Genomic DNA, 144,179 nt, shown 5'->3' on the forward strand with positions numbered 1-144,179 from the left:
GATATAAAACAACTCTCTAGGTGATCTATCAAGCCTGTACATGCATGTTCACATTTTTCTAGCTGCAGTCCTGCCCAACTAAAGTATATAAATACTTCTGGCGACATATCAGGAATTTTCCTTTTGCTAAGCATTAAGAAAAGAAATGCCCCATCTCAAAGACACAGCTGATAAAATTTAGCCTGGTGTGGTATAGCTGCCTGAGTTTCACATGGAACAATTTGGCTTTTAATACCATTTTCCCCTACTCTTCCTGACATGGTAAGTGAAGGAATTTTCAGCAATCCTTGTCCCCAGGCTACATCTCTCTCAGCAGTGCACAGTAAGCAGCCAGTACGACTGATGACCCCCAGCTGTAACCATCTTGCCTCCCTCCTGTGCAGGGGAAAAAAAAAAAATATATCTTCCCCCTCTTCCCTTGCTGTTAGTCTGAGCAGTTTACAGCTACCAGTCTGCAAGCTGCAGTCTGAGTTACTCCACCGAGCCCACGTGCCCTGGACATGACCAGTGACAGACGTGGAGAAGCATCTGCTGTGTCTCCAAGCTCAAGAAAAATCCAAACATTTTGGCTTATAACAGAAACCAGATCACTTGTCTGGGCTGATAGAGTACAAACCCAGCAAGTCTAAGTAGGCTGCAACATGCTGCATTAGAGCTTGAATAATGTGCAGTTTTCTTTTTAACTATTGTTTTTAGATAAGCAGTGTCATAATAAATAGACCTAGCAAGCAGCACTCGTTTTTCAGTAGCAGTGAAGCACTCCAAATGAATGTTTTCTGTTTGACAGGCTTTCTCTCCCACTCTCTTCACCCACCTCCCTTCTCTCCCTCCCTCACACCAAACTTTTTTTTTTTTTTTCCAAAATAAACATCACTTCATTCATTCCCTTACCATTATACACCCCTTATACATACAGGTCAAACACACAGCAAGGACTGGAAGAGACATGCGGGGCTGTGGACTCACTGCCCTCCCACCTCAGGCACCCTTTTGTAAATGCATCACGCTCCAGCTAAAAGCAGTCTGTGATTTTCTCCGCTGCTTCTGGATGGGAAGCCTGCTCCAGGACCTCCCTGCTCTGACAGGAGCATCTTTAATTCCAGGCTACGTCGTTTTCCACACTTGCTTTTTGTGCTAGTTTTATCTTTCAGTTTTAATACCTTTTCATCCTCGATGAATAAACATTTGAAGCATTTTTAGATGACATTCGTATCTACTCTCAGCCTGCCACTTCACTAGATTAAAAGGACATAAACTACTTACATGACATAGCCTTCATCCCCTCAATTTTCTAGTCTGCCTGGTAGGCCCTTCTCCCTATCAGTCCCATTTTCAATTAAGTTTTTTGAACACAGATGACCAGACTTGCACTCACTATTCCAGGCAAAGTCTCGCCAGTGCCTTGTGTAATGGCAGCAATACTTCCCTCTCTCTGCTGCAAATGTCTCTCCTGACACATCCTAGATCACATTTGTCTTTTTCATGGCTGTGTCCTGCTGGCACGCTGAGCCAAGCCAGGACACTCCGCTCCTTCTCCTCCTCCATCATTTCCAGCTGATGAACACCTGTGAAACCTGGTAAAGCAGAAGGGTCAGCTAGACCGAGGGCTGCTCCTACTGCATCTCTTTATTTAAGACTGCTCAGAGGAAGTCAGAGCCATAAACGAGCCTGCAACAGCTGTCACGGCAGTTGTTACAGCCAGCCAAATCCCATAAACACTTTCCACTCCCATTCGCTGAGCAGCCCCCAAGATCCAGAAAAGCCACACGCCACAGCATCTCTTCAGCCTTGGGACGTTTCTCAGTGGGGGAGGAAGGAGTGGGAAAGCAGCAGCAAAGCCACACGCACAAACACACAAACGCAATACCACAAAAGCTATTTTGTTTGCTTCCTAAAGGTCTGAATGAAACAGGCTAATTTGTAAAGGAAATGGGATTTTTTTATATCAGGAAAAATATGTGTAAGGGAATTGGGGGATAACATTAATGTTGCTTTGGAAAAAAATATTTTCACTGAAATATTAAAAACGCTGTTCACACTTAGGAGGTTATACTGTAAAGGGAGCAGAATTTTGTGTATACTATTGCTTAACGTGATCCAAGGAGACAGCCTGGTAACTACCTTCATTCTTTAAACCTCGCTATTTTTTGTAAGCTGGCTACCCATGCCATCCTTAGTATCACAAGAGCATTCATGTTTGTTTATTTTAAAACGAATGTAAATTAGACTTTATACCTAATACCTTAAAGCCATGCCGGAACACAAGGAAGTCTATTATCTTCATACCACATATTTTAGGATTTTTTTCCCCTGCCCCAATAGCAGCTTCCAGCCATTAGACAGAAGACTGACAGTCTGTAAGGCACCTGTGCGGCTGCCTTGTTTGCACACTTACCGTGATGATATGGGGTTGAAATGCTTGATTCCCCAGAGGTCTTCCTTGTTCTTTTCACAACAGAAAATATCTCCCTATATTTCAATTTGGGTGTGACGAATTCTTATAAGCAAAGGACATCTAGTATTTAGATAATACCTTTTGTGCAGAAGAATGTGAAAAACATTTTCTACAGGGCTCAGGCAAATCATCTCACTATCTGCCAGGAGGCAGAGCGCAGCCTGGGAGCAAACATGGGGCAGCACGCTCCACCTGACGCCGACTGTGGCCCTGGGACCCAACCCATCAAAAAGCACCACTTTTTGCATCAAATACTGAATTACAGGGAAAAAAAATAAAATAAAATAAAATTGTTGAAACCCATCAAAATTTCCCTAAGCCACACTAGGTATACTTCCAAATGCACTCTAACGTATTGCAAAACATTCAGGTCCTGTTGCTCAGTAAATGAGGTAACACCATTGACCACCAGGTCATGCGGGCTTTATTTTATATCAATAGCACTGTCCAAAGTCTGATTTTTAATAGCTACTCCATCACCTATTTCCATTTATACCATTACAGTAGACTGTGCCACAGCACATTTGTTATAAATTTCTTCAAGAATAATGATAATAAAACTAAGGCAATTACTCTTCCAAGCACTAACATTAGGGTATTTTTTAAAAGAACATATTTGATTGAAACATAAAGATTAGCATTAAATTCTTCCACCCCCTCCTTTATTTGAATAAGAAAAGAAGGTGTAATACAGATGCTTGCCTTGATATGACATTAAAAGACAGTTTGGGTCAATATAATTACCGTAGAACAGCAGATTTTTTTTTAAAATCCTTAAATATTTGTACTTACTGATTTTACCCTTCAGATGCATTTTAGGGTAATTGGCTAAGTCCAAGACATGGATGCAAAAGTCCCTCACTTAATGTATATACTACACGTGCACTATCATCGGATAATTCTCCCAAAACAGGGGAAAAAAAAATATTTCTGCAACAACATTTTAGAACACATCCATGTGACTCAGAGTGACCCCCAGAAGAGCTTCTTTGCACTTGATGGCAGGTTTATGGACATGTTGTATATGTCAGACTACACCATTTTTAATAATAAAAAAAGACACTATAATACTGTTTCCTTGTAACCGGGACAGAAAATCATTTGGTAAGAGTAAGAACATTTATTGGTTTTGACATAAAAATTTCTTGCCGTGAGGTGGAAACTCTGTACTCCAAATACCGGAAGAAACGTGAAATCTCAAGGGCTATGTTCAGTAACTCTTGGTTCAAAAGCAGACGCGGCAGGTGCATTATTTAAGAGCTTGTCAGAGATGATCTTCTACAGCACACTACTCCAGGATTCATCTCCTGCTATGCCTGGGAAGGGGATTCTCATGTAAATATATGGCAGAACTGGCTAGCTGCCTGGCCGCATGTGCAAGCCCACACTGCCCAACCCACTTCAACACAACTGTGGTCACTAGAAAATGTTAATACTAGAGAAGGTCTTCAATATTGAATGCAACTACTCCTCCCACATATCCCATGTAAGAGCAGCTCTTTGGCTGAGCTCTTCAGCATGCATTTGTTCTGAAAAATTCAAAGCAGCATTTCTCAGAGCAGCCATACTTGATGTTCTTAAGCATTTTTTGTATTGCGGAATTCAGTGTTAATTTGGTACCAAAGAGATATAGGAAATTGAATGCAAATGACAAACAGTTGCAGACCAAACTATTGCTTTGAATTTACTGACTCCTGTACATGCAAAAACTTGACTATATTTTATTTAACAATATTTTGCATGTCATTCCTTCAGAGCATAAATCCTTGAATAGAAGCTAGTCACTTCAGGATTTCAGTGGGGACGATCACAAATAAGCATGCTAGTAGAACAGAAGAGGCTCAAAGGTCTAAACTGTTACAAACAAAGCAAAACACCACCACCAGGAACAAAAAGTAGTTTGATTAGATCCTCTATGCCGTACAGCTAGAGTTTCATCTGCATATGTCATGGGAGCATTATTGCCTTAAGAAAAGATGCATTCACTTGTGCAAAGGATATGACCTGTGTTTCTGTAGAGGATACTCCAAATACTTGCGTATCTGCAAACCTACCTTCCTGTTCCTCTCATTCATTCACCAGCATTTTGGGAAGAAATAATTTTCTGTATGTTTTAGGTGCCAGAGTGAAAACAAACAAAGTCCTGTTTGAACTATTCTAATACAGACTTAAAAATACAGAGAAATCACATCAAGTTACATATCTGGTATATGTCTAGTATATAATGTAACAGAGTAGCTTAAAAATAACTAGGAGAGAAAGATCATGCCTAAGTACATGCAGGAGAAATAACATTTAAAGTTACATATTTTTAGAAAATACCATTTTGATGGAAAGTACTCCCACCAAACATGTCTATACTGGCCAGAGAGAAAAGACAGAAAGATTAGAAAGAAATGGCTTTCCTAATGCATCATTGCACTAAAAAGCATTTGAGAGGGGAAAGAGATTCAAGACAGAGCCATTGCTTTTTTGTACTATGGAGAATGTTGGCCACGTTTGTGGTACAAAAAAATAGCTGTAACAAAACATTTCTGCATGAAATTGTGCTCTGCAGTGGTAAGAGAAACTAAAGAATGAAAAAGGAAGGTGCACCTATGTGAGTTTAACTGAAAAACGGAATGTAGCTGTTTACCACCTCTCACTTGCACTGAACCCTGAAGGGGAGAAAAATTAGGATGATTACACATTTAACTGCGATAATCTTTGATTAAAACATTTAATTCCTAGACTGTTTACAAGCCATCAATACATATATTAACAGGCAGATATATGGCAGGTTGCTTGAAAACTGTATTACTGCACTGTCAAAACTAGCTCTGGTACAAATTCAAGATATGCAGTGTTTTATTCTTTTTAAAGGAAAGCTTTATTTTAGGGGTTTAAAGTAATCTCTTATGCCTGAACTATTACAAAAAAATACAATATCCTCTGCAAACATTAAGTAGATGGCTTCTCTTTTGTTAGTAAATGGAGTACACCCCTAGCCTTTTACATTTTTGAATGGCTTTGAAAATAAAAGGTGTCTCCAATATAATATTTATAACAGGTAAATTATATCTCTTCAGACAAGAGTAACAATTAACAGAAAGCATCTGCACAGTGTTTATCTTTACAATGCATTATTGTACTAAGTAGCACAGAATCTTTGTGTGAGTGAAAACTTATGTTATTTTGGGGGACATCTGGAAAACTCTTCAGTGTTAACTGTAAGAAATCTGACAGCTCTAAGGGAAAAATACCAGCATTTCCCTCCACACTCTTCTCCACTGGCAAGTATTACCCTGTCACTCACAATGCAGGTGAATGACCTAATCAGCTTAAGCCTTGTTTTAGTACTCAGAAAAACAGTAATTTCTCAGCCTGGGGTTCATGAAACAGAAGTTACCATAGGCTGGACCTCAAAGCACAACAGGTTTACACCTCTGATATTTGTAACATGCACATCACTTTCAGATATAGGCTACAGGAGAAAGGTTTAGTTCCAATTTCCACTTGTATTTCTTCCATTTCTCCCATTATGACTAGTACAACTTCCCTCTCCCTGCATAGTGTATAATATTTCCTCTAGCTCACTTTATTTCCCCTAATAATTTCCCATAATTCACTTTGTGTCCTAACTCAATGGAAGCTGGATTGACTTCTTAACCAAAAGCCTGCTGTAGTCAAGAGAAGCCTTTGCACTGGTATGAACAGGTTTTAGCCCTTGATGAGGAAACCCAGGTGTGACATTTCAGTGCATCATCCCTCTCCCTTATCTTGCTGAGCTCTGCATAGTTCAGCAGGCCCGGGAGCTGGAGTTGTTCCAAATTTCCCTCTCATGGACATATGGGGTAACATAAAGCTTTATATCTGATGAGAAACTACACAAACAGGAGGTGACAAACTCCTAGGTGACATACTTGAAGTCTTGTGGCCTCCAAGAGCTGATACCTCCAAAAGCTGAGAATGAATGCAGTCAAGAAACTCAAGAAATTATAAATTCATTGATTTAGCTGGCTGGGAAGAGCTTTGTGAAACCTAACACTGTCTATCAGTGACAAAATTGCATGCATCTGTACTGGCATGCTCTCTGACTGAATGCCAGTTCTCCCTACAAACAGCATTCTACACAGGTAACTGAGTCTGTCGTACGCAAAAAGAATGAGAGAGGGAAAAAAGACTTAGAAAAATACATCTTAGAAGTTACTTATGTTTAATGCTTAAAAGTCTGAATGCACAAACAATAATCTACCATTATAGAAGTACTGGTGGTCAATACAATGCATTAGAACTATGTACAATGACACAGTTTAGTATCAAAATCTTTCTACAATGTAGAGTATTACGAAACTGTTAATGACATCAAACACTAAGCACTTAAGACACCATTTTTTGCTACCACATTTGGAACTTCAATGAACAGTCCATTTTAACTTGCAGCATCAATCCATTTCTAGTATGAAATTAAGTAATTTTCTACTTATACAATAAGATTTATCTACACGGGTCTTTTGATTTTGATCCATAGCAGCAAAGGCACTGTACATCAGCAGATCCACAGACTTAAAGATTTTTTTTTAAAGCATTCAAAAAAAAAAAGGTCACAGATCATAGTTTAACAGCAACAACAACAACATAAAAAGATAACACATTGTCTCTGGCACAATGGCTCAGTCTATGTCCGTTTTAGGGACATCCAATCAAGACTTGGATTGAACTGCTGGCAAACAAAGCAAGTCCTTTTCCCAAATGAGAATCCATTCCACTTTGTATGTCGGAATGAGTGCTCTTGTAAATCCTACCTCAGAGGTCATTGCTTTTGTAGTTTGTATATTGGTAGGCATCCATTCTTATTTCAGTGCAGTTTCCAAAGAACATATCAAATATTTTTCATAATCTCTTGTAATTGAAAAATTGCCCAAAGACACATATCCCCATTTTCAAGGAAACATTGCAAAAGTTTCCAGAAGTAACAAAGGTGATTCTTTGAGGCAACTTATTGTACTCTCTACAATATAACAAAGAGAGGTGTTCATATTAAAAAACCTAGCTTGACACCAAAATGCTTTATGTTCATCAACAGAAAAGCATTGAGAACAAATCTGTACACAAGATGCTATATTAACATTGCAAATATATAAATTAGCACATTCTTACTTAAAGTGAATTTAATTTAGATGTGAACTGAATTTGCCATTCATCACAGGCATGTAGATTACTGGCTACAGTTTGCGATTTCCTAAGTTTCCAAGACTGTCTAAAATAGTTAAGTTACAGCATCTTCCCACCAAATAATTATACTGTAATAACACTTAAGAGGTCTCATCCAAGAACAGGACTAAAAAATATAACAAAGTTTATTTTTTTTTTAAATAGAAACTACAAGTCTATTTAGTGTAACCTTCACTATCTCCTGAACATCCTTCTCCAAAATCCCCAATTTATCCACTAGCAAAAACACAAAGTATACAATGCACCTTTTAAACTAAAGCCGGGCCAGACAGCTTTATTTAGTCAGTTCATTGTTAGAAAGCCTTCTTTAAACAAAATAAATACATTACAGCTATAATACATAATTAAAGAGTCAAGTTCACTGTTAAGTACGCTTATTGAATCTTCCAAGTAGCTATCTGACAATTTGGTATCACAAGTTGTTAATGAGCGTTCACAAATCAACAGCAACTTAAGAGGGTAAAAATAAATTCCACAACTGTGATGAACATTTAAATTCTCAGTTTAGAAAAGGGAAAAAAAAAAAAAAAAAGAAAAAAAAAGAAAAAAAGGAAATAGAGCAAAGTGCTAGGAGAAGGAGTTCTGCCTGCATTTAGATTTGTCTCTAATAAATAACTTCATAGACTGTAGCTTTCTTGTCCCCAGAGCCAGTGACAATGTATTTGTCATCCACAGAGATATCACAGCTAAGCACAGATGAGGATTCTTTGGACTACAAGAAAAAGAGAAAAAGACAAAAAGAAAATTATGTATTTTCCATCTTTCCATCCAGAAGGGTTTGAAGATTAATCAGAAGAGCTTATTGAGAGGGAATACATAGAAAGCTCATTTAAATACCACCACTGTAGATTCAGACCTAAAGTGACAGGGTGGCAACTTCTGCTACAAGACTGTTACTCCAAACTTGTTTCACCTAAAGCTCTATGGCAACAAAAAAGGGCAGCAGAAAGTAAAGTGAATGTTTTATTCAATGCTATGGACCTAGAGATAATCTGTCAATCCATCAAAAACAAGCAGTCCCTTCTATACACTTTACAAGCAATAAGCACTTATTAATATTTTATATGTTAGCCTTTGCTTAAAAATAAAAGACATCTTTCTTCTTCCTTCCTTTTTTTTTTTTTTTTTTTTTTTTTTTTTTTTTTTAACTTAAACCTTATGGAGAAGCACTACAGAGCCCTACTACCTACAGGTATGAAACAATTCCAAAGAAGAAACTATATCTCATCTCAGTGTTTGCTCAACACGGAAGACAAAACTCTTGTACAAATGAATTTACATTATCAGGGAGGATGTAAATATAAAAAAGATACTGTGGTGTAATAAGAAGGTGAATGGAAGACAGGATATGACAGGATGCAGTAGCTTTGTCTTTCTCAGTTATTCTTTTTTTCAGATTACGTGTATATATTGTCACATTTTACTTGCTGTTTTATTGCATGTTTCCTATATATATGTCTACATTTTCTTTTCTTCCTGTCACTGCAAGAGCTAAATACTACCCAATCATGCTAAGTTCTTGCAAAGAAACCTCTGCTATGCTGCACAAGAAGTTTCTTTCTCTACCCCTCATTAAGAAAGCTGCACTAGGAATAATAGTTTTGAGTGAGATGGGCTCCTGAAAGGACAACTCAAGCTGCCTGTGGTAGGTCATTCCATAGCTGAATACTCTCCATTAAGAAAACCCAGATTTCTCTTGCCAAGGCAGACTGCTCTAACCTGAAAGGCAGAACCACAGCACGTTATCAGTACAGGTGAGACCTGACCATTTAACCCTGAACACCAGCTACCTTAATTGAAAAAAAAATCCCAGCATAGAAGTACCTGTAGGTGAAAGAAGAGAAGGACATGCCCCAAATCCTGATTTTCTGTAATGGCACTGAAGTGTTGTTAAAATTGGGCACAGAGGGACTAAAAACTGCAGATAGGTTAAGACTCCCAGTTACACTTCACAGGATCCTTCCATGAGGGCACAGTCTTCAGCTCGTGAGTCTGCCTGTCCAATCTACTGACTTTATGCATTCCATCCAGGAAAAATATGTGTTGGATACAACTTCCACTAGTTTAGTTATATTACCTTCAGTGACTGTTAACCTAACATAACTTGGGTGCTATATTACAGCAATATGGACAAGAAGGTGAGAAAGAAAGGTATTAAAAACAACTTCAAAATAAATGGTTAATTTATTGTAAGAGACAAATTACTAAAACATTAGAAAGGACAAATGCTCATGTCTATTTAATTACAGACAGTCTTAAGGAAACATAGCAATTAGCCAAGAATTTCTGTTATAAACTCCTTGAGCTAATAACAGACTGTGGGATGTGCAGCTCTACTGCACTGTAATGTGAAGTGGAAAACAGCTTTTAGGAGATTATTACCTGGAATATACTGGCTCCATAAGGTGTTCTCCAGGCATTAAGAAGATTATCTTTTCCAGTGCTTACAAACCATTTGCCTGCAACAGATTGTTTAAATGTTATTGTTGCCTTTTGTTTTCAAGGAAGGCACCCCAAGAAACACAGTAGTCATAAAAACAATGCATTCACACATTAATGAAAAACCTATCCAAAGAACAGTCATTTTCATCTGGTTACACTAAGGTGTTTGATGACAACATAAGGAGTTCTCATAAAAAAACAGCCATACAGATTTTTTTTTTTTATTTTAATACTTAAATTTAACATCTAATTTTTTAAATATCTCTACTTTCATCTAAGGGTGATCTTGAATGAATATCTCAGGAAGTAAGGAAGGAAAATACTGGCATGGAAATATTTGCTTACCACAGTGAGCAAATTTGAGTGACAGCACACAGCTCTCATGAAGATGCAGCTGATACTTGTCCGGCTTAGTAACATGCAGCACTTCAACATTACTGTTCTCCATTCCTACTGCCAACCATTCGCCGGTTGGACAATAGCCCAGTGAGAAGATCTGGAATGAGCACAGCACATGCTTCAGTTAGTAAGGAATGAGAACGAGATATTGAAAATCGACTTCTTGTGACACTGTTAACACTATGCGAAAACACACTTTGGTCTGCCACAATTTTAAAAACATGATAATCCAATTACTATAGTAATCAAGATAAATTAGTTCATGTAAACAAAGCTCAATTAAAACTGTAATAGCAAAGCACTGAATCAAGCTATAAAAGTTAATGTCCTAGCTTATCTGACAGCATTTTAAAATATTTTTGTAAAATATTTTTGAACAAGGATCTACAGAAATAGGAGCAGATTGCGTACAGGAACACTTTAATCTGGCAATTCTTTAATAAAAAGGATTCTCCACTGCTCTCATGGGAGAAGTACTAATCTGTCAAACAGTCATAATCCAGAAAGATGTTTAGCTGCCACATCAAAAAAAAAAAAAAGTGTGAGACTAAGTGAAAAATTCTTTGGAGTTCTCTATGTCTTTTTTTTTTTTTTAAATAAAGGGCTTGACAGATTTTTCTTAACATGCCAAAGCTTCTAAGATTGAACCTGTGATGTGAAGTCATGTTGCTGTAGCTGTCTCCCTTCTCTGAGGTCCCAGGATCTGACTGTATTGTCCAAGCCTCCTGTCCATAGTTTGGTGCCATCATTAGAAATGTCAATACAGCTGGCTCCATCTGTGTGACCCTGAAATTGCCTGAAAACATCAGAAGAAGGTTCACACATTCTTGCATTGGAACGAGTGAGTTCTGATCATGTACTCAACATACCTCCTTTTTCTTTTAGTCTCTGACACACAGCCATTGAAGACAACAGAAAAGTATACGCTAGTGGAAATCCAGGATTAATCTAAACTCCAGGATGAACATGTGAGTTTTGTGATGAATTGATGAAGCAATCCATCAGACCAGACAGCTCAAGAAGCATGCTTTATGAGTTAGGTATTTTGGGGATCTTTGTTGCTGTGTGACACCCACCATTTGACTGGAAATACCACATACCCCTGAAAGAATGTAGCACGATTGTCAAAATCCATTTGCTTTAAGAAGAATCTGCAGGACATCAACAAAATGGTTTTTTTGTTGGTGGTGTTGGTTTTTGTTGTTGTTGTTTGTTTAAAAAGCTGCCCAGTTGAGAATATTAGATGGTGAAAGTCTGCCTTTACATGCAATACTGAAAGAGTACATGTAATAGTGTGTACACAGTGCGGTGCACAGAGAAGATCTGTATGACTGGCTCTTAGCTAACTGTACATTAGTGTTGAAGAGCAACCCATATTCCTAAGAAGCTGAGGTGTGCAATGCAGTAATTTACACACATTTGTGCCTGAAACATTTGCTGAAGCATTGATGAAAGAGATGGGAGTGTGAGCACAGAGTATGACACGGGAAGAAAGAAATCCATCTGTTCAAAGAACCTACAGCAGTGTCAACACCAGCTGATCTTAGGCAATTATAGTTATGGTGCTGTTTGGTAGGCCTGAATTTATGAAACTCGCAAAACTTACAAAATACTATATAGACTTCTGTTGAAGTACTACCATAGTTATTGCCTAGCAATGAAATACCAGGAGCAGCTACTCTGATACCATGAAAAAAAGAGTGTATTTATGCAGAAGAGCATGTAAGGCTATGTCTAATTAATTCTTCACAACCCGATGATCTGGTTCTGTCGACCTACCTTACCAAAGTCTGGTTATGCAGATCCCACACTGCAATGTTCCCATCGCTACAGCAGGAGAAGCAGACCTTGGAATCAGGGCTGATCGCTAGGGCATAGCAAGCTGGAGCAGAAGATGTCAGCTCTGCTTTAATGCGTGGAGTTGGAGCTGCCAGGTCCCAAATGGATAACGTGCTGGCTTCCCCACCAACAATCAGGGTGCGGCCGTCAGGGAGCAATCTGCAGGAACGGATGTAGTTATCTCTGTTCTGTGGAGACAGAAGCCATCAAGAGATTACTCATGAGGAAAGGAAAACAGCATTAACATGAGAGCAGAAATCCATAAAAGTATTGTATTCCCTCCTGGTTTTAATGAGCCATTTATACTTATGACAATGATAAAGTATATTAATGCCAGAAAATTACATGACATTAGGGAAGTACTTAAACTTGATCTACAAAATTCAGTAGTGAGAGATATTTAATCTTAATTAGCATCAGAATGCAAAGACCTGAACCCAACCCCAAACAATTCAAGATAGCTGTATTCGACAGCTTGTGTAAAAAGTTACATTTTCATACGCTGTTTATTTCAGCACATTAACCTCTCGGCATGGGGGAGTACCAAATTCACTGCACACCCCCCCGCTCTGCTCCAGTGAGACTTGCTGCCACCATCTCGGAGTTGTCAGAGAAAAATATTTGGGCAATTTTCTTCATTTGTGTAGCAATTTGTGTAGCAATTCATTATATGTCTAGATGTGCTGCACAGTTCTCGTTTTACTGCCTCTGTAACAAGAAGCAACATCTTACCAAGAACTGGTAAATGACACGAGAAAAGCTGCTAACAATGGTTCATCTTGTTAGCACATTCAAATAATTTGTGAATAACACTCAGGGATATTTTTAATTGTCACATTAAGACAGGGCGATGCATTCACACACATACACAGACACAAAATACGTGACAATCTTCAAATATTCTCTGAGAATACAGCTGCAAGACAGCAATTTATAGCATTATAGGATATCAAGCTTTAACATTACCAACAAACGTCAAAGTTTATAAACAATATCGGGTGTGCTGTCTTTGATCTTTCCCCCTGTGAATACAATTTTAGGACATTAAAAATGTTTTGATTCACTGGGGGCGAAAAAGACACAAGTACTACAAGGAATATACTTTAAACTCCATTCTAAAAGAAACAACAAAATTACAAATGAAATACCAAGCTCTGATACCAATGACAACACCCAAATAGCCACTGTCTTTTGTACCTTACCAGTAGCATCTCAACCTTAACACAAACTGCCATTTTCTTCCACTGTCACATGCCACCGTTCACCTACCAGGCAGTCCAGCTGAGAAACAGGGCTCTTGTTCCCAGGGTGGCTGATGTCCCAGACTTTAACGCAGCCCTTGCCACCCGTGTACACGTGTCTTGTGGGGTTGCTGATGGTAACTGCACACACAACTTCCCCGTGATTCAGAGTGTTGATCTGGCGGGCATGGCGAGGGATTCCTGGACCGATGAGAGCATCAGGAGGAAAAGGAACAGGCTGCATCTGACCATCTGCACTTACATGAAATGAGTAGGCTCTAAGGGGGAAAAAAAAAAAAAAAAAGATAGGGGTAAGATTGAAGAAGTTTTTCTTCAAGCCTGTTTAAGAAAACAGATTTATAGACGTGTTTCCAATGCAGGCATTCATCAGATTGTTTGCTTAGTTCCTCTTGCGATTTTTTCAGTGATGTAAAGAAGAAATCCTTTAGATATTTATTTACAGTATGGATCTCAAAACATACACTTTTAATGGGGCAAGCCAAGGACCATCTACCAATCAAATGAGCTTTCACAACTCATGCAATGACAGTTTCTGGCAACGCGTGGGGAGGCCACTGCCTGCAGAGAAGTGAAGGAAGGACAGGTCAAGGCCTACTGGCAGACAGAAATAGCTAGCCTGTTGCTGCAGAGCACTGGGGCTAGCTGACTGCCAGCGGACATTTGGTTGTTCCCTTACTGACTCCAACATGTGGACTTCAGCTGGACTGCTGCCGAGCTGTGCCGAACACACCACGGATCTCACGCAGCTCAAGTGAAATTGCCAAGCACTATGTGTAAGGGTGCAGTGAAACCACCACCACACCAAGGAGTTAAGCCCTCAGGCATGCTTGCTGACATCTGACATGACAGACCAGCAAAAATACATTGGGATGTTCTTCCTTCTTTTGAGCTTACTTTCTTTTTCCCTTTTTATTTATTTTATTTTTTTGTGGAACTGACACAACAACTACAAATCCCAATTTCTCTTGCCAGAATCAGGACTCTCACTGAGAAAGAATGTGTTGTGTGACTGCCAGCTATGCCACCTGTGAATAACCTATCAACAGCTTCATCTCAAAATATTTTCCAAGGAGAACAGTTAGGTTGTGAAACTGTCTTGTTCTTAGATGCTCCCTGACACATCACATCTATTACAAGAGCACAAACTTAAGAGGATTCACCTAAACACACCAAGTATGCTTAACAGAAAGCTTTAATTTCCTTAGACCTAAAACGTCACAGAAATACAGATGAAAAAAAAAAAATTGTCACAATGGTGAGAATGAGAAGAGCTCACAAAAAAAAAATTATGATACTACTTAGAAAGCTCATTTCCTTAATTGTTGCTTGAAAGTCGTTGAAGAAGGCAGGCTTCAGAATTCAACTACTGAATTTGTTATTTAAGATTCATAGTGCATTAACATCTGAACAATAATTTTCAGCAGGATAAATTGCAACTGCATTTTCACCTTTCTGCCCAATTCCCAGAGCTTTACATACTCTTCTCATCCTGCCCTCTGTTTCTTGTTCTGGCAGGTCTGAGTGACAGATCATATCATCATTCTCCATTTTTTGACATTAAACACATTCAGGAAAGGGTAGGACAGATTTCTGTGGTTGTCAGAAGCAGCAAACTGCCAATATAAGTAGAATCTTGGGTTCAATTATCACCACAGAAATCTGAAATATCTTCCCCATTATCTCCTTAATTCCTGTTTGCTGCAGTAAGGTACTGAAAAAAGAAGCTAAAATCTCTAACAAAACAAGTGGAACTTCATTATCATCTTTTCTGATTTCTGCCTAAAGTTTCAGTCACTCTGTAGAGTCACAATGAACACTTTGTATATTATTTTCATCAGTCAAAGAGATTTTTGCCAGGCTTATGAAGTACGTAGGGAACAAATTTGAACAACTGCAGAAATAAAGCCTAGTTCTGGAGCGATCAGTGACTACAGTATTCTCATTCTAACCATTATTCCCACCAGCATATGTGATTAAACTGTTGCTTTGTTGTGTAACACTGAAAACTCACACTGCATGTTGCTTATTTGAAGTACTCTAATAACCCACAAAATATCTGACACTACAAACACCCAGTGAGCACTTTTTTCTTCTGTCCAGATTAGCTATCTTTTCTATTTATATATTGTACTATCCTCAGTTCTCTGAGGTATGTCCAAAGTGGAAAGAGAATTATTAGTAGCCAGACCCCTCATGAGCCACACGCTACCAGCTGCATTTCAACTAATACTCAACAGTGCAGAGTTACACAACTTTTGCGTTAAGGGCCAAGAAAGAGTAAATGAGAAAGCAACAATCCCAAATGGTAGCTTTGAAAAATAATGTACCTAACAACGAATTAAAAAGAATGCAATCATGCTAAAGGAATCACAGATTTCAAAGGTTTCAGAACCAAAGGCTGACAAATATTGAAATGCAACTGTCATTTCAAACTGTCATCAATATGCCAATGACATTCAAAATCCTTTGAGATGTAACAGAACTTGAACTGGTTTGAACAGTTTGCTACATGAGCAGGAAGGTCTGCACAGTTCACATTTCCCAGAGCACAGCAAACAAACCCTAGCAGAGCTGGTCACCTTTCTTGGATCCGGCTCCACCAAGGATGAACCTGAACAGTGCAAACATCTGAACGTTACATCAGGAAATTTCTAAGTGCCCACCGTATGTGTAGAATGAAAGTCTGCACCCTGCAGAATTTGTAATGCAAAGAGCTGAGCTGGTGGCTGCTGCACACTGCTTCCAAACCCACCTTACGCAACAGCCTATCAGAGAAGATCAACTGGCAGAAAGTCAACCGAGGCGAACAGCAGTGTGTGCAGTCTGAGAGTTGGATATAGTTTATGATTCCTGTGATATGTTTGTACAAGAGGAGTTACAGGCACTAGGACTGATCACTTCTCCCATGATAGGTTACTAATCCTGCACGTCCACAAGCTCAGTGGGAGGTAAATATGCATTCACTCACATGCAGGTGCGTGACTATCTCCCATCCACTCCCCCACAAACATGTTCATACGCGAGACAGAGAGAGGAGGAATGGCACAAACCACATCCCCTGCCCTTCCACCTCTGCAGTATTAGCCAGCCACAATTTCCCATGAGTGTCACATAGGAACTGGAGGACCGTCACATAAAATCTGAATCAATATCGTTTGCATTGCTGTTTCATTTTTTCCCCTCTCTAACTCAAGAGGGATGTGAGCACAGAGTTCTTCATATCTGTGTAATTCTTTTTCTGAGGCTCACAACAAGAGATGCCTGGTAGAGCAGGTCACCTTTTACAGTCAGTTCCATCAAGGATGAATTTGAACATTACGATACAATAATTCCTTCCAGTATTTTCAATCAAATAAAACATCTCAGTGTTCCTTTCTCTGCACACTGCTGTCTATAGCAGCTGGTAAGTTTGCAAGTAATTGCAAGGCTTTTGTGAACAAAGAAATCATTTTTTAAACTGAGAAGCAGAGTACAGTGGAGAAGGAAAGCTGAGATCCCATTCCATTTTGCATTTCTATATCAGACTAACCAGTCAGACTCAGCATGTAGTACCTCGAAGCTCAGCTCCTTTTCCCATTTATTTCTGTCTCCTCTATACCACCCAATACTTGCCCGCTGCTGTTAGTTCTTGAAACAAATTTACACATGCAACTTTAAGATTAAACAGAGTTTCTCCTTCCTTTGTCAAACAGCTGTATTTATTTCTATTCACACAATAATTTTCAGTAGCTAAGGGGAATTCCAACCAGCAAGGGAACATAACTTCAGCAGATGAATAATTTGTGATGTTGAATGTCTGATACTCACGGTTTTCCTCCTGGGATGCCTGTGAGATTGGGAGGGATGCCTGGGACTCGCATGTGATGATGTGGATCAAAACCAACCTATAGGTTTCCCAAGCAAAACAAAAAGGTATATTAAAGATGGAGATAGGCAAGAGAAGACTGTTTAATTCACTTTCTCCATAGCATACTTCCCAAATTACAAAGAGACTGAACTAGATATAACCCCACAGGTCTTACTTTGATACGAAATTTGATATGAATTACTTTCAACACCAACTGCACTAGCAGCAAACACTTACCACTGGAGATCTCCCATAAGCTGCTGCCGCTGCAGCTGCTGCAGCTGCTGCACTCATCTGAGGGGAAATATTGTGCAGACCAGCGTAGGCAGCTCCAGGGCTGGTCAGCTCCCCATTCATTCCAGCATGCGGAACGATGCCAAACGGAGTTGGATAGGGACATGGCACTGCCATAGGTGTCCTTAAACCTGAAGCTATTGAAGGAAAAAAAGAGAGAAATCACACAGCCACCCCAGACCCATTAAATGAAATGTGAGTTTCCTAAACCACTAAACTGTATTTATATATATATATATACACACATATAATATTATACATATATAAAAACAAGCATATATACATATATACATATGTAAAACATATATATGTAAGTTTTAAAGTGCTGAAGAACCAGTTCAGCATCCAATTTAAGCAGTCATAACATACTGACTTTGCCACTGTACGTGGAAAGGAAATGAATGGCAGCAGTTTCACATTGCTGAGACAGACTGGCACTCACCTAGTGGGTCCACACCCGGGGGCTTGCCTGGCACAGGCCTCAGTCCGGGAGTGGAGTTGCTGCCTGGAGTTGGCGCATCAGTCCGTGGAGTTGGGGTATTTGATTTAGATACAGGAGTGGTAGATTTCTCATTCTAATTACCAAAAAAGAAAAGGAAAAACAGTTTGTTCTTTATGTTAGCTTTTTGAGTACTGGCTGAAAAAAGAGTGGAAGACAACAAGAACATGCACGATCAATGAAATCTAGCTTTTGGGTTCGGGCTTCAAAAGTCACTGGCAATGAAGAGAAGCTACAGAGACAATGAAGAAGACAGAATGGCTTTGCAAATTAACTATAGCCTTCACAGCTTTCCTTGCCTGGGGCATCCATGTGATTCAGAATGAGGTCAATGACTGAAGATCATTGCCATCTGGCAATTATATTGGCAGCACGTGATCTACGGTGGTGGTCTCAGTCTGCTTGTGGTGGACATGCTCATGTTATGAGCTTCCGTGAGGGTCCACCTCCCAGCAGACAAGAAGAGCAGAAAAAACATACAACTGACCAACAACTCACACCCAGATCTGGGGCTGGTAACATAGCATGGAGACAGTGATGAGTATTAAGTCAGGAACTGTGCAGTGCTGCTCTTGTGACAAGCTTGTTCATCAGACTCCCAAGCCTGAACATGTCATTCCATCACCTTTCCTGAGCACTACTTTCACTTTAAGCTTTTTTATTTATTTTATTTCTTTAAATAATCATGTACCCTGACCTGTGAAGAACGGAGATGGGAGTTACTGTGCAGCTCAGAAATGTGATTAAATGTGGTCACAAACAGGAAAGGAAAGAACACCCCCAACTTGCTGGCAGCTCTTTTTTTGCCTTGTGATTTGTGATGCAAGTCAAGGAAGGCTCTTGTAAATGACAGATTACTTTTTAGATAGAAAATAAAAATTATTGTTGTTGTATATGGCCTGGTAATTCAAACAAAGCTAACAACCAAATCACATCCAAGCAGGAACTGAATTTGCTATAAACCACAGTGCACGAAAACAGCTCAAGGAACCCCTGTGTACTCTTATTTATTCTTAGAATGACAGTTTTTCATATGGGGGAGGAGAAAAACATCTCTCAGCACAGCACATCTATCATCTACCCACACCACCAATGAAAATAACCTCTTCCTATACCACAAAAAAGGCCGTGGACTTTCTGCTTACTGTTTTATAGAATTTACTTAAAAATTTTTTTTTGAAATTAATGTTTCATGATGATTTACTGATAGTTGTGGAAATCCAAACGGTTTCTAGATAGAAAGCTGGTAAGCATCTGTTTCAGCTTATTATCATAGGTTTTGGAGACTTCAGAAGCACTTACAAGGCTAAGTTCTTTGGATTTGGAGGAAGGAGTACTGCTGGAGGATGCAATTGACGCCGGACTAATTGGTGCATCTTTCTTCAGCAGTCGAGTCTTGTCCAAGCCATTCTCTCGTGGAGAGTGTGCTGGGCTCCCCCGGGGAGAGGAAGGATCCTAAACATCAGCAATGTGGATTAGCATAAAAACTTCATACTACCCACTAGTGCTTGTCTTGAGCAATTCACACTTTGGAGTGAAGTTCTGTCATAAAGTGTGACATCTTCCTTCAGTCCTTAAGCAATTTAGTTGGCAAAAATGTAAAGTCAATATCAATAATGAAATATTTTTAAAGCCTTAAAATTTGTTGCCATTAAACATGAAAAACTGTTTAAAATCTATGGATACTGAAAAATATTTCAAACCTATGGATATTGAAATAGGCAAATAAATCTATTTTGTTCAGTTGACAGACTGGAAAGGTTTAAGGCACTTGGCAGACCTGATAAAGTTTGCAAAAGAAGTCAGGGCCAGAGTGAGAGAAAACACAGATACCATTACAAGCTGCATCCTATCTGCTGGGCTGGGCTGGCTTCAAAAATCTCAAGTAGACATTTGGTGTGAACAAGAAACAAAAAGGTCCTTTGTAGAAATAAGTATTACAGATTTGATTTGCATTCTAAAGAAAGACCTGACTGGACTTCCTTACACATTTCATGCCCTCTTATGAAGGCAAAGGCTGTAATCTTATTCATACCCAATACACCCAGAAATCGTTGAAGACATGACCAACCCCACCACTGCTAGTGTAAGGTATAAAAAATACAATTCTGCATACCTCATTGGAAACGTCAACTACCAAGTTATCATCACTCTTTTCACCATCACTGTCCTGCAATGACAGATCACAGTGTGTAAAAATATATATTCAATATCCTGAAGTTTCTTAAGTACAAAGAAAAAAATAAGCCAATGAAATGCAAAGCTGCTCACAACTATGTAATATTTCCTTTACTTTAATCAAGCTTTATGTAGTAAAAAAAATGCTGTAATATTTAGGTGCTTCTCCTTAACAGGTTCTCACAGCTACAGCATTCTTCCCAGTTTTCAGAACAGTGAATGAGGCCCGAGGATGAAAATCTTCACTCAGAGTTGCACTGTACTTTGGAGCCAAACTATATTCCAGATTTATCAAGTTCCAGCCTAACTAATGCTCCATCCTCGTCCCCTGCCTTCGAAGTGCTCTGTATCTGTATTATCAAAAATACTATTAATCATACACACCCAAACCTTCTACCTATCACAGATGCACACAGTAAGAACACAGTAAAAACCTGACCATCAATTTTAAAATTAGTTATGCAGTAGGAAATTGGTGAAATTACTGAGGAACACTTAAGTTTAACAGTGCACAACATAAATGTTTTACTCACATAACGAGCTGCTATTTCCTTCTCTTCTGTTTTCTGTTTTTTACTCTCTGAAGAGTAATCTGTCGAATTTCTGTGCTTTTCCGCTGTTCTGAAACTGGCTGAGGGAGATACAGAAGAGCTCTGCAGTTAGGAAAGAGATGGAGAAAACACATCAGATGCTCATTCCAAACAGGGGTTTATTTGTCACATTCCCTCAATACAACTTAAGCCAATGAGGTGATTTAGAGCTGCTCTTATGGACAGTACTTTGGGTTTTAATCACTGATAGCTACCCAGCAAGTTTCTTGTGTTAAAAGTGCACTGCGTTGCAAGAGATACATATAAAGGAGAACAATTTACATCACTGAATAGTTGATATCTGTGGTGTCAACAGGATGAATGTAGAGCTACTTTGGACCATTTTAAGAATACTGTACATTGGCCTGGTCTTGCCTTGTTTCCTGTACAAATATGCAGGGTTAAATCAATACTGACCTCCAAGAAGAGGGGTGTGTATGCATGCATGCAGGAATCAAAACAAAAAGAACAAAAATCAAAACAAGAAAAAAGATGACTCAAGGTAAGTCAGACCTCAGCAAACATTTGAATGAAGATTTCTAGCAAAGAACGAAGCAATCTTCTGAATGAACAATCTTGCAACTGGAAAGAATAGGGGAAAACTCCTAAACTGATTTTAATCCGTCTCCTTTTACAACTACCAGGTGTGCCTGCAGTAGACAGGAACACAACACAGTGTCTCAGGGAGTCTTGTCATTCTGCGGCCCTCACTTAGCAATGATGGTTGCAAGGCATATTTATGGGACAGGAGAGAAAGGAAGGTAATTTGTACTTTATGCACTGTCATCCAGCAATTCTGCTCTACTCCTTTAAACAGGAAAGGTGACATTTATCAAGTCCTACCATATTTCCAGAGCTTGGTAGAACCTGTATCTTGGTATACAAACAAGGAAGTAATGAAAGATGCAAAGTTCCCTCTGGGATTGATTTTAGCAGCAGCAGCAGCTTTTGGCCCTAGTTCAAGAAAGCATTTAACCGTACGCTAAATTTTATCTCACACTGAAGTCAATGGTTGAACGTACATAAGTAAGGATGTGTTCAGGCACTTTGCAGAATTGGAACTGACAGGAATGAAGATGAAAGTAATCCTCAGTCGAAACCCTGCTGACTGTTTCCATCTCTCTATCCTCCTTATATAAAGGATTCAGTGGAACAACAACTAATGAAGTCCTTACTACTGGATTTTAGACACTCCTGTTCATCCAGAAACACTCGTCTGGGGGTTCTTCTTCCACATGCTATGACCAGTTGTTGTTCCTCATAAAACTGTAGGATATAGCACTCTGGTTTTGGGGTTCTAAAGGAACAACTCCCTAGGTTTATTTTAATCACCGCCACCAGGAACACAAAAACAAGAATTAGCATTTACATTGTGCAACTTCTGTTCCATTGCTGTTACTGCATTTCTTCTTTTCCTTAACTTATTACACCACAAACTTCTGGTAAGAATGAAAAACACTTAACCATGGAAGCGGAGCTGCGATCATTGCCCAAGTCACGTAACAGAACATTTCTCCTTGCTGGGACACTCAGATCTCTACTTCTCTAAAATTTCCAGTTCTTGTCAACAGTAGCTCAGATTAATGAGTGTAGAATTTGGAAAACAAAACAAAACAATTTTTGGTTGGTGATCGCTATTTACCTTTTAAGTACACTGAGTGGAAATTAAAATTTTAAAACAAAGACGGTGCTGAGCACAGCCTGTGCCTTTCTCATTTCCCTCCCTTCTTCCTTCCTGACAGTATACAATAGGTAGACAAGGATTTCCTATCCTGAGCAAGTACATCTTAAAATGAGTTCACTGATCTAGCTTTAAAGTAGATCATTAATCAACTATTATACTGCAAATGACACAAATTCAAAATGTTATTGTTTGCTCTGAAAAGACAATGTACGTTAAGGCATTTGGAGGCAGTAGTGACAGTAGCCACAGAAACCCTTATAATAAAGGCCAAGTAGAAATACAGTATTAAATGAACTGATGGCTTGAAAGAATGTATTTGTTTACTGCAATGATATAGCATAGTCTTTTGCAAAAGATTTTAATAGCATACTTCTATTACATTTATATTCATTTACAGTTTGGGAGGCAGTAGCTTGTAATGTGAATTCAATTCATTATTTCTCAACTTCACCCTACAGAAAGCAAATTACTTTAAAACGAAGAAAAATAATCACCAGTAAACTACAAATTAGAGTGGTGTCTAAAGAATTAAAGCAAACTACTGCACTTATTTAAATAGAAATATTTATTTTCATAAATTTGAAACCATATAGTTTCATTTTTCACAATCTAGTTAGCTATGTGCTATACATACCATTTTAATCTTTGATTTCACTGCTTAATAAAGTAATAAATTAAAGCTCCCTACTAGAATGATAAAGTAGTTAATTATTACTAGCACATAAAGGATGAGCACCACATTGGGCACTGGGGCAATGGATAGTGCTTAATGGTTTTATTGCTTCAAAGATGGATCGGACTTGATACTGATATTAAAAGATGGTATCCCACCTGACATTAGTAGAAAAAATGGAGACAACTAACTTAATGATAGCTGGTGGGAAGAGTGGGCAAATTAGTGGAGTGAAGAAAGCAGGAAGAATCTAATTTCCCAAACTGAAATTTGGCCACTGAACTTGGATTAACATTATTTTACCTAAGGAGTCAATTACTACAGAACAAATTAAACACTCTCACTTAAAACTATTTCACCCCATTTCTTGCATGGAGCCACAGTTACCCAACGAATCAATACTCCTGCAATAACAGCTTCTTTTCTGTTCAGTATTTAATGCATCTGCCACACAGAGATCTCTAACTTCATGGGATATCTAGTACCGGTACTGACAGATCTAAATTTCTCTCTGATTGATAATGATACGTCAAGTACTGCTCAGCCAAAAGGCTATGGTCTAGATCTTCACATGCACCTAACTCCCATTAACTTCAGTGTGTGAGGGACAACATTATTACCCATAACGAGTTCCTGCTAATTGTTTATCATCTTATCAACACCTGTAAGGATCTAGCTACAAATGAGAAATACCTAGACGTAACAATGTCTTCATGGTTTCCACCGATATCAAATTCCAGCATACAATCCTGTATACACACACATCCTGGTTCTCATGTGTGCAAGCCTACATATATATTCCTAGAGAGATTCTTACATATGCGAACTGTGCAAGGAAACCTCCATCAAAGCGCACCACTTAGCTGTCAGACTCTGCCCTGCTTCTCAATTAAAATATTGGTGTTCTTCTAACAGCTGCCTTTAAGAAACTGGAGTAGGATAGCTACTTAGAGAAATTAAGTGATTCAGCATTATACCTTGGCAGGCTGTAACTTAATGGGCCAGAGTCCTCATTTTAGTAACTATTAAAATTTATTGAGAAATAAAGACTTTTCGCACTGCTGTTTTCTTCAATAAAATGCATTAATCTACTAGAGAGAGAAGCATTTTCCTCCTAACCAACACAGAGTTTGCTCACATATAATAATTAGATCAAACATAGGAAACAATATTCTTTGGTAAAAGTGGGTTACATTTAGTTTCCATTTTAGCAAAATGTACCAGTTATTCATTTTCTGCTTAGGTAAGACATTTTTATTGATGTTAAATACATCACAAAATGCTGACAAAAAAAAAAAAACATTTGAACAGATACATTTATAGAAACGCTGAGCACATTGCCTTGTAGTTTGCTTAAGAAGTGAATCTATTTCTAGTGCTGGATCCACAGTATCTGTTGCACTAGACCATAAAGCATGACGCGTTATACTTCACTGTGTATTTTGGGCAGTGCTGAGCACAGTGCTAAACAAAAAGATCACCCATCATGAAGGCCATTTGGAGTTTCATAAAGCAGTCCATTTTCTCTCCAACGCTTGCAGGGTGCTGCTCCTGGTGGAGTATCGGTGCCACACAGGAACAAATTAAACGATCATAAAGAGGGCAATATAAGCCTCTTACAGAGCCGTAAAATTCTCACCGGTAACAAGGCAAACATCTGCGTGCTCACTGTCTCCTTGGGAAAATTAATACTTCAGACTGCTTGGAAAAAAAAAAAAATCACAGGAATCACAATCACCATTTTAACCCCAGCTTCCACTGGAAGTTCCTTGCATTAACACAGATGACTCACGCTGGAACACAGCAGAAAAAAATCAATATGGTCAGATTGTGCAGCCTTCCAACTGCTCTCAAATCCTGTAAGCCCCAACTCCCCATATGCTAGCTCCTGCAGATGAAGACCTGGCTTGAGCAGACTAAGTGATAATTAAATGGAATAAGTGTTAAAAGTAATGACTAGAGATGACAGGATGAAAAGCCCTCCCACATGATAAAGCTGGTAACTCTTTAAAGCATTCATGAATATGACCATTCCCCAGCGTACCCTTACCGCTATGCCAAAATGATGTATTTGGAGTGTAATAATTAAAACAATAATTCCCAACAAAGTGGGAATTATGAGATAATTGACCATCCTGAAGTATTAAGCAAACTGCAGTAAAAGCCAAGGATGCTCAACGCTAAGGTCAATTACAGCATAATTATCTGAATGACATTATTGCTGTTATAAAGTCTGTTGAAAGTATAAAAGAAACTATAAAAATGGATACAGCATGCATCACAGTCCAGGGATGACCAGACAGTAATGCTGCTTGGTTGGATGGTTGGCACCAACGTCGTACGTGGGCGTACAACTGCCACAGACTGCCTGCAGGCACTGCTCCAGGCCTGGGCAGGCACTGGCTGCTGCCCTGTCCCTCCAGCTTCCCCAGCACCCTGGGCTGCTGCACGGAAGCCACCTGAGACCCTCTGCCTCTTCCCTTCAGAAACCACCAGCAGACCACCTATCTGGGTTTGTCTCGCCTGCCCCTCTGAAACTGCTGGTGACCGTCCTGCCTCTGCTGCCTCTCATAGCAGCAGGCTTCAGACGATCTGTGTGAAAAGGGCTTTCTTTTTTCTGTTTCAGACTCAATCCTCCCACTCATTTTGTCATGTCCCCTAGATCTAGGGCTGCAGGAGTTGGTGAACATAGCCCGGCATTACCCACCGCCTTGCGGTTTTGCACATCATCCCTCAGCCTTCTCCTCCCCAGACTGAAGAGGTCCTACCTTCCTAGCCTCCCCTCATCAGGTGGGCTGCTCCATCCTGCTGGTTATTTCAGCTGCCTTTCCCTGTTCCTCCTCCGTTCTGTTTCCCTTGAGACATGGAACCAGGAACCACACACGGTGCCCTAGCACCAGCCACCAGACACAGAGCAGCAACACTTCTCCTTTAGGATAAGGCCTGCACCAGCCCAAGCCAAGGCAGGAATTGTCACCATGCTGCCATCCCTCAGGTCGTGGAAGAAAATCCCACCAGCTACCAGGTTTCCTACAAAGGCCTGCCCAAATCACATGCTGCCCCCCCGAGCTCAGGAGATGCATGTGTGGAAGAGGCAAACAGCTTCAAGGAGCCCTCTTGCCTCTTCCATGAAATGGTGAAGGAAGTTGCCCAGCCTTCACCTCCACTCCTCTTTTTAGAGGCAGGTGATGAAAACTGTCTGGAGCAGTCTGTCAAGGCCATGTCACACACCCATGGAGAAAAACTACAACTAAGCTCCCACGTATCAAACGTTCTTCATGGCTCCAACTATAAGGGAACACCCATCTGTTTAAAAAAAAGCATTTATTTACATACTTCTGTACGCACATGTACATTACTTCCATTAAACTGCGGGAGGTGGTATGAAATACCGTGGGCTGCTCTGTAGGTACCGTATGGTGTTGTTTGTACAGGGGCTGTGTTCCTAAGGTCACCCACACCTCCACTGCTAATACAGCTTTTTGCTCTTATTATCATTATTACTACATCCCAGAATCCATGCCAGCCTCACTGAATTTCTGCTATTTGCATTATTTTAACAACATCCTCCCTTCGCTGTCCTTATTTAGGCAACTGGGTTTTCCTTATCCCGTTACGTATACACAATAGTTATGATCACACGGATACAGCCCAGAATAGGCTTATCAAAAGAGGAGAGACCCAAGTATTGTTCCCCACATATATCACCAGTCACAGCGAACATTTTAGATATTTCCTGCTGCTCATTTCCAACTTGTTTCTCTACTTACCCAAACTAAAACCCAAAACCTAGTCTGCCACACCAAGATCAAGCTGTATTTTTTGTCTCATTCACTGCCTTTTCCCTGTATCTGCGTTTTCAGATACCAAAGTCTCAGTAATTGTTTGTGAAAAATGCTACTAACTAGCTAAGAAAGACACAGAAAAAAGCTGTTTTTAATATCACATGACCCTGCCTGAGCTAACTGAATCGAGCTTAGTAATCAAGGGTGTGATAATTATTTTAATACAATCTATGATTAAGATGCAAACTTTGAAGTTTTATATAGCATTTTTACCCACTAATTAACTTCACTAATTGCAAAATTAATGAAGTTAATTAGTGGATAAGAGTGTCATAAAAAAACATCAAAGTCTAGATGTGCAGTGCTGCTGCAAGAGCAACAAAATGGCCGTAAAAAAAAGCCCACAGTAAAAGGAACGTGTGGGCTCAGCAGTTCATCTTCGAAAGACAAGTGTTCTCAGAAGTTTTACATGAATAAAAATATAGATATGTATATCCATTATGCATATGTGCTTGTAATTGCTTTAAACATAACCATGCAACTGTTTACACGGGTGATCTGCTTGCCCTGCTGGCACCACTGTGATTTCTAATCTAACCTAATCAAAAGCACCGAAGTCTAGATGTTACAAAAGGGGTGATAAAACGAATAATAAACCACTACGGCATGCATGTTAATTCCAGTCGTGTATTTTAACATACACTTATCAATCTGCTATAAACTGTGCTGGCCACGCAGGAGAAATTGGAGATATCCAGCAATTTTGACATGTAATCCTGTCAGCATGTGCTGTTGTTTCTCCAGTCCCTCCTGGTGTACAGGCACACAGTGGTGGCAGGAAAAGGAGGTGTTTAAAGCAATGGCGAGGGCTGCTGGCTAGCCTTTCACAGATGGATTTTTGCAATAAATCCTTTAAAATACAGCTTCTCCAGTAATCACTGGCTGAGGGACATAACACACATAAGGCCTAATCACTGCTGACACTGTGAGGGTCAAAGGATGGAGAGAAGAACCGATGCGGCTTAAGTACAAGCAGTGAAGTAGTAGCGGAGCATAGCTGTGAGGCAAAAAGGAAAGACAGGTTTAGGTTAAAGTATATCTTAGCACAAGCACATGAAGGTAGTGAAATCAAGCAGTGTGGCAAGAATAACAAGCATCCTTTGGTAAGCAAGACGGTTTGAACAAAGGACCTGGTTTCAGCAGGGAACAAAAGAAAAAGAAACAGATGGGGCAGGAAAAGGAGTTAAACACTTCTGATAGGTTTACAGAAGCTTCAAAGTTCACGGATTACATTTACCATCAAGTGTGCTCTTGTCCACATCTGCCAACTCGTAAATATTGAATTTAATTGATGGTAACACAACCCAGGCATTGTCAAACATCCTCCCCTTTAATCCGCAAAGCAATTCACCTGATCCATTTCCCACTCGCTGTCCCTCAGTTCAGTCTCCTCCCTTTTGAACAGACCCCAAACCAAGACCATGGGCTTCAGCACACAGAAGAGCAGGTGATTTGGACAGAATGAAAAGATTTACAAGAAGGTGTTAACACAGAAATTACAACTGGTACAGGGAATACAGAGGGTGAGAGCCCCAGGGCATATGCAAGATGCAACGGAATTCTGTCGCTAATGATGCCAGAACAGATAAACACTCCTGAAAAACCAAGGTGCACAAGTACAGAAATGCTACCTGACAGAGAAAATTCTGCTGCTGGCATATTGGAAAATAAATGCCAAAATCTGGCACAAGCCAGCATATCAGTCATCACAGCATACAGAATCCTAAACGTTATTTTAACCAAAATCAGAGACACTGAAACAGAGGGGTCAAAGGCCAGTGAGTTACAGACATTCAGAAAGACTGAGGGTAAATACAATCATCACTGGAAATCTGAGGAACAGAGCTGTGCCAAGGAAACACAGAACTACAGATCTGCTCTTCTCAAATATTTATTTGGGGTTCCAATTACTGATCTCTCATGCTATTTCCTTCAGCAGAGACCTGAAACAGTTTGAGCAGCTCTAGCAAAATAGAGGCAGAAAGAGAGTGTTGGGAGTTAGCTAGAGAGAACAAGCGAGGGAGAGCACGCAATCACAGGATAAGAGAAAAAGCTCAACCAGCCAGAGCATTCAATGCAGCAATTTAATTGTGGGCTCACCACCATGAAAGAGAGAGAGACAGATAACCACCAGCCTGCATTACAGGCTTTGATTCAGCAGTGTGCCACAATGCGAGGAAAAGCAGCGGCGCTCTGTGAGCATTCTTCAAAAGCCAGTGACGGATGCACACAGAAAATTCCCAACATCCAACGTATCTCCAGAATATTAACACTAATTACATTTCCATAGCAGCTGAATCTAAACAGAGCACACAAGGTAATTTGGTTAGTTTTAGAACAGTAAGAAAACACTAAAGACGGAATGTTTTATGATATCCATTAAAGGCCTGTGTCAGTATGCTTTATACTTTGTTAAAAAATATCTATAAGAATCAAGAAATCCCTCTGAAGAACAGCTGGCCCTTTTCTCAGACTGAGTACCAAAGTAAAACTGTTATCCTTTCACTTTGCACGGTAATTAAAATGGACTGTACGGCACTGAGCCAAGCTGAACACGAACACTTCCCTGCAGTGGCTCAAGCCACGGGGGTTATAAAAAATATCGTCAGTACTAGCAACAGAGGTCAGGAGGTAAAAATACACACACATACACCCCCCAAATTTTCCATGTTAAAGTAATAACAATCAGGTTTTAAGGTTTACCTTCTCTGGGGATAGCTAAGTGGATTCCCTTTTCATGTGACAGGTCCTAACAACTTTCTCCAGGGATTTACGTTCCCTATCTAATTCTTCACTTTGACCGGAAGGATATAACCTGGCACTAATTAGCCTTTTTTGTTGCTGTAAAACCACAGAGATCATGTCTGAAGGCAGTCTCATGGGACATTCCATTTAGCTGCTTTCAGCAGACATTCAGATCAGACACTTTGCCCCAGTGCCCCACATTTTTAGTTTTGGGTACATCTAACACAGGTTATATCCATTACAAAGGCATCAATTTGAGTTTTCACATTTCCGTTCCTTTCCAATGTATCTATATATATATAAATTCTTCAGAGGAAAATGTTCATTTTTTTTCTTTCTGCATGTCTCAAAAGTTGCTTTGCTGCAGAGATGACCTAAGAGATGACAAGAAAACAACGCAAATGATTGTTTTTACTGAATACTTCAAGGGTACCACTAATGATCTTTCTCCACACTTTCTAATTGTTCCATCTTTTCCCCTTATTTTTAATCTTATTTTTTCCTGACTTGATCAGTAGGAAAGTGATAGGAAAAGTTATAGAGGGTAACAAGATTATAAAAAGCACCCTAAATTTCAATAGAAACATTATGTTTACTTGCACGTTGCTTCAATCAGCAGCAAAGCACTCGTGTTTATCTCAGGTATTAAATCAGAGACTGGCAATTTGCTCACTCATCTCTTCCTGTGTCAGATCTTGTGTTGCTTTTGAAGACCAAATATACTTCAGCCTTTTCTAGTATCCTACATGACTGAGGAAACCAGAGTCACTGCTACTCCTCCATGAAAACAGAATTCATTATCCAACCAGTGCAGGTGAATAAAACATGATTGGGTGCTATTAAATATTTGCAAATTACAGCTCATGGCGATTCTGAAGAAAAACGTTTTCTCAAACATCTAAAAAAATATTTTCCAGAAAGAAATCTTTGAGCACTACCGTTCTCCTCCCTGCCCACATAACATCCAAGCCCAGTATCTTTGCCTCACTTCATTTATACTCACCTACTTGTGTTCCCAAGACCCTTGTTCAGGAAATTATCCTATTTCCTATTCAGGAAAGCGCTCGAGCAGTTGCCAGATTTGAGGCACACACTTTGATTTCAGAGAAGTTACAAGGCAGATAAAGAAATGAGAAAATGTACATATGTGCTGAACTTTGGATGCCTACTGTGTGCTACCCTGAATCAAGACCTCAGCTGGTTGCAAAAATAATTGTGCCCAAACTTATTTTTCAAATCAAGGATTGTGGTAAGTGGAATGGATAGAACAGTGGTAGGAACACAGATCCTGCAGTCAGCCTTAAAGCAGTTACATCAGTATATAATAGCGCATTATATGTACAACACCTATTTTGAAGACTGAGAAAATAAAACATACAGTCCTTCTGCCAGATTTTTAGATGCATTACAGCTCCTGAACATCCTAGAGCTTTGCCAGGAGAAGCAGCAGTAGCTTTTATTTTTCTGCTCCTTTCATTATTTATATTAGACAGGTCATGCTGTTAATTTTTTAAACGTTAAAAGCACAATCAAATACTAACTTCAGGCTAGCTGGAAATGTTTTGATGTCAGGAATGAGCAGCCAATACATTTTTAATTCAGGTTAGAGGAGAGGAAACGCAAAAATCTCCCTCTTGTACTCCCCATACACTCTGCCAAGTAGTTAAGTGTGATAACTGGCATGCACACACATGACCTTCTGTTCAATTCAAATGAGTTATCTCAGATAATTTGTGAAGACTGTTCTGTCTCATTTAAGTCCTTCATAGTATGATCCATCTTCCCCTTTGCTTTTGTTACGGGAAGGCTACAGTAATCCCCCTAAAACGGCATTCTAGCAAACACTCCTAAATTATGTAATTCACTAGGTTCAACTCTACTGTTACAATCATTTTCAAGGAAGATAAGTATAATACATTATCATTACAGCTATACAATCCTGAGTTGAATTTTCCTTGGCTGAATTCCTAACATTTTAATGCTGAAACTGATCTGTTTTAAAAACATCATGTGAAAGGTTTTTTAAATACCATACATGCTCAAGATTTTTATTTTAAATGGTTTAGAAATGAGCTGGTAGAAATAGGGGGGGAAAAAAAAAAGTCTTACGTTCTTTAATCTAGCATTAAGTACATTTTAAAGAACAAGCGGCATGTTTCCAAACAAACTATTGCAGTGTACAAATTACCCAGCAGGGATGGAGACAACAATACCTATGGTGTGGGTTTAGATCTGCGAAGAAGTTGACATTTCATCAAGGTTGTCTAGGAAACCATTTTTAAAATTTATTTAGAAAACAAAATGAAAGATGTTTATTTCCGTTTGGGATGCTTATAGAAAAGCTGGCTAGTAACAAGTTTATTAAAATGACAAGTTCAAGGTACTTTCCTTGTTGACTGTAAATAACCACCCTGTGAGCCAATTAAGAACATGGAGATCAAAGGCCCAAGCAATGCTATAAAACGAGTCACAGTATTAAGAGAAATCTTCCTCAAGCTACCCACAATATGGGAAATTTCCTCTACCCACCATTCACTCTCCTAATGGACCAGCACAGATAAGCCTTTTTCAGTTTGCTGTGGAGTAGGTAAAAAACTTACACCTACATGTTACTGGACACCTAAGCAAGTGGCTTGATTTTATGCATGGTCAGGGACTGTTTTAGCTGTTAAGACTGATCCAGATGAGACTCGAAGCAGCTAGATGGCGAGGAGGCAAGAAAAAGAGTTGGGGAGGTGTATTAGGATTTTGCCTCTGATTTGCAAAATGGGTTTCTCAGTTGGGAAGTGTTATTAGATCCCAGATTGCAGCAGTTTGTCAGTGCATTTGTTCTCCTTAGTAGCTGCCAAGACCGTGACTTTTCGAGGCAGAAGTCAGCATTGCTAGCAACCTGTCTCCCAGTGCAAGACTTGACTATTATTATGATCTCTGCACACATCAGATTCAAATTTGACATCAATGTAGGGCACGCTTGTCCTGATGAGTGAGTGGGGTCTTTTCACCGTGTGCGCAGAGAGCTGCCAGCAAGTCTCTCACTAGAATTTAAGAGGCTGAATTGTAAGTCACACCACTGTTACTGACTGACATCTGGGCTGCCTGAGCAAGAGTGTACTCTGCTTCCTTGCAACACCACCTTGCTTATTCCTAGACACAGTTACATCCTACCCTAGGTCAGAGAAAATCTTGAATTTTCATTAGTGCTTCCTGTAATTAGGGGACAGATGCTGAAAGCACTGAGTCCATTCCCCTCAATTTCCACATTACTGGGTGGAAGCAAGGGAAGGGCTTTTAGCATTGTTGTGGCCAGTGAGATCGTCAGACTGCGCGTTGCGCGCAGACTTTAGTTCTGACAGTACATGTAAATTTCCATTTAAAGACACCTAGAGCACCAGATGGAGCCCTTACAGTGAGAAAGTGTAACAAGCTCTTTCACAGCAGGCATAATTGTATCCAGAGCTCCAGCCCGCAGATGGAAATCCTTCTTCTCTGCCTACACCATCTCCCCACAGGGCACTTTCACTACCGCCAAAAATCACATTCCCATACCCACCTGTGGGGCTGCTCCCCCTGCAACCAAGCCAGAAGACGCGGGGGAGCGCCTTGGAGCCCCTCAGCACCCCACGTTAGCTGCGGGTCTCGGTGGTGTGTTGCACAGCATGGTACACGACTGCTGAGCGGGTCGGTTAGGGGCAGGGGACGTGGCAGGCGTGTTCCCTGTGCTGTCGCTCTCCCGGCAGTGCAAGGGGGTTCCTCAGGCTCTGCCACATCTACAGCCCCCAGCACTACAGACGGATCTGCTCCACATGAAAACAGCAATGTGATCAAACCCCGAGGAAGGATGAGAGCTCAGCCAAAGCTTCTCCTCTGAAAAAACATACAGAGACTAGGTACTCGGCTGAAACAGGTATTAGCCCTGAAGGACTGAGCTGGCAAACTTAACCCACAAGAGCTACCACCAGAAAGCATCACCTATACATTTGCCCTGAATGGGACTCAAATGCACTGAGAGATTGAAAAGGAGGATCAAAAATTGTGTTTATATTTGGGAAATACAGGTTCAGTAGTCTGCTCTTTTATCTGATTGCGTGAAGTTAATTAAGCCTCTTCATGTCTCAGTTCACTATCTATAGGATAGGGATATATCTAGATAGATTATATATCTATAAGATATATAATTTCAGAAGCCTAGAGAGCCTTTCTTTTCTTTATAGGGTTGGTGAGAGGATTAATGTGTTGAAGATTTGGAGGTACTTCAGTATTATGGGGATGGATCCATTAAATACCTTAGACTGGAATGGACAAATAAGGGTGGAAAAAAAAAAATGTTCCTTGAACCAGCAAAAACACAACAACAGCAATCCATATACTATAACAGAGTGGCTATGCTCCAGCAACTAATATGTCTACAAATAGTAATTTTAGCCTATTCTTAATTTGCATAAATCCATATCACACAGACAGATGAAATGTAAAAGAGGAAACACTTCTGCATTGTTTATAAGCCTGCCATCAGCTGAACTCAGAGAGGCTAAAACCTCTACATCTGAGATGTAACTAAGTACCACCGAACAACATTTCAGAAATTGTTTTTTTATTATTATTGTTGTTGGTTTTGTTTGTTGTTGTTGTTGTAGTTTGTTTGTTTTCTGAATTACCCATGGGTAACAGAATTAACCAGGAAATCTGCTATCTGCAGGCTTGTCTTTGAAATGATTTTTCTCAAATTAAACTTATGCATTTGAAATGTGAACAAAGCCAAACCTGCAGCTGCCTAATAAACTCAGATCTGTACTTCAAAATGCATAAGGCCATCTCAAAGACAGCCAGATGTCAGATGAACCTCTCTGATTTTGCAGAGCCAGTCTTCCCATCATTACTTGTTTTACTATAGCCTACTAAGTATGCAGTCATACCCTGCTTTCTGCTACACAGTGTTTGCAATTACAGCACTCCATAAATATAAAAAACAAACAAACAAACAGGGTGTGTGCTTATCTGATTAAAATCCAATGTAAATTATATGCAAAATAGGTGCAGCCCACTGGCTCATGGCAACATGCCAATAAAGACCTTCTGTGCTGAAGGCTTGTGCATCACTGATTTAGGGCATCATCTCTCTGTTATTCTTATTCTGTTTCATTATTTTACACTTTCCTATGCTCTATTTTTAATATCCTTTCCCAACTCTGCTCTTATTTCTATCTGGATGCTGGCACTCCATTTTCTTACTGTCTGATGCCAGTCTATGAAAAAAATCTTGCACCGTAACGCGTAATCACTTTGTAATTTGGGTGAGTCCAAATCCATTCTCAACCTATGTAGTACACCACTCATCTCCCTTCTTCTTGCTCCTGTAATCATTCACAACTATTGTTACTCCAATGCAAATTCTTTCCAGAAGCACTTTCCTGCTTCCAGGTCTCAGCTTCCCAAAACTCGTGCTTTCTCCTGGTAAAGCACAGCTTGGGGCCATTCTTACAGGTCTGTGAGCAAAGCAGATTAGCCTAAAGAGCTAACTCTCTGTAACCAAGTACAGGGGAAAGTGCATTTCACATGAAATCAGAAAACTACCCAAGCTTGATTAAAAAGCACCCAGGCAATGCCGTAGAACATTCATGAGTTATTTCTTCTGAATTCTCGCATAATTTAGATGACTCAAAACTGGATTTCCCAAATGCTGTGCAGAGATGATTATGGGATATATTTGTTTTGATTGGGCTTTAAGTCTCTATTTTTCAGAGATTTCTCACTTTTCCTTCATTCAGGGTTGAAATTTGCTATGAGAATTTCTTTAGCCCCCTGCAGAACTCTTAAGGGTATTCCCTAAAGAGAGAGACAAAAAGAATTGGGGATTCATCATGCACAAGCTGATATTTACAGTAACACCACTCCCAGTACCTGCCTGCTGGAAATAGCTTGATATTTCTTCACTTTCTTTTAATATTTGTAGGATTAATAACAAATTCAGGCCCTGATCCCACAATATTTAACATCTGGGCAAAACACTCCTTGCTGACGTCCACAGGGCTCTGGTTTGGCACAACAAACACACTGCAAGTTACAAAAAAAACCCTCAGCAATGGCAGCAGTAAAAGGCAATTTCTTCCTTATCTCTTTTTGTGCTGCCCTTCTTTTGTTGCTGTGAAGAGGCTTGGAACAATATGGCAACCATAACAAAAGGGAATAAAGAAAACACTCATGGATGATTGTTCAAAGTGGGTCCATAAATGCCAAGATTACCTTGCTACTACAGCATTTGGTTTTAGGACAACTTGAAGCTGCACGAAGGCAGGCAACAAAAAATACCTGCATATGACAGCTTTGGTGCTCCAAACCCTTGGGGTGCCTCAAATACCACCAGGCGCACACACTGCAGCAGAGGCAAGAAAGACCTTTGTTTGCCTTCATACAGCTGTAGAAAACTGCATTTTCTCCTCTCATCATAGTGGCGTCTTCACCCCTGTGAACTCTATTTGCCACTTTCCAGTTGACCTGCACAATACTTGGAGGTTGATTGTTACAAGAAAAGTGTAGCTGCAATAACAAATATGAAGCATCTCTCCTGCTAAGTGGTAAGACCTTCCAGATCATACATTAACTTCCTCCATGACCAGCCACGGCAACCATATTTCACAACGCATTAAATGCATTAAGGGGCCCATGCAAACAATGCAAAGGCACAAAGCTCAGAGCCAGAGACAGCTAGAATGAACTTGCACCTCTTCCAGGGCCGAAACGGCCTTTTCAGCAAAGATATCCTAAAGTAACTCTATTCTTCTCCCTCTATTTTCTGCCATCACTCATGAAAGACTTGAAAAGAAAGGACAGCTGACAAAAAAAGAAATGGCAAAACCGTGAGTCAGACAGAGGTAAAAAGGTTAGACTCTGGGAGCCAGAAACCGCAAGGATAGACCTCTTAGACACGTATTTTTAAATGCTTCCTTTCGCTCTCTTTCCTCTCTTCCAGAAAGACTAAATGCAAAATGAAATCATCTTACAGAAGGACAGCCGCTTCCCCCCTGTGCTCAATCATTCCAGTCACACTATGTTGTCCAGTAACCTGCATTGATAATTCCTCATGAATAAAATGCCAACATTATCATCCTCAGCTATGTTGTTGACATGCTTTTGCTATTTCACTAAAAATACCATTAATTTTCTGGCTTCACAACAGCTGAGCTACTCTCCATTTGAATATACAAAAGAGTATTTTGTTTAAACCAAATTAAAAGCGTTCCAGTAAATGACTTCAATTTTGCTGGCTATACTACTTCAGTGTATACTGCTCTATTTAATCCCCTCTTTTCCCAACTCTACCCCCTTCTACCTCCCCCTCCTTTTCTTTCTTTCCTTTTTTTTTTTTCCCCATCCCTTTTTATACTTAATCCTTTCATGCCAGGAACTGGATTTGCCCAGCAAGACATCCACAGTCAGAAAGCGCTTGAAAAATGTGGTGCCAAAGAGTTAAGGCAATGGTGAAATTGCCTCCGCTCTGTTTTTATTCACCTGTGTTTGCCAAAACATATTTAGCAGGGAGGAAAGGAAGCAAAAGGGGAGGGGGGAGCACACAAACACTGAACACACCTTCCATTTCCCATCCTGATTAAGTGTCGACATTCCCCATTTAAGTCAGAATGAAAACCACCATTACTGCCAAGCCCTCCTGGCATCTCAACACTTTATTTGTTCCCATTTGTATCTAATGCTTTTGTCAACAGTTCAACAAAAGTCAAAGCAAACAACCCACTACAAACACTGGGGGTAACAGCAACAAGCATGAATCCTTCACAATTATCCAGCCCAGCTGCTCAGTGCCTGTCCAGGCTGCTTTCATTTACAACAGTGTCAACAAAAGGCTGAAACCCAATAACTAGGTGGGTCAATACTACCACTGTAAACCCTCCAGAGAAGGAAATGCTGTTCTCCTGCTTTACTGCTTCAGCAAACATGCAGAATAATTCAGTTAGATAGACAAGTGCTTGCCTAATCATTTGTTGTCTGAATTATTCAAGGCTTTCCCCGTAAACTACTAAATGATGGCTCTTCAAATATTTCCCAGGAACTACCAGATGTCCGAAAGGAGCAAATGAAACATTAGGCAAATTCTGACACAGCAGAGGACAATGGTAACCTATGATCCTGAAAAGCGTAGTGTTCAGAGGATTAATGACTTCCTACGCATTGTTTCTGGTGTTACTGTATAGAAAGCAAACAAGTTTTTAAAATACAAGTGTTAGGCACACATCGGTCTATTAGTTGCCTGATCTTAATCCAGCATAATCAAGGCTGCTGCCTACAATTTTTCTTCCTCTTTTCAAGTGTAAGTTGTAAAAGAGCCCTCTCCAGAGAATATCTAAGACGTGAATAAAAATAAGCACAGCAGTTAGTAAGGTGGACGCAGGCAACGTGCGTTTATTCCCACATCTCTCTCCACTGCTCATTTGATCTCTTACTAATCACCCACCTTAGTGTTTCTTTCTCCTCGGTTGTCAGGCGAATGTTCACGCGCTTTTCTCCAGAGGTTTCCTGAGGGTTCATATTTACGCTTTCAAAAAGCAGCGTAAACCAGTGCTACAAGGCAGCACGTTTAAGTGGTATTTCATTTTTTACCTCATTTGTCTCTTCAGTGCAGGCAACAGCCACCTTCAGAACATACGTTTCCTTCGTTTTGTTGGCTTTGGCCATAACCACATAACTGCATTAAAATATTGTTTTTAAACTTTAAGAAAATGTTAGTTAACAAGTATTGGTGCTTGTTTTGATTTAATCTTACGTTTGGCACCAATAAGCCTGGATAATAGCAACCGCTTCATCTAAGACCAGTTTACGTATACATCACAGAGTAGTGTTGGACGGATACATATTTTGAGCCAGAACACAGTATCAAATACATTTACAAATATTTTATTTTTGACATCCACAGTAGCAGTCGTGCATGCTGAATATCTAGTATTCCAAAGAGAATCCCTGGCAGTTTTAAGACTTAGCAAAACAGCACGAGAAATTCTGTCTGTATGTCAAATTAAAGCACATATTTTTGTTTTTATAATTAAAATCTGTAACATATTTTGTTTGTAAAACAGTTTTAGAGTGATTGCACTGTAACAATCTCTGGAGTTCTGTGTTGTCAACATAAAAACCTTCTTCAGTCAAAAAAAATTTCATCCCATTCCTGTCCAAAACAATTATGAAACGTTTGTCTACTACGTAGATGCGGCTATGTCACTTTGTGATTGCCGCAGCTGTTTGTAGGCATTCCAGCCCTACTCCACTTGGTGGGCAACTTCAGTTACATTTACTACTATAAATCAAACTAGCACTATTTGCAACACTAGGTTTGTTTATCAGTAGTCCTAACAGCAGCACCTTCATTGGTTCAGTTGATTAGCAATATTTGTAAAATGGTTTAGGGTCCACGGGGACCAAAGGCACAGTGGAGAGGTACTACAGCACAAAAAACACTTGGCATCAAACGAGTTTCAACTTGCACAGACAAACTGGAGAAAAGACTGCACCGTCTGGTGCTAGATACTCTCAAGAGAACCAGGGAGAGAGAGAGGGAGAGACAACATTACACCAAATTTCCCCCCCTTCCTATCCTACGGAGCAGGAAGAAGGGCCCAAAAATGGCACTTCCAGCCTGTGCCATGGCTGGCGGCAACGCAGCTACCAGAAAACCTTCATGAAGCACACAAGAGTCCCACAGAAGAAGGTCTGCTAAGTGCTTAATTGCTTTCAAATACCCCGCGGTGTGATATAAAGCTTTCAGGCTGCCTAGGTGGTGAGCATACAGTGCTTTTTACAAAGGCACCAAACTGACCCTGGACAGGCTGTCTTTATGCTGAAAGCAGGGTGCCTTTCCTACTCTAACACCAATTATGCATACTGACAGGGCACCTTACATCAAGGGAATAGCAGGAAAAGGGTTTCTCTCTCCCCACAAGGTTTACTGGTAATTGATTTTAAAGGGCTTATTTTTACATTATTCAGACGTTTTTCAGAATTCCTCTCACATATTATTTTTTTTTTTCAGTACGGGACAGCAAAGCTCGCTACAAAATGTTTGCAGGTGAAAGAATTGAAAGGAACTCCTTCTCAAAGCAGGGGAGGAAAAACGTAACACTTGTTTCCTGCAGGGTCACAATAAATTTCGGTTTGGCATTTTTCAAAGCAGCCCCGAAACAGAGGTGCGACAGACCTGTGGCATCAACAAAAACCGAGTTCGGCAAACATCAGGGAGAACCAAGGCACTCAAAGGCACGATTATAATTACTTCAAGCCAATTACAGTGCTTTCCTCACGCCCGGCGCTGCAACACCGCAAGGGGAGGCTGCGTGTTGCTGAGGTCAGCGCTGGCTTTCTAACTCCAGCAGTGACCTCCGCATCGCCTGGCCGCTCGTTACCGAAGCAAAAGGAGCGAAGGGCCCGGCAGCCCGCCGGGCTCGGCCACAACCCGTGCCCACAACCGCTCGGACCCGCGGGGCGGCCCGGAGCACGCCGGAGGACGGGCGGAGCGCTCGCCCCGCGGATCAGGGGAGGAAGGCGGCGTGCCCAAACCCTTCCCTTCCCCGCTTCCAGGCGATGGGGAAACCTCCCCCTGCCGCCCCTCGAGAGGCTGGGGCACGGGGTGCAAACACAGCAAGCCGCGGCGCTCCCTGCGGAAAGCCCGCTCCTCGGAGAGGGGCGAGCCGAGCACATCGGCCGGCTGGGGCAGCGTTGTGCTCCCAGCACTTCATTAAGTGCCTGCCGCCCCCTGCCAGCGCCGAGCTTGTTTCCAGTCCCCCCCCCGGCTCGGGCCGGGTGTTTTCCCAGCGAAGCCGTGGGACGGCGGGGCCAGCAGCGAGCCAACAGCGCCCCGACGGCACCGCGGGGACGGAGCGGGGCGGCCCCGGGCCCCCGGCGCCGAGGGAGGAACAAGCTGGAAAAAAAAAAAAAAAAAAGAAAAGAAAAAAAAGGAAAAAGGTTAATTCAGAGATGTGCATGCGTTTCACACACAGGGTGCCCCGCGGTCTGTTGCCAGGGCGACGGGAGACCACCGGCGGGCGCCGCATTGGCTTTTATCAAGTGCGCCCCGGGACGCGGAGACGGGGAAGGGCCGGGGGAGGGAGGGCAGGGAGCGATCCCCGCTTGCAGCCTGCAAAGCCTCAGCCCCCAAAAACCCTAGGCTGCAAAGCCCCATCCCGCACAAAGCCCGTCCCCGGTGCCCCCCGGCCGGGAGCCGTCCCGCGGGCCGCAGCAGCGTGCCAGCAGCCGCTTCGGCGGCGGGACCGAGGGAGGGGAAAAGAAAGAAGGGGGAAAAAAAAAAAAAAAAAAAAAAAGGGGGGGGGGGGGCGCACCGGCTTCCCAGGCACGGTGCGGGAAACCTCGGCGTCTCGTTTTTGGATCCCCCCCTCGCAAGGGAACTCTGCAAACCCGCCCGAAGGAGCCGCTGCCGCGCCGCGTCCCCCGCCCCTTCCCCGTCCTCCCCTCGCTCCGGTCGCGGCTGTCACGACTCTCGCGGCACCGGCAGCAGCAGCAGCAGCGCACCGGGCGTTAATCCAGCCGGAGAGCAAAGCGAGGAGGCGAGGGCGGCGGAGGGGATCCGTGGCCGAAGCGGCTTACATTCAGGTTCGCGGGAGAAAGAGCACGCAGAGACAATCATTTCCTGGGAAAAGCTAAAGCCTAATGAGAATTTACTCTGCCGCCTGTATTCAGACAACCAACCCTTTTGTGGCTAGGGCTTCCTGAGTGACAGAAACCCAGGGCCCCTTAATAGGATTTCCATATTATTTCCAACACCTGCCTAGAAGTTATTTGTTTACATTGAAGGAGGCAAGATTCTCAAATCAGACATCTGCTTCTGGTTCAGGCATATCTTAGGAAACTATCTAGAAAGAAGCTTTGTTGCTATGGAGACATTTTTATTTTCTTCCTTTAGTTGGCTGAAAAAAACATTAGCATTTCCAATTTTTTGTTCTTCAAAAGGCCAAATGTCGCTCAAGAAAACACAGAACTTTTCAAATCGTCATGCAGAATAGGCTAATCGAGCTTTAGATGTTTAATTAATTATTCGACTCAATTAGAAGTGTACCGGAGAGAGGCGGGAGGCCCGGTGTAACTTTCCTGCAAATTCTCCTCAATGGCTGATTCCCGCTGGCCAGCGTAATTGCTCAGAAACACATCTAAAACTTTGCAATTCATGATGCACTCGACAATCTTTCACAACAACTTAGGAATCAGTCAGACCACTCATTTCCTCCAGCTTCTTCTAAAATCAGCCTCAGAAACCGAAAACACTCTGACTGGGAATTTACTTCTTTCCCAGCGCGGGGGAAGAGACAGCAAGAGCCGTGTAACACCAGCATTAACCTGCTACCGGCACTCAGTGTCTTCAGGCAGGGGACGGAAAGTTGCAGTGCGTTTCGCCCATGTTGCTGACTCCACAAGGTAATCTCTTCTCCTCTTCTCCCTCTAGTAGATAATTAGAATGCCCAATGAATCCACTGATACGCATTAAAATAAGGGATGTCTCAAATACCTTGGCTGTAAAGGTCTTAATAACAACTCAAAATTAAAATAGGTGATTAGCGCTCAATGCAGAGAGAAAACCTGTCACAGTGCTGGCATAAACGCATAAAGCAGCCACCTAGTTTGTGTCCCGCTTCAGTAAAAGTTGATGAATATTATCTATCTTCTCCTATCCCTTAGGCTAACACCTCTTTAACTGAACCTGCAAACACGTGCTTCATTCCAGACACGTTCACCCTGAGCAAACTGGTGTAAACATGAATGCCAGCACTCGGGGTATGATTTTAATTGCGCATTTACATTACAACGAGGACTTCAAAAAAAAGATAATAAATAAATCCATCTCCTCCCTCTGCTTCTTTCCTCCTAGCTATTACACTGTCAAAGACTTTGCGCTGGAGAAGACCTTTCCACCCACCTCCTCACCCCAGCAAACTTCCTCTTCCTACTCTACAATGTGAAGTCATAATCTTGTATTATCAACATCACAGTCTGTTGCCATGGAAATAATTAGACATGACTGCTCAGGTTAGAAATTACAGCCCATGTAAGTGTTTGCCTCCTGGGTGAAGAGAGCATCTGGAGAGAGAACATTTGAGTTACCCTAAATCACCAAGTGGCAAAATAAAGTTTGATAGTGAGAAGCGCTGTAGGAGCTCATCCAAATGTGGGCACACCACTGAGTAAGAGTCACCCTGCCGTAACAGGCACGAGCAAAGAGGCCAGCATAGTTTATACACAGAAGAAGGAAAAAAGCCATTGGGTAAAGGAAGTGAAGCCACAGACATGGCAGAATCAACTAATTCTTTGATAGCAGGGTACATGCTGTTACTTTCATATGAATGCTCTTCACTAAATTAAAATTCCCAGACGACCTCATTAAAAAGGCAAATGATGTGACACTGAATGAAAGAAATGTAAAATTCAGTTAAAAAAAAAGAGATACCTGAGGTTCAGTTTTGTGTTTTAAAATCTGTTAAAAACCACAGACTTGAATGACATGCTACAAGTCTAGCTATGAAAAGGTTATTAAGAAAAAAAAAAAAAAGGGCAATGCCAAAAAATCAGCTCCATAAGATAGACCAAGACAACAAACAGGACCCTGCTAATTAATATTTGTTCTGCTTCAGCAGACAGTTACTGGACGAGACTGCAACAAACAAGCATGTCTCACCCAATCACATCATTAATCCATTCACGTTCACCACCTGAGGACCAGCTATGCCCTACAGATATTTATTCATCTGTTCCACATACAAACAATTACAACACATTTTCTGGAATTAGGGCACCTGTTACATTCAGCACAGCTTACATGCCCAGAGGCAGATATCAATTAATACTGAACAAATTATTGTATTGCGAGCCAACAGAAGTTACTCATTATATTTTGATAATGCTACCCTCAAAACACCCACGAAGATCAAAACACAACTCTTGTGGAGCAAAGTTTAGTTCAAACATGTTCAGCTCAAAAATTACCACTTCATCATTACAGAAAGCAAAATACACGCAACGCCTTGTTTCCGTACAGAGAAAGGCGCACGCAGAAGCCACGACACGAATGCGAAACATGTTTTGATTTTTACAAGCCTGTGAAGAGCTTTTCAGCTGAGTGGTATTGAAGTGGCAAAATGAAATGATCAGGAAATAAATTCTCTAACTTTCTTTAGGCATGTAACAGATAACTATGTTTCTTTGGCTCGTTAAATACAAACTGAATGCAATGGTGTTTGGCAGGAGACTCATATCACTGGAGGAAGTCTCACTTAAAAGAAACTTGACAATTAAGATGAAGTCTACTGTAGTGAATCACGTCAGTTTGTGGTGTTCCTCTACCAGTGGAAGAACAAAGTCCGAGCAATGCAATTACATTTGGTAATATCCAGAATTCTGATCGTATATCTTGGTCTTTTTTATTTTAAACTACCTTGTTCTTTTCAGAAGCATTACAAGTATCAAATAACAGCTGCAGGAGTAAGCAGCTTACTCTTACTTACATACTAAGTGAACAGAGGTCTAAACACTTAATAGCGGCTAACAGCTCGAGAAGCTAAATTGAGACAGGCTCAGGTTTTAGCAAGCACTGGAGCACCTGCCACCAGAAATGTAAATGGAACACGAGACTCACACCAACGAGTCCCCTTTCTCTGTATTTGCCACACGTATAATTATTAGCCTTCCCACAGATTAAGGCAAAAGTAATCTTACTGCTAAACCCACTTGAATTTGCCCTGACAGACTTCTCCTAGTTCACTAACATGTTGGACAGAAATGCATCTCCAATCTGCGTTTGATTTGTTATTTCAGAAGCTAAAATTATCCTTTCATGTAAACCCCCCCCCTTTTTTTTTTCTTTTCCAGAGGGATCTCAAATAGGCTATTTTATTCCAGCCACAAGATAGCAGCTTTTAATTATTGACTTATTGTGACTGAGATGAACTCACAGAAATGAACAGTTCCCACCATGTTGGCATATCGTACTACAGGTATGGCCTAGCCCCAAATAATTTACAATTCAAATAAAAAAAAAAAAAAAGGAAAAATACACCACATGGGTATAAAGAACAGAAATGGATTAACTACAGACAGGGAAAAAAGTTGCAAGAGTTTAGTCCCATATACAGGACAGTGATTTTGAAGACTTTGAAATTCTTGAATATGTTGGTAAGGGACATCACTGGCTGTGACAGACCCAAAGCTTGGCGAGCGGCTGGGGGCTCCTTTAGTCCAGGTGTCTCAGCCAACGCCATGGGAAGAGACTGCTACCACTTGATTACTGTCTGCCATATGACACCTTCACACACAAAATGCTTCCTAAGCTTCTTCAGAAGGTAATTTTTACAGAAGGGGCTTTGTTATGGACCAGAGAAACTTTTGTCAAATTTGTCCCAGAGACAGTGGGTGAGGAGCAGGCCAGGAAGAATGACATGCCTCCTGAATCAGCAGTCCTTACGAGAGGTGGAAAAATCCTTGTGGGGTGCAAACAGAAAGCAAGGGCACACTGCAGCACCGCAGAATCATATTTTATTTATTTACTAGTTAGCCAAAAAAAAAAAAATTATTCTTACTGCATTGCAAAGAGAAAACATCAGACCTTCTCAGAAAAGCTATATGTTTAACTGTGCGGCTGCTTGTTTGTCTTTGAGTCTAAACACATATTATTCTGTCATATCCCTTAAGCCACCACTACACTGTCAGCACAGCCCCTTGCTGCCCTTCCCTCCCCTCTCCTCTGCCTTGAAGAGCAGACCCATGACCCGGTTTACTGCATCTCGAGCTCTTCCCCACTTCAAACTTTGCAGAGGATTCGGAGGACTGAATCTGATATGAAATCAAAGAGTTCCCAAAGCCATCCTCCTCCACCGAACTTGATGTGCAGATGGTGATCTATTATTTAGGAATAGCTCCTAGACAATCTCATGTTATCTGGAAGGTCCCTCCTCATTTTCAGCAGTGAACTGCTTGCTCCAGGGAGGTGCTGGGAAGGATGCAAGGCTGGGCTCTCTTATCAGGCAGAAAGTGTCATGTTTAGAAGAGTGATACAAACTGAAATGGGACTGTGTCTGAAAAGAAACAGCCTTTTGATGCCAGCCTGCCTTACTCCATGGCTGCAGCCTCAGATCTTGGCTTCAGTGCTCACCAGTGACATGAACAACTTGCCTGCCACAGCCTCCAAAGAACCCGTAAAATCTCACATGCCAAAGGTGTTACCAGCCCAGCCCTTCTCTTCCTCACCCACACGCTGCTCATTCCTCTCTGTGCGGAGGAACAGAGAGCAGCAGTTCCAGCTGCTCCAGCACAGCATTTTCCCTGGGCAGAACTACGGGGAGGGTCACGGTGAGCATAACTGGAAACAAGTTTCATGAACAAAACTGCCTGCCAAATCAAAGACACGGGAAGTGGTAGCATGAAATGGCGAGGGGAAATGGGACACTTCAGTCAAGCTCCTCTATACCGATGGGCAGGGTACCTTCATTATCTGAATCGTACACTAAAGCGTAAATTTACACTTTACGAGCTATTCTAAAATCTGCCCTGCTTAATAATCTGTATCAGCAAGAAAACACTTTAAAGTGTCTCTCACAATTAAACCCAGGCACAACCTTGTATAAATCAAAATTTTGCTACCATATCAAAACGTTACACTGGGGCTGTATAACGTTGCCCATATCCTCATTACATGCTACACTAATTACTACCAGCAGATTCAGAATTTTCTGCACATTAGAGGCTTTTAGAGGAGCTATAAAAAATTTCAGGCACCATTAATTTAAATTTGTATTGAAATTTCCTTTTGACAGATGGCCAAAAATTACTTATTATTTAGAGTACCAGAGCTGCCTGTTTGCACATTAGAAGAGGAAAGGGAAAAATTAAAAGCAAGAAGGAAATTTATGTCACGTTCATTACCTGTTAAATGTTAAGGAGCATTATCCTGCATGAATAAATTATTTCATACAAGCACACAGACTCCAGCTGCTGGCAACTGGCACGTTCTGGCTGACAAAAAACATCTCAAGTCACACAGCAGACGATCATAAAAAGCCTCTCTTAACCAGGAGCCACTTAAGGGAGGACAGATCGATAGAACAAGCGACTAACTGCTACTCTGGGCATCACTGAAAACATTTAAGGAAATTAGCAAACTATTTCACCTTGCAAGGCTGGCAGCAAGCCCCATAATGCTGACACACAAGCCAACTCACAACCTGAACACTGTACAAGACAAACATCTACTTATCATTTCAAAATAAATTGCTACAAAGTAGTGACACCCTCCTCTCAGTGTCAGAAGCTGTATGAGTAACAGTGCATTTGAATCATTCTAAGTAATTTCAGATGAACTAAACAAAATCAGTCTTTTTAGTATAAACACACCCGCAATACTCGTACCAGCATAAATACCCCAACATCCCACTGACATCATGGAAAGAGGACTAATAAATCTATTTAAAACAGTAATTGGCATACCCTATATGCTAGCAGTTCTCTTTATTCACCTTCATGAGTGAAAGGCTTGTGGTCTCAACTATACAGGTATGCAAGCCTGCTAAAGAAAATGAGCATTTTTATATTCTCCGATATATATAGATATCTGCCCTACTTGCACTTGTTTGTTTGGATGTGGAGAAAAAAGAAGAACAGCTAAAACTATTTGCTCAGAGTGAACAGCGGGTGTTCTGCCGAAATCATCATTAATCTGTGCCTGGTTTCACTGCACAAAGCAATAATCCCAGTTTCTAGCCCTCGTGACAAAGAAGCTAAAGTGAAATCCAATGCGCTGTTGTCCTGTGTCGGTGGATAGACAGCTTCAGTGCCTTTGCTGCTCACAGTAAAAACTGACAGTTCCTGTCAGCTCCTGGTTGTTATGCAGAACCACGTGAGTAACAGTAAAACTGACAACAACCAGCTCAATTTCATTCTGCTGGGACAGAGCAAAGTTGCCAATGGCAGAATAGATACGTGGGGAAGGGCACGGGACATGTCCCCACTGGGAACTGCTGGAGAAGCAAAGGCATGCCCCCTCACACGGCAGCCCCTGGTGGGACAGGTCTGTGGTGGGGCAAAGCCTGTGCCTGGCACTGTGCTTCTCCTGACTCTGTCCAGGGCACATGAGCAAAACAATCGTAGCACATCCTGAGCTGAAGGGACCTTAGTTGAGTCCAACTCCTAACTCCACACAGGACCACCCAAAAACCAGACCATGTGTCTGAGAGCATTGTCCAAACGCTTCTTGAGCTCTGTCAGGCTCGGTGCCATGGCCACTGCCCTGGGGAGCCTGTCCCAGTGCCCGACCCCCCTCTGGGTGCAGAACCTTTCCCTAGCACCCAGCCTGACCCTCCCCTGTCCCAGCTCCATGCCGTTCCCTCGGGTCCTGTCGCTGTCCCCAGAGAGCAGAGCTCAGTGCCTGCCCCTCCTTCTGGTCTATCAAGATCTTTCTGCAAGGCCTCTCTACTTTTAAGGGAGTCCACAGCTCCTCCTAATTTAGTATCATCTGCAAACTTGCTTAGTATGCATTTTACTTCTGCATCCAGATCATTTAAAAAACACTGAAGAGAGCTGGCTCCAAAATGCAGCCCTGAGGACACCCTACTGGCCAGTTCCTGGCAATCTCATCAAACGCTCCTAAAACTTGTGCTGTGAACACCTCTTCTGCTGTTTGGCCACCCCCAAGAATGAATCACACATTTCTTAAAAAAGCACCGCTGAAAACTTGACAAATTGTTTGCAAGTGTTCAGTAAGTCAGGTGCACACATCTTGCCCTTTGTACGACAAGCACCCTTTTCATTTCACACTCACCATCATCTAAACCCACTAAATCTTACGCTTCTGAAGATTGTGCAAGCTGTTCAAGCTCTACTCTAACTGCATCCAGCTACCCAGGGCTATGCAGGTAACTGCGCAACCAGCGACAACTGCTTCTGCCATGAGTTGGTAAATGGCCAGTGCCAGTGAGGAGAGCAGGCTGATCCAGGAGAGGGCAGAGCCAAGATGCACCTTTCCATTTGCAGCATTAAAACTCCAGCATCCTCTGTGAGACTGTGATGGTTATCAAGTACAGATGAGCACACAGGAATATATGCTGAATTGCTGCAGTATGCATCACTGAATGCTCAAAATTACATGAGCTGCAAGATATGTATTACGGCTGTTTATAAACACTATCATTCACAGGATGGCGCACGTATGTACACCACAGAGTCATTAAGAGCGTGAAAACTGACTTCTGGGAGAGGAATATAGGATTCTTAGTGAGTGCTGCCTTCTGCAGCTCCTTTCACTACAGTTAGCCAACAGCTGCTGAAACCACAGCAGGTGGGAACCCGTTTCTTCCCTGAAAGTGACACAGCTTTCCATAACTTCAATGCAAATGGTATTATGCGGATATATCAGAATTACAGTTTTACAGCCTCCGAAGACTTAAAACCACCGGCTAATTCTTTCTATCTCCGAAGTTTACACAGAGACTCAGGACAGTCCTCTTTACCATATCCGAGAACAGTCCCAACACTGAGAGTTGGCCAAGGGGCAGAGATCTGATCACCAGCCTCGCTGGATGGTACATCACTGGCAATCCTAGCTGCACTATGACCAGCCACTGTCTTAGTGTGATACACAGCCTATTCAGGACTCTGATAATCAGCATGAAGGTCACACCCTGGTTTCAATCAGTGACTTCTTCCACCACTCCAGACCACATGTCAGAAAAATGCAGCGTGCAGCTCTTTTGAGCCTATCCTTCCACCTGCAAAATGGAGTCCTACCTTAATGGAGTCTCTGTCTGCGTGCAGAGCAGCCCCACACACATGGAGGAGAGGAGGCAGCAGCAGGGGATGAGGAGGTGGGGGGAAAGAGAGAGAAAGAGAAAAGTACTAGTTAGTTTACATAAAATTACACACTTATCATTCTCAGAAGAAAGAATCTTGATATCTGTTAAATAATAAATCGCACAGATGTTAACTTTTCTGTACAGTTAATTATTAATACCCTACAGCCAGATTTATAAAACCAGAACTCCACCTTTTGAACACACTTTCTGGCTACTACAAGGTAATAAATACTAAAGCAATTAGCTAGTGAAAATTACTTGTGAATATTGTTGTTGTTTTTGTTGTTTGTATGTTTTTCAAAACATATGGAGAGTTAAAAGAAAGAAGGAATAAGAAACAAATGAAGCCATGTACGCATCTGGCAGTGCCTACCTCTTTGGTGATCGTTATCATGGTGCTTCTTTTCATCTTTGATCGGGAGGTGGGACTGCCCCCCCAGTGCGCTGGACAGTGCCAGAAGGCCAGCACTGCTGCCAATGGGTGGGATGGTTGGAGGCTGCAAGCCTGAGGGGTGCGGAGTGAGCGGCACGGGCAGACCATGTCCGTGTGACAAATGCTGGGCCTGGAGTTGTTGCTGCTGTGAAAAATGAAACACAGATATTGAATGTGTTCAGGGAGAGGGGGGTTGTCTGACTGATCCTGTACATCAAACCTAACTGATCAGATCAACCAATACATCCGATCAACCCACGTATTAACTCTCACAAACACCTTGGCATTTTAAAAATGTCTGTATGTTTGGACACAACACAATCTGTAAACTTCAGGCTGAATTAACAAAAAATAATTATAAAAAAAAAAGATTTTTTTCAGTTTTAGTGAATTTTTTATTCCTCTGACAGAGCTGCTACATTTTATTCTTGCTAGCAGAAACACACAACGTACAAGTCTAATCAAAACATATGTAACTATAAAAGCAGTTATATAATGCAAAAAAAAAAAAAAAGCTGAAAATTGAGAAAATTAGTGTTAAACAGTTCTCCCAGCGCTACTGCACAGCATGCAGTGAGAGTTAATTTGAAAGAGAAAACCTGAATTAACAATCCAGAAAAGGAAACTGGTTGCAGCCACCGTTTTAAGCCCTTTAAGTGTCCTCAGCGGTACTTGAGCAAATTACTAAAGAAAATCTAATGTAGCAAGGCTTGGGTCCTCCTGTAGGCTTGCTCAATAATGCTGAAATAATTGGGCACTCTGTGCACGTTTAGTGATGCTCGAATGAAAAGCTAGAGGCCTGCCCTTGTACTCTTCTCTAGCTGCTGACTCTGTGTTGTGACAGGTTTATTTGAGTGGGACTGTGATGCATGCACCAGTAACTGCGCTGACAAGAGTTTAAAGTCATTTTTACCAGTACACTGGCAACACATAGAGAAAGCCCTTGAGAGGTTCGAATTGGAGTGCTTGACCTCAACTAGGGCTGCATCAAGCTCTGTGCTATGCTAACCATTGTGGGTAGATAGTTTGTTTGTTGCTACTGAATGGGAAGGCATGAAAAAAAAAAGTTATGTTAAATATATCCCAAGAGAGATCTGTTTAGGTCCATGACTTGCCCACTAACTGTCCAACTAATTCCTGTTCATACAGAAACTAGATTAGCTTTGAAATTTTCTCTTAGTTTCCAAGCAGTCACTTCTCAGGACTCATGGTAAATCAAATCAGAAGTCCTCTAGGATTGCTCTCTTCCCTGCACGTCTTCATAAAGGACTTTGGAAGAGGAAGAAATAAAAACTTAACTCACTTTGCATAAAAACATTCCATTTTAAATTCCTAATTGCGGAGATTCAAGTTCTGCTTTTATTTGTTTTTCATTTGAATCTAAATTCAGTTCCCACCTCACAGCCTAGCTCTCTAATCAATCGAGAGGCAATAATGCTGTTCACTTGATTTTTCCCTCCCCTCCCTAGCATGAAATCTTTACATATGGGTGAGCAGAAAGTAAAAGAATGCAAGTCATGTATACAGCACGCCACATAACTCATGCAGCACCCTGCACGCACACATCCCTCCACACTTTCCTGCGAAGGTAGAGATCTTTCTCCTACTTTTCAAAACACAATCCAGGCGGTGGAATCTGAGTGACAGTAGCACGTACACGGCATCTGACTCAGCCCAGTGCCAGGGACAGAAGATGAATGACCCAAAAGGAAGGGGAAAAATAACACAAATATAAAAAATAGGACAAAAAAAGACACAAAAAGAAAGAAAACCAGAAACAAGATTCTTGCAGGTGGGAAAGAAAAATCAATCCTCTCCCTACTTGCAAACCCATGTCACTCTAGTTAAGTGTCCTTTTTTGTAGAAAGTACCAAACACATTTTGTTTGTTTAGTGCTCTTATGGAAGGATGTTTCATTGCTCAGAATTGAAAATTAACTACAACAAAATGAAACGAGACAACTGTGTGTTGGTTAGCTTTAGAATTCGAATGGGGCTACCTTACAGCAAGGGAACAAGCTGGCATGCTGGGTTTGTGGAGGGAGGAGGACAGAGAGAAATGATAAACAGAGAAAGAATATGAGCAGACAAAAGATCCTGTAATCCAGAATCTTGGATTTCGTTTTAAACATGGATTACCCGTTCCTCTTTGAAAATGTGCTATAAACCAATGCAAGAAGATGTCTTCCTGAGTTTGCCAATGGCTTTGAGAAGCACCAGAGAATACCAGCAGTGACAGAGTTTTGCTCTTGTTAACTCTTTCACTGTTGATCAAAGCATACAAGTAAGAGTCACTCGCTGCACAATTCTGTACAATCCATAGACATTTGCCTACCAATCTACCCAATTTGCATTATATGACCTTCTCTGTGGATACAGGATGGTTTCCAAAGAGCTTGAAGAAAATGTCCGTACAAACTCAATGGCATTTTTACTGGACTTTGTTGGGAGTTTCTCTACATAACTCAGCCATACAGCACCACAGGCTCTGCATCTTGGCTATGCCAAACATTAACATCTCCCGGACATAACTTGGGCATTAAGATTAGTATGTGCAATGACTCCTCAGTGCAGCAGCTTGAGATCACCCAGAACTGCATGGCTGGCCCAGATTCTCTTGACCAAGAACTAAAATGTTTTCCCTTGCAAGCTGACTTGCAGACATCTCTGAAAAGAACTGAAGAGAGCAGGTGAAAAAACAAAACAAACCCACAGCCTTCCTGCCACAGAGAACCATGCACACAACTTTTCTGAAGGGACTCTGAAGATCTTTCACAGAAAGTGATGGGAACATGAAATCTGGATGGAAGATGGCCCCACAGTCACGCAGTGCCATTCACTGGTACAGCAGAAAATTGGTGTGATTTAGTCACACTGCAATGGCACAGAGAAAACACTTTGGTATGAAAAACAGACTGCTAACCTAACATCCCAAATTCCGTTACTACCTCACTTGCTCATGCAATGCAGTTGCACATAACACGGTGCATATTTATAGACTAGAGTAGGACTGGAAGTTCAACAACACGTGGATTGGGAGTAGGACTGCATCGGTACAGAAAAGGACTATGAGCTCCTCCAATATGATGAGCAACGTCATATGTCCAAAGTGAGACACCGGTCCAAAAACATAAATGAAAAAAATAGAAATGAAATACTGGGTAGACTTTTGCTCTCAGAATACAATGCCTTGTGGGGACAAAGCTGGCAGTCATCATAAAAGAAGGAAAAAAGTAAATTACAACATAATTAAGCACTGTTTTCTAACGCACATACTCAAGAAGGCAAAGCCAGAAAGTGGTAGCACCTCCCCAGCTGCCATTTCCAAACCTTTGAAATCTATTACTATGTTCAAATGCCTGCAACATTCACAGCTTGGTTTTGCTTTTTCACTACCCATCAGCATCAATAGCGAGTATTATCTTCTAGACCAGCTTGTACACAGCTGCTTGGTTACAGAGAAAGTTAGAAAAACATGGGCAATTCCTTACCCGCTGGGCATCTGGTTAGTGCTACAAAGTAGTAAGAAAAAAACATGGTCTTCTCTCTAGTCCTCAAAATGCTGAAGATATGAAATAAGACAACTGACAGATATTCTCCCCACAAATAAATATGCCCCTGTGGAATGCAGGTTACATTCATTTTTGCCTATAGAATGAATTTAGATCGTGAAATCTGATACAATTTAAAAACTTGCAAGGAAAGCCTGAAAATGAACTAACTGAGCAACCATACAATTTTTTGATGTTGCTGTAATGCTTTCACTTCCCACTCCTCCATCTCCTCTTTAATTTATTATCCTTAGTCATGTCATTTGTGAACTCTTAGCATACGGTTAACTAGACAATCCTAGAACAGTTGACTACAGTATGCATAAAATCAAGCGTGCATTTTCGTAACAGGTGAAAACTTGCAAAACCAGTACACCAGGCTTTATTATGCTGTAAATTTTCCAGAACTATTTAGAAATAAAAACAGCTACAGTTACCAACCAAGAAACATCCCCTATAGAATCCTACTGGATTGCAATGTTTTTAAGAAATATCCAACACACAAAAATATAGGAGCAAGGGTAAAATCAGTAGTCAGAAAGAAGCCAAAAAAGAAAACCTCGCTCTTTTGGTAATAAGTTTAGGAAGACAGTCATTTAAATAAGTTTGACATTAAAAATTGAATTAAAAATTTCAACAATTATCAACCCATATCAAATAAAGATAACATCTAATTGCTACTAATCTGGTTTGGGTTTTTAAATTTTCTGCATTTTCTTCTACTTAGTCTATAGTGACAAGGGAAAAAAAAACTCCTAAAGCCATGTCTAAACAAATGCATAAAAAGGCTTTGTAAAAGGTTCTTATCTGAGTATCACTAATTTTTACAACTGGAATTATAAATATTGATGCTTAGCTTAATTCTTTTCCCCACACATCTTAAGAGATCAAATTTAAAACAAAATGTGATAATAAACCCACTAACAAATTAGCTTCTAATGCTCTCTTGTTATAGTCAGCACATTCAAAACCTATTTTCCTGGAAAAGGTTCAAGTTTTTACTGGATACTTTCCAAGCAGCTCTGTGTCACAGTAATCTACCACTTTTTCCTTTACAGACCCTGGAAGTGCGCGGCCATTATCCAAACAACCTGAACATACTCCTCTAACCCGAAGACATTTCTAATGTTAACAAACTAACGTCTCAAAAAGACACGTAATCACACACAAACCTGCTATACTGCTGGGGGGACACCAAAGCATCTGACTAAGACAGCTTCATGAAATTATTCAGGTGAAGTGACTGACTGTTCAGAGAGAAACATTATTGTGATAGCATACACACAAAACCCTAATCAGGATAAAAAATATAAAGAGATAAAAGCAATGGCTTGAGTACACAGTGTCAATGGTTCAAAGACCAGCAAGAAAAGGAAGTGCTCTGGCACACACAATTTTAAGCGTGTTTCAGATGATACGAATTTTTATCTGTCATGCCTGTTAGCACCCCCTGACATGATGTGCACTGTCTCCATTTCCTTCCTCTGCTGTCATAACCTCCCAAACCAGGGTTGTTTTTTGTTTGTTTGTTTGTTTGTTTTTTAATGTTAAGGTACAACATGGCAAAACAGCATAGAAGGACAGTCATGCAATAGCTCCTCCAGTGGAACAGACCTGGAGCTATATGCACATATAACATATGATTGGTTTGTCTTAAAGAGACTGTGGTGCAGATGTAGGATACAGCAACCTACTGTCCTTATGACTGGACTTGTAAGGGAGTGATCATTTTGCATGTGCCCAGTGTGAAAGGATGGCATCAGAGACTGGTGGGAACTCAGTACCCTCATACACAGCTCATCTGCAGCAAACACAGTGCTTGTTTCTGCTCACAAAGGAAAACGGATGCACAGGTTAGAAAATCCAGGACAAAGAATGAAAAAACATAAAAACAGAGAAAAATGAGATAAATAAAAAGAACAATAACAAAAATAAGTAAATAAAAAACATTAAGCAAATGCCAAAATTCTTCCTCCCTGAGAATCAGTATTTTCTGTCTTTGAGGATACTGATTCCACAGAAGGAAAGCAAGCTCCACTGAGAAAACTATGGGGGGAAGGGAAAAATCAATAGCTGTCATTAATCAGAAGGGGAGCATTTAGAACTCCTACATAAATAACAAAGAAACTATCAGAATCATATCTCTACAAATTGCCTCAAAGATCTTTAAAGTGATCTACGAATAAGAAGTCAACTCCAGAATCATATTGTGGGATGAAAGGCAATATATGCAGGGAACATTTCCGTTCTTAATCATATATACAGGAACATCTGTCAGGATACATTTCACCATTTGTCCTCCCTTCCCCCCTTATGACTATTTTTCACGCAGTGAAACAGCAAAGACAGAGGATGAAAGCAACAACAAAAAAAATATGATCCACCACCAAACCGAAGACCTGTGGTTAAAGAGGCCAGCATTTTAATAATGAAAAAAAAAAAAAAAGCTGGTTTCCCACAAAAGGCCATGTGCATTTTTCCCCAGAATCTCAGAGTTCAGTAGTTCATTTGTCTGTTTGCAGGACTCCTCTCTCATTTTTACACTGGGAGTGGAAGGAGGAAGAATTAGGCTCTTTAAAATCACTTTCTATTATCATTTAATAAAGGGCAGAAATTCTTGCACAAATCATGCCACTTAAGCTCTCTTCTTCCTTCTTCTCCATCCCCTTGCTAGCTTAGGAAAAGAAAATTCGCATCTGCAAAAGAAGGCAGAAAGCACCAAGTGCAGCTGTGCTCAAGGTCTTACCGTAAGAAACACCAGTGGCTTCACATGTGCCTCGCATAACAAACCTCTGCTTCAAAACCGTTTACAAAGACCAGTGCAGAGAAAAGAACAGTGACAGCAGCAACGGGGTGTCTTCATTTACAGAGGGCAAAATTCAGATCTGGACAGGTGCACGCTGTCCTGATTTATCCTATTTACACACACCTGATTTATCCAGACACTCTATTCACATCCTACCCATGGACATTGGGAAGAGATTTTCTCTGCTCTGGACAGACAGTAGGAAAATGGTGTCTCCACTGTGACTTGGTGCTAAAAGAAAAAGCTAAAAGAAAAGAAATGCCACTGATCACACAGAGACCTGAGTTGCTAAATCCATAAGCGATTCTACCACCAGAGCTTTTAATGTGGCAACAGTAATTCACTTCTAAACTTCCTCACAAGGTATAGTCAAAGAGCCATGCAGTCTTAGCATAAAATGGTATCTTGCACGTGCATTTGCTTGATGCTATTTTTTTTTTTTTTTTTAAATCCACCGCTAGTAAGTCGAATTTCTGGATAGCAATCACCAAAAAGCACAGACTACATAGCTCTTTCAGTCCTACTTTCTGTTTTCTCATGGTTATAACACACAAATCCACGCTGCGTTGAATTTCAGCAAATTGTCTTTGTTTGGGATCTTCATACTGTAGAGCACAAAGAAAATTCTCCACAGAAAATTCTTCTCCTATCTGCAGTGATTAATCCTAAACCCCCCAAAAAAGATGTGGTGGTCAATTAGCTGTGGTGCCAAGGTTTGGAAAATCTTGAGAAACACGGAGGCAGAAGTCAGCTCTCCTGCCTGATCAGATACAGCATGTGAGCTGTAGCACTCGTGTCATATGCACTTACTTAAGCATAACGAGCAGGGCCTCTGGCATCAGCATATTGGCAGTGGGATGTAATAAGTGGTCTGCACTTCGCCCTGAAACATGTTACTGACTGCTCCTACAGTGATAGACCAATATAAATTCAGTAGCTACAACAGCTTGCATAAAGAGGAAAATAGTGGCAGCCCACTCCAAGTGTAGCAACAGCATTTAAAATCCACCCTTGGAGCATTTTTTCAGTAAATATGGAACCTGGAATTATTTACATTCTAATTACTTCTCTCAAAAATCCCTAAAAAGATCTTGTGTACTTCATTTTCACCTTCTTTAAATCAGGATAATGCTGCATATGGAAGAGATTTATTTAAATCAGGCCTTACCTATAAGGCTCTCTCTGAAGCTGGCACATGGGAAAAACACTACAAAAAACTCTCTTCACTTCCCCCACCCAAAAAAAAGCAGTGTCTTCAACCCAGCCATACCTCAGACAAATAATTAGAAACAAAAAGATGTTTGCCGAAATGTTTTTCCTCCTACGATTCAATTTCAGGGATTAGGTAGTGTCAAAAAATTTGCAGACCACGTCTCACACATTCTCAGTATACAAACAGCAAAGGAGCAATTAAACAGGGAGGAGTGCATTTCAGTATTTCTTTAGGTACACAAATGAACACAACCGAAAGCACATACCCATTAAGTCAACCTCGTCTGCCACCTTCCCACTATAACAATCTGTGTACAATATACAGCAGGTGGCCACTTTGTTTTACAGCATCTAAGCTTCAACCACTGCTAAAGACCAGCACAGCCCTTGCACAAGCAATACAAAAGGGCTCGAGAGGCAAGTGGCTTGTGCCAGTGCAACAACACAGTTGGGCATTTTGCTGCCCTTCCCCGTCCTCACTGAAGTTCCCATTTCTGAAGGCATGTGTTTTTTGCAGGAACGGCTTTACCACACAAACCAGAAAGCAAACGTTCACAGTTTACACAGGAAAAGCTTCTGCCACACCTCCCCACGGTCATCTCTCTGCTCGGGCACTGGGCATGGGGTGGCAAAGAGCATCCCTGCCCGGCCCCCAGTCCGAGCCTCAGCCGTCCTCTGCCCAGGTACCACCAGCAACATCATCCCGAGTCCATCCCCACCAAGTGCTGTGGCTCACCCAGAAGCCCCTCTCCTCTCTTCTCCACTGCACAGGCACGCACGAGAGGCAGAAAAAAAAAAAAAAACACCATCCGCAGGGAGGCAGAAATGCCGCTAAATTGCACACCTTCGCACCTAGCAGCAGGAGCTCTGGAGCGCAGGGGCCGCGGGAGCAACAGCATGCGCTGACATTAAGTTTTTTATTATAGCCTGTGTGCACCTATCTGCATCTCAATACTCCCACAGCTTTGTGTACCTGCACACCTATAAAGTTGGTACAACAGGCGTCGTACTCCACATCTGTAAAAACGGAATACTCACTTAAAAATAACCAGAAATTACATAATTTCTGAGATGGAGCAAACAAGCACTTCTGCCCCAAACACAGGATTGAAATTTTGACAAGCAGTGTATTAAAGAGGAAACCTTATAGCTTGATGGTTATAAGTCACAATACAGAGGCATCCTTTTTTCCAACAAATGCCATTTGCTTATTTTTAAAGAAGACAATAAAAGTGACATAATAAAACAAAATGCTTAAAAATTAAACCAAAGCCTTCCTTCCTTTTTTTTTTTTTTTTTACACTTTTACCCAGATATGTATAGAATGGTAAAAGCAAAATCATTTAAATCATTTCCTTAGTAATACAAGTAATATTTAAATAGATTTAATAGTGCTGCTCCAAACCAATGAATTATGAGTTTAAAACCTATTAAAATGTAATGTTTTTTTCCTGAGCTGAGGGGAGAGAGATTTAAATCCACTGAATTTTAATATTTCAGCTTGAGCTGCAGGAGGTAGAGAAAGTCCAAATGAACTATTCCATCAGCACCATTCAAGCATGAACATTTTAATCAGTTTTACTTCCTTGGAGTTCTCTAACACAGTTTACGCTGTCATTCTGAAAGCACTTAACACAGAGAGTGTGAAAAACCACCAAGGCTTGTTATTGCCTTCACAATTGATGGCAAATAATTTTGCAGACTTCCTATCATTAAAATGTCACTGCTAAAAATTGAGGTTCAGCATTTCTTGTGCTAAACTGCATTTTCTTTGAACACCATCACATACCTGTTCTTAAGTTTTTGGAGCATTTATCTGTTTCTGTGATAAACAGGCAGTAGCCTCCATTTCTGTCTTACTATCCAAATGCAGTTGAAAACTGACTATTTTAAAACAGGGAAAAAAAACATACTCTGATAAAATTCTTATAAAGTTGCAAGTTAAATTCCCTGGCTCCCTTATTAAAACGTAACCACACTCACACAGCATGTTCCGATTATATAGTACAATGGATTAAAAAAAAAAAAAAACATTTTAAGAGAGTTAGACAACTCAATTTAGTAATACAGGAAATGAAAACATCATTCCTAATTAGATCATATTACTGATTTAAGGCTACAATTTGTGTGTTGTTCCAACAGTGTGAACTTGCAGTTTCTAATTTAAAAACACGGCAGCTATGACACATGACGAGATCAACTGGATGCATTATGTTGCTCATGCCGATGCACCCAACCTGGAGAGGGACACTGAGTGTGCACTACTAAGTACCCCAAGCAAGAATCCTGCACCATACTGCCCAAAGCAAATACCACCAGATGCAGATTTACAATCCTCTTGCAGAGCATGCTTATGATACATAGTTTTGGTTTAGTTTTTCTCCCTGTATCTCTCAAGAAGAAGATGGATGATATTTAACTTGTTTCAGTCCGTCAACAGTTTTAAACTGAACATGACCTGTGAAAGAAGTCATTATAACTGTGTTTCATTCCATTAAACACAACGAGTTTGTTGTCAGGAGAACAAGCAGTCTCTCCAGGTTCCAGGCTCACTTCAGTATTTTGCATTTAAACTGCACGGATCAGTGATTTGGTTCATTTACCAATGAAGATAGAATAATATTGCAAAGTTAAAAAGGTGCTTCATCAGATTCCATTAAATCAGAGAACATTCATATAAAAATATATATGTGAAACACAAAGAGAGACGTGATTTGTGCACATTCTTTTCTTGTGCCATACCCCATTCCAGTAAAATGCATTTTAAACTCTAACCGTAGTTCCTCCACTCAAACGAAAAACAGTTCAGCATCAACGAGGTGAACTGAATATGGCCCCAAAGCACTGAGAAATCTAAGCTACATTTGTATTTCAAAAACTCAGACACTGCTTCTGCCTTCTTCCAATACACAATTCAATGGGTAATTAACAGATATCTTTTGAAAAACTATCAACAGAGAACAAACACTGGAAGCTTTTTAAATATCGGTGTTAAAAGAACACAAACTTTGTCAGACTTACCAAGCAGCAAAATAATATAAAACAACATAATTAGAGATATAAAGAAGACATGATTTCTAATTATGTGTTTTGCTTTTTTTTTATTGGTATTCACTCTACAAAGTATGACAAGCCTTTTCGAGTCCCTTGCTACATTTTCAGACTCTGAATCTCTCTAAGAGCAGGCATAAAATTATTGTAGATATTCATGCAACTAGAACTTAAGCTCTTTCGATAACTTGCTATCTTATTTATTCAATTTTCAATGAATCTCTTAAAGACTGAATTAGATTACTTCCCCTTAAATCTGATGAACATGAAATTTTCAGTCCGTATTGCTCCTGTTTCTCTAAAACTATATAGAGGGCTACACAGCATTTTTTAAGTCAACATAAAACAAGAGTGAAAAAAAGGAAGGTAAAATCACTCTTCTGAGGGAGATGAGAGCTATCCCTTTTTAATCCACAGAAACAAAACTCAGATATTACAAAGATTTCAAGCAATGGAATCTCAATTGACTTGAAAAGATAAATTCAGACAGCAACAGACAAAATAGGAAATTCACTTCTGTCTGCCGGGGGCAGACCAACAGAAGTAACTGCTGGGCTCCCAGACAAGCTTCTAGACTTTATATTTATTCTGTATAGTTTAGCGGTTCATGAAGGCAGGATAAACTTAAATAACAAGTGCAATAGGCAGTATCTACAATGCCACATGCTCTACATCAATACACTTAACATTTACTAGGAATGTAATTACTTTTCACAGTCTTCCTAATATATGCAAGGGTGAATGACAAAAACGTACACAGACGGTGATATATTCATATGCATGTGTGTGCATGTACACACGCACACACGCACAACGGTACGTGCATATACACAACAACACTACGTACACACTAGCAAAGCAGACGTAAAAACTTCTACAACAAAGAAGCCAACCTTTAGATACTTACTTTATGCAAAGAATGTTAATAGAAGGCAATATTTTTGGTTAGGTAATGAAAACTAATTGGGAAATTATTCATCTCCCACTCTCCCCACTGGAGCGTAAAAGACGTACAACAAATGTTATTCATGATTCTACACGACTCGCTCTGATTCACCCCCTTCTTTCTAACGGGTACTTCAGAGGAAATAAAGGTTACTCTTTTCCATTTATATCTTCTAATTGACTACCAGTGTTTTCTTGTGGTCAGAGGGATACAAAATAGAGTTAGAAACAGCCTATTAAAAACAAGCTACAATCAGACCACTGCTCTACACTACCGTCAGCAATGATCAGAAGAGTCCTGATTTCCTTGTTAAAAGACAGAGGCATAATTGAAGCAATATCTTCACTTCAGATTGATTATTCGGCGACCCTTATCCACATCTTCACTCAGCAATTTGAATTTTAATGAAAGTAAATGGAATAATTAGCATTTCAAAGTGTGTTTGATACACTGAATAAAAAAAAGGAAAAGACTTTTATGTATAATCTATACACAAAAGAAAAAGCATTTGGGAGGGGGCAGAATATGGGAAGTACAGTTGTAGTGTCTTCATTAGAATAACTTAAACAACTGCTTTTACCAGCTGCATAATTATACATGTGAATAATGTGCTATTAAGCTATGACTTCTCACCTTTATTTTATGTAGTGCGAGCAACCATGGCTTTTGTTGTTATGCCTTTCCTCTCCACTCATAAAATGTAAACACTGTGGCTGCCCACACCCATAAACCTTGCAGGGCTTCTGTACTACCAGCCAATACTGCTGGTCGTAAAGCTTTTAAAAGAGGGGCTCCCCACACCTGTATTTTTAGACAACCGGGACTGGATCCTGTGAACGAACTGGGGAAGGGTTATTGTGCTTCTTTTCCTTTATTTAAGCAAAAGGTACCTGAATCATTTTTTAACGTATAGAGAGAAATGTGTGGCGTATATTTATGGTCACGGGCTACCGCACAGAAAAACACAGGGGCAGCAGCAAGGGGAATAACCAACCCCTCAGCAACGCACAGCGCATCATACAAAGGCTATCTGTTAGCATGGCTAGGGGAGCAGGCTGGCAAGCAGTATGCAAAGGAAGCAATGTGGCTTAAAAAGGACAACAGAAAACAGATACCCACTCCGCTTCAGGGAATGGATACAACAGACATTAACCCTCTTAGTCTTCTCAGCGCAGCACAAGCGGAAGTTTTCAAGCAGCAACCAGCTTTTACAAAGATCGAGCTACCCAACTCCCTTCCCCACTGCCCCCAGCTTTTGCCCACCTGATAGAAATGAGTTCAAAAAAGAAAGAAAGAAGAAGAAAGCTGTTTTCAAATACTATTGGAGCTGAAACGGAAAGACCACATACCCCAATGATTGCGTTCAGTTCTGCCATGGTCACTTGCTTGGCACGCTCCACAGCCTGCACCACTTGTTGCTGGTGCTATAAATGAAGATCAGAAACAGAATAAAATTATTTAAAAAAAATACTAAGCACAATTTTTTTTCCTTTTTTTTCTTTTAAATCACATGCAGGTCTTGAAATAATTGTTCTCTAACAGGCAGTCAAATTCTGTGTATAAGGTAAGAGGAAGATTTTATTTATGCTATTACTTGACAGGAATTACACCCTTGCCAACAAAAAGAGCTATTTTATAACCCAGCTATATGGAGGACCTGTCTTCCTTTTGTTCACAAGCACAGTGTGCTCCTGAATTTACATGCCACCTTAAAAAGCAAACCTTAAAGGCATGGAAACTTTTTCATTTAAAAAAAAAAAAAAAAGGCATACTGGAAAATGAAAGGTATGTATTTTCAACAACCACACAGTGCCCACATCACTGAAGGATATACAGATTCTCCTCCTTGGTACATTTCAAAGCAGCTCAACCGTAAGAAAGAAATTTAAAATGCCATTCACAATTCTGTCAAACACGTGAAAGAGAACTAATTATTTCAATCCCCAACATGTAAATTTTAATAGCTTTAAAAAGTCCATCAAAAACACATGGTCTAATTAACAACACAGTTTACAAGCTTCAGTGGTTATATTATCTCAGTTTGAGTGATACTGTATTAGTGCAGTAAATTCAAAATTGCTGTATGCTAAAAACTGATTGGTATTTATTTGAAAACATCAGCTACAAATAAAAGCAAGGTCCTAATCCTGCAACCGGACCTGTGCCAGTTTGGAGCTCCAGTGGTAGCAAATTCATCTGTACATGCAGCCTTGCAGGATCAGCATTAGAAACGACAAATTGGTGCAATGTAGGGCCAGGGCGAACTGCAAGTAGGTTGTATGATCGGTACTGGGCGTGAATCACCTTTGATTTAGAGCCACAAGCTGAGCATGGTAAGGCAGCCTGAGCTCGGACAGCAGCAAGGGCCCTACGGAAAGGCTCTGTTGCACCAGGGTTTGGCATTCAGGGATACGTCAGTTCTCGGTGTTCCCCCCACTACTATCTTTGTAATAAAGGGAAAAGAGAGTCTGCAACACAGAAACAAAAATCACATTGTCCTTTCCCCTAAAAGCTCTCGGGACAAGGAGAACCAAGCCTAAAAATCCACCCATAACCATGAAAAATGTTGACCCCATCTACGAAAAATGGATGCTTGCAATAATGAAAGAGGTAATCTAGAAACATTCCTGGAGGGTAGAAAATGGTTTTAAGGTTTGTTTGTTTTTAAGCAAAGAAGAATTAAATGACGGAAATGCCAGGAGAGCAAATAACATACTGCTGCAAACAGAATCACAGCAGTCCCATTTAGGGTTTTCTAAAGCTACAGTGCTAACATAAACCAAATCTGTCACTTAAGAGCAGCCAACATAAAGAACAAAAAGCAGGCCTGAACATGAGCAAATGTATTCTTGGCATTTGGGAAAAAAACCTGCAGTGACTGATGTATCACCATCACGGATAACCGCTAAAAAGGAAATTACAATTCTCAAGCCTCGGGTTCCTGATGATGTGTTATCATCTCCAGGTCATCACGTGATGAGGACAGGTACAGCTTGCATAAATAATGTAGCTGAAAGCCCTGTGATACGTGGCTTTATAAGGCAAGGGGGTGACCATAAAAATTGCAACACCATTTTCTGGTGGAGGTCATTTATATCAAAAATGGATCATAGTGTTTGATCCTGTAATAATAAATAAATAAATACAAAATAATAATAATTAAAAAAAAAAAACATAACTTATTTGGAAAACAAAAACAACCCACCTCATTTACTGAGAGGTTTACAGTCATCATTGCTTTCCTAACATCCCCTAGGCAATGCCATTTTACATGGAAGTAAAGACAGGAACGTAGCTCTTGATTTGTACATACGAGCACTCTTTACAATTCCAACACCCATTTAGTTAAATCCTGTTCCCAGGGCCATGGGGAGGAAAAGAAAAACTTCTGAGGAACCTGCAGAAAGCTGGCCTAAACCATCAAAGCTATTGCGGAAATGACTCCAATTTCCATCCAGGCTTTGAAAAAATAAGTCAACTCCGTAACAGTTTAAATGGTTTCTTTTCCTTTACAGCAAACGTATAAAGAATGGCTCTGAAGAATATTTGGGAAAAACATCGTTTCATTCCCAGGTGAGGAGAACAGAAGGTGGAAGGGTCGAGTACCAAAATCTCACTTTAAGATTTTTGCTGAAAAGCACTGTAAAGACAGAAATTCCCTAAGCAGTCTCACAAGGCATCTTTCATTGATTCTAATAGGTTTGGGATCAAGCCTTCATAGAGAGGAGAAAACCCATGGGCCTTATAACACTGAACCTAAATTAGGTATAGTAGAAACAATTAAAACTCTCTATTGCTAGCTGCTTTAACATTGATTTAATCTTCAGTGGCATGGTATGCACAACACCCAAAATAGATGGTCTGTAATTAGCCTCTCCATCATTTCCAACTCAGCTCAGCAACCCACGCTCATCCAGCTCCCTCCCTGCTCCTTGACACCCCACCGGGGGCCTGCCCCGAGCGACCCATAAGTTACTTCGAGTCACAGATGCAAACAACACGCACCACAGCATCACAGCAAGCGAAAACTGAGCAGTCCCTGCACCGACTTGCACCTTTTTGGCGTGGGGACCCCAACTCATTTGCCCCAGCAGAGCAAACAAGAAGGCACAGGGCAGTGCTCCGGGGTCCCAGCACAACCCGAAGCCCACGTGAGGAGCAGGCAATGCACACAGTGAACGGGGCGGCAGCGCGGAAGGACAAACAGCCCTGCTTCCAGATGGATGCTCGGAGGCATTCTGCTGCAAGTGCTCCAGTAACCAGCAGCACCGTGTTAACACCACACGGTAGTCAGCCCCTCAAGTGGTCATGGAAAGGCTTAAAGCCAGGTAAGAAATACATAAATAAATAAAAATGTGACTTTTCTTTTTCCAGCTGAGTAAAGACAGGGGGTTGCAGCTTTCACACACACTTTAATGCTAGCCTTCCTCCCTGTACACAAACAAATAACAAACCATTTTTCTTCAGATATGAGAAAACAGTATTTTGCATCGCATTTAACAGGCCAGAGCAATGAACTCAATACCCTGCCCTGCCTGTCACCCTGACTAGTATCGTTTCTCGTTTTTAACTTCTTCCCTGTCTCTTCTCTTCATCCCCTTCTGTTTTCTGTAATGAGCAGTGTCTGCAGTTGCCTTCTGTTGGAAAATCTTCTCCTTTCAGTCTCATGGTGGGTACTGACAGAGACCACAAGTAGGATGGAGGCATCTTCACCATCACATTGTCTTACCACACTGTCTGTCACCTAGCCCTGGCTCCTGCACATGCGTTGCAGCATGGTAGAAAATACCTGGGTTTTGTGTTTTTTTTTAAAACATGTCAGAGCTCCCTGCTGCTTCCAATGACAGGCGAGCCATGCTGATGGCAGCCAAGCAGCAGAAATTCCTCCTGACAAGCATGCACAGGAGCTGGTGTTAAAAATACCTAATTCCAGCCTTTCTCAGCACCACTAACAAAACGCGATGCAAAACTCGATGAACAATTTACTTAGCAGAAGCAAGTGGATTCTGCTATGTTTTATTCATATTATTTTGTTGTTGTATTATCTGTTTAGAGGGAGTACAGACCAGGTCTTGCTTAAGAACTGCAGCAGTGTCATTCTGAAAAGCCTGATCTAGAGACAGCATAATGAGATGAAGCAGTGCCGAAAACACTAGTGAGAACCAGAGAGAAAAAACACATTTACAGTGGAGTACAGCACTCTTAGAAAACTAAAAAGGACCAGCAGGGTCACTGTATCCACACACTGTAACTCAGACAAGAGATAACAACCACTTCATAAAATCCTAAGAAAACTACTAGTGATATATGCATAAATTGCTAATAAGATGCCTTTCTTGGTAGAAGGATTACAGATACCTGACAGCTCCCTTGTACTTGTTTCAGCTCTAGCTTGGGCAAGCCCTAGATGAAGGCAGATAGTTTTCTCAGAGTTTTCTCTGCCTTTCGTATCTCAGACCAACAATTACTTCCTTTTGAATAACATTTAAGGACTCCTGCTCTGCTTCTGTATAATGTGTGTCATGCTCTTCACCCAAATTTACTGAGCTTTAGAAGCACCTCCTGGGAATATACATACAGAGAAGATCAAGCACGTTATGGCCCATATCCACCTTGCAAAACGGAAACCATCCGCTAATATAAAGGTGTTTGAGGAGAAACGACTGGATTTGGTAACACATGCAGCATTTCATTTTTGTGTGTTTCTTTGCACATATGCATGAAATTGTTTGGCATTTGATCGTGCTTCTAAGTAGACGTGACCACCTTATTTTGCATGGGGAACTGAAGACCCCCATTAAAGAGCAAGTTGTTTGGCTTGTTGTTATCGAAGTTCAATGGTAGTTGGAAGGGATGGTGAACCTTCAAAAAATGTTTCTCATAGCTTCCTCCAGTCTACATAATGCTTGCAGTGTGGCATGGAAGTCAACAGGGAACAATCCTATGAACATTTGTTTGGCTTCTCAAGCAACATTTGTAGCTTGTGCTGAGCTCCAAACTGCCACGACTACTTTGTTAGCTGTAAATCAGTCAGCTTGTGTGTGTCTGCATGAATATAAACACAGTCAATATTTACTCAAAATCAGGTAACCATGATATAAGAGCAACTGTAGTCACACTGAGCAAACACAGCACTCCAGCACATGAGTTCATTTGCCTCTCAGGGCACACTGACAGCATTGAAAGGCAATAGCCACTGGTTGCACCCAGTCACACACACCACGTTGACCAGACAGGAACCAGACTCAACTTGAAAGCTGCAGGGTTATGCAAACGCCATGCTGTGCTGCAGCTGGTACACTCAGCTGAGAAGAAGCATAAATTAGCAGAGGCATAATTTACAGCTTTAGACCCCAAACGAATAGTGTCTAACTGGTTAGATCATCAGATGATATGAACATCAGCTACCTACACCAGCTGCAGCTGATCTACTTTAAGTTAACTGAGTGCTAACAGTTACTCCAAGTATTTACCTACAGCTTGTAGGTACCCCCTTCCTCATATATAATAGAAAGTACTTTGAGAACACTGATATCTTACAACATCACACAGAGGTGGAAAATGACTGTTGCAACACAGGAAGTCTGCAACAGCAGCAGAAATTGAACGCTGATCACCACTGAGGTTCATCTCATGCCCCGACCACAAAGTCATTCTTTCTTATCAAAATGGGAAGCTTGTCTTTCTTGATGATATTCTTTACAGTCTTCCTAAGCTGGAGTCAACGTAAAAACAAGGTACCACTTGACTGCATATTTAGGCAGGTTAAAAAAATTTATTTTCAAGGTATACTTAGGTAATCTACAGCACTGTAAAACTGACTCAAGTCTTGTGTCTGGAGAACTTCCTGAATATTTTACTGGATTGCTCCTTGAAACAAAGCAGGCAGTAAGGCACAGTAGGGTGACGTATTGTAATTGCATCCTTTTCATGAGATCTCTAGTGATTTTGGCCACGATTTCTTACTTCTAAGTGAGTTATCGCAAGCCATTGATTCCTTACAAAGTTAACAAGCAATAAGACAAGTTAACCTGGTGCTATTATGAGGCAATAATGTTGCCATCAGTGCATGTAACCACTGTATTTTGTTCATTTTTCCCTCAGGCACAATACAAAGGAGTCTGATCACATTTTTCAGCCACTATTCCACAATTAGACTGTATGCAAACTGCATAAACAGCAAAAGCATGCTGCAATCCAATTCTCTATTAATCTAGATGATGAAATAAAGAGGCTTCCATTAAGACTCTTATTTCTTAAAGATACAAATTAGATAGAAACCAAGACTAGCAGAACGCTCAAAACTGGAGATCAGTTCTCTTTTGTCTCATCAGCATATGCTGCCGAAATAACCTGATTTTAAGAAGTGTTTGTATTTATAGAAGTCATGCAGTCACCAGTATTTTCTTAACCCCGATATGAAAACTATCACAATCGGTGGCACTGTCAAGAAATGTGAAAAGTTTTTTTGTACTTCCCCTTTCAATCTTTCTTTGCTGTCTAGCCCTGCTCCATTCTTGCTAGATGAACTAAAAAACACGTTTGCCTCCAAGCAAGACAAATGTGTACACTGGCTTTTTGGAAGTGTTCCCTTTTGTCCTTGTCAGTGCATGTAAAAATACTGAAGTTGTGAACTTTTCTTGACCTCTCCATTTCCTTTGTAGCCTGAAGAGCTTTGACATCACAGAGCATGCACAGAGAAGCAGATGTAAGACTTGGTAAACAAGACATGCAAACAGGTGAAGGAAACTTTACGGGCCATGGTTCTGAAAAGCAAAGGCTCACTAGCACAGAAACCATAAGAGATATTGTTTTCAGATCTAAAAACTTAACTCAAAGCTCTGATTTAAAGCCTAAAAAAGAAAACGGTGGTCACGAAACATACTGACAATAGTGCGCTTAAGCCCTTACTGCATGGTACAGTACCCATGACAGAAGCGGGACAACTTCATTTACTAAATTTACAATCTGGATCATCTCTGTTGTCTACCTATATAGTTCTTACAACAAGAATATTAGTGAGAAAGCCACTGAAATGGTTAAGTTCATGATTATTTTAAAATTATGTTCTCCATGCCTGGCTTGATGGCCGGGAGGTTGTCAAATAGTGATCAGAGCCCTTGGCTTATAGTTCAGAAGTTACAGCATGTGAGCATCACAAGGGAGGTTCACATTGACTGAGGGAAAGTAAGAAGCACGATGTGAAGCCATCACAATGCCTCCTCTCTCTAATACATGCACTTAAACAGTGTCAATACCAGCTTTCGGGAGAATGACTCCAGGGTGATCTAGTACCAGGGAGAGGAGAGCATGATGCAAAACAGAGCAGAGAAAAAGGAGAGAGTCTGCTCACCTATGTGGGATGCCACTAACACTAAAGCTCAAAAACTCACTGCCCTTTTTTTTTTTCTAAAAAAAGAAGAAAAAAAGAAAAAAAAACAAAACATTCCACATAGATGGTGTAGACACTAACACTTTCAAAATCAGAGCTAAAGGCCAAAATTTAGCAGTCACTGTAAACAAAACATATCTCATTTCAGATGTACTCCCTGGCAAGAACCAGACCTGCTCCAGGAAAAACAGGCTAGGTTCTGGAAGCAGAGCAGGCAGAGCAGTGCAACTTGCTTGTGTACCAGAGTTCTGCTTAGGATTTCATCTGAAAATAGCAGTACCAATAGTAGTATAGCAGTACAGAGTTTCTAAACACTGTATCACATACTCAGGAGAAGATGTCTCTGTCATGGAAATACTGATCGTGTGCCTTCGCCAAGATCACAGCTTTGCCTGCCAAGTACTCACCCCTGCCTTTGTTTCAAAATCGTGACATTTTCGTGCTTGCTTTAGCATGAGTATGAATCAGCTTTACACTTCATTTTTATATGCTGTGTTATTCCTGTGCAGCAAATAAACCCCCCTAACTAGAAGTACAGCGATTCCGTAGCAGTCGAAGTACAAAATCAACAGTTACCCGTTTTAGATCCACGCAGCACTTGAATTCTGGTCCCCCAGCAATCTAACTAGATCATTACACATCATTTAGTTTCCGCAAACCCATCTGTATAAGCAAGGAGCACTGCTGCGCTCACAAACACTGCCAGGTCCTAGTTTTGATAGCGTCATTCTCGTTTCAGACGCAGGCAGACGTGGGCGCATGTACACAGGCAGCATCAGTTGAACGCTGGCGCTGAGCACACGGCCCCTGGTACGTAGCAGGATGAGCAGCTCTCTTGAAATGCAATGGCACTTTATGGAGCAGCTGAAAAGGTGGCGGAAAGAGCCCTAGCATATTCTCAGGCACGGATATGATGTTTTACATATGCAACACAAAGAAATACAGCTTCCAGCTTTGACTTCTCAGCTACTGAAGCGAAACCACACATTAAACAGATGCGCACCAGCGGGCACTGTCAGACCCCACCTCCCCGTCCCTCTCCCCCAGTAGGGTGGGCAGGGGAAGCCATCACGCACCCGACATCTCCTGTCATGAACCACGCTGCCATTTCACTTTGCACATGCCTGCGGCTCCAAGGCTCCCTCGCTAGCTCCAACCAACTCCCGCAAATCCCAGTGCCCCTCCAAGTATCTACTGCGCACTCGGGATAATACCGGCAAAGAGTAATTTGGAGAAAATTAGTGCTTAGAGAAATTAGCTCACAGTGAGTTTCAATCTTCTGTCTATATTCCCCAAATACGCAGAAAACATAAAAGGATTTATGGTAATAAGTAATCTGGGATGCGGAGAGAAAACACGCAGAAAAAAAGCTGCATTTATAGGTCTATTCTGTTGAGCACCACTACTCATTTCACCAATACATAAGCTTCTGCCAAACTTTAAAGCTTGCTGCCAGGAATGTAGCACAAATCATGCCTTTCTAGCATTTTTGCAAGCTACCCTCTGATTTCAGGTTGACAAAGTCAGAATTGTGAGCAAAACTGTGTTTGTGTGCGACAGCAAAGTAGTTAAACAAGTAAAATTTTGCTTAACACATTACAACACACTCAATTTCATAAACACATTTAAATGACATTATAATAGAATTGGAGAGGATAATTAAGTTACAATGAGGACAACGCAGTGGAAAGTCATCTACAAGCACTATGAGATTCATAAATGAACAGTCTCAACACAAAGTCCCATTTTTGTAACAGATATGATGAGGCAATTGTTTAGATTAGTACCAGTGCAAACTACTACCTACCTCTTGGGACAGGAAGGGAATAACTTGTGCACATATAGCGTTCAGCCTCTTGACAATTTCTGCCTGCAAATGACAAGAAGAAAGAAGTTTTAATTATATAAATTCTCAGATGCAACTGTTACCCATGAGCACAGAACATATGTTTGTTTGTTTCCATCTCTAGCCATCTTCTGGCTAGGATAGCTTAGCAGAAGCATTTGGACGCCTGTTCAATAGTACCTAGCAGACAGTCATTTCTGGCTAAAAAGTTTTACAGTTTAGAACTTCCATATAAGACAAAGAGAAGTTAATTTTCATTATATAAACAAATATATTTGTTTTTAAAGAAAGACTCTTCTGGAGATTTAACAAAAAAGAAAAACAAAATACTGTGTATTGCACTAAAATCTCTCCTAAGAGGCAAAAAGAAGTATCACTTCAAATTACAACAATGCCACTGTAAGTGAAGGGATCAAATAAACCAATTACTTCTGTATGTACACTGGGAGAACATTAGCAATACTATATATAACTTCACTGATAATAATTTTACACATATTTTATAAATTTATATTTATATATTCTTGCATAGTTGTATCATATTTTTGCCATTATCAAATCCAAGGTTAACAGTAGTTACTTTCATGATGCAGACCATAATCATGATCAGAAATGGATAATATATGATGCTTTATTTCTACGCTGCAGATCAATTCTTATTCTGTGTATCTAATCTGCAAATCTCAATAGAGACAGAGGAGATTTGGAGAGATAACACAAGAATTACAGCTTTAGTGACAGAATATTTAAAGTGATGTAGACTTTCTTACAATAAATTGTAACTTTCTTATAATAAATTATAACCACGGCCAGTTCTTCATTATACAGTAGGACAGAATGCTCTTCCTCTTGCAAAATCACTAACCATATGACAAAGACGTATAAACTTGTGCAATTTGGGCTTCCTTCTTTTATCAGCAACCCCTCTGGCCTTTTTGCTATGCAGTCTCTTAAATTGCACAACCTTAGAAATGAACCGACAGAACAGAAAAGCACAGAACTAGCATTAAAAAAGACAGAACTACACAGAAAATAAACCCGTGTTCAAGGAATATTACAGTTACATAGCTACATAACCAGAAGACATGGAATGCTGGAGGTAAGGGCATGTGTGAAACTAACTCTGCCCCCTTGTGCGTACTGTGACACACTCGTGTTTACACATGCTACTTCTCAATACAATTTCTTCATTTCTCCAAAATCCATTTAAACTCCCATAGGTTATTTATGTATCAATCTCTATGTTGCACTGTCCCAGCATCTTCTCACTGATCTTCATGATTTATGCAAGTCCCCATCTCACTAAAGTTATGCATTTTAATACGTTTGACATTCATCTACTAGACGTTTTCTGTTTTACCAGCAAGCATAGACACCTTAAATGACACTTGAGAATATTTCATCACAAAGCTAAATTATCTGCTGATTTCAAAGGTCTATACATGCCTATAATATCAGATATGCTACAATGCAAAACCTAAATACTCCTTTAAATAGACAGTGTTTGCTATTTCATCCTGAGATTTATGAACTGCTTGTTACATTAAGCAATACAGGGAGCTACAAGATGTGTGTCTAAGCTTCAGCCAGAAAGGCTTCATGATCTAGTACTGCATTATTTGAGAAGCAGTATTTGATTAAGGAATTGTAGACTGTAATACAATGCACTCTTATAAAGTACCTGTGCTGTAGTAGTTCAAGCACCATTAATTCAGCCATTTCCAAATTTTGGGTCCCAGCCACAGTGGGTTTTTTTTGTTTCCCCACCCCACCCCAAGGAATCTCCTGAGTGCCTTAAAACCAAAAAGAAAACTACATGTTCTGCTCTTGAAGGCTTTTCCACATGAAGAGAAAACACCAAAGCACTGCTGTCCGTGACTCAAGGTGGAGTCCCTCTGGCCTACCCTTTAAGCAGTAATAAAACAGAAGTGATGCTTTTCTCACTATGGAACAACTCCTCCTAAACAATTCCACCCATAAAATGCCTGTCACAACTACACGCACCTCCCACACAGCCCCAGGGGACTTTTCCCTTGGCTATGCTCAGCAGAAGACTACTCCCCACCTTAGCTGGACAACTCAAACTCAGTGATCGAATACGAGCAGTTACACAACCTTAACAGACCTCTTGGTATCAGCCGCACCAGAGTACAGAACAGTGGGGGTCCCTTCATGCAGGAAGGTGAACTGAGCGAGAAAGCACCTGGCCCAATATACAGAGAAGAAAAAGAGCTCAGTGAGGGCTTTAGGAGATGCTAAGACATCCCTCAGCCATAGTTCTCAGCTAGCCATGGGGCCTGCTGGACCAGTCACAACAGAGCTGAGAAGCCTAGGCACAGCCTCTAAAACTAAGATGACTTCCTTGTTAAAATGGTCTTCACTTCCCATGGCAATGAGCTTTCCTTGTTGTGTGGTCCTGCGTACACTTGCATTTTACCATCTGCAACACTAACGCTTAGATAAAATTCAGAGCAGTTTCCAGAAAGACAGTTGTTTTGAAGAGCAAAAATAACTATTGCAAGGTCCTGGCAAGGGAAGCAAAAGGAGGAAGTGATCAGTAAGAAGTAGTACACGCCATCTCACGGCACTGCTATGCAAAAGGCAGTGATAGAGCCACCTGATGAAGGGGGAGTCAAAACACCAGTTCTGGGAGTGCCGCTTCACATGGCACTCAGCAGACCCCTCTGCTCCTCAGCAGAGTAAGCATGCAGCAAGGAAACACCCCAGATAAGCAGCAGGACTTGACTGAGAGTCTGCAGAGGTATAGCTGGACGGGGACATGGGCTGCCTGACCCTGGAGATCACAGATTGCAGGAAAGAAAGTGCCAGGTACGTGCACAAATGCTAGGAAGGACATGACACATTGTGCAGTCTGACAACCTCAAAAGACCTGCTCTGCTTTTGTCTGCCAGAGACAGGGAGACTTCACAAAGGGTACACAATCCACTTTATTATTCCACAATGCTTTGGGGCTTGACTCTAAAGCAACTGCTTTTCAACTTCCTCAGAAAGTTGTCTTTGGATGCCTCTTGCTATTGCCAAAACAGACACTGAGAACTGTAAAACAGACACTGAACTATTCTTGAATATTCGAGGATGAAGTCTTCAATAATTTCAAAAATATTCCAGAAAGGGTTAGCACTTCAGCATTAGCCCTCCAGTGCCTGCAGATATTGCTGGGAAGACTTTAATTACGCTTCAATTATTCCTTAAATTCAGAAAATAAAAAAATCAGAAGCTCCTTTACAAACGAGCCAAGAGCATGGCCTGCAGATGAAGTTCACCTAGGTTTATGTTAGGTTCATGTTCTTATAAGTGTTGCCAAAAGCATCAGAAATGCACTACAGTCAACCCTTCTTCCAGCTACTCTGAAACCCCACAGAGGTGCTGGACTCGATGGCAGAGGGACATTCAGTGCTTGGGACTGAAACATGATGCCCAAAGCAGCATACAAAATTTTAAGGGGGTCTTGCTTCTTTCCCAAATTTTCATACAATTTCTCTAAATCGTAATTTCATACCAACAAATTTGTTTCTTTAGCCATCAGCAAGTATTTATAGCAAAAAGTATGGGCAAGCTGTATGCTCACACAGCACATTTGTCAGCTTATAGCAATGAGCAGGTTATCAGAGGCAGAAAACTATATGATTTGAGAATTCAAAGTGGATTTATACGCAGCTGAGAACACATGGGTAAAAAAAGGCACAAAGCATGTTTGGTGTTTTAACTCTAAAGTCTCCTGATGCATGCTGTGTACTCAAACAGTCAAATGTGAAAGGCATTTTTAAACAAATGCTTATTATTTTAAGTGTAAAGATGGCAGGGATGCCTGAGGATACTGTTCGTTTTGCCCGAGGAATGTTGTCTGCAGTAAGCATCTCCAGTGGTCCAGAATTGAACAGTTAACACAACAACACTCAGCGATGCAAGAATGTTTTCTCATCGCCTCGCTCAGTGTTAGGTATTAAACTAATGATCCCAAACCGTAACAACTCAAGAACCAAAACACACCTTTTGTGTATTTGTTTTTTGCTTAGTATGAAGAAAAAAATAAAAAACAAAAGTAAGTGATGTACAAAACAAATCTTAAATTAGACATTTTAATTTAGTAAAAGCAAAGTATCCTCTGCCATGGCACTGCAACCACTTTTGCAATTAACTGCATAGAACAATCCAACAGCAATACACTCAAGTGCTTATTACAACTGCAATTTGACAAAAAGCTAACCAACTAAAGCTAGTTAGAGTGGATTTCTCACAAGGACACCCTAAGATCTGAAGGTGTAGACACTGATAATGCAGGCTAGCGTCTTGGTAGGCCTACTACAACCATGATTAGACAAGACCTGAAAACTCCCACTGGCGTAATGTACAAAGTAAGAGACAAAACAAAAACACAAGTCTGCGTTACATTTCCATGTTGACAGAGACTTTTAGAAATATATGTTTAAATAGCAGTTTAAGACCTTCTATTTTCTCTTAGATGCCATACCAATGTTTTTTTCATGATCAGCCTAATTGGCAGGAGAAGGAAAAAGTATGATTTCATAAAATAAGGCAGCCAATTCCTCACATTGAAAGCTAAAGTTGCCTCGGAAACACTGCTGCTTCCACGGCCATCTAATTTTGCCTCCTTTGTCCCATGGGACCAAGCTTTAGAGAGGCATCATTTATTTACAGGCCTTTCCACTGGGCTTCAGTTATCGGCCAATAATGCTGTGGACACACACTTCTAATGGCCTATGTTTTGAAACCAAGTCTAATCTAATGGCGCAGCGCCCAAACTCCTTTTCCAGCATAGCCATTAAAGGATGTAGGTTATTGCTGTTGTCACCATTGATATTTGTCATTGTAATGTAATTAGGGCCCTAAAATGATGCATTACAGCCCTTGGCACAGCTTCTATTAAAATCTTTTCTTCTGCTCACTGAACTGCGACCTGCTTTCTGATGAATAACAGACAGACAGCTTTAGGGTGAGGAGCAGATTCATCAAAGAAGTATTTTTCAGCATTGGAAATAAAATAAATAAATAAATAAATAACGGAGGGCAACCTAAGGAAAAAAGCACAAGGAAAAAAAAAAAAGAAAAAGCACAGAGCGCATTTGAATTTCATCTGACCACTTGAAATTCTGATTGCATCTGATGAATCTTTCTTAGGACAATATATTCCCAGCCTGTGAATCACATGGTTAATCAGGGCTCTAATCTGCTATCCATCAGCCTATGCCAGCACTGTAACTTCCAATCAAATTTATAGGTTATGTGGGTCACGCATCCCTGAACAACTACATTCACGGATATCCCATTTAAACCGGCACAGATTCTGAAATGCTGTTGTTAGGGTTACTGAATGTTATAATACTATTCAAAGCTTTATGAAAGCTCCTGATAAACAGCTGCTAAATTATTGCCTGTGGATACAGCATGATGCTCTGAAATAGCATTAATGGCCCAATAAAAGGGCAATTGTTCATGCCAAAATATAAAAAGGATAGCTTTTGCTGCCATAGTTTGTCAAATATGTTAACAAACACCGACACTTCTATTACTCCTTTCCCTAAACACAAAAGGTGTTTGGTTTTGCATAAAAACACACCAGCATGGAACCAAAAAGGATGAGGGAGAGGCAGGCAGCGAAGGCTCGAGTTGGAATTGTCTTTTTACTTATCTAACACAAGCTTGTATTGTCTGACTCACTCTGAGAGCCACCTAAGAAAAAAACACTATTTTAACAGTTTTAAGCTCTTTTCATAACAATTTACATTGTTGCTTTTTTTCTTTAAATGAATGGTTGAACATTTACTAACTATAATGTTAATAAATATATGTTTTCTCCTACGTTTTTGGTATGCATATAAAGAGACGATAACAAAATCATTGTGCCTGAATCTGACCCATGTAAAGGAATGAGGACCTGTATCAGTCAATAGTCCCTCAAAATTACTGAAAGGATACAACACAAGAGCAACTGCTTAATTCAGCTCAGCCAACAACATCTTTTTGACCAAAGCAATGAGGGAGCAATATTTAAATGGTGCTTAATTGCCTAGATATGCAGACCAGTATATTTAAAAATCTGACCTTCAAATATGCAAGTGCCTCTGAAAACTTGGTAATTCTGAAAAACGTTCAGCAGATAAGCCTGTGGGCAAGGCTGTGCAGAAGAAGCCCCCATGAGGCAGCCCAGCCCAGAACAGAGCTAGTTACTGGTGTCAGGGTGCTTGTGGCACAACTGCTGCCCAGCAGCCACCAGCTGCATGCAGGAGAGAGCACACAACAGACCACTACACTCCTGAATCCCCTTGACGGTAACACCTAGGGACTTAGTTCAATTCACCTTTGCTGCACACAGCAACAGTTGGACTTAAGCACATGGTAAAATATAGGAACGTGTTTAAGTGCCTTGCTAAGTATTTTAGCATACGTCCCAATTCTTAACACAACTGGAGCCTAAGAGAGAAGCAGGAGTCATATAAATTTCAGATATTGAAATACTCAGAAATGTTCTAACACATACAGAGTTGAGAATCTATTTGTTGCTTTAAAAATCTCCATTTGCATTCCTTTTTAGCAGAGAAAAAAGCAAAATTGGGATTTTATTTATAGTATATAAACTTCAGGAAAAATATTTCCACTACATTTCATGAAGTTCCATAGTTATTACAATTATAAAAAATTGCTGGTAAAGAATTACCACTGGAGGCTGTAGGTCTGTCAGTGGAATGGAAACAAAACTACTATATATGTATTGTTGAAATAAAACAGAATAATAAAACACTATTGGGAAACCCATTTCAGCAGCCAGTAGGAAAAAGAATATATGCAATTACACTTTCAGAAAAATAATCTGAAACAACTGTTATTTCAGGTTTAATTTGTTTTACACAATGCAGCCTTTGCCAAAAAGATCAATCTAGTTTATTAAGTGCTTACCAAGAACACATGCACACACCCATAGTATCTAAACAAGCATTTCACAAATTAGTGAAGAAAAAAACATTATTATACTGTATGAGACATATCACGATCCTGAATAAAGCGAGCAAAAAAGCTAATCTTAGTATTTCACAGAAAATTAACTCTTCTTTCATAAAGAAGAATGTGTTTTGTTTTAATCACAGACTGTTGTCTGGAAGTGCTTACTCCAGTTCTACAGAACTGGAGAAAATATTGCAAGCCCTGAATATAAAATTCCTCTTCAGCCATTAAGGAATGTTGTTTGGAAACAGAGATGCAAAGAATCTAGTCCTGTACTCAGAGAGAATGGAGGACAAAGATCTCTAGTGAGAGAGACATTAAACAGAAAACTTCTTCACTAAACTTGAGCAACAGAAGGTTTAATTTTTATTTGTATGAAATGCACTTATAGAGTTGAATGCAACAACAAGATCCGGCTAAATAAACACATACACCTACCCCCCCTCACTTTCCTAATCAACCTCCTTTATAAACATTGCAACTAAGCCTATGGAGTACTGTAAACTTGATAATTACCCTTTAATAAATTAATTTATGTGCTTATTTTGTACAAAATATTGAGGACAGCAATATAAGCAATAGATTGAAGTGGCACAATTTTCAAAATCAATTTACTAACATACATCCCAATCCATGGGCTGCTGAAGTGATAAGACATGGCTTTTATTTAATGTCTCAAGAACAACATGGACCTCAACTGAACAAGAAAAGATACATATTGAACTATTCATGATTAAGACAATAAAAAGAAAATCAAGTGAGCTAACAAACTTGCTTCAAGCCTGTCACTTGAGGAACTCATGTTTATTGTTAATATCAATGTCTTCCAGCAAGTAAGGACACAGAAATGCATTGCCTGGAGTGTCTCATCTTCAGTTCTTCAGGCTGCCACCAGGTAGCAAGCTGCATCCTGTCCTGCCATGCCAGAAATACTTGCAGAGCATCCAGAAGAAAGGTTGCAAATGGAATTTAAAATGACAGAAACTGGCTTCAACTTCCCTTCTTCCAAGAGAGCTCAAAAAGCAGACTGAAACAAGTAAGAAGGGACCACTGTGAAGCACGGTGGTGTTTCAGGAAAGACATCAGTAGAGCACTGTAGTACCCTAAAAGGTACTATCCCACCACTTACCAGCAATCCTCACACAGGACACTTCATAGGATCACATACTTTGTAAAATATGGCCTCATACTGTAAGAATGAGAAGATTCCAGCTTGCTCCACCATCTCAAGGAATCTGACTTCACAGTTGTTTTTGGTTTTTTGTTTTTTGTTTTTTTTTAAAGCTTATTTAAGCTTTTTTTTTTTCTTTTTAAGCTTATAAACCTGTGGCATCCCACTAAGGCAGCTTTAGCTCTGAGCTCAATCTTTTGTGTCCATCTCATAACTAATTAGGCCAGAATTTTCCATTTTAATGTTTGACCATAACAGCTGAAATGCTGGAACATGCACTGTCACTGCTCTCTTACTGCTTGACCCATCCCCTCACACATCCCTCCAAACAGTCTGAACACAGTTCTTCTGTACCTACTGGAAACGACACAAGCCAATCTCAGACTGGCCATACAACTACATACATATAGTGCTTTTAATGCACAGTTTCAATTTAACCTGGTGCAGTAAGTCCCCTATCTATTTACATCACAAATTCATACTCTGTTTATCAGGAGTTGAAGGAATTGTAATCAAAGAGAAATACTGCTGATCAGTAGTTTCAATCTGTACATCATAAAGAACCAACGAAAGGTGAGAGTCAAAACCCATTCTCAGTAGACTTATCGTTACTTTGGGATGTCCTTAGCTGCACTGGAAAAATATTAAGGAGCCAGCTTTTTAGCAAAAGGCTGAATACCAGGTTAATCCAGACAAAACCATGCTTTTAAAACTTATACAAACAGTGCTCAGGAAAGGGGACTCCGATGCTCTTTTCAAATGTTAACACAAAAGAAACACTAAAATCATTTTCCCTCCACAAAACAGTTAGAGCTGGTTCAAGTGCCCAGGTCTCACTCCTGATCCTGATCAAGTGCCCAGCTCTCACTCCTGATCCCCACCAACACTTGCCCTTCATTTGCAAGTAGACAAAAAGAAGAAAGAAAACATTCAGAAGAAGCTATAGGCCCTCATCATCCGACCTCCACTCTCCAGTTCCAGTGCTTTGGAGCAGTATGCTCCCAATGTCATCACTAAGAAGCTGATACACTATCAAGCCTTAGAGCTATGGAGATTGTGCCAGACTCCAGTTACATGTACGAGGTTGTACTAGTCCAGTCCTGACCACCAACTCCATGCAACCACTGTCAACACATTTCTGCTTTCCTCCTGACAAAAAAAAAAAAAAAAGAAAAAAAGAGAAAAAGTTTATCCAGCAAACATTGTGCTGCTCCAGGTTTAAATGAACTACAGAAAGTTGACCGATGAACTTACAAAAAGGGAAAAAAAAAAGGCAAGTCTCCATAAAAAAAAAAAAAAAGCACCATAGCTATTGAACTTGGTTTATTCTCTTTCAAACTCATCTGGAGATCAGGAACCAGCCTTTCTGCATCAGGAATATGGTTACTACTTGTCTTCCACCTTCCACTTCTGGTTGTCTTTGCTACCTCATCCTTGCAGATCATGGATGTTGGAGCCCAAAGCCCGCTCAGTTCATTTATAATTACGTTTGTTTATGTTTGCTTCTAAAAAGATAAATACTAGGAATCAGCACACTGATCTGTGCAGTGGATTTGTTAGGTCTGGTTACAAGAATTTCAACACTGTTAGATCACTGTGTTGTTTCACCTCCAATCCTCATCTCTTCTTCCTACCCAGAGATTTCACACCATGTGTTGGATAGTTATCATTTAGTTAAGAAATTCAGAAAAAAAAAAAAAAAAGTTTACTTAAGGAAAAGTAGTCTATGCAAAGGAAACAACAATTTAACTCATTTTCCACTGCACCTTCCTGTTGTATTATGAAAATGAGCAATACTCAGATGTAATTTCCGTACATTAAGGTAACAAACTTTGGTATTTGACATAATTTAGTAGATAAAAATCTTACCCTTCTTAAGCCAGTACACAAAACCATTTAATTTTAATTATGCCCCCCAAAGAGATGAAAGAATAGTGCAGTGGATTTTAAAGCAATGCTATAATCAAACATCCACTTTCGATCCTTTCGATGACACACATCCAAATAAAGCACATTACCATCTCCATTTTTAAACCCTGTAGAAGTATGATACCTGTTAAATCTTTCTGAAGATAAATAAATAGATGTTCCATTGTGTCCCTTGGAGGTATTTTATCAAGTTCTTTCTTCTGGAATCAAGAGATTATCTGAGAATCTGATTACATTTAAGATACCTCTCTCCCTTTCCCACCTATAGAGAACTTTTTTTTAATCAACACTCAATAGACAAATTAAAGTTATATAAAATGCTAAGGGTGTGTAGTAGAGCACAAGTTTTTTTTTTACTCTGAACATAATTGGAAATTTCAGCTTCAGGTGCCGACTCTTGATTTCATCATGTTTTGAGATGACGAGACAATACCACATTTCTAATGAAGTTATCAGCCACGAACCTCAATGCCATGGCACCCTGGGGACAGGCAAGCTAGGATGAACTGCCACCAGCCCTGCTGCTCGGGGCTTTCACCACCCCACCCCACACACATTGGCACAGGCAGCAGAATCCCAATTCCTCTTCTCTAGGGCAGGCTGCCCACAGTGTAGGTGGGACAGCACCGTGGAGCTGGCACACTGAGCAGATTCACACAGTAGTGAAACACTGAATGTTCCAGCAGTTCACACATCTCTGCCGCCACTCAGACAACACTGCTTTGTACCCACATTTTTATTTTTATTTTTTTTAAGTAAAACGTGGGGCCACCATTAGCCTAACGGGAAAGGATTCTTGCTGCAGCGAAATGCTGCTTTTCTGCGAGCAACAACAAAGTAACAGTCTGTAGCCCTGACTCCTATAGAGGGAAAAATATTGATAAGAATTGTCATGGCTCATAATTTCAATCACTGTGGACCGTAACTACCTCTGCTGACAATAACTCTATTCGGATTTCAGCATTTCTGCAACTGGAGTTCCCTGCAGCACTCACCAGTTTTCTCTTAAGTGGAGGAGGACTAGAAAAGAACAGGTAATTTTATCCTTCAAAATGTGAATATCTAACAAGTGGTAGTTTCGCTAGTGAAGTACATCTAAAATAATCAGGCAGTTTACAATACGCCTTTTAACCTTCTAAGAGGACACATTTGCAAAGCAAATGTTAAGACACTTGTAAGACATGAATGCTTAATACATCCAGGAAATTCGCTTGTCCAAGACAGCTGGATACACTAAGTACATCTTCATATTCAATTCATTTGAATGGCATTTCCCCAGTAAAACTCCTACCAGGACAGACTCTGAGTCAAGCAACACTAAATTACATTTCTCTTGAAATTAAATCACCATTATAGAAGTTTTCAAATACCTTTTATCCATGAAGGATTTCAACCTAACATGAACTTTTTAAAGAAACACAAATTTTAAGAAAATGCTGTAAAAAGCAGAACAGGAGGTATGGAGCAAAGGAGAACTCTCTGGTGCAGAAATGTAGGTTCCATGAAACCTCTTCCAGTGCTATAACTCCCTGTGAGATCACACTTTATGTGAAGAGTTCCTACGAACTGCATTAATTTCAGATAAATACTCAAGATGTGCCATATGTTAAATGTGCTCCTCATCATTTTGCATACAGAGACTTTAATAAAAACATCTAGAACATGGGAAATAGGTCAAAAGCCAGCACATCAAAGGGGTAAATGATCAATTCTATCAACAGATTAACCATGTGATAACAACATGAACATATTTCTTCTTAAAACGTGCTCTCATCATCACTTTTGGATTCCTCCACAAAGTTAGTGCAGTTCAGCACCCATGACCCCCCTGTAAAGACAGCTGGGTCAGAAACATGGGCAGTGCTCTCACCAGTTATGTTCTACCTGTTTTGGAGATAGAAGGCTTTTGCTGTGGTTTTCATGTGAACTGGTGTAAAAACGGGCACCAAAGTGTGCCACTGCTCCTGTAAAACAGCTGCTCCTGCTCAACCCACCCCTGTGCTGCTAGTCTTTTCATGGGTATGTGGTGAACCAAACCAGGAACTTATCCAAGTTAAAACTAACCCAAACTTCCTTTATTTTTTTCTTAAATACAAATCCCATTCCCAGACCCAGTTTACCCTAGGGTTAACCCAAAGAAGAAGATACAAAGACAAATGTTGGATCACCCCCTTCATTATCAATGCCATCTGTTGCCAGCTTGAAGCGCACAGAAAACTGCAGTCTCAGACACCCAAAGCCTCTATGCTGAGACTCCTTGTGAGTGCTCAACACCTTCCTCCTTCAAGTCAGAAAACAAGAACACAGTTAAAAGAGCAAACCACACCGCAGCGCTCTTGGCAAGCTGCTCTCGTCTTGTGACATATACCGATACTCCTTTCAGCATGGGAAGGCACTCTGTTTCACTTCCTCCACTATGCTGCAAACCAAGACGTGTTCCTATCAACCACACAACAACCTTTTCACCTCTTGGGTTAGCATCACGATCTGTTTCAGCTGCAAGTTTCAACTAGTCCTTGCAGCCATGTCTTATATCATCTGGTAAACCAAATCACCCAGGCACAATTGTGCAGTGAATTCAGAATAATAAATACCTACTGGTGAAAACGAGTGGTGGACTACTAGCCTGGCAGTGGTCAGATTAAGTAATTAAATGTTGTGGTCAGAACTGTGAAAGAAAACAACTCAAAACAATGTATGTTTTTCAGTTATAGCAGACAGCATGACAGACAGCAAAACCACATTTCCTTGTGTCTCTCCCCCTCTCTCTCTTTTTTTTTTTTAATGGATATGTGGCTTTTTGCCACGGAGTAATTCTATGGTTTACCAAAATGCAGTCTCCGGGCTTGTTAATTTCATATTTAGTTAGCTAGGTCTGTAATCTCTCCACCCTTTTAATCAAAAAGGTTTCAGGCAAGTGTTTATATGAAAAGCACTTATTCAAATCCTAATATTTTTACCCACAAAAACAGACAAAGGTTGTATCTATTCTGTTTTATGAGAGTCTGTTTTGCACAAACTATTATAATTATTCCCTTTCATAACAGTAGTTTCCCATGACAATTAGAGACTTAGTTGTGTGATTCTGTTTGCATTAGAAATTTGCCAGAATACAAGGAAACCTTAAAATCACTGAACTACCTACAGTTTGTTTGCAAACCTGTTCGTGAATAATCACTGTCTGTTTTTCACAAAGACAATGGAAAAAGCCAGGGGGAGGAGGAAGGGAAATAGGTTTGATGACTAGTGGATAGCTCAGGCTGGGTTTTCTTTGTGTGAGCTTCAGTGAAGTTAAAAGAATTAAGTTGGAAAATATTAACCTTTAATATAACGGGAAGGCAGTTTAAAATGACTGATTTCCTTATCGAAAAAGTCACTTTTCATTATTATAACATATTATGTGGTGTAGGTGAAGTCAAAGGAAAGAGAAGTGAAATAGGATTGTTTTTTAAGTCATCAACATTTGTTGCATTGAGTTTGCCCACACAGGCATAACTTCAGCTCATGAACACAAAACAGAAGTTCCCTTAAGCTGCTACCTGTTGAATTGACCAAGAAATACTCAACATAATCAAATCTTGCTGACCTCTGGTCTCCCAGGCTACTCAGTTAGCACGACCTGAGAGAGTCTGTTCTAAGGTGGTCAAAGAACACCTGTGAGTACTTCAGTCACACTCCTGGAAACCATCTACATGCACCCCAAACCATACGTTATCTTAACTGAGGACATTTAAGTGAAGTTTTAAAAACAGATGTCATTTTCTGCCAGTGCCACCCATGGCTATACAACATTACTCTCAAAATCTGCTGCAAAGCCTTTGTAGAGCCCATACGATCTAGTTGTAAATTAGGTTTTCTCCACCTCTACAGACCAAAGTAGACTATGCACGAAGAGCTGTTACAGTCCTACTAACTTCACAGCTGTTCTGCATCCAAAATTAGTTACCAAGAAAGGTAGTAGCAACGTGATGCTCACATAGAGACAGTGACCTGGTTTTTCAAAGTCCCACTGCTTCAAGAAGGTGGAAAAGCACAGCAGTATTTCAGTGGAAAACATCAGATATGAAACTCTTCTTCTATTTTGTATTTAAAACAGCTTTCTGACTAGTATTTTTGTCCAATGCCCAACTTCCTTTTACCGTCAAAACTACATTTACAGGTTCTCACACACGGGGTACTGACATGCTGAGAAGACTCAAGCGAAGCTGTGATCCTCTCTATCTAATACTAAGAGGGTTTGCCTAATCTTTTGACAACTCATATTGCCATTATCTTCTTCCGACCTCTGCAACCAATTAATCAAAGCAGACCCTGCCAAAAAATGGGCAGGTAGTAATTCCAATGAAGCTGAGGAGACTGGGAATTAAGGTACCTGAGATCTACACCAGAAGCCTATCCCAGACTAATTCTGCCAGGAACCAGGAGGTATGAAAGACTTCGTCAACACCTACATTTTCTTCAACTTGACAATATAATTACTTGTACAAGTGAACCAAGATCCCACTGTGCTGCAGCCAGCGGGTGTATAGGAATAAGCCCGATCTCTGGCATTTGTTAAGGGTTGCGCAGACCCCTGGTCCCTGCCAGGGGGCATGCAGAAAGAAGTCAGGGACACTCTACACAAGGTGAGAAAGCTCTTTGTGTAGTTTCATCTTTCCTCCCAGAATCCCCCCCCCACCCCCAAAAAAAAAAAAAAAGTAGTAGTAGTATTATCCTGTTTTCCAGATGGAGAACAGAGGCTGGGAAGACAGATTACCAAGGGACAAGCCTCCTTAATACAAATTAAAGCACTGACTGCATTACTGCCGAAAGGCACATCACTGGAGCATGCTAATTGCAGCTGGGATGGAAAAGACAGCAGAACTCACATGGGAGGCAAAATGAGGACAAAACTGTCTTGGGAAATAACACCCTGCCCCAAGCATCTTACAGTCTAGAGATATAAACACAGCCACTTCTAAGTGACTCCCATGTAATAATATCCCACCTCTTATTACTTAACATATCGGTCTCCAAAAATTCCACTGCGGTTATGCTTCAGCAATGGTATTACTTCCACTTCCCAGGCAGAGAACTCAGGCAGCAAAGGCCACATGTGAAGTCTCAAGAAGGTATGTAATGGGATTTTTAATAACGCCTAAACCTGCTGATTTGGACAGAAAGTCAGCAGATAAGTACCCAAGATGATTTTTCAAGAATTCCTAAGCACAGGGGAGCATCTAAACACACCTACAGGGATGTGTTCTGGGAACACACAACGCTGAAGTCACCAGAAGCACGCAGGAGTGTCTGTCTCCAGCACTGAAGCTCCCCAGTAAGCACTTCTAAGTCCCTTTCCCAGACATGTTCAGAAGTGTCTTTGGCATCCAAGCCAGCTCACAACTAAGCCCTGGCAAACACCCCCCTCCAACTCAGTGCTTCTCCACCCATGTCCCCAAGGGAGCTGGGAACTCCTGCCAGAACGATTCCCACATGAAACACAGCAGCAGTCACGTTTGAAAAAAATAAAAAGGGGTGGAGAACAGAGAAACTCCTGTGTAACAGCTTAGTGGTTAAAGAATTTAATCAGAGCATTACATATATTACTTTAAATCTTTCTTTACTTCTCCTTCCCACCTCCTAGCACACCCTACCTAATAGCCTTCTGTGAACTCTGGGAAGGAAATACTCCCAGTTCTTCCACTGCAGAAGGAAAGTCCCTTTTCCAGATCCTGCTCACAATCATTGCACGTGAAAAAAACACCATGGGCCAAAACATAAAAGGGTCTGGGGCAGGAACCCAGCACAACCCCTTCCAGCTGGCCACGGTCTTTCCAGGGCAATAGCACAACATCCCTCCTCTTTCAGCTCTACTGAATCATTACCTCACGCAAACCAGCTTTCTGCTGGATAGCCCAGTCTCTACTCACTCTCCTGGGAGAGATGAAAATCGGGATCACTCTTCTAATGGTAATTCTGGTCTGAGACTACCAAGTGAAGGCAGCATGTCCTGGCAGCACCACCTCAGGTGTCTCAGCCTTCAAGCAGTGCCAGATGTAGGGCACACCCATGACCTCAACATTTCCCTGTGAGCTACCCGCTGTACGTGCTGGATTTCTTTGGCTCCACAATGAATCACTCGGCTTGCCCTGCATGCTGCAAGCTTCCCTCTGCCTTCACTCTGCTGTCCTTACATCTCACCAGTGGTGCAAGAGCATCTGCTGCAATGCCCCGGCCTCTCAGCTGGGAGTGGGCGCAGTGGATGGTCCGAGGTCTCAGGAAGCCTCTGACAGCACAGACCAGACACTTGCACCTGGTCTCCACAATCCCCAGATGCTGTATTTCATCTACCTGGGAGCTTTGTGCTTTGCTTCATATTAATACTGAGAGGTATTTCCTGCGTCTACAGATTTTCAGGCTCTCCAGGTCCTGTTGCAGGCTTAAACAGACCTCGTGACCCTTAATACAGTGCATACTTACAGCGGCATTTTTCTTTGAAAATGTGTAAACTAAGATTATCCCAGGATTCTTCTCACCCACACAAAAGACTTGGTAAAAATCAATGCTTTAAAAGAAATAACCACCTGAGTTCCAGGCAGAAAACAGAGCTAAGTAACCTGCATCTAAATAAAGGCCAAAATATTTCATACATTTGCAAAGTATATAAACCTATTTGGCCAAAGGTGTATTTGAAAAAGACATTGCATAGACAAAGAAAATGGACATTTCTACATTCAAAGGAAGGCCCTACATAACAGAGATATGAGTTTGAAAGTGGGTAATAATGAGGCTGCTAAGGCTAGTCTGAAAAGTGTCTCATAAACATTTTTGAAAACTCATCTTCAGCGGAAATCCACAACCTCAGAAAAAAACCACCCCACACGTATGCTCATGGGGACTCTAGCACAGTTCTGTGGTGCTCCTTATTTTTACATATCTATCTACATGATCAAACCTAAGAACAAGAACAATTGTCATCCCCAGTTAAATGTGGTTTTAGAGAGAATGTCAGAAACAAACCATTCCCCAGAAATTTCCAGGATGCCACAGGCATAAAATTGTAAGACTTTCCTTATGCTGCCAACAACTGAAACATCATGAATATTTTGGCGTCACCAGTCTGCAGAGATAAACCACGGAGAGTGGTGAGGAGGAGAGAGCTAAATGTCTTCTAGCAGTGCATGGAAAATGCCCTTCTCCTCGTGTTATCCATGTTAAAGACACATTATTAGCCTTGTTTGATTTAACAGCCATCTCTAGAAGAACATGGAAGCACACAGCTGCAAAGGAAACAGGACATCAATATTGATCGCATTAACCAAGAACCTACATGTAACTTACTTTTAAACAGTAACACCTCCGTGTTTATTCATGGACAAATACACAGCAAATGACTGACATAAAAAAGTCCTTTGATGCTCAGAGAAATCAGTGTGTCCCCCACAGTTACTGTTTTAGAGCAACGAAGAAGAAACTCTCATCAATGGTTGCATTTTTTCTGTTTGTTTGTTTGTTTAGGAGGAGACTAAGGAAAAAATACACAGTTTCTCCCCAGAAATTAAGAAACACTGATAGGAACTGCAAATAAGCAACCTGTTCAGATGGTAACAGTTTTCTGCAGTTAGGACAGAAAGCCTACCGGTTAAACTGCATATAAGAATGTCCTATCTATTCTCTGTTGACACGCCGACGCAAACATACAGAGTGTGTTTTACGTACAAAGTCTTTCCAACCTTCTTGTGTTATTCAAACACAAGATATTTTAAGAAGAGGTATCTACATGCTTTATGTAGTCACGTGCTTTATGAAATTACAAAGGGCAGACAGTAGTGGCATTCTAGCTGACTCTCTTGCACATCACCACAGTGCCGTCTTTCCAAGGGGGCACTGTAAAGTTGGATGGCTGTCATACAGACTGAATGGTACCGCAGGGAAATACAAGATGTGAGAAGAAAAACAATTAACTAGCTTCCTCCTATCATTCCTTGTTTTTTGGCTTCTCCCTCAAACCAAAAATCTAGCGTAAGGGTTTTGGTCAGCTTTGGCCTTACACACTTTGCTTTCCTTCTCCAAATGCTATCATAGGACCAGGCCCCCATTTACAACTTTCATCTCCAAATACAAAATTAACAGAGGAGTAAGCAGGAGGACACCTCTTGCATCTCTATTGTTATTTCCTGGGGCATAAGGATAAAGGAAAACACACAGTAGTAAAGGCATTGCCGGACCTTGTTACAAAGCTGACACAGGTTTGGAAGGAGTCCTCTTCCCTTCATAGCAAATATATATTCATTCAATATTCTGTGATTCTCTGGAGTCTCTCATCTAATAACGTAAGTTAACAAATTAAATCTTACATCACTCTTGTCATGTAAATATCATCACCATTTCAGAGACGGAGACAGAGGCACAGAAACGTTCAGAGATTTTCACAAAGGGCTACAGAGTGTGAGCCCACAGTCAGAGAAAACACAACTACCAATTTGCCACACCATTTAAATGGTCTCCTCTCCAGATCTAAGATAGCCAAGCACACATGTAAGCTTCTACAAGTACCTACAGCAGGAAACAGGACTCATATCAACAGTGGCTTTTCTCTCCAGACCCACAGTACTCCACAGAGGATGAATACTGAATTCACATCTCCTCATCCTGCAGATACCACAGAAGCCCAGCAGAGCCCCGCACCTCTCTTAATGCCAAAACCACAACACGACTTCGTTCAGCTTTGGAGTTAAATGAGAGTCCAAAATGCCACTGGCTTCTTGGCTGTCAACCAGCTGGATGAAGACCCGACCACCTCAAACCCTGAGCAAGATCTCCCAGGTGAGGAAGGAGGACAGTCAGAGACACCCAGCCCTGAACAGTCACTGGTGAAGTGGTTTTCATAAAAATGTGCGGACAAATATTGCAAAGATCGTATTTGACTCTTCCCCAAGCCTTGGCTGGGCTGCACTGCAGTTATTTTGGCTCTCTTTCCTGTATCAATAGGAAAGAGAATACCGCTGTGTTTTCAAAATTAGGTCCAGAAGTGTTTTGGCCATGAAGCACAGCTGCAGATTCCTTATTCATCCCCGGGAAAACTGAGAAATGGCAAAAAGTGGTTGCCCAAGATAAATGTTAGGATTGCTCCACTTTCTCCAGGGTTTTAGAAGCTAAAATTTGTATCAAGTTATAAAGAGGAGTAATTCATGCGTTAACTGGATATCCAAATGCATAAAACTAGAAGCCCTGTTAGCTATCTGCATTGTAAAAAACGAGCAAAATGAAGTTTCATCTCTGCTGCTGAGCAGAGGGACACAAGAAAGAAAACAAGCGACCAAAATGCCCTCTTCTCCCTCGACCCCAGGCGAAAAACTCACTATGCTTTGCGTTATGATTAATTTTAAGTAACGCTATCATGTCAACACAGCAAATGACAGCTTCAGCCATTGAACTGCTGTCGGTAAGAGCACTCTGCCAGCCAGACTTTCCAAACACTGGCCACGCAGGTAACTGAAGCCCATTGGATGGGCCAGCAGCAACCTTACCATGCTCTCTAGACAGAGGCTACCTGCTGCAAGGGGTGCCAACCCATTATTACCAGCTAGCCAGCCCCAGGGCAGCCACTGCTCCTTCTGGGCTAAGCCACGGATGCAGGCTTAAGGGTGTCTGCATTGGCATATTCCCCAAACCACCAAGACACCAAGAGTAGCCAGGCACATAAAGAGATGGGAGCAAATACATGAGAAGTTTATTGCATTTAAGATGGAGGAAAGAACAGCATTTTTAAAAATTTAAAGTGCTTTCAGTGATCATCCACAACATGCACACAGCTCTCAACACGAGCCAAACAAAATCTAGTGGCAGGACCTATTATTATGCAGACTCTTTATAGCATGAAAGGGACAGATTTTGATTTTTGCTCAACTGTGAGATGCTCTGCTGAGGTTTTTAAGCAAACACAAGAAAAAGAAAAGCACACATTCTCATTGCCAACGTTCCACATCCCAAACATAATAGCGAGAGGTTTTTTCCTCCTTTGAAGAAGTTGAATCTCATCCAGCAAATGTCAGAAACCTCTGGCAGTATAAGATCCTGTGGAGAAACCATTTAAGCAGACCAAAAGAAAGAGGCCAAGTTAGAAGACCTGCACTCAAAACCACATCCTGTGTTCCTTCTCCTCCTGATGCAGAAGGGGAAATCACCACCAGCAAGTCTGTGGCATCATGGTACATAATCCTCAAAAACTTAACAAGCTATTCTAAATTGAGTATGTACATAGTTTTAACTTGGTATTATTTTTTCTCAGTAGAGTACACCTCACGCACTTTCCAAGAACAGGAAATCACGACAAAATTTGCCAGCTGCGTCACATATCCAGCTCCCTTGACTTTATTGTGAATCTTAGGATGTTTTACACTTTACTAGCAAAAAACGATTATAGAAGAATGCTGGAGAAAAACCTAAGGAGCATGAGCCAAGTGTAGTTTGGCAGCTTAAAATTAGAAGGGAAATAAAAAGAACCCCAAATATATTATTTTTATCCCGTGATTAATTTTAAGCCAATCTCATGATTTTCCGAGGACTGGCATGATTTAACATTTAGAGTTGGCAATACAGCGTACCATACAAATACATAACCATAAAGAGACCAATTCAAGTTTACTGTGGGGACTATAACTTTGACTGGCCTGACATCTGCGCATTTAAACATCTCAGCCATAACGCCACAGTGTTCAATGCCAGAACATTACATACCTGTCCTGGGCTAGTAAAGACAATTCCTTAAGTCTAAATCTTATCCATACAGGCAAGAAAATACTGTGTAGACTTCAATGTACTACTTCTGATATATTTTGATTATATTTTAAAGAAAAAGATTTAAAAAGTTAGACACCTGCTCTCGACATTGTGCCAATATGCTTCCCACTACACTTAACTACTACAACATTTGTGTCACCGCTAAGACAAACAATATCAAGGGGAAATTTTTACATAAGAAGTACTTCAAGGTAGCAGTGGAACATAAAAATATCATCTTGAACCAAAGCCAAACTTGTAAAAACACATGGATAAACAGAGGCACAAACAGGTATTCTTAAAGACACCTCATATTTTTACATTTGAAAATAAAGATTACTTTTTCATTCAAACATTCAATTTCTTTCTTAGAATCAGATTTCTTGAGTATGGATAGGTTTAGCTTCACGTGTATTGTCATCTGTTAGTTAATGCAAGCATCATTTTATACTTCCTGTGTTTCACATTATCATCTTTGCTCTGCTCCCTCTGTGCCTTGTGGCTAAATAGGTTTTCTGAAAGTCAGTGGCAACAGATGTGCTCAATCTGCAGACAGCAGCAGAAGTGACTTCTGTAACAATTACAATCACTCTGTTCACTAGCTGGCACGCGTTTCTGAAAAACCCAGTTCTCCATCAACTCCACAAGTAATATGCTGTATTTTCTCATAAAAATAAAATAAAATAAAAATAAAATAAAAGTAAGACCGAATTGATAGCTCTGAATTCTTAGTGTTTGCCAGCCTTGGTATTAGCGTCAAAAAAAAGAAAAAAACTCTGTTCCCATGCTTTAGCACAACAACTCCATGGCATACACTGTGATTGACCTGTGAGGACATCCCCTTCACTGCCACACAAACACAGAATCCCTGCCTTGAAGAGCTTCCAATCACTATTATTTCACATCCCTACATCCTTATGTTAAAAGCTATTTATTTCGGTTACAGAGTGAAGCAGTCAAACATTTTCAAGCCAGAGTTACAGTCGTCTCTGCAACCTTAATTCTACTTTCCTAATGTCTATTTTGTGCTGTGAAAGAGGTCCTCTAGGAAAACTGGCAATGAGATCGGCGAGTGTGTAACTAAAAATTGCACCACAATGCGCATACACAATAAAGCAGGACCAAACTAACACACACGCTGTAAAGCTTGGGCATCCCAGCACCCAAGTACCTCACTTTGAAACCTATCCACTGATTTTTTATTCCTGTGTTTAACAACCTCGGTACTTCTTTTTTGCCCCCGAATGGGAAGAAATCTCATTGTAGAAAATGATGCAAATGTAATTAAATATGAAACGGTGACATGGCTTCCCTCTCCTCCTCTGTCAGATGCATCGCAGGCGGTGAGCTCCGGCGGCTCAGCACGAGCCTCACGCTGGAGCTGTACTTCCAGCCGTGCCAGCCGGCCGTGCCGGGCAGGAGCTGCAGACCACCTCCTTCTGCCTCCCGTCTTTCCTCTCCCCTGCTGCTGAAAAAGAACACGGGGCTCCTGCCACAACATGGTCCCTCACTGCAAATAGTCAAGGTGACAGAGTTTCTTGCAACAACAACAAAAAAAAAAGCACCAACCACATACGCATTTTTCCAAGAATTTTTTACACCAGAAAGCATTAGGCGACCCTAACCATAGGATCACCACTGGCCCTCTCAGTAATTACAAGCGTGCCCATAAACTAACACAGCCGGTGAGGCAGCATCACAGCAATTAGCATCTTTCAAAGGCAGAAAAATGCTGTTATGTTTAAGCACTGTCAAGTACAGCCTTTTGCCAGTAAAAACAGAACGTATGTCTTAATTTAAAAGTTTGCTCAGCATGTTTTGTGCTACTTCCTGTGTCTAAGGCATCTGCCTGAATTGCCAAAACAAGTGGGAGAAAATGACATTTTCCTTTGCTTATGAATGGCAAAACCAGGATGAAATAGAAGCTCTTGTCCTAATACATGTTATTCTGTGGTTTGAGGGGGAAGGTTAGTTCAACAGCAACTCGCAGAGAAGCAGAAACAACAAACTTCTAAGTAATTAACAGGAAGGCTGTCTAACAACTGTATCAAGAGAAAAAAAAAAGCACAGAATCTTGTTTAAGAACTCAGCAGTTATTACAAAGTAAAAGGTTTTTGGTTTAACTGCAGAATAACATTTTTTCTAACTTTTCATAAGCTTCTAAGCTATTCTACTGGCTTCAGAGGCTAAATAACTTAAAACTGGGACAAACAAGCCTCAGTTGTCAAACTGATTTGACAACCTATTTTTTATATTTTGCGACTTTGATGGAAAAAACACTTGTTTTTCCCTTCCTCCTTAATAGTCCTGTGTGAGCCGCAGTCTTCAAGATTTCACCTCTAATCCCTCACATTTTTAAGTTTTCCAGCTCGGTTCTGACTACCCACTGCCTGTATCTCTATTAAATCTTTCCTACTGTTCATAATGGAGAACAAATTCAGCCAGTATAATTTCAGCTGGCTCTCCAGCTATTCTTCAAACGGAAGACAATGTACATTCAGCTGCAGACTGTGTTAAAAAAACAAGGTGTGTACACACATGTATGCACACACATTCATGCGAAGACTAGCCCATTGTTAATGAAACAAAAAGGAAAGTACTTTTCTGTTATGTATATGGCACACATACAAACCAATTCTCTGTGATACATGCATTTTATGGCCATGAAGATGAAAAATGGTCAAAACTCAGCCCTGTATTAAACAAATTGATTCCCATCTTTACCCTTTTACCAAAATAATTTACTAAGGCTTAAGAAGCAAGCAGGCTCAAGGCTGGGATGCCGTACAACCCATATATTAACTCAGTCGGCAATAAATCTCCCCTTACTCTCCAAGCTCCATACTACTTTCTTAAATAGCTCACTATAAAGCCCCAACCTAATTAAAAACAGCTTTCTCGGCAACAGTGGCCTTGATTTCACTTATTTACACATTAACTGCAGCCTCCGTTTGGCCAATCCAGCCTATTCCCCATACCACGCAGGGCCTTTTATCTGCCCTGGACAGCATTTTCTCCAGCAGATGAAGTAGATGCCGATTGATTTGCTGTCGAGCATGGTAAATTAATAGCAACAAATTGCTGAGGGCCCCATCTCGCTGCTCCACCATGCTTCGGCAGTTTTGCTTTATTTGCTCCATGATGGGCAGCAGTCAGGCCTCTTCAAGTCAATTTCTTCTTAACAACCTGCAATACTTTTCAATGGTGAAAATAGAGCCATTCCTTGTAAGTCAGAAATCAATATCCTATTGCCCTTAGAAAATGCTAAACAAGCAGTATTGGCAATCCACTTGGTACTAGAGGGTATCAGATATAATGCAAATCCATACTGCTTCCCTCCTCATAGTTATTACAGTTTGCTAAAAGGTTCCTAATGCCATTTATCATCATTTACCATCGACTACTGCAGCTATGATTATGATATCCTATCAGCTAGTAGAGCCCTTTCATTTCTATCCAATTAATATTTTAGCAGCACTCAAATGGTTGTTGCCCGAGTCTCGTAATAAAATTTACATGGATTGGACTGAAATGGTGGTGTTTTTGTTTTTATTTTTTTTTCTTTACTGTGATCTTAAGAAGTCATTTCATTTATTTTTTAACACCCGGCTTCTTAACAGATCTGAATTTTCCTTCAAAAATGCTGAAATCCAACATTTCAGCATGTGAATTAGTTCAAAGACACAAGCCTAACCAAGAAGAATCAGCATTTACGTACTGCCACCCCCAAAACCATAATTGAAATAAGAAGCGAATGCTGTATCCTATTTATGCTTTCCATTAGTCCCATTCACAAATATCTGTTGTCTGTAGCAAAATACAGACATTTTAAGTGATAATTACAATTCTCAATTAAAACCTTCAGAAAGCATGTTTGATTACAGCAATTTAAATAAACTGTTTACCATAACGTTAAAACAGCCTAATTTCAGAAATTAAACCAAATGACCACCAACAAGAACTAGCAACACTGAATTAGAAACATAGATCAGCACATCAACTATTCATTCATAAACTATCCACTGAGCCTCTTAAAAAAAAAAAAAAAAAAAAGCACAACTTGGTAAGAAATGGACATCTTCAGACCATACTTAAACATTTCCATTTGTTCTAATGCTGAAATTAAAAACCGTAGGGAAGTACCTGTTCAATCCCCAACTTGCTGGCTTTTTTCTTTTCTTTTTTTTTTTTTTTTTGGAATCTGTCTATTTTGAAGTTCTATTGATCCTAGTGGTACAGAATATCAAAAATTAGCTTACTGTTTTAGGCTATAACACCACATGTCACAACACACCCCACACTTGTCTTTAAAAAAAAAATACAAATGACTAATTCTACCAGTCTAATGCTATTTACTCAGTTACCAAAATTTAAATTAATTATGTTCTCAAACATAATTGTTAAAAATTGGCAACATTATGCAGGCTTAATTAAGATTAAATCCAATTTACTAAATGTACTTTAATTGGTACTAATTACATTAGCTTTCCTTTCAGAATGACAAATTCCCCATAGGTTTCACTTTAATAGTCTTCTATCAAAATCAACACAGGATGACTGATGATGAGCATCACATGAGGGGTGGGAAAAGCAATGCTCTCCCCCCGCTCCCCCGCCCGCCGTGCACACACACTATCGCTGCGCTCCACGTTTATCCTTTTATCAATTTGCTAAGTCACAGAGTCATGACTCCATCACAGCCATCATTTTCTGTTCCAGTGAAAAATTTCTCTAAAAATAAATACTCTGTGGCTGGGAGCAGCCAAGAAGAACAGAAGCTTTAACAGAAAAATACACAAAGGTTTCAAATATCAGGGCCACCAATTACTAGGGTACTTCCAAGGACTCCAGGGAGTCCTGCTCTTGAACCCTTTGAGACGCAAATCTAATAAGTGAATAAGCCTAACCTGATCTCGAGAACTAGGCCCAATTACGCCGAAGGGCAACTTCACTGCATTATTGCCTGCTTTCCATTACAAGGGCATCCAGCGAGTACATCTGGAAAAGAACCTAAGAGGAACCAAGGCTGTCTGCCCAGAAAAACAAATAAAGACAGATATGCCTCTGTGCTAAAGTGAAAAAAAGAAAGAAAATATAATAAGTAGGTGGTTTGCAGGGCTGTCTGTATTTCATAATGTGATAAACTGCCCTCAGGATTTTTGATATGATTGAATTTAGAAAGCTAGGGAAAAAAAAGGGGGGGGAGGAGGGGAGGAGGGTGAATCGCTCAATTTCAGCCAAGTAAAATTCAAAGATCTGAGTGGAAGAAAAGGGGATTTAAGGTGGAAGACTAAAAAAGATTTGTGCGCGTCAAATGAAACAATCAGCTCCCTATATGTACAAAATTGGGCCCCCACACTGCGATCATAAAGCAAGATGCGAAATATTTTGCGGTCGCTGAAGCAAGAGGAGGAAGGATAAAAATGCTGTGGGAATAGAAGGGGAGGCATGAAAGATACAGAACTAGCGTCAGATTTAGGAATGATAGCGAACAAGTTTCTTAGCCGCAGTTGATTTGAATCAACATCTGACAAAATATTTAAGTGTTTTGCATGAGAGCAGAATACTTAAACTACTAATTTGAACAGACTGAACAGTAATGGAAAAAGGTGTTTAATTAAAACCGTCCTTCGTAATCCCCACATTTAGTTTTAACTGGGTGTTTAATTTTTCCAGAATATCACTGACGTCTCCATTGCCATAATTGTATACAATTTCTGAAGTAAAGCATTTAGAAATTAAAAAGGTTTTGGTTTTAAGCGGGTTTCCCCTGCTTAAAACAATCTAATTACATATTTCACTTGCAAGCCAACATTGTCCCACATAATTTTGCACAGTCAGTTTAAGTCCACATACAGCTAACTGCTGTAAAAACAGAGAGCCTAGAAACATAAACAAGTTTGACTGCAATGGCTGCTTTCAAGCACATGCAAGCATTTGCTACGTAGGTGGCCTGCAAAGGAGGACTCCGGACTTGGTGGATTGCTTTCGCACTCACTACGGCGGTGCTGTTTTTTCAGAGGGAACCTGGGACAACCTGGGCGTTCATTCACCAGCTCCAGCACCTCCGAGAGACTGCCATCGGCCTGTCCAGCAGCACCCGTGACCTGCATCACCCCGCTCAGCACGAGCTGCCCCGCTGCAGGCACCGCCGCCTCCTCCCAGCGGTTCGCTCACCGCTCCCCTCGAGCCTTCGTAAGCACATTTCGCACCTACGCTTCTGCGGGTCTGGGCCTTCGGGTGCAAAACGCTGCGAGGCAGGAAAACCCGACACCTTCGTCATCGCGTGCCACCCAACGCAAACGTCCCCAGTCATTTGGGTTGGGGTGCTAATGGCATACAAAATACAATAAATAATAAACAAGAGGGAAAAACATTCGACTTCTATGTCTGCTCTCAACAAGATAAAGAAATCCTATTTCCGCAACCCGGAGAAGTTCCAAATCCCTTACTTTGAACAGGAGCGCATACAAAACAATTTTCAGATGGTCTTTCTTGTCCCATTCAACCATTTCTTTACTTCTGCAGTTTACGCTCCCCAGCAACACTGGCGAATTGCTCAACCGCTTGCTAAAATGAGTTGTCAGTATTAAATTCCACCATATTAAAAGTTCCCTCACTGGAAAAGAGGTCAGATGTTTAATTCATTCTCCTCTGGAGAAGGTTAAAAACACAGATTACTGAATGAGAAATTCTGATTTACGCTACCATGCTCCATCCGAGTAACCTCCTGCTAATCTCGGCCTAAGTGCTAGATTTCAAGGCACAAAACTGAGCAAGCCAACATCCTTGTGGAAAGCTCATTTACCCTTTCCGTGGCTGAGAAGCTGAGACTCTGCTTTTGGACAAAGGTCCAAGTAAGAGACCTGAGGGAGACAGGAACATGGCAGAGCATCAATAGCTATTGCAGTTCCAGCTTAAATCCGTCCAGGTTAACCAAAGGGGAGTCTGTCCCACACACAAACGCATGTCCCTTCGCACCCAACGCGTATTTACAACGTCACTATCACTCGAAGACGCAAACCCCAAACAGGTTTTTGAGGTCGGGCAGATCTGAAGCCACCACCCGAGACCCCGTCCGTCCCTGCTTGCCTGGGTCCTACCCGCGTGCACGGGGGTTGCACATGGAGAAGTCAACACAGCAACACACACCTGGCGAACAACACCGCTGCCTCCGCAGAGCCACGCACCGCACGCAAGGTGCGAGTTTCAGAGCAGCGTGCAGCGCAAAAAAATTCCCATGCATTTAAGCATGCAATTAAAGCGGCTCGCACGTAATAGACATCTGTTTTAAGACTGATGGGAGAAATTACAGGGAATGCTCTTACACAAAGCAAAATATTTACCTACCTGTTTATGCATTTCTATATTCAGCCCATAGGACATCTCGTAATACTATGAGAGAAGAAAATGACTCTGTTAGACCTTGCAATTGTGAAAACCATTCCCAAATTCGCTTTGACTCTAACATCATCTGTACAAAGAAACAGAGACCTAAAAAGGTTTACTAGCTAGAAGAGCTCCTGGAATTTGAGACTGCATTTCACAGTAAACTGTTTTTTCTTTTTTTTTTTTCTTTATCTACATTGCTTCTTGACAAATCTACAAAAGATGGCCATAAACCAAGCAACAAAACCCAACCCAGACAACAACAAAAAAATTCACAAGAAGTAATCACAACCAGAGTTAAAGATTAGAAGCAGGGAAAAAAAAAAAAGAAAAAAAAAAAGAAAATGCTCAAGATTTTATTCTCTAGCACACATAAAAGATGCCAAAAAACGCTGAAGTGCTTGAAGCCAGACACACATATAAATCAGCAACAACTAACAGACCGGTTATTCAGTATTTTAAATTAAAAACACAAAAATGCTACAATTAAATTGCAAGGATGCGAAAAATGAAGGAGCACGTAAATTCAGAGCCAAAGCAGACACACCACCCTACATATCCCCTGATGTGCCTGAGCATCAGGGAACTCAGGTCAGCGTGTGATGTTGGTACCAAACAATCTCCGAGACTTAAGCAAATCAGGCATGAAAAAGACAAATGCAAGCCTTAACATACGTTTGTTCTCTTGGTTAAGAATTTTTCCAGGTTATTTGCTCTATTTTTTTTTTTTTGTGAATACTTGTGTGTTATTTGTCACATACAAATGGAAAACAGTTAATCCTCTGTAGATGCACAAGGGAGAGGATGGCAAGAGCTCCTCTGGAGTTATCACGATCCATCATGCAATTATGTATTTAGGGATGTCTTCCTATGCACGTTATTTAACCAGGCAGACCACAACCATCGAGGAAATCCCTTTCACAGCTCAGATCCCTGCCGTTCCGAATTCAGTAAAACAATGAACCAGCAGCCCAGAAGCAACAGTTCTTCTAAGGACAGGGGCTTCAGGTTTATAGACACACATGTGCGATTTGGGCTTACTGCCGTCACAGGAAAAAAAAAAAATGTGACCCCAAACGGCTTTACAGAGGCACGGTAGCTGGGAGAAGTCGGTGTAAGTGAAAAAAACATCGTCCCCAGGAATATTGCTGAAGTTGCACACGCCTTAAAAGGGCTGACAAGTATCCTCCTACCAGTTTGAAGAAATATCCCCAGTTGCTTAAAACATCGCAGAGCGGATTTCACGTAGAAACTAACCGCTACAAGCAAGTTACAAACCCCTGAAACCAAGGGTGGATAATGGCAGCACGGATGCAACCTCCACAGCAGCAGCACCAAGTATAATCTTTCTGTTCGCCTCCAGCAATCCGAACGTATTTCAGTCTCGGCACACCAAGCTAATAGACATTTTGAATTTGTTATGCAGCTTGCTTACCATGACATAATGTCGCTGCATCTCTGTCTTCTCACTGGCCAGTTTCTCACATTCTAGCTTTAAACTGTTCGAGACATTAAGAAAAAAAAAAAAAAGAAAGCATGGGTACTTCGTAACGCAAAACTGACATTCTTCTGAGCACAGGGTACTCCCCTTTTTGAGCATTTCCCCAAGACACAAACAGAAACGTACGTTCCAGCACCTGCCTGGGAGTTCAGGGTGGGGTTTATACTTTTCATCTTTTGAGAGAGATTGTGCAACATCCTCACCTCCTAAGCGAACTGCATACAGTACGCAGGAGAGCATTTTTCACTGACAAAAAAAAATAAAACAACACACTGCCTCACAGAAGACAGGCACACATGTTCTCACCTATAACACTTAAGCCTGAGAAGCCACTCAGAAATCCATGCTTTGGTATTCCTAGCTTTTATTTAAACGTGCTTAGGAAACACCTCTTGCTTTCACTCAGCCCACAGAGGAATCAAATGTGTATCACTGCTTCAAGAAGCAAAAAGTTGCTGGGATTTTTTTGTTTGTTGTTTCTTTTTTTTTGGGGGGGGGACTGTTAGCGATGACAGGAAAAATACTGCAGGTAATTTAGGGAATACTGCGGTAAACACGAACACGTCCGTCGCTTTTTTTTTTTTTTTCTTTTTTCTTTTTTTTTTTTCGGTTTGTTTGCTTTCAGAGGCGCGCTAAGCAGTCCTGCCAGAAGTCACTTGTCACTTGGAGCACACGCCGCTCCTCCGGCTCAGGATAATGAAATAGCTCGCCGCCTCGCTCTCAGGTTATCAGCACTTGACATGTCAATGAAAGGCGCGAGGGGGCCGAGCCAAGACGAGGTGCGTGTCCTGAGCGGCATTTCCAAGAAAAAGCGGGGGATGCGCCCAGCCGGACGCCCTTTCTTCCTACATCCCCCACCCCACCCCCCAAAAAAAAAAAAGAAAAAAAAAAAGGGGGGGGGGGAAACAAGGGGAAAAAAATAAAATACCCCCGACAGCCCCCCGCCCGTGGGCTCGCACGGCTGAGCACCGTCCCCGCCGCCCGCCCCGCCTCCGGGTGCGGTGCCGGGGGGGCTCCGGTGCGGGGTGTCCCCGCGGGGTCCCGGTGGGTTCCGCGGGACGCCGTTACCTGTGGTACTGCGCCTGCAAAAACTGAAACTCCTCCTTGATCCGATCGCAGGACTCGGAGATGGTGAATTTAAAGGGCTGCGCTGGCTGGTGCGGAGCCTGCAAGCGGCGGGGGGGGGGGAGAGAGAGAGAGAGAGAGAGAGAGCGGGTCGTGCCGGCGCCCCGAGCCGCGGCCCCCCGCGCCCCCGCCCGCCGCCCGCGGGGGCTCCCCGCGCTCCCGCCCCGACGGGCCGCCGCGGGGGGAGGCGGCGTCGGCAGCCGGGAGCCGCCGGGAGCCGCCGGGACCCCCCGGCACGGCGCCGGGACGCGGGGCGGGCGCCGGGGCCGCCGCGCTCCGGCCGGGGGCAACTCGGCGGCGCCATCCCGGGTCCGGGCCCGGGGCGGCGGCGGCGGCGTTGGACAACAATAAGAAAATGGCTCCAAGTCCGCGCTGCCCGCGCCGGAGCGCTGCCCGCCGCCACTCACCGGGTGCCGGGTCTGCGGGTACATCTTGCTCAGGTCGCGGATCATCCACGCCGCTTCGGGGGGCGCTGGCGGCCGGGATCAGGGCTGCGGGCGAGGCGGCGACGGCGGCGACGACGGCGGCGGCGGCGGCAGCGGAGGGCAGGGGCGCCCCGGCCCCGCCGCCCCGGTGCCGGCGGGGCACCCCCGGCGGCAGCGAGGCGCGGCGGAGGCGGCGGCGGCGGCGGCGTCCCCGGGGCGCGGGGGCCGCTGCCACATCCCCCGGGGGCCCCCGGGCGGCGCCGACCGGGTCTGCCGAGCCGAGCCGAGCGCTCCGGCGGGCGGCGAGCCCCGTGCGAGGCGGCGGCGGCGGCGGAGGAGGAGGAGAAGGAGGAGGAGGGCGGGGAGAGCCCCTCCGGCGGTGCGCGCCCCGCGGAGGTCCCCGCTCGCAGTTTCCTCCCCTCCTGCAAACTTTTGGGGGAGCGGAGCGGAGCGGAGCGGGGTGCGGGTCCTCCTGCTACCGCCCCGGCCGCATCCCCCGCTCCGGGCGCTGCTGCGTGGCCGGTGTCTGCTGTTGTTGTTGGTTGTGGTTAGAAAAAAAAAATAAAAAATTTAAAAAATTTAAAAAAAAAAATAAAAAAAAGAGTGAGAAGGACGAAGAAGAAACCACGGTCCGGGCTGCTTTATTTACGTATTTCTCTCTTTTTTGTTTGTTTTGGTTGTTTCCCCCTTCCTCGCCGGGCGGAACTCCGGGAAGTGCCGGCGGCGCCGCGCGGAGCGGAGCGGAGGGGTCGTGCCCGGCCCGGCCCGGCCCAGCCCTGCCCGGCCCAGCCCGGCCGCCACCGCCGCTCCGCGCCGCTCCCCCAGCACGCTGTGGCGAGGTGACTCCTTTGACCAAATTTAGCAGCGGCTCGTCATTAACATTCTGATACATATTCACAGCGCACGGGAGGCCGCCGCGCGCGGGGCACCCTGGGAGATGTAGTCCTCGCGGCCAGAGGCACCGCCGACCCGCGCGGGCAGCAGAGCGCGCGGGACTTCTTCTCCCGGCGGGCACCGCGGCGTCGCCGGCCCCCCTCGCTCGCCCCCTCCTCCGCCCCGCCCACGAAGGGCGTCGCCGCCGACCAATCAGCGCCGCCCGCGCATTAATCGCCGTTCTGTATTAATGCCCATCATTTCGCCGCTGACAAATGGGCGTGCGGGACCGAGGAAGGAGGGAGGGGGGGGCGGCCCCGCGCCCGGCCCCCACGTGGGGACGTGACGCCTCGAGGTCCCGCAGCCAATCAGGCGGCCGCCCGGGCCTCTCGGCTGCTGTTTCCCCGCCGCCCGAGGCGGGGCTTTGAGATCGCCGGCGTGCCATAGCGCCGGCGTTGGAACAGGGGAAACATTTGTTCACCTGTCAATCAAAGTAACGTGGGGCGCTGCCGGCCGCCGCCGCCGCCGATCCCGCCGCAGCCAGAGCGCGGGGCGGGAGCTGGGCGGGGGGGGGGGACACGGCGGCCTCCTCCTCCTCCGGATCGCCCCCGCCGGGGGGGGGCCGCGCTAATTGGGGGCAGCGTCGCCTGAGAGAGGCCAGCGCGGCCCCGCGGCGTCGCCTCGCAACCCCCTGGTTCTCCCCCCCCCATAGGATGGGGGCGTCCAACGGCCGCGCAACGGCCGGGTAACGGTCGGGTAACGGCCGGGTAACGGCCGGGTAACGGCCGCGTAACGGCCGGCGCCTGAGGGCGCGGCAGCCCCCCTGAAGGCCGCCCGTGGTCCCGCCGCGGTTAAACCTCCCCGCGCTATCCTTTTTAATTTCTTTTCCCGGAGTCGCTGTGCCCTGCGGTACGGCTCCGGCAGCCCGGGGGTGCGCGGCGTGTGCGGTGCGAGTGTGACATAATTTAAGTTTTTGTTTCGTTTCGTTTTTTCCCCGCTGGCAGTGCTTAAGGGACGAAATCTTTCCTCTCGGAAGCGGCGCCCGTGAGAGGATGCTGTTCGCAGCTACTCGCAGGAGTAAGGCTGAAGGATTTGACGTTTGGACCTTGTATCCTAAAGGCACGCTGGCGTTCCGCAGGGCGCTTTCTGCCCCTGTCAAAGGAGAGAAGGGCCGCTGGATCCCAAGGGACGGGTGTTTTTGGAGGTGCGGTGAGCCCATCTGGAAATTAACTATCAGCAGCAACAGATAGCTAACTACGCGTAGGTCTCACAAGCAGTTGGGCTGCGGCTGCGGTGGCTTCCGTGGTCTGCAGGCTGGAGGGAACACACCCGGGGAAGCGTGTCCCCGGGCTGGCCTGTCGCGTGCCTGCGCTGCCGCCTCTAGCAGCCCTAATTTCTCAGAAAGCAACCCCGCGCCGATCGGTGCTGTGTCCTAGAAAGACCCCATGGCAACTTTCCTGCCAAGCCCCATTGCAGGCAATACCATGCACCGGTGCACATGCGAGCGATAGGCTCAGGCTGCTTTTTTTTTTTTTTTTTTTTGTCTGCGCCTGTCAGGCTTAGATTTGCCTCCGAGCAGTTTGTACTCCAGATGATCTGCCGTTTAAACCTGCATGCAAAACAGATGTGGTTTAGTCACGTCGTTTTGGATGCCTGTACTCAAAATCCATAGTCTCAAAACTTTCACTCGGCAATTAGTGCCCTGATAATGGTAGCTAAATTGCACATATTTAAATTTTTAGTAGTAAAATATCTTTACCACCCCCTTCTCTCTGGCTAAGGCTTGTCATTGCTGAGCGGCTTGAGGCCTTGATGGGACGTCTCACCGACGTTGTGCCTTCCTTGACTGCCCTCCAAGGGCTGGTCCAGTGGTCAGGACCTCAGGATGCTGGTGCTGCTGGTGATGGCACCATCTGTCCACGTGAAGAAGGTGGTGATGGCATCCATCTTCCACTGCCGTCTAGAGTTTAGGAGGTGCAGGGCAGAAATTTATCACCTTTCTGTTTTGAAGGGGGTTTGTAACCAGAGTCTGCTTGCAATCTGGCATGTACTGTCACCTAGAGTGTTTTGTGGTTCTAAATCCTTCTGAAGCCATTTTTGCCTAATATAAAATCCAGGTCACTGGGAAATTAACCAAAATGTGTCTTTCTCACCTTTTGTTTTTCCATGACCAAAAATGCCTTCAGGGTTGGCTTCATTAGTCATTGTAGTACCCAGGCTTTGTCATGCTTGCAGATTTCGGTTCTGCTGGTATTTTCACATTTACAGGGTTCATAATCAGTGCTCCAGTGGAGTTTAGGCCTCTAAATACCGTTCGAAGATATGGAGACAAAGCACCTGACTAATTATGAAAAGACCACTTTGCTTGTGTCTGAACCTTCCAGCACCAAAAATGCTTTTAAAGGATTGGTCACGAGCATCCTGCACGAAGCAGTGGAGCACTTTCAGCTCCTCTGAAATGGAGGATGTTCACCACATGCCAGGATCACGTCTCGACATTCAGAGGTATGGCTGCAAAGCCTGCAAATGCCTTAGTGTAGTGCCTGTCACCCAGGTGCTTGAAAGCTTTGTGAGAACAGAACGGTTACAGGACTCTGCGGAGTTGTGAGTGTTTCTGGAAATATGATGGGCGGGTTCAGACCATAATTTTAGGATCCTCAGTGCAGAGAAGAACTAATCCAGTTATAAAATAAACACTCTGTCTGAAGATACCGAATTCTGAAATAACAGGAGGATTTTGTGTTCTCTGTAGCCCTGCCTTCGTGAGGTACAGAGTTCCGGAGGGAAAGGTCTTCAGCACACTAGCAGACAAACGTACAGAGCTCTGCCATCAAAGCCGTCCCTCTTCTTTTGGAGAGCACTTTGGCAGTGACGTTATCTATGCCTCAGCACTGCTCATTCTCTCTTGTCTTCAGTGAATTTATGCAGCTAGGGGTAGGACAGAGCTAGATTTGCTGAGCTTTACCAAAATGACTGTGTGTACGTGCTTAACTCTTTAACAAATGAATCAATGTGCACTTTTGCCCAGTTTTGCAACATTCTTGCAAGATCCATGAAACTCAGAAGTTTAAGAGAAAGTGCACTGTAACTTGCCACTTTTAAATGATGTGAATTAAGATCAGGATGTCAATGTCATTCTATTTTCCTGTCTTTTGTCACTTCTGACACAGCCTTGATGGATCTTTAAATATAGGTTGTTTTGTATTTAAAGTTCCTTGTTTTTTCCTTCTTTTATGAAAAATCTTTTATGGTAGGTTATATAACCTGTACTATTATTTAGCAAGTAGAGAAGGTAGCTTTTAAATGTTTTACACATCTTGCTAAAGATTTCTCATAACTGAATCAACTGCAAGAAATATTTAGGCAGTTTTACAGGCACAGTAAGTGTGTTGAGTTTGGGCTGGTGAAAAAAAAAAAAAGCCTTGTGAAATATCGCAGAGAGGCTAAGGGCTGCAAAGTGTCTCGTCCATTCTTTTTCTTCTATGAAGTGGTTATTTCGGTCCTATTGATTCAGAGCTAGTCTGCTTTTACTTACATTTAAAATCTTAGGTCTAAAATGAACAGAACAATGTGTGCCTATATATGTATATTAGAGGATAGGTTAAAAAAAAAAAAAAAGGAAATTTTAATTTCCAGTTAAGATTGTCTAACCCACTCGCAGACTCTGGTGATCTTTTTATAGCTGAGCCATAACCTTAATACAGAGACTTATCAGTGCCAGAGGACCTTTAATAACAGGTCCAATCCTGAGGCCATTTGGTATGTAACCCCCCAGATTTCCTGTCTGCAATGACTGTAGCTGAAGAGCAACAGGGCTGTGCCTATTGCTGCAACTTATTACACTTTAATTTGAGACCAAGCTACCAGGTCACCATACTTGGTCAGCTGTGTACTCACAAACACACATGCGCGCGCACACATGTTCGCAAAAATAAAGGTGTGAAGCTCTTTGACAAATCAATGAATTCAAAATGCCTTATACTAAGTCCTAAATTAGTAGACATATTTAAATACACCATGTAACAAGCCTTCAAAAAGATAAACTCAAGGAGGTTTTCAGTTGAATTGGCACTAAGTTCTCTATGCTTTAAACTTTTAATTAGGGTGTTAAGCCAGGTTTTACTGGTAGAAGAATGTGACAACATGACACCCATTTTGTGTACTTGTGTTTTACAAGTGCTATCAAGTGACCTTGTCTCAGTACGTCTTTAAAACAATCACAGTGTACAACTTCCTGAATTAGTTGTTAGTGACTGTAGGGGTATGTTGTTAATAAGCACTTTAGGAGAACTTATGATACTGTGTTTAATATGATGATTTATGTGTCAGTTTATATATATCCCTCTCAGAAAAACAAGAAATCTGTGCAAAGGAGTTTTTGTGTTCCAAACTGCTTCTTAATGAAGTCTGTACATTCTTCTTAAACACTGCCAAAGTCCCATTTTCTTTAATTTTTATAGGCATTGGTGTTTTGGATTCATGGTCTTGTTTTGCTTATTTCTGCAGGCCTGCCTGATTTATTTCATGCAAACTTCTTGCAACGACACAATTCTACTTACAATAAATTCACTTGGGATGTGGCAGGAAAACCTCTATTAAACTCCACAGAAGTTTTATCTGCAGGAAGGGTAGCATTTTAGGGCCTGTCATATACTAGAGGTTGGATTTGCAAACTTGGACAGTGCAGAATGGCTTAGGCAGATATTTGAAATTAAAGTAATTTTTCGTAGACAAATGCTCCCTTTCTCATTGAAATACAAGAACTAGCAGTAAGGATTTTTTATTATTTTTTTTTTCCCTGTGGCAAAACCATTGCAAATTATTTGGGAAGAAAACTCAACTTCCTCATAGAAGTCTTGCAAAATTCTATGCATCACTAAATTGCATATGCACCTTGTTATTAGGTTCTAGATATGAGTGCTTTCTGTAAGGCAAGGAGTTAGTCTTAAGGCCTGTCTACAATATTTGTTATATGGCCTTAGCCATGAGGCTCTTTAACCCCCATTTTGTATCAACATTCATCTAGTTTATAATAAACACGGACCAATTATGATATGACATGATCTGCAAAGCTGGACCTCAATAAAGTATTTTCACACAAGTATACTTTATAGTCACATCTTAGCTAAATGAAAATTACAACCCTGATGAGAATACAACAATATTTCTTAGTGCATTTTATTCACAGGACACACGTTAATCTCAGTAAAAGTCATCAGTTCATTTGCAGGCTTGGATCCAAATCTTTCTTAGCTTTCAAAAAATTAATTGTCTTATTTTCGCAAGACAATGTGTGGGCTTGGCTAAGTGCTGAAAGGCAGAGTTAGGATGAGGAGGAAGTCACCCACTCACATGACAGACCTCACATGCAGTCACCCCCAGCACAGGAAGAATGAGGCCATCCATCCCAGAAGTCGTGACTGTCTGAAAACATGTGGCTTGCCATCTTCCCTATCCAGGTTTCAGTGCTTACTGCAATATTAGGAGTCTGCTAACAGTGTTAGATAGGGAGAACAGATTTAGCATGCCTTCTTGCTATCCAAGATGCACTCCAGGCCCCTAAAGGTAAAGAGAGTTCCCCAAGCCTTTGCAATACCATTAATGAAAGTCACTATTTAGCCTCTGGCCCATATTAATTAATGAATAAATCTAATTCTTTGAGTTAAATCTTTGACTCAAGGCTTCTTAGGTTCAATGAATACTATTCCACATTTTTCGAAACTTTAGCTTTTTAAAAGTACATACTAAGTTGAAAGGGGATGTTTTTCACATTAAATTGTTAAAAAGTAAAACATTGCTGTCTGGAAATTAACATTGTGGAATGATATGTATTAGAACCACATATCTTGTCGTGCAAGGAAGCTATGTAAACCAATTGAATTTTACAAGTTCAAGTCACATTAAATAGCATAAGGAAAGCTGTACTAAAAGGCAAGAGGTCAAAATAAAGAAAAAAATAGTTTAATGTAATATTCCTTTAGAGTATTGTATGGAATATAAGAATACTTAATATTCTTTATAGTGACTATATTAACGTTACTTTGGCAAAAGTGAGTAAACTAAGCAGCTCAAAAATATATGAGACAATAAAAATAAAATAAATATTTTCAGAATGCAAGTAAGATTTTGAAGATCTCTTTTTCCACATCATATACTGCAAATTTCCCGGTTGCTCTGAAAGGGAGAAGACACCATTGCTCTTTTAATTTGCAGTCATACATTGCTGTTGACTTGCATGCTGTTATTGTCCTGCAGACTCAGCAAGCACTGGGAATCAGAAATTTAGATACTGTGTATTGTGAAACAGTTTTATTGTCTTTGCACCTTCCTCAGGAGAAACATTCATGACTAAGACATACGCACCTCTTTTAGTAGCTAGATTTACTAGTAGATTAATGCGTTTAGCAGAGACTGATTCAAAAAAATAGCTTCTGTATATGTGTTTATTCTTCCAAAACAACAGAAAACTCTATTCGATGGCAGTGTATTTTCATCCAATGAAGAACCAGGGTTGTACTCTAAATACACCTTTAATTCCTGCGGAATAAGAAGAATAATTCCTCTCCAGTTAAGTCTCTCCTTGAGAACTGAGTGTAAACAATGCAATTCTCTTCACTGGGTGCTGTGGGTGGACCTTTACAATCCACAGTTAAAGAAAGTAAATGGGAAATGATTGTTATTTGAAGGACTGTTCTTATCTCTGTAACTGGGTATAATGTAGTCATCCTCACTCCAGGTACTCCAGGTATCAGCAGTTCTTTAACCTACACCTGTTTGAAAGGTAAACAGTGAAGTTTTCCTCCTGATAACTAATCCTTTTTGATGAGGCAATCTCACGAAGGCTCTGAAAAGTTTACTTAAGTAAACAATGAATGGGGATTTGCTCCCTGATTGCTCATAGCTCAAGTGAAGTGACTCCATCGGGTTTAATGACACTGCTTTGGATGAATATTGGTGAAAAAGAGAGAAGGAACAAAACCAAGAGGGTCAAACTATTTGGGAAATAAACTTGAGAAACAGTGAAATTGCTTTTTTCCTAAATGACCTCCAAGATACACTGGGTTGAACTGGATGGGAGGTGGCTGAAAACAAAACAAAGAGTAATCTACTAAACAAACTTTTTTTTTTTTTTTCCCTTAACAATTGAAACAGTGCCTGCCATAGCAGAGTCCCTATCAGAAAAAGAAAAAGGAGGGGTAGAGTAAACCTGAATACAGTCAATGAAACTGTACCTCCTTTAACAACAGTCTTCCTGCAATCAAAACCATGCTAGCATGTGGCCTGTTCAAATAAAAATTACTGGACCAGAACCAAACAAGAAATAGTAACTGATAATATGTTTTTTTCGGAACCTACCCATCCATCAAATGTGTCACTCCTCCATAATACTTTATTGCCCCTTCTGAAGAAAGACCTTTAAAATTCATTGTATGCACTTAAAAACAAAGTGTCGTTGTCCTGGTTGATAATGATTCTCTTTTAGTTTGGGTTTGTTTTGTTATTTAATTACATTCTCTTCTATCTTGCATTTTTGTACAGACAGTTGCTGGAAATTTCTGCTGCTCTTAAACAAAGAATCTTTTGTGCTGTATCAGCTTGCATTTTCCCTGGATTGTGTTGTGCGGGTGTCTTTTCACTGACTTCAGCATTGGAGTATTGTAGTCATAGCTTCACTAAGTAGACTGTAACAAACAGATTCATTGGTCCTTTCTCTGTGCTGCATCTTATTAACTGATCTGTGGGAAATGCTCTTTACATTGTTAAGGTATATGCACTATTACAAACAATAAATTAACCTTAACTGGAGGAAGCTTTGAGACTCCGAAGACAGTAACCCAGCAGAAAACAGTTTATAAAAGCTTTCTACCTACCAAATATCAGAGATATTTTTGTTAAAAGACACTGTACCTATTTTCTACACCAACCTATTACTACTACGTTTACCAAACATATTATGAATAAAGCTGTATATTTTTTAATACAAGAACGCAAGATAAATACTAGATTCGTTCAACTGAATTCAAACATTTCTCCCTTCCCCTCCTCACCCCCACCCCCACCCCCCTCCCCTCCGAATTAAAGAACACCAATGAGCCCAGTTTTAAGAATAATATTATTCTGAATTAGAGGTCAGTGTTCACACATCCATTGTACCAGTTTTATAGGGGCTGCTAATGATAACCCTCAAATTACAGACCACAGTGGTAAGAGGTCAAATGCCATGTTACTAATTAATTCATAAAGGAGTGCTTTGGATTCTAATGTTTAGACTGCTTTTTTAATATTATAAAAATGTTAGAGCTTGCAACATGTGTACTGAGAAAAATGTCAGTACTCATGATAACATAGGACTAGCAGCGCCTTGAGCAGGCAGAGATCAGGAAGGACATGCAGTTCTGGTAATGGAGAAAAAATAGGGGCATACTTGAAACAAGAGATATCCTCCCCACCCTCCTCAAACAAGATGTCCTTGTTCTCTGGATCCGGGAGGGAGGAGTTTGTGCTCACACACTGTCTCTAACCCGTTCTCTAACCTTTATGGAATTCCCTAGCTGTAAATTTGCACCAAGTATGTTTTTAAATGAATCAGAAGTACACCACCTACTTCTCTCCCTTGAAAGTAAAGACCCAGAAATAATAGAAATGAATTTTACATCTGTTCTACCTAGAACTGATTAGCTAAAATGCAATAACATCAGCCCAAAGTCTGATTTGTCGAACAGAGTGTCTAGATCTTTGAGTCAGATATCACATCAAAGTAGGGAGCAAATAAATGCATGCTAGAAGTGTGTTATCCACTCCACCACTCACTGCTTGGCTTTAGACAATTTAGTTTCAGTTTTGCTATAAGGAAGAGTGATAAGACTTGCTGTAATTAATATTTGTACAGGGCTGTGGAATCTGTAAATTATTTATTATATTTCAGTAAGAAGCTCCAAGGTTATACATGTAAATCCAGGAACTCCTGCAAAGACATATAATTCATGTGCCCCTTGGCTTTTACAGAATTGCTGAGGTTTTCTCAACATCATCACCAGTTCTAGTTTCAAACTAACTACAGATTTGGCAGTATCTGAGAAGCAGGCCCACAAAGCCCTGGTCTAATAGTTGTAACTGAGTCAGTAAAATACTTTAAGCATTTGCTTAACTTCAAGCTCATGAGTTGTGCTATCTACTCAGTGGAGCTAGTCACTAGGTTAAAATTAAGCTTATACCTAAACGACTTGCTGGACTTGTACAAGACTTTTAGGCTTATGATTTAGTTATCTTTCTTAAACTTGCTGGATCTTCTCCTGATCTAAGAATTTATGGAGAAGCTGAAAGTGGTGGTAGACTTAGATTTCAATTTGGGGCAAAAGATCTCACAACATTCACATGTACTTTACTTATCTAAACACTGACTAATTTTTGTTTAGTTATCTAAGCATTCCAAATGCTCGCATGTGTGACTCATACTCTTGTGTTTCATATTCAGTCATTTTATATCTCCCAGTAATGCCAGGCTAAATCCTATAGTGCTATAAACCATTGTGCCTCAGTCAACTGCAATAAGGCTGCTGTGATTTACGTGTCTGAAGATCTGGCTCCTGCTCTACACTACTTTGTACTGCCAATGTTAGCATTTGTAGTCCAGTACATAAGTAGCGGTTGTAGAAATATACATCGCATCTTCCTCTTAGAGAGTTGTCTTGACTAATTTTAAAGAGCTTATTGCAGACAGTAGTCACTACTGAACAGTGCACATTGCCTTGCAATGTCATTCTTGTAATCCGTATTTTAAAGCTGAAAAATAAGGCTTTTACTTTAAAGTAGGTGTTTGGGGCCTTACCTTCATAAAAACAAATCTCTGAACAGCTGTAAGATTCAAAGGTATAATTTAAAACGATATAAAGTAATATGTAGCAAGAAGTGTTGTTTGTTTGTTTGTTTGTTTGTTTAAACATAAAAACAATCCTCTGGTGTTTTACCCAGCCACCATTCTAAGTAGTGCTCTGAAATTTATTGTCTCAGGTCAGTATTCTAAAGATGTGTGATTCATTTGCGCTGTGGGTTGCTTTGTCTTCTATTTAGTAGGTAAAGGTGTAGAACAGTGAACATCCATGACATAGAAATATTTGTACTTAAAAGATGCCGTTCCTTTTAATTACCACATTAAAATATCTATTACTCAGTATGCTGTAGGCAATTTCTACTTCTTTCTGATTAGCTTATGGGAATACATTATTTACATTTCATATGACAATTTTGTTTTTAAGAAATGTGCAATATTGCAACAATGAATAAAAATTTGTTTCAGTCTTCTGGGATGACAGGTTTTATTATTATCCTAAACATAGAACTTCAGTTAAAAACAGAATAGATTTTTTTTTCCAATAGTAATCTCATTTGAATGTTTTGATTTATCAAGGCATTCCATGTTTACTTAAAAAACACATTTTCTGCTCCCTAGAGAAGTCCATAATGCACTCAGTAAAAACTAAGCATCAGGAAAAATATACTCAAATGACAGAGTAAAATTCAGGGAAAACTGTTCAGATTTGCTTTGGTACATATGCTTGTTGTTGAACATTGATGATATATATTTTATGTGTATGTTGCATAAACATGTATGTGTTATCCTTCTGTGGGGATCAGAATAATGTAAATTATTTTATTCAAAATACAGCATGTGTATTCTTTCATTCAGTTAAAATACTGCTGTGTATTAAAATATTAATACCTTACAGGTTTCAGTTGAAGAGTAGAAGTTGAGCTTTGGAGAACCACAATTCCTTTTACTAATGAAACTACCTGACAAGTTACAGGGGACTAAATTGAAATTAGGGTATTTTCTTAGTAGTTAATTTGGTAAAATCCAGATAGTTCATGTATGACTTAAGTTTCACCTGACTGGAATGGCATTGTTCCTTAATGAATAGCAAGCTACACAACAGCTTAGGACAGGAAGTTAAGAAATCTCTACCTATATGAAATTAGAGAGGGAATTTAGAGAGCAAAAATGCAATTATTAGTACTGGAACATGTCCAAGATCCTTAGGTTAACTTCTGTGTTCTTATTGGAAGCTATATATTAGACCACATTTCTTGTCCCTCTCTGCTGTTGTTTTTTTTTTTTATTAGAAAATTCTGAAGCAGTTTATTTCTGTTTTAGTTTAAACAAGGCTGGTCTCAGTGATCAGACATAAATGTTTTAAAATACTTAAGTATCCTTACTCTTAACAGATAAGCAACCTTAGCTTAACTGCTTAACTGTTAACAATTTAAAAAGTGGTGCCAGGTTGATAAAAGTAATGCTGAGAAATTTCCAGGCCTCAGGTAGACAGACTGAAATGCATAGATGTGGTCAAGCCTTAGGTAGTTCTATATTCGCTCTAAAAAGAAAGTGTGAAGTCATAGAATCATAGAATGATTTAGGTTGGAAGGGACCTTAAAGATCACCCAGTTCCAACTGGGCAGGTTCCATGGGCAGGTACATCTCCCACTAGATGAGGTTGCTCAAAGCCCCATCCAGCCTGGCACTTCCAGGGATGGGGCATCCACGGCTTCTCCAGGCAACCTGTTCCAGTGCCTTACCACCCTCTGAGTGAAGAACTTCTTCTTTACATCTAATCTAAATATCCCCTCTTTTAGTTTAAAATTGTTTCCCCTTGTCCTATCTGTATCTGCCTATGTAAAAAGTCGCTCTCCTCTCCTTAGCCTGTCTGGGTCTCATTGACCATACTAGCTATCGTGAACATCATCATGGCCGAAACAAATCTGTATTGTAGGGATAGAAACAGTCACCTTGCTAAGCAAGAACTAGAAATTTAAGGAAACATTATGCAAATATATCTCTGGGAGTACTTTTCAAAAGTGATGAACTGTGCTGAAAATACTTAAAAGTGGGGGTTGATAGGAAGTCAGGATCTGGGTCTCATGCTCCATTCCTGTAAGGCTCTCCACATCCTGTAGAGTAAGGAATGGATCCCACAGCTGTGATCTGTTAATGTGCCTCCGTGTTTTTAATGGAGTAACCCTTGATTCTCTATCTGAGGGGAAAAACTTAACAATTTGCATGTAATCTCTTAAGGAAGAAACTCAGTGGACACATGAAAAGGACCTAAATTTTACATTTAAGAAAAGATTTAAAAAAAAAAAAAGAAAGATACTCATTATTTTAAACACAATTAGATATTTTTTTTTGGCCCAGGTCACAATTTTTCACTGCTTAGCACTCAAAATATGTAAGATAGATGGTCAGCTCTATGATGTTATTCCTTTCCCCTAAGTAGAAGGCAGATGTGTTTTTGTGCTCACTGGCTATAATGAGTATCACTGGCATTAAGAATCCCTAAAACATTTTCTTTGTTAGTACAAACTGTTTTACGATATTTAACAGGATCAGGAAATGTTTGTACAATGTAACTGGTTGCTCTATGTTACTAGTTCAAACTCTACTTTTAGCACTTGTAGACGCTAGGAGATTTTACATCATTACAATAAATGGAAGTTCCTTTCATCTTGATGCACTATCATGTAGCCCAGCCATACAGCAAGAGCCCAAGCCTATCTATGTATCTAACCACTAATGAAATCTCAGAATACGTGTATGAATTATATTGCAGGCATTGTTCACTTGGCCAGGATAAGTTCCTTCCATTTAATCCAGTGTTCTGTATATGTATTTTTCCTGCACTTGTCACTAGAGTGCTGAGCGCTTCTGTGATAACTGAGAGTATTTCCCCTGAGTGCAATCAGGTTCCTACCATTGATATGCATATCCAAAAGGTCCTAAAGTTTTTAGCTTTTCTGTAGTTCACTTTTAATTGATACACATCCTTGCCATGAGAACACTCAAGATTTCTTATTTAGAGAACAGACAAAAATGAAGGACTGAAAACTAAAGAAAAACAGAAGCACAGATTTCTTTATACCTTATTTGAGTGAATGTGTGTGGTTCTTTGATCATATCAAAAGAAAACTGTTGATGACATGCTGAAAAAATAAAACAACATAACATATGGCTGAAAGCATATCAGCATAGTACTTCTGTTTTTACACCACTTTCTACTGAATTTTCCTGAACTACATTTGCTAATATTTTACAAAATGTATTGAACTGTTCTGATTTTTACTATTTGCCATTATGACAGCTTTGGAAAGAACTAATTCATTAAAGTAGTCCACTGTTGTCATATAATTTTTTTAACTTCTTTAACACTGAACTGCTTGCTCGGGTAACTGTGAAAAGTAATAATTACAAGCCAACATTTGTAAAATACAGCATATGAGTTTTTAATGAGGTATGTGTCCTATACCATATTTCTGCAAGTGTCTGACTACAAAAGCACAAGATAAATGCAGACACAGTGATATTCCTTTTTGTGCAATCTTTAGAAAACATTGTGTGATAAACCTCATATGAGTTTATGAGTGCTTTACTCTCTGACTCTGGAGGTACTAATTTCTATGGAAGCGAGTAAAAGTTGACTGCGCTCAGTCGCTATGATTAAGCACATCTTTACCTGTTCCAGTTGAAAGTCATAGCAGGAACCTCTAAACTGCGTGTATAGAAGTCTGATCTGTGACTCTTTTCAAGGCTATATTTTTTTTCATTTTCAGATTGTTTTCCCTAATCCAGAGACTTTATTAAATAACATGTGCAAGGTGAAGATCACAAATGTATTCTATTAAAAGGTACTTTTTAACATTTGTCATCACACTAGCGGAATTTCAAAGATGTAGCTTTCAGTAACAGGAATAAGTTTATTTGATCAGTTCATTTGGATTTACTGTTATCTTTAAATAAATTTTTATAGTATAAGGTTTTTATATACTTAAGATGAAGAGGTGGTCTGAATAACTTGATTATCTGTACTTAAATTATTGCTAGCAGTAATATTAATTGTCATGAATTAACTTCCAGCAAAAGTAGTCTTACGGATTTCAGTCTTGAACTTCAGAATCAGTTTGTTTATAACAAGTAAATCTGAGTTTATTTCCTCAGAAGATTTTATGACATGGACAAGTGGTGTTGTTACTATTTGCATAGCAGGGAACTAGCAGTAGCCAAATGGAATGACCTGCTTGTGGCAACACAGGGAGCTAATGGCATAGCCTGGAAAAGAAATAGAGCATCCCAAAGATCCATATCCTGCCTTGTGGACTCTGCTGCCTTTCATTGTTATAGTTTCTGTCTTTTTTTTTTTTTTTTTCCCTTGGGTTAAGTAGGAGTTGGGAGTTCTTGAAGAAACTGAGAGATTAAAAAAAAAAAAAAAAGAGAGAGAGAGTTTAAAATTTTGCAATGCTTATGTTTAAGGCTGTATGTGGAAGAAACACATCTATTTCTCTGCATTTTAAAAAGCCACTGTACAATGACAGCTTGTACCTTTGTGCAATGCAAGAAAACTAATAATTGAAAACCTCTGAAGGGCTCATGTCATGTTTTTAATGTATTCCTGTTCAGTGTTCTGAGTAGAAGTTTTGTTGTTGCTATGGGTAGGGGATAGATTGAACTGATTACATACTGTGTTATAAATAAGTGTATTTTGTTCCCTGAGAAATGATTCTTCCTTCAGTAATAGGAAAAATAAACAAGGGAAAAAAGGTACATTTAAGGTTGCTGTCAAGTCTAAGCTATGCCTAGACTTTCAGATTTCTGTTCTCAGCTACAATGTTCTAACTAAAATATATTTTCCTCTTAGATTAAATTCCAATTTCTGCATGGTTTAAGAAGTGACTTCTCCTAGTTAACAGTTACCTGCAGCTATAAAATTACTGCATAAGCCCTTTGTCTGCTTGAATTGCAATGGAGGGTGAAAAAAATGTGTCTTTAATCTGTGTTTGCACTCCTGTGATTTTGGGACTGGCAGAAGCCAGATTGGTTTGGGCATAAATTAGAGCCATCTAAAACTGCTCTGTCATTGCTGACTACCTGGGATCACTCATGACTGAAGACCAGTTATAGTGGGCCATGCTCTGTATAGATGCTCTAACAAATGGAGAATTCTCTACAAACCAGCTAGGTTAGTTTTCCAGATGCTTTGTACTGCTTGGAGAGACAAAAACTGTCACACGCCAGGTGTGACAACAGCTTTTGCAGCAATGCATGGTTCTGCTTTGAATGAGCTTGCTTGGGCACAAATAGTATTGCAGTGGCCTTCTGCATTTCAAAGTAAGGTGCAAACCATAGGCAAATGGGTCTGGTTAATGGCTTTAACTTGTTGAAATTCACATTGCTGCAGCTACACTGATGTCAAGATCAAGAGTTAATTTAAATCTATCTTAACCACATTGACACAAATTGCAGTGGCACCTTGTACTGTGATGCAGGGTCAGCACTAATCATGCAATATCCACTGTCCCTTCCTTCCTTTCTTTCTTGCTTGCTTTCTTGCTTTCTCGCTTTCTCTCTCTCTTTCTCCTTCCTTCCTTCCTTCCTTCCTTCCTTCCTTCCTTCCTTCCTTCCTTCCTTCCTTCCCCTCATTCTTTCTCCTTCTCCTTCTCCTTCTCCTTCTCCTTCTCCTTCTCCTTCTCCTTCTCCTTCTCCTTCTCCTTCTCCTTCTCCTTCTCCTTCTCCTTCTCCTTCTCCTTCTCCTTCTCCTTCTCCTTCTCCTTCTCCTTCTCCTTCTCCTTCTCCTTCTCCTTCTCCTTCTCCTTCTCCTTCTCCTTCTCCTTCTCCTTCTCCTTCTCCTTTCTCCTTTCTCTCTTCCTTCCTTCCTTAGTTCTTTCTTTTCACTAGACCACTCCTGTCACTTGAGTTGAAATGAGCAACTGATCTTGTCTATTATGCCAGTAAGAGATGCATCACTACTTGCATAGTAGCTGATAATGCCCATATCGATTCATGTGTCAAACTTACAGTTCAAATCTTAGCTATAGTCATCACTGATTAGCTGGGGATTTTCTTGGTTTCTTTTATCTTATTCAGAGTTTTTAGCCTTGCTTTCTGTGTAAACAGCATCTTCATGTTACCAGATAATGAGTAAGAGAAACTTGAATTTTTACAGCCCCATTCATTCAGAAATCTCAATGGACATTTAAAAGTGCACAGTGCTACAGGAAAAAAAATGGAGGGATATTATTCATCTTTAATTTCTCCACTGAAAAGTCACAATATAATAATTATTAGGCTACACAGAGCTGCACTAGACAGCTGTCCAGGAGAGAAAAGGAAGCAGAGAACAGCATCAGGCAAACCACATGAGGAAGTTTAGGTAGACCTCAATACCCAAACTGCAATTTAGCTGTAATGCTGACTTTCACAAACATCTCCTTGGAAAGTACAGTATTGTCATTGATGACCACAAATATATACACAAATACATTTTCTCTCAACTAAAAGGCAGTGCACTGAAAACAACTGTAAGAAGTTGAACAAAAGAACTGTTTACGTGACCAGTGGTAGCATTTCCTGCAGCATTTCCATTTCTAGTGATATCTCCTTAAAGGATTAAACTTAAAAAGATGGAAAAAGTAATTACATTATTTCATTATAATGAGGTAAGCCTCTGTATCTGAGCTCATATGAACCTGTTACTGAAAGAAGAGGAAGACATACCATTTATTCTCCAGTGTGTGTTTGTTACATATGCTATCAAATATACAATGGAGATGCACAACACATCCAGTTTGGGCATAAAGAAAGATTGTTCAATATTCACGGACACCTTGAAGCTAAATGCCATTTTTCAGTCAATTAGGTATTTCCTTCACAGTATTTTCCTCAGTGAATCTTATGTGGCATTAACACAGTGTGTTCTCTGCCCATGTCTTTGTCCCTCTTTTGAATGCTTTGATTTTCTTATGTGCACTGCCAAAATTGCCTAGTTCTAATGCAGAATCATACTTTGCTTCCTCACTTGCCCATTTGCCCACTTTGGGCTAATGTTAGCAAACATCCCTTAAAGACAATTGCTTTTAATCTTGTCAGAGATGCCTGTGTTGTGAGGGTGGAAATTAGTTATTAGTTTAGCTTTTCATCCATGCATAATAGGATGTTAAAATCAGAGATGTTTGCTTGGGGCCATGAGAAGCATCCCACTCTGAGCTTACAAGTTCTGAATTTATAAAATGCAACATATTTAAAATAAACAAGCAGAAGGCAAATGAGAGTTTAAAATGACAAAAAGTCTGTTTTGTGTATATTAGTCTTTGTGTAAGGAGTATAAGGCATCTTCTTGACTGCAGTAAAAAAAGAAAAATATGCTGAATTTTTGCTGATTCTCCCACACCCTTCTCACCCCCTTTTTATAACAGCTGATGAAAAAAAAAAGAAAAAAAAAAAAACTATGCCGCGTTCTTCTTACAGTGGTGACTTTTTCCTGATTGAGGTTGCTATAAGCTTGGTCCCTGCAGCATCAAACATCAGGCTCCATGCTGTACCTAAAGTTCCAGAAGCAAACAAAACCAAGACAATGTCAGCATGGAATAAAATTAACAGAATCTCTTTCTTACAAAATAGTGGGAAATCCTCTCTTCACACCTGTATTACAAAGTAAAGTTGATGTCATTTAGAGAGCTTATAATGCAAAAGGTCCTCCCTTCTTTCTGCTCTGGCACATCTGTGGTAGGATGCCAGGATCTCTGTCTACAAAGCAGTGACAACTTTCAATTTTCCTCCACTCATTTTCCACTTTAGTTAAATCAGCCACAGCAAAGAATACACAGTAGGTTATAATTCCTTTGGAATTATCTATTTTAGAATAGTGGTAATTGGCAATGAAAGCAATCAGAGAGTTCAGACACACTTTCAGAGAGACCTCTGAATGTTTCAGTGCTCTCCTTTGTCCTCCCCAGTACACGCATGCTTAAAATGGCTCCCGAAGAAACACAGGTAGGCATCCTGGCTTTAAATGTGTATGTAATATAAAATGCAGAGTTGTACACCAGTCTGCTGGATGACAGCCTTGAGTATTTGGATTGCCTACCAAGTGTTGATGAAAAGCCACACAGATTCTTAATTCAGAAACTCCAATTTTTCCTCTGTTCCTGTGTTCATTTTCTTTATCAGCAGGGGATGACTTACACTTTCAAAACTGATTAACATTTTAAAACTGTGGGAGCACTTTGTGTGGCATTTCAAATGATTTTAACCCTTTAGCTCTTTGCTAGAGCTCCTTTCTCCCCCACACCTTTTTTCCTGTCTTTGGAATACAGGTTCTAGCATGTCAGCACTTCCAGATAGTAAGCATTTTGCACTACACAAAAGACACTGGAGACATCAAATATGGTAACTAAATTTTGGCAGTAGAAACAAGTGAGGATTTACCAGCTCTCACCTTGTTTTTTTACCTACGTACATCGATGAAGGAGACAGCCTTTCCTCACAACTGTGAGAAACCCAACAGATTTCTTAATCCTTTCTCGTGTCTTATTTGTCCTCAGAATTATATCTTTGATATGTCTCTGTTTAAAGTCAGCAGGACTTATCCTTCTCTGTACATTCTCTGCTCAATCTCTTTTTTTTTTTTTCTGTTAGGCCCTCTCAATGCATGAGCACATTGATGTATGGTCAGAGCAGTGACTCTCCAGTTCCCCAAATCCATTTTCTAACTGTGCTCAGTTTTGCTCTCAGACAGTCAAAGCTTACTCTAAAGAACAGCTAAGGAATACTATTCATTTAAAAATAAATACAGTAACTGAAGACATTTTTCCATATCCATAGTCAAGCATGCAGCTGCAGTGCATATACGATCATTTCCAGCAGAGGAAAACTATTAAGCACTGTCTGCAGACAAGTCTTCAGTCCACTTAGAAGTGCTGCGACCTGTGAATTAAAAGGATCAGCATTTGTGGAAGTCCACTAATGGGCCTGATAACACAGCTAAAGTTACATAGAAAGGATCCAGTTACAACAAGGTGTCAGTGAGGACAATCCCCACTGACCTTTCTGGGACTCACATTTGAGGACCCACTTTGTCCCATGCTACCAAACATGAATAAGGATCCTACTCACTGGCTACTGTTCTGCAGTTCTTGGCATTAACACTTAATATTCTTAATATTAGTTTCTTTTGGTTCTTACTGTTTTTCAGCAAGGTGAAGTCCAGCAACAGGAGAGTTTTTCTGCTTTCTTATAGCTAAGAACACGTGCATGAAACTACATTTCTGCTTTTCTACAAAATATTGTGATAAGATTCTGAAAACAGGGCATTGGTCACCTCTCTTCTGGCTTATCAGTTTCAGAAAGTCAGAAAAGTTGTGCATGGTCCAGTAGTCAAGGACAGGGAAGGAGAAAAGACTAAGGCACATTTTGCCTGCATCTGAAGGCAAAATGTCCATTTCTCTACTTAAATATCTTTCAACCGGTGTCTAAATATTTTTCCCTCTTTCACTTTCAACACTGCTTTAGCTGAACTTCACTTTCCAGTGCTACGATTCTCCCTCAGGATTTCTTCCTCTGCAGATCACTTTTAGTCCCTGCATTCTCTGATGGGGATGTTGGTTTTCATATGCATTTTAGTAACTCATTTTGTAATGAGCTGCTACCATTCTACTGTGCTACTACTGTGCTACTACTGTGCTACATGTGCTACTGCACATGTTAATTCCTAGATATGGTAAAACCGAAATTCTTTGCAATCATAGTATCTGAACTAAGAAAAGTAGAAAACGCAAAACACTGAACAGAACCAAACAAAAATGTGCTTAGTATTCTCAAAATTTACATTTAATTTCTGAAAACATAATTTTTTAACTATTAATTTAATGAACTTCTTTGGCTTTACTTTTTTTTTTTTTTTTTTTACTTGGAAGAATATACAGCATGTGATATTTCAATCAGTTTATTTTTGTTTCATTAACTTGGGTTAGGTAGGAATGAGAGGAAGTCAAAAATCTTGCTTGTAAGATTGTAAGAATAACCCAGGGCCTTAAAAATATTCCAAAATATGAAATATCAAAAGGCTTTTTATTATTTTATCACATTACTAGCTTTCTGAAATATTAGTAGCTTTGCATAAGTTAACTGTTTGTTTGTTTGTTGACATTTGATTAACTGTTGCTAGCAGCATTTTTTTCAGGTTTGGAGGTAGGCAATTTGCAACTTACTGTATGGGAACAAGAGGCAAGAAAAAGAGGAATGTTTCATCTACATTTCTTCCCCCCTTCTTCGAAAAGTTTCATGTTAATATTCAGGAACAATTTCCCTTTTCTAATGTTCTTTCACTAGTTGTGTTTTAGTTAATTATGTTGGTTATCCATTGTAAATAAAAAGTAGGAAATCTGCCAGTTCTATTAGAACATGGTTCTGTGCTTTCCCCCAGTGAAATTCTTACACAGAATTTTCTCTTTTCCTTTCCTTCAAAGGAGAAAAAACATTCCTCATTAGGAAGAGCAGATGCATCCCAGCTAAGAGGTTTGAGGATTATAGATTCATTCAAGAATTTTCCTTTTTTTCCAGGTATGAATCAATAATTCCCAAGTATTATTGGTATTGTACATATTAATATATACAGAATACAGTGTCCTTGGAAGCTCAAGGAAAGTCATGTGTAAGAATAAAAAAGGTATTAAAGCATAAATGTTAATGAGGGCATAGTGCAAAGACTCCTTGTAACCTTTGCCCAGCCTGACTTAGAGGAGTTAGGCTAAAGTAGTCACATCAGAAAAACAGGCACACTGCAGGTGCTAGTATCCTCCTCCCATCACCTCTGCTTAAATAGCAGAGACAAAGAATATGAAAGCCAACAAAAAATTCTTCCTGTGCCTTTTGTATAATTTAAATCTATTTGAAGGATGATATAAACCTGTATTCCTTTTCACACTCACTCTATTTTAAAAGTTTGTTCTAAAGTGCTTTTTCTCTTAAAATTAAAAACATTTCCTGGGGACACACATATCAGTTATTTTGTAATGCTTAAAAGTCAACAGTACAAATATTGCAGGCATTTAATAAACACAGGGCTGAAACAATATAGTGAAATTATTCATCACTGGCACAACTTGTCATATAAGAACGTGAAACACAGGAAAAGTTATGTTCAATTCAGAAAATATTCTCTTCGAGTTTGCATATATCCCCTTTTATTTCCTTGTGAAGTTTTTAAAGTTCCCCCCACACATACGCTTGCTTGGAGCCTTATGAAACTGAAATGTCAAGTGAGAGTTGCTTTATATCATGTTCTGTCAATCAAAGTAAGCGAGGCTTTATGCATCTGTTGCTAGTATATTGGCACTTTTTGAAGAGTGTTTCGGAGGGAGCAAGAATAAATAAAGATCCTTCAGGCACTTTCTCATTTATGGATGAGGAATCAAAGCAGTCTGAAACTTCATTTTCAGCCTGATACCCTGAAGATTGTTGGCTGATAATTCTGGATGGAACAGCTTATCTGAGAGGATTAGGGAGAACATGGGCTTCCTATTACTGCTGGCTTCAGCCTATTCAGCTGGGCAGACTCTGTCACACATTATCTGTGCCTTTACATATGTCACTAATCTTATCTATATCTTTTCAGCTCCTTCTGTTGGAGCTGTGGTTTTCTGTACCTAAACCTCCCATTTCTTCATTACACCAGCTGTATAGGCATTAGCCTTCCCTAACAGCCTTCCTGCACTGTGTCATTCAGTAATGGCTAGTAATGCAAAGGTATGAGAAGGTAATGGTAGTGCTTTATCTCAGATCTTACAGGCCTCACATCAGTATATTAAATGCATACCTCCCTTCCCAACAGCCTCCTCACTCCTCCCCCCACCATTTTTGACCAAATCCGCTTAACAAAATAAAATCGCCTCAACAATACAGGATCTCTACAATCATTAAAAATAATGGAAGCAGATGATTTGAGAGCAGGTATATACTCTGAAAGGGTCAAAGTAGTTTGTAGCCAGCAGAACAAAAACATCAGCACCAGAACTAATACAGAGTGTCTACCATTCTCTCTTAGATGGCTAATCGGTGTTACGAATTTAGTGTTGTTGGTCACTGGGATGAAGTAGCTCTGAAGAAAGAGAGATTAAACCGCCTGAGTCCCTACTCATTTTAAATTTCAGAGGGAAGCCCCTTTTCCACACCTGCTCTCAAATACTTTCTTCCCTAGCTCCAGCTGGCTTTCTGCCTGCCAAGCTCTGCTCCATCCTTCTCTTCTATTCTGTCTTTGCCTTTCAGGTTTCCTGCCACACACAACCACTTGCACAACTTCTTTCCTTCCATATTCATTTGTGCTTCTTCATTTACTTCTGCCATTTTCAACTTCCCTCATTCCCTGTTACTGCAATAAAAATGACAATAAATGAATTTTTAAAAGTAAAGGAAATGGAAATAATGAGATATCACTTTACCATTTATTTTCTCTCTTTTTTTAACAGTGTTTTTGACTGTAAGTGATTTTGAGCAGTGGCTTCACTTCTTGTGTGTTTTCCTTGTGCCGAGTACAATATTCATGAGAGAAAGAAATAAAAAATAAAAAATAAAAAATCACTTGGTCTTTGTCTTCATGACTCTTTTGGGTACAAATGGAGTACAAACTAGAAAAATATGTATCACTGATTTCTGACTAATAACTCAATAAAAAGCACTATCTGGCACTTTATTGGAAATTGGTAATTCAGCCAGTTCTATGTATGATTAATTTAAAATATATAATGGGAATATTCCTTAATATTTTTACTGCTTTTTGTTTTGTTTTACTTTAAGTTGCCAAGTTATTAGGAATCTGTATCATGTCTGTTCTCTCAAGGCTGAAACAATAAGCTTTTTCTGAACCTGACAGACATAATTCCTCTTCTTCATAAATGAATGCCTTGAATGTCATGGTTTTCCCACTCTGCAACCACATGCCCAGTCAGGGCCATGTCATTTAACACAAGCCCATTTTTTATTCTGTGACAAGCAGGAGCAACAAGGAGTGTAACCTATACCCCAAAGCTATACAAATGTTGCTGAATTATATAGTAGAGACAGCCACAGAGTGTTGTGTCTGCCCCAGCAGTGCTGGCAAATGCAGGAAATAATGTGCTGCAGCAATGGAAGATTTTCTTGACCACATGCAGTCTTTCAGAGGCTTTGAAAACTTCATGCTGCAGACCCTGCAAGACCTGTTCTTTTTTCAGCATACATAGTACATTCATGGTCACTCAAGAACATAAAGCAGAACTTAATTTCACTCCCAGGGAAATTGTTTTCATGTTTCTAAGTCAGTTGATTTGTTCTTCCCTAGGCTCTCACACACAAACTTTTTCAATGAACATTAGGATAAATGGAGCATTTGCTATGGAGTTCCCTTTGCTCATTCAGTTTGGCCAACTGTGCATCTCAACAACTGAAAAGCACAGACTTAAAGAGAACAACACTAATTCTGTACACTAGAGCAGGATCCAGTGTTTCATCAGGTGCACCTGAACCCCTTTATGATGCACACATTATGAAGAGATACATAAAGAATCTCTTAAATACTTAATTTATAGTCAGCCCTTGTCTGAGTATGTGTCATTTATGAAAGGATAACACGTGGCATGTGGACTCATCATTAGCCCAAGGTAACAAAGGCTGTGACTTCCAATTCTGTTCTCAGCCCTGCTACAGAGTTACTACATGACCTTGCACAAATCACTTAACCTTTATGTTACTAATTTTATCCATCTATAAAATGGGGATAATAAAAATTTTAGCTACACACAGCAGGATGATGAGAATTAATTAATGCTGTAAAACTCCCTGAGAAAGAATGCTTAATATACAGGTCCTAATTTCACTAGAATTCACTCTCTGGCTCTGTGTCTTGTGTAGTTACTTCTAGCTGAACAAAATTAATGTAAAAAAACTATCCAACATACTAGTTGGATTTGCTAGAATTATTTAGATCCACTTCACTTCAGTGATGGAACTTACACAAAATACACTAGAAAATCAACCCAAGATAAAGCACGCTATTCATTACTAATATTAGTTGCATATCTGTATACACAGAGTACAACCAACAATGCTTGATCATGGGCTCTCAGTTAGCATATGTAAAAATACACATCTTGGTTGCATTTGTCTGTGTTATTGAAGCTGCAAGCACCGATCTGTTGGCCAGATGCCCATGTACGTATATGAGAAATAGTGTGCATTGCTCATGTGGTTCCTAAAGTTCATTTTTGAAAATTTGACCCTCAAGCTTCACTTCTTCTTAAGTGGATTGTAGAGCAATTTGCTAAAATAAAAGCAATATAATTTCCATTAGAAAACTCAAGTTGGAAATGTCACCTACTAACATATTGAAATTTTATAGGATATGACCTCATTCTGCATAAAGTTATAAAATGCACAGCACGAAGAACTAGATATCTATATCTAGTAGCTGGAGTGGTGGGGAAATGGTAGACCAAAGATGACCATTCTCTCTTCATTCTGCTGCTGGTGTGCTGTTTCACAGTAGGCAGTCCAAATTAATCCTAATCCAACTTCCAGTCACATACATCAAGACATGGGAAGAAATCCCTATATGGTATAGAAAAATCATTCTTCATTCTCCTAATCTGTCATTTTGCCTAAAGTGTGCATGGATTTATAATTGAAACAGTCACTTTATTTCTTTACACCACTAAGGGAGAGTATTCAAGTTACTGTGATTATTGCAAACACCATCAAATTAACTGCATGTGCACATTCAAACCAGAAGATCAGCCTGAAGTTATAGAACTGCCAAGAAAGCAGATATCACCAATCTTGTCTGTAGGTATCAGTAATACAATTGCCTCATCCTACACTAGCAGCAAACTAGCTGATTAATGGTTCAAGTTCATGTCTAGTGTAACTAGAAATACTACATGGGAGGCCCTAACTCAAGTGCCCTTTCAAATTAACCTTAGAAGATTCTTCATCATAAAGAAAAATTAATTCCTTATGCAATGGAAGTGATTAACCTCGAACCTTCAAAGACAAGATTATTGGAAGGTGTGGGGGAGGGGGAGGGATTCTGCAATCTCCAAGATATTTAAAAATGGATACATTAGGAAGAAAGCAAGCACAAAAAATACATCTCCCTTTCATTTCCTTTTGCAAACTATTCCAGAATATTTTGTTATATAAATGTTTTCTCTTTTAAATGATCAAAGTAGCTTGTGATCCAATCAGATCAGCAACAAGTCAGAACAACACAAATACACTTAAAAGTCCTGTTTATGGAAGATGTTAATTGAAAATAAAGATGTGCAAGTCCCAAGACATTTGGAGAAAAACAAGTAAACAGAAAGTACAGCCAGCCTGATAGTTTCTACAACAAGATGGGGAGTGTTGGGGGTAGGGGAGATTTTTTTTTTTCTGTTTTATTAAGACTATTAAATTTGGTAGGGGTAGGGGTGGGTTGTTCTTAAGTTTCTACTTCTTAAGGGCTGACTTGCTGTTATGAAAGTCTGAGAGATAAATTAGATGTGACTGCAGAAATTTAGTGTGAGCCAAGAAAACTTTTCTTGCATACTACTAAAATCCTTTTGCAGCTCACATACTTATATTAATATTAACACAACAGAATAGTATAGCAGAAAGGGCTAATCGTTGTCAAAATAGCTTAGCTCTAAGCATACACTCCCTTGGGTCAGAGAAAATAAATGTACTGTTCCCAGAAAAATAAAATAATAATAATAAACTCGTAGTAATAATAATGCAGCACAGACTATATCTATAAGAAACAAGCAAAGCTCAGCCATAAAGATTTAAACGTAAGGCTTTTTAAGATGTTTTGGGTTTGTATGTTTGTTTTGATTAAATAAATAAAACAGATACTTGCGCTGAATAATTTCTTCTCTGGCTTCTCCATTTATTCTTTCTGTGACCTCCTTTATTCCCCATGTTCCTTTACCCATTTAAAGAGAGCGTTCAGAGAGGTGCTGATTATTAAAGCAGATGAATCTTCCCATTTACTAACGTTAAACATATACATAAAAGCTTTTCTGATCCAGGATGTCATCTGTGAGGCCACAGCAAGGAAGCACCCACCTGCTAACCTTACATTAAGTTCTCCTGCTCCCTCTCTACTGTACCACAGCCTGAGCCAGTCATCTCAGTTGTTCATACTAATTCACTAAAGCTTAATGAAGCAGCTGACTTTAGGTCTTTTTTCTGGTAATCTCTCTGAGTTGTACTGCCTCCAAACAACATCCTGTAGTTCTAGAAATTCTCACTTTCTCCAAAAGCCAGATAAAACAGTCCGTTGCTTCTTACCTCTCCCTTGCTCAGGATGGTTTGCAGCCTTTTATAATCCCATCCACTGCATTAAACAGACTTCTACAATGTGGCCTTTAAATCGGCAGGGAACTCAACTGCTTTATTCATGCAGGTAGTGATCAAGAGACTTACCACATCATGCAGCCAAGAGAAAGAGAGGATAGGCTTACATATATACATGTACGCCTCTCTATATACACCTTAGCCATGGTCCTTGGGATAGGTTCACTTTTAGAACTTTATTTCTGACTATGTTAAGGGCATTCCTCTGCTTGCTTTGGTAATAACATATACTTGACAGTATACACACCACTTTATGGGGTGTGGTAGAGAGTGCAGATGGTGCTGACATCTAGTTTTTGTTGTTGTTGTTGTTTTTAAATAGCATGCCAAGATGCTATTGTCTTTGTCAGCAGACTGCTAGAACATGTAAAGAACATGCAAGTGAAGCTGGTAACAAAAGACCCAATACAGCAGATCAAGCGAGCCTTATGATCCCTATTATAATATCCCCATATGGTATGTTACTTACTGTTGCTTTAGGTTCTTTTTTTTTTTTTTTTTTTTGTACACACTATCAGCATCTTTCTAAATATTTAAGTAGATATTTTTTATTTTTTATTTTTTTTACTGCCATGTAAGTTGCTGTCATTTCTGTGACAATTTCTACACCACATTTCTGAAGATTTTTTTTCTTAAAAAGTGATTGTTCAAAAGAAATTGTTTTTTAAAAAATATTTTCATATTCTGTAGCACATTTTATTTACTATTTCCTATAGTAAATTATTTACTATCTAAAGACAAACATTAAAAGTGTACGCATACTTTCAAAAAAAGGATGAAAGGATGATGTTATTATTTTGTTATATTCATGCTATCAGTGTTTCACCATGTGCAGAATTTCTTATTAAAAAGATAATCTTTAAAAGCATCTGCTGGACTTTATCTGTAAAGAAGCCCATCTAAGAAGCCTATCTAACCTCCAAAAACCCTTTTCTAGCCTATCATAAACTATAATCACTTCCTATAAAGAGATCAGGAAATTATGTAGCTAGAACTTTTGTGCTGAAACTTTTGTTGCAGGAAAAAACAAAACAAAACAAAACAAGCACTAATTGAGTGCTGTTTTAGATCTGAAATATCAACAATTGCATATACCAATTCCACTACATATATATATAATCACCAAAATAAGTATTCTACTTACTGAGTTATTTGCAGTACAGATTATCTGTGTAGTTGAGCCTTTACACCATTAGATTCTTATATGAAAGTTCTCAGCTACCTTACGTATTTAAATCAAAGTTCTGCCTGAAGCAAATAGACAAGTATTCTGTGTGAGCACAATGCATACCCTCAAGTTAGGGCTTAGAATTAACATAACTTCTATGTGTCTCTTGGAATGGTCTTCTGTCAAAAAAAGAAAAAAAAAAAGAGAGAGAGAAAGAAGAAAAGGAAAAAAGGGAAAAAACAAAAAGAGAAACAAAGAAAAAGTGAACAAGAAAGAGAAAAAGGAAAAAGAGAAAAAGGAAAAAGAGAAAAAAAAAGGAAAAAGAAAAAAGGAAAAAGAGAAAAAGGAAAAAGAGAAAAAGGAAAAAGAGAAAAAAGGAAAAAGAGAAAAAGGAAAAAGAGAAAAAGGAAAAAGAGAAAAAGGAAAAAGAGAAAAAAAAGGAAAAAGAGAAAAAGGAAAAAGAGAAAAAGGAAAAAGAGAAAAAGGAAAAAGAGAAAAAGGAAAAAGAGAAAAAGGAAAAAGAGAAAAAGGAAAAAGAGAAAAAGGAAAAAGAGAAAAAGAGAAAAAGGAAAAAGAGAAAAAGGAAAAAGAGAAAAAGGAAAAAGAGAAAAAGGAAAAGTAGAATGAGAAAGAGAGAGAGAGAAATAGAGAAAGAGAGAAAGAGAGAGAGAAAGAAAGAGAGAAAAAAAGAAAGGAGAGAGAGAGAAAGAGACAAAGAGGGAGACAAAGAGAAGGGGAAGGGGCGAAGGGGGGGAGGGGGAGAGGGGGGGAGGTGGAGGGGGTGGAGGGGGAGGGGGAGGGGAAGGGAGAAAGAAAAAGAAAAGAAAAAGAAAAAGAAAAAGAAAAAGAAAAAGAAAAAGAAAAAAAAAGAAAAAGAAAAAGAAAAAGAAAAAGAAAAAGAAAAAGAAAAAGAAAAAGAAAAAGAAAAAGAAAAAGAAAAAGAAAAAGAAAAAGAAAAAGAAAAAGAAAAAGAAAAAGAAAAAGAAAAAGAAAAAGAAAAAGAAAAAGAAAAAGAAAAAAGAAAAAGAAAAAGAAAAAGAAAAAGAAAAAGAAAAAGAAAAAGAAAAAGAAAAAGAAAAAGAAAAAGAAAAAGAAAAAGAAAAAGAAAAAGAAAAAGAAAAAGAAAAAGAAAAAGAAAAAGAAAAAGAAAAAGAAAAAGAAAAAGAAAAAGAAAAAGAAAAAGAAAAAGAAAAAGAAAAAGAAAAAGAAAAAGAAAAAGAAAAAGAAAAAAAGAAAAAGAAAAAGAAAGCGAGAAAGAAAAAAAGAAAGCGAGAAAGAAAAAAAGAAAGCGAGAAAGAAAAAGAAAGCGAGAAAGAAAAAGAAAGCGAGAAAGAAAAAGAAAGCGAGAAAGAAAAAGAAAGCGAGAAAGAAAAAGAAAGCGAGAAAGAAAAAGAAAGCGAGAAAGAAAAAGAAAGCGAGAAAGAAAAAGAAAGCGAGAAAGAAAAAGAAAGCGAGAAAGAAAAAGAAAGCGAGAAAGAAAAAGAAAGCGAGAAAGAAAAAGAAAGCGAAAAAGAAAAAGAAAGCGAAAAAGAAAAAGAAAGCGAAAAAGAAAGCGAGAAAGAAAAAGAAAGCGAAAAAGAAAAAGAAAGCGAAAGCGAAAAAGAAAGCGAAAGCGAAAAAGAAAGCGAGAAAGAAAAAGAAAGCGAGAAAGAAAAAGAAAAAGAAGAAAAAGGAAAAATGGAAAAGAGAAAAAGAGAAAAAGAGAAAAAGAAAAAAGTAAATCTATACTAAAAATTTAAAAACTAAATTAATACTCATAAAATATTTCCTTCTACTTGCATTTAAACTGAATATCAGAAAAGCTGGATAGGTTTCTCTTTTGTTATTGGAATGGTAAGTATTGGGGAGAAATTAAGCCATGTGTTCTAGGAAGTATTAATATATATGCAACACTAACGTGTCTTTGAAGTGAAGCAATAAAACAGAAGAGCACAGATCTATTGGTAATATAGATTTATTTTAACTGCTGAATAATTGTTAATTCAGAAAGTAAACAAAGTGTGCAGAATCTTTCAAATTCATGAATATATTTTCATAAGTAGAAATGCCATGACCAAAAAAAATATAGCAGGCTTGGTGAATTTTGTTGAGTGCTTGATGAGTTTACAAATCTTTTATCTTAACACTTACTACAGTTTGAGACTGGTGAATAATTCGCAATGAATATTTCATCAGACACATGTTGCCTTCTTTTTGCAAACAGAATATCTGCAAACAGATCATGGTTTTTCAGATTCATTTTTTATTTGAAAATATTTTAAAAATGTGACCATATAGATTAATCCAAACCCATTATCTGCAAATATTTGACAACTCAGTTGGGCTGGTTAGTCGTGATGAGCCAGATAAGTTACAAGGTATTCTTTCTATTCATGCACTGGAACAACAAGCATATACTTCTGGAAGAAATATTTACACATGCGAATATGACATTTAGTTTCATTGAATACCCCTGCATGTGATAGGGTAGCATGTGTTCTGTGACCATTTGTGCCAGTAAGAAGCAATCATTCAAATGTCTGTAGAGAGCAAACACAAAAGGGGATTGTGATTATCATGTAGCCAACACAAAATACAATCCCATTTTTAAACAGGGGAATGAATTAACAATATGCTGTTGGTAGGGAAGATAAGTGACACTGAGGATCCAAAGACAATCCTACTGTCAGTTATTTGCATACTATTTGTCTGTCTCCCCTTTTTGTAATTGTTTGATGTTTTTGGGTACCTTTTGTTAAGAAGAAAAAAAAAAAAATAGTTCCTAGGCAGTTACAAACCAGACCAATGACAGTAGCAACAGATATCCAATAGATGTCCTCCAAATTGATTTTGTTCCATGCTGTGCTGGCTAACCATTGTCCTCAGGGTTGCATGAGAAGGTGGAAAGCACTTCTCACTTTGTAATATACTTCTTCTATGACAATAGCTAAAAGGAACTGGGTCAGAGATGCTGTTATGGGGGTCTTATATAAGTGGAGGATCTGTCAAACCAAGGAAATCTCCCATAACTGCATCTAATCAGTTTATAACCATTTAACCTGTTAGGTGCAAAATGACTCTAATCCAGCTTAGGAACTGACATCTATTTTTGTAGAACAATAACACACTGAAAACTGTACAAGATTAGAAAATTCTCCCAGTCACATGTACTCTTTCCAAGTAACTGATCCAAAACGGGCAATCCTGGTAATTGTCATCTCTATGTGGACTGCTTCTCACTCAGACAGTCACGTGTACCACCCAACAGCTCACAAGTTTTCTCTGTGACAGAAAGGGTGAAACCCCAGATAGTATCCTGTAATGCACCAGCTGCACAGAAACAGAGATTAGGAAGACAGTATTCAGCTGTGCCTGAATTTCATCTAAACACTGATTAAAACTGTTTTTTTCTGGTGCATCTTTCCTGCCCATTAGGCTAAAAACCTATGAACATTACTTAAGTTTAATCTAGACAGAGAGTAAAGGTATGATAACAACAGGTATAGGTATTAACAAATTTCAAAAGTCCACTGTAGACAGAAGTACAAGCATCTTGACTTAACAGAGGTATCTGAAGTACTGTTATATGATTTCAGAGGGAATTAAGTACCTGACCTGTTTAGACATTTAGGTAAATCTTACTAACACCCATCTTCATCTCTAGGCAGCTAAATACCTGAGTGTATCTGATTTATAACATTTAAAAGAGGTTGCTGAGGCTTTAACTCAACTCTGCCAGCATTTTAAAGATGGAGATCCTAGTCTACATAAGACCGCAAAATAATTAGCTAGGAAGTATTAACTGACACATGCTATTACCTTAAATCTTTACCTCCGTAGGTTTCTATAAGCAAAAGGAATACTTCCCCTCAATAATAGTTGCAAAAACTCATTTAGGTTGTCCAGAAGAAAGAAACTGAAACCACAAAATTGTTTCTTAGCCACAACAAAACCAGTGATTCTCTTGCTCATAACTGAAATCCACTCTAAAGCATGTGGTTGAATAAACGCCAGCCAAACATAAGCATATTATGCTTATTTGGGGATTTCTTGTTAATGACTATTGTGCAGACCACCCAGCTGCACAGACAAAGTGTGCAGATCTGAAAATATTCCTGTATATAGTGAAATAGCAGTCATTAGGACCACTAGAGAATATCATTTCCCTTGCACTGACGACACTCCCAGTGAGTCCCTCATTCTCTCCAGTAAAAAGAATGGCTTTCAATGAAATCCTTTAAAGGGAAAAAAAAAAAAAAAAAGGAAAAAAAAAAAGAAAATTAAAAAAGCAGCTGCAATGCGCACATGGCATAAGCAGTTTACTAAGGCATTACTGTACAGTGTCATGCAGGCTGTTAAAGAAAATCTGGTACTCTGGTGATAATGTGTATATTCATTCAGTATAAATGACTAAGTTCAAAAAACCATACAATGAATCATGGTTGCAAGGCCAGACTTGCTTTGATTAACTACACTGGTATAATGAAATCCAACAGAGCAATCACTGAAACATTTAGCTCCAAATGTAAATCTTCTTGAACTCTGAAAAAAGCATGTTAGGCAATGAGAGGTGCTGTATAATACAGCCATATTTCATATAATGAAAGTGGAGGCAGTTGTAAAGAAAAGGGAATGTTAAAAAGTTGTTATGCTGTGTTTGGCAAGAATGAGTCATTTTAAATGTGTCAATCACGATAATCCAACATATTTTTAATCTAAAGGTCAATAGAAGCAGTTTCTATAGTGGTACAATAGTTATGCCAAATATGAAAGCAAGCGTTTATAAGATGATTTCAAGTATTAACATGGTACCATAATGTGTCTTGGAGAATTAATCTCAGCTTTAAATTGAAGGGCATAGATTGATCAAGGCAAGAGAATTTTATTAAAAATGTACTGATATAACCCATAACAATTTCATTTCAGAAAGACTGCTGTGTTGAATTCCCATATCTCAGGCATGTCTTAACTGTATAGATAAAAGATGTCTTTTCTACCAAGATACAGAACTTGCTTAGTGTAGGGGAAACCTGGGATCTACTGTTAAACCACAGAGCATGAAGATTTCCTTGGATGGTTACTGGTCATGCATCTAGACACAAAGGTACGTATTTTTTCCTAGGAAGTACATGTGCGTAAGCGTCATTAAAGCTAACAGAAGGCTACCCGTGCCAAGGGAAATCTAGTTCTGAGGAATTCTTTTCAGTACAGACTTCAACTCAAACATTAAAGATTTTCCTTCTGTAATAATTTCTTTGCTATTCTGTCCCTTTTGTTGCTGAGGTTGTCTGCTGTCCTAGAGGATGGTTATTTCAGCCATTGGTAGAATTGTTATGAATTCAAAATGCAAAGCTTAGACATAAAGCCAAGATAAGCAGCTCTTGACTTTGGGTTGTCCCTACAACACAACAACACATCAAAAATCCTTCCCTTTCACTGATGTTTGGGAAGAGGACAAAGCCAATAAGTGAGATAAAGCAGTCTGTGTCATAGCAAAGGAAGAAGGTAAAGTTGATGGCATCACTGGTGGTGTTGCAATATTCTCTCTACAAAGTTTTGTATAACCATGGGTAGGGAGAACCTGAAGGACAGGCTACAGAAATGCATAAGCCAGAAGATATCTCAGTGGTTGTCTGGTACTCATTTCCATCTTAAGTGGGGAAAAGGATAGCATTCCTCTATCCCTCTGTTTCAGCCTCTCAACTACCAAGTAAAAATGTTGGGTTTGACAGAGAATACATGTACTCTATTACACATAAATTTTATATAGATTTTGACTTATATCATACAGAGAGGTTTGGGCTTACTTCTCTAGATCCATGATCAGATTTGGTGTTGGCAGAAGCAATTTCCTCAACATCAGTTAAGCTCTGCCCACATAAGACGTATCTGAAAAGGAATCTATAGTATTCATCACTTCAGTATTTAAACTAATGTTGAGCTTGATAGGCTGAAAATGCTTACAAAAGCAATCACACAGAACATTACAACAGTCACTGCAAAATCTATACCATAAACCTTAGTGTTTCAGATTACTTTTGTAGGATATTACAGCACTTCTTTTAAAACAGGACTCATAATCTACACAAGAATCCTTCTTCAAAATTGTTCAGTTTGAAGGAGTAAAATCCTGAATAAAAATGTTTTTTTTATCAATAAAATAAAGCATTCCATGTCACAAAACATAACTGTCACAGCTGTTGTGAATACTACAAGTGAGTCAATTAATTTGAAAGCAGATGTGCACACTAACTTGTAAGACTCAATAGGCTTTGTGTTGGCCCAAAGTCCTTGATGTAATGTCAGCAGGAGGCCTCACACACCGAGTAGAATATGAGCTGGGACAGAGTCAAAATTACTAACACCCTGCAGTGCTTAAGAGGGGATGAGACTTTACAGCACCAATAAAAGGAACAGATTTTTTTTTTTTTTTGGATGAATGTTCTCCTAACACTATATCTTCTTTTTACAATTAAAGATCATAGTCAACTCAGGGCACAAAGAGTATATTTTAACCTGTTTGCAAATCACAGTCAACTTTCAAGCCTCAGCATCCATAGAGTCACTAAAATCCACGTCTGAACACCTATATAAGTTTCCTGATCAAAGTTTCTCATTCACTGTTGCCATCAATTTCTTTCAAAGCTCTGAGTAACAAATGGAAAACATGCTGCTTAGTGCTGCTAAAATATTTTCTATTATGCTTATAAACTTCTCATTGGGTTTTTCTTCTCATCAATTCTCCTAGTCAACAGGGAGCTTGAAACTGAAGAGAACTAAACAGCTTTTTGATTTCCTCATCTCTTCTCCCAAGCCTCTGCAGAGAGTTGTACAACTTTGTGATTTGAAAGGAGAAAAAGTAAGTTCCTTTGGAAATACCTTTTCTTTAAACAAATTTTGTAAAATGACACTGGCTACAAAATGACCTGCATCTATATGCAAAATTCCATCCCCCTCTCTGATTGCAAAATATTTCAAAAAATGAAAGCAAATAGGTTTGTTGCATATTTTGAAGGCCAGCTATTCAGATCATATGGACTTTGCAGCTTTCTAGGGTACACACTCTGGAGCTCTGCTGAATGGATGAAGTCTTTAACATAATGATAAATGTGTTGGGGAACCAAAAATTTTCCTTCTGATTCTTAAAAAGTTCCTAAGTACACAGAAGACCTAAAAAAGATACAGTAGACTTTCTTGAGCTGAAGTTCTGACTTGTGGTTGAAAAGGCTCAGCAGCCAGCTAATCGTGGAGGTGCCTCTACTCACAAGATTCCCCTTCAGATTCCCCCGACTGGTAGGACTGTTGGGTGCATGCTGAGCTTTCCCATAAGCAAGAAGTAGTGGCAGCAGATCCCCAGGACTCAGAAAATACGGCAATCACAGGATCCTCCTTGCTCAGGTTGAGTGACACCCATCTCTGCTCAATAAAATATTTAAGCATGTGTATAAGTAAAAGATTAAAGCACAGACACAAGTGCCCTACATGATTAGGAAACACTACAAATGAGAACCCTAGGAAGATGTGCTTCTTCTCTTTCACTCAGCTATTTCTTGGGGCACGTGATTTTTGTCTCTTAAAAATGAAGCAAACCAACTCAGCCAGTCTGTCTTAACAACTTGATTAGTCTGTTTCTAAACACTTAAGGATTTCTTCATCTGCCTCTAATTTGTATAAATGGTAGCATGTGAGGAAACTGAGCTGCCTACAAGCTACAGATAAAGTTGATTTGGAACATACATCACGAGCCTGCTGTGTTTTTCCCCTCTGGCATAGCTACAAAGGGGAAAAACTGGGACCTTACGATGGGGGGCTGCCCTGCACCTCCTGCAGTAGTGAGTCCTGCAGAGACCTCTCCTGGCAGAGCTTAGAAAGTCATCTCTACCTCATTCCCCTCCTTGGCCACCGCGAACCTTCCCGGAATAATCCTTATGCTTCCTGAAAGACAGACGAATCGGAAACCTTCTTTTCCATTATTTATTTATTTATTTATTTATTTTCCCTAGCTCTCTTGTGGATCTTTTTCTTCAAAATGCTCATGGTTGCTTAGTTGTGATGGTAGTTGCTGATAATGGACAACTCTAGACTACAAATTTCCATAAATCACACTCTGTGATGTAGGGTAGGTAGATTACAGCTATTATGCATTCTTTGACATGTACCCCGACCAGTGAACACTGAAAATATGTCAACAGTGGAGAATTAAAAGATATATGTTTAGACCAGAGTATTGCAGTAGTATTGAGGTACAGCACAGTCAAATGAATTACTGAATTCCTGTTTTATAGTGACAGCAGATTAAAGCAGTGAAAAAAAAAATCTCATCAGAATAACGTATCTGTGATAAACCTCCAAAAGCCCCAGTAGTAGAATAATCTCAGATCAGGCACCAATTTATGGGGTAAGTTTGAGAAGCCTTAGAATCTGTAATAGGGAAAAAAAATCAGCATGAGAAAGATTTAAGTAGGTAACACTGTCTTCTGCCAGTATTACTGCTGTGTGTGTGTCCCTCAGGTCCCTTGAGTGATTATGCCAATATCTGCAGCATTAGGATTGGACACCTATTAATCAGGATGAGCAAACCTTCACATCTCTGCTGCAAAAAATCATGAACTGGGGGACTAAATACAGGCAAACAGATTCAATAACTTTATCCTTACAGCAGAGTGACATAAGTAAATATAAATCCCACTAGTGTTATTATAATGCCTGCCAAGCTAATTGAGAACATATTCGTTTCTTCAGCTAAATAAATTACTGTTACAATTATATGACCCTGAGGTCATCTCCTTTAGGAGATGCCTAGCACTTGAATTAACTATTCAACTCTTCACAGTAAGTGGCCTTAGCCAATCAATGCCAAATAAAAACTGCTGAAATATGCATTTAATTATCTTAACAGTTTAGCTTTTAAAACCTTTTCATTGCCAGCATTTTTTTTGTTTGCTTGTTTGGTAATTTATTCTGGATGTGTGAGAGATTTCTGAGTTTAGTCAGAGTCTAGTCTTTGTAGACTCTGGTCCCAAAAGAGATTACAGTCAACCCTCTTGGAGAGAACTGGTTGCAAACAGGCCATTTCTTTGATACAACAGAGCAGTAATTTTTTATCCACTTTATTTGTTTTGTTGATTGCAAGAAACAATCACAGCCAGCTAACTTTTATGAAGTTTCAAAAGTATGGACTTCCAACCTGCTTTGCCAGGTTAAATAAGGACAAAATGACTTCTCTAATGAAGAATCCATGTTTTGCCAAACTCAGAGTTACAACTACTGAATTAAAACTGACATGCAAAATGCCAGTAAGCTCACTACAAAATGCTTTATTTTAGAAATGATGACATTCAATTTGCACATCAACTAAAACCTACTACTACTACTACAAAACACACACACACACACACACACACACACATATATATATATATATATATAAGTTCTTCTGAAAGCTAAAAGCTGCTTTCCATCCACCTGGCTTGCTAAAATTCCTCCTAATGAATTTAGGTGTTGTAAAGCTCATACCTATAAACCCGTCTGAATCCCTATGTATAGGCATTGCATGGGACTCCTGCACCGGAGTGCATCTTCCTTTGAGGGGCACATAGTAAGTTATAATTTAGTCTGCTCGCAATGAATATTACTCCCTAGAAGCAGAAAAACTCCTAACCAGTCTGCTGCAAATTGGAGTGGTATTAGATTTGCCATTCAGTTACACCAGTATAAATAAAAGTTCAACTTGGTTATGTGTACAAAATAATTCCTGCTTTTTTTTTTTTTCCCTTTTGGGTGGTTTTCCATATAAATAAACAAACACATATCTAAATTGCAGTGTAAAAAAGAATCTCATATTGCAATTATTTTGAATCTAATTTTCATGAATATTAATTATTTTAAAGAGGAGAATAAAAGTGATGACACCCTGCAGACTAGTAGACTTCATACCTTTAGAAAAAAAATGGCTCATTAATTTTTAAACAAGAGACATTCATTATTATGCTTTCTGTGATAAGACTGATTTTTTTTTTTTTTTTTTGGTAAATGATGACCGTAATTAAGCCTCTCATAATGAACGTTGCTATTACTAAACAGTACGATTTATATAATGTCTCCACTCTAGGAGACTTTGCTTTTTTACTGAGAAGAAAAATCAGATAATGATGGAGATTATAGTATAATACTATTATTTTTAAGGATATTGCACAATACATATATAGGCTATATTAATCTTTAAGCAAACTTAATGAAACTGTGGTTGTTTAGCTAGAAAAAGAACTGAAGGATTTGTTATGACTCTAATACAATGTTGATGTTACTCTCGGTTCTAGAGAAATGTAAAAATTAAGTTATATCCAAGTGACATATTTACACAGCGTAAAACATTTCCACATTGTTCATATTCTTTATCTAATGTCAGCAGAACTCTGTACAGATAAAAGTTTCTTATGTGGCTCAGGATCAGGTCTTGAATCTGTTACTAGCCAAATAAGGAATGCAATCACAATTAATTGTGGTTATATGAAACTTTTTATTCAACTGCAAATACAGACTAGTTTCAGCTGCGTCTGTGCACATCTTTTGATATGGTTTGGCCTGGCCGTGAAATATACACCTGTTATCAAAGAAAAGTATTTAATCAATATAAGCTCAAGTTTTTCCAGGCGCAGAAGAAAAACATGAACATGTGACAGAGGTGACCATATTCAAAACTTGAATACTAAACATCAGCACAGGAGAATTCATGGGACAAGGCACCTACAGAATGTTGATAATTTCCTTATAATATTTCTGGAATATTTTCAGCTGGGTTCAGAAGTGCTTCAGGAAACAAAAAGAGAGACAAATTTTGCTGACTTTAAATACTGCTCAGCCAACAAGAGTTCCTGGGAAAGTGCTGATTTAGCCACAATTCACACATGTGGCACATTTCCTTGCTATTTATCTGATTACATATGTGGATGAATATTCCTATTTATATTGTAAAACATGTTACAGAATAACAATTTATTTACTTATTTATTTATTTGACTTTGGAACAGGAGTGTTTCTCATCTTGGAAGAAATCCATCCTCTAAGTTATCTGAAGGATAAGGATTTCGAAATCCTGCTCAAGACATTTGTACTACTGCTCTATGATTTTTTTTTCTACTGCAATTCTAGCAAAGAGCAACACTATTATTAAACTTACTTTGAAGAATAAAACAGTATGGTTTAGGGAGGACTGTCTTGTACATAGATTTGACTCAAAGTGACATTTTAAAGTTATACCCCAGGCCTGTTGAGATTTTGGTCAAGCTGTGTAGGTCAAATTGTGTTCTGTGGCATCAGAAAGTTGAAGAGGGCTTTCCATCATTTCCAGAGTGCTTTCCATCATTAGCAATCTAAACATATGTTTTATCACAGTGCTGTTAGGACTTTTCTACAATTAAAATGCTAGACATAGCCAAGCATTTTTTATCTAGCTGGCTTTTTGAGGTGGTAGAAAACAGAAATAAAAATAAATGTATGTAACAAAAACAAACAATCAAACAAACATATGAAAATATCATGGAAGGAAGAGAGATTGTTTTTTCTCAAATGAGGAAAATTTGAACTGAAAGTTTTTTTATTTCAGGCCAGCTCAGCCCAAATCAAAAAGTCATGTTCTGACAAACTGAAAAGTAGCTTTTCATTTCACATCAGTTTGACATTAATTGATGTCTTTCTGAAGTGCTGTTACATGCCATGAGGTTTGTAGCTCTTTGTGCTGGGGATCTGAAAATATGCTTCAGCAGCCCAGTCCAAGTGTATTTCTTACCCATGTCCTGACAACACCTGGGTGCGTCACGCATATCCATCTCTTTTCCCTTCTTCTTTGCCCTGTTTTCTCTAGGAAAGAAGTTGAACTCACAGGGAGATAACCATGACCCAAAACAATTATTGCCCTAGCTTGGCAGCTATGGGAACAGAACTGCAAGTTGTGCTATGGAGAAAGCATATGCTGGGATGAGAGAGCATAATCTCACCAACTGAGCACTGTTCTACTTTGCCCTTTCGATGTACCAAAATATGGCCTAATTGTTTATAATGGTTTCATATTCTGATATTTATTTATTAACCTGTAAGTACGTTTAAAGGTGTTTCTGGGGCTATTGTGTGACAGGAGGTTCATGAACTGTGTAATGACAGAAAAATACTCTTCATCATCTACTAATCTAACTGAATGATCTATTTTTCTTGTTAAACACTAAATTTCTAATACATCTTTGGCATACCTAAAGCGTTTCTGAAGTCTAATCACTAATTAAAAAAATGCTTTCCTAAAACTATAAAAATAGTTACTGCTACAAACTATTCAGCTAAGTAAGACTAACTGTTAAAGACTAAATCTAAAAAGAGATGAACTGGCATTATTGGCAATACATATTTGCATTATCTGCATTTGCACAAGAATGCACATTCAGCTAGAAGGAAACATTATTCCTGGAAAATATTTTCTAGTGTGTTTTACATGCTGCATAAGAGGCACAGTTTTACAAGGCGTCTAAGAAGGCTGTAGATCTCCTGTCAGTATTGTCCCTTGTTATGAAGCATACCATCCAAGTTACTTGAATGAAAATGAATGCTCATCCTTACAGCCCCCAAAACCTGCTTGTGGCTGTATCTTTGTACA

At 40.2% G+C, this 144,179-nt stretch overlaps 1 protein-coding gene and 2 long non-coding RNA genes across 4 annotated transcripts; 2 read left to right on the forward strand and 1 right to left on the reverse strand.

Moving 5' to 3' along the window:
* Nucleotides 1–6,633: 6,633 nt before the first annotated feature.
* On the reverse strand, nucleotides 6,634–104,154 carry LOC106045448 (TLE family member 4, transcriptional corepressor). Of its 2 annotated transcripts, none has more exons than XM_066987729.1 (20): nucleotides 103,308–104,154; nucleotides 102,844–102,941; nucleotides 101,710–101,773; nucleotides 100,236–100,280; nucleotides 72,005–72,067; nucleotides 63,155–63,229; nucleotides 50,181–50,382; nucleotides 49,743–49,759; nucleotides 20,963–21,082; nucleotides 20,368–20,421; nucleotides 19,554–19,706; nucleotides 18,195–18,327; nucleotides 17,696–17,889; nucleotides 17,419–17,495; nucleotides 13,619–13,868; nucleotides 12,290–12,537; nucleotides 11,159–11,306; nucleotides 10,457–10,607; nucleotides 10,052–10,128; nucleotides 6,634–8,381 (listed from the first exon to the last, which is right to left on the reverse strand). In XM_066987729.1, the coding sequence occupies exons 1-20, from the start codon at nucleotides 103,350–103,352 to the stop codon at nucleotides 8,274–8,276; spliced, it is 2,322 nt and encodes a 773-aa protein (XP_066843830.1). In that variant the 5' UTR covers nucleotides 103,353–104,154; the 3' UTR covers nucleotides 6,634–8,273. The 2 variants fall into 2 exon arrangements, with proteins under 2 accessions (XP_066843830.1, XP_066843829.1); XM_066987728.1 differs by having other exon boundaries at nucleotides 50,181–50,385.
* Nucleotides 41,295–43,496, forward strand: LOC106045449 (uncharacterized). Its single transcript, XR_010827457.1, has 4 exons — nucleotides 41,295–41,573; nucleotides 42,271–42,392; nucleotides 42,654–42,749; nucleotides 42,844–43,496. It is a non-coding gene; the product is annotated as an uncharacterized lncRNA (long non-coding RNA).
* Nucleotides 104,155–104,949: 795 nt separating the features above from the next.
* LOC136788904 (uncharacterized) lies at nucleotides 104,950–105,403 on the forward strand. The gene is made up of 2 exons (XR_010827456.1): nucleotides 104,950–105,107; nucleotides 105,203–105,403. It is a non-coding gene; the product is annotated as an uncharacterized lncRNA (long non-coding RNA).
* The last annotated feature ends 38,776 nt before the right edge of the window (nucleotides 105,404–144,179 follow it).

Source organism: Anser cygnoides, chromosome Z, assembly GCF_040182565.1.
Source record: "Anser cygnoides isolate HZ-2024a breed goose chromosome Z, Taihu_goose_T2T_genome, whole genome shotgun sequence".
NCBI classification, from domain to species: Eukaryota; Metazoa; Chordata; class Aves; order Anseriformes; family Anatidae; genus Anser; species Anser cygnoides.

Bases quoted from the DNA above. Each gene is read 5' to 3' on its own strand.
- LOC106045448 (XM_066987728.1), bottom strand. From the start codon at position 103,352: ATGATCCGCGACCTGAGCAAGATGTACCCGCAGACCCGGCACCCG. The intron at 50,386-63,154 runs GTATGTGGTCTT...CATTTTTCACAG, and splicing joins AACTGAACGCAATCATTGGG to CAGCAACAACTCCAGGCCCA. The intron at 20,422-20,962 runs GTGAGTAAAACA...CTGTCATTGCAG, and splicing joins AGGAAATAGCAGCTCGTTAT to GACAGTGATGGTGAAAAGAG.